The sequence below is a fragment of the Lithobates pipiens genome, unplaced genomic scaffold (assembly GCF_037356315.1).
Source record: "Lithobates pipiens isolate NorthernLeopardFrog02 unplaced genomic scaffold, aLitPip1_a1.2 Scaffold_1, whole genome shotgun sequence".
Taxonomy (NCBI): Eukaryota; Metazoa; Chordata; class Amphibia; order Anura; family Ranidae; genus Lithobates; species Lithobates pipiens.
The window spans coordinates 177,730,201-177,874,379 of NW_027507685.1; the positions used below are offsets into that span (position 1 = coordinate 177,730,201).

The 144,179-nt window shown below is 44.7% G+C and overlaps 3 long non-coding RNA genes across 3 annotated transcripts; all 3 read left to right on the forward strand.

Moving 5' to 3' along the window:
- The first annotated feature begins 24,017 nt into the window (after positions 1 to 24,017).
- Positions 24,018 to 25,603, forward strand: LOC143988695 (uncharacterized). Its single transcript, XR_013276898.1, has 6 exons — positions 24,018 to 24,041; positions 24,271 to 24,288; positions 24,423 to 24,446; positions 24,696 to 24,716; positions 24,867 to 24,890; positions 25,580 to 25,603. It is a non-coding gene; the product is annotated as an uncharacterized LOC143988695 (long non-coding RNA).
- A 359-nt stretch (positions 25,604 to 25,962) lies between these two features.
- On the forward strand, positions 25,963 to 69,180 carry LOC143988699 (uncharacterized). Its single transcript, XR_013276899.1, has 11 exons — positions 25,963 to 25,985; positions 28,841 to 28,861; positions 32,908 to 32,928; positions 35,208 to 35,228; positions 38,899 to 38,919; positions 47,291 to 47,311; positions 47,931 to 47,951; positions 48,073 to 48,093; positions 48,335 to 48,355; positions 62,685 to 62,705; positions 69,160 to 69,180. It is a non-coding gene; the product is annotated as an uncharacterized LOC143988699 (long non-coding RNA).
- An 8,255-nt stretch (positions 69,181 to 77,435) lies between these two features.
- LOC143979716 (uncharacterized) lies at positions 77,436 to 104,782 on the forward strand. The gene is made up of 3 exons (XR_013274073.1): positions 77,436 to 77,511; positions 88,746 to 88,858; positions 102,365 to 104,782. It is a non-coding gene; the product is annotated as an uncharacterized LOC143979716 (long non-coding RNA).
- The last annotated feature ends 39,397 nt before the right edge of the window (positions 104,783 to 144,179 follow it).

Here is a 144,179-nt window from a genome sequence, read left to right on the forward strand (position 1 = left end):
CGCTTCCCCTGAAAGGTGAGGAAGCACTTTTGGGTGGAACTCCGCTTTAATGAATTTTAGTGCACACAAACACAATATAATACCCATATTTGGCTAAACTAAAAAAGAGGCTGTTACCTGACATGTCACGCTTTAAAATTGCGCACGCTCGTGGAAATGGCGCCAAACTATGGCACTTAAAAATCTCCATAGGCTATGTTTTATACAGTAACATTTACTGGTTAACAGTTTGGTCTGGTGCTAGAAGTCTTGCTATAACCTTCACGTTAATACCTCATGTGTGGTGCAATCACCATTTACATATGCGTGTGTGACCTACGTACACTATATTACAAAAAGTATTGGGACGCTTGCCTTAGTCAATAGGGTGCAATATTGAGTTGGCCCGCCCTTTGCAGCTATAACAGCTTCAACTCTTTTGGGAAGGCTGTCCACAAGGTTTAGGAGTGTTTCTATGGGAATATTTGACCATTCTTCCAGAAGGGCATTTGTGAGGTCAGGCACTGATGAAAAGGCCCATCTCTCAGTCTCCTCTCTAACTCATCTCAAAGGTGTTCTATTGGCTTGAGGTCAGGACTCTATGCAGGGCAGTCAAGTTCCTCCACCCCAAACTCGCTTATAGGTGTCTCTATTAAAGCCCAGATCTATTTTCTGCACTTAAAAGCATCTTATCAAACCAAGATCAGTTTGATCATATGCTTTCACAAGACAGCAATGGCTTGTTTACATCTTGGTGAAAGCGGAAGTGACAAAATGCTCATCACTTCTGGTTTCTTAGAACATAGAGATAATCAAGGATGTTCTGGTCCTCAGTCATCTCTGTGGTAAGCTGGTGGAACCGCTGGCATCAGTTCTGGGCTCCTCTGTGGGACTAGAGAGCCCAGAGAGGTGGTGGGTGGGGGGACCCCCCCTGCCGCATGTAAAAGCAATCCAGTGGCTATTTAGCTGCTAGGATTTCTTTTACATTAAAGAGAAATGCCTTAAGAAAAAATATATACTAGGGTGATGCCTGTAGGAGTGGAGATCCCAGGCAGATTCCTGGGCAGGCACAGGGGGCACAAAAATCAGACAGTGCAGCCAGGGGACAGTATGAGGAGCAATCACAGAGGAGAAAAATTGGGAAAAAGCAGCAAAAGTAGGTACGCCCTGCTATCAGCATCCCATTTTACAAAAAAATTGGCTTTAATATCACTTTAAATTAGAAACTTTATACATTAATCCAATGGCTAACATGGCACAAGGCAATATTTAAAGTGGTTGTAAACCCTTTACAACCACTTTATACTACAGGCAAGCCTATAATTAGGCTTACCTGTAGCTACACTGGATACCTCCTAAACCTGGACAGTTTAGGAGATATCCCTGTATTTGCATGTGCTGACATCATTGGCACATGCGCACTTAAGCAAACTGAAGAAACGGCACTTACGTGCCATTGCTTCAGTTGTACTGTGCCGTTACTGTGATGTCATTGAGTCTCTGGCCAATCACAGCGCCGGAGCCGTGATACCTGGAAGTATGTCACAGGAGAGATGTCGGTTGCCGGATCGGTGAACGAGGACTGCTGTGGAGGCTTCAATCTCAGGTAAGTAATTCATAATGAGCTAGTATGCTATGCATACTAGCTCATTATGCCTCTGTCTTGCAGGTTTTATATTTGATTTTTTTTTTATTGTTTACAACCACTTTAAATTAAAGCAGAGCTGTAGCAAACTGCAAGCAGACAGGCTTTTATTGCAGAAGAGACATGTTTCTTCTGCAATAAAATGCCCCTACCTGCCTGCTTCACTGTGTTCTCCAGTGCTGTACTGAGCTGCGCATGGGTAGCTAAGCTTACAGATCTGGGCCGGTCTCTGAGTATTGGGATGACGGCCTCCTGTGCATGTGTGCATGTGCAGGAGTGATGCCATCCTGCAACGGCCAATGAAGAAGCCCAAAGACTGGAAGTCAGAAGATGTCGGTGCTGGCGACGGGCCATTATAAAGTATTAACCCATCAGTTCCACTTGGCTTTAAAGTGTTACTAAACCCACAACAGTAAAATCAGTCTGTATATGCAGTAAAGCATGTTTGTCAAGCCGCGTACACACGGGCGGATTGTATGGCCTACTTAGTCCGTCATACAATCCGACGGACAGTCCGTCATACTTTCCAATGAACGGACTTGACCACACACGGATGCACAAACAGTCCGTTGAAAGCTTGCGCGATGACGTGTACAGCACGTACGACGGGACTAGAAATAGGAAGTCCAATACACAGCAATGCAACCTTCCGCCGTGTAAATCCTTTCTGAGCATGCGCCATTCTTAGTCCGTCGAACTAGCCTACTCACGAGCGGATTGTCCGCTGAAACCAAAGTATGACGGACAATATTACGGAAATTCTGAAATACTTAGTCCGCCAGACTGCACGCTGAAAAAGTCCGCTGAAGCCCACACACGAGCGGACTGTCCACTGAAATGTGTTTCAGCGGACTAAGTAGGCCATACAATCCGCCCGTGTGTACGCGGCTTCATACTCACTGTGGAATGCAAGGAGTTAATCCTCTTCATTGTGTAAAAAGGCTGCTTGCTCTTGTATGCAAAGATTCTCCCCTCCCTGCACTGTCCCCCTGGACAAGTGTGGATAAGACAGAGCCTTTGGAGTCAGGCTGCACATGCTCAGTTGGTGTGTATTGCTAGAGAGGTATTTCTTAGGAGAGTGCATTTGATCAGCACAGTGCACAATCAGCACTGTCCAGACATGTCCAGACAGTGGGTAACGAGCCCTGCAGCCTCATAGGACAATCAAAGGAGAATGAAAACTCCTCCTACAAGCTTCACCAGGAACTGCTACAAATCACAAGACTGCTATATTATGCTAATGAGAAAAGGTATTTAGCTGTTTATATTTACTAACATAATTGCATGTCCATGTTCTGTGTACTGTGGGAGACCTGTTATAGTAAATGCAGGGTCTTGGGTTTAGTAACACTTTAATATCACTTTTAGTCACTTTTAGACCTTTTATTGGCTTTCTCAAGTTATTAAAGATGCAAACTTTTGGGAATCCTTCAATGCCTACCTTAGGCTTTATACATTTACATAATAATAAAATCAATAAAGACATCAGTCCATCCAGCTCAACCAATGTGGGTGTGTGTTCATGTCTCTACCACTTTGCATAGCCATGTATATTGAGTTTACTAAGATGCTGATCTAAAAGCTTTTGAAAGCTAACAAAACTTTCTAAAGTTCTGAAAATCAGGAGCATGATAGGAGCAGATGCCACTGAAGGCACTGCCCCCAATTACAGCCGCTTACGCCTACAGATGACATTAATGACCCCCTAGGTAGGTAGTGCTGCCTGAGTGTGTGCACGTGTGTGTGTGTCTAGGTGTGTTGCACACCCATACACATGGAGGCAGTCAACTCCTGCTGCTTGCTGCGGGGGCACTTGGCAGGGGTGAGGGGCCCGGAGAGCTGACGAGGGACCCAAGAAGAGGAGGATCTCGGCTGCTCTGTGCAAAACCAACTGCACAGAGGAGGTAAGTATAACATGTTTGTTATTTTTAAACTGAAAAAACAAGACTTTAATAGCACTTTAACATATATAAGCCCAAGCCTAATAAATCTCATATAAGCTTTATCATGTTAATGTAATATTAATAACTTTCAATAATGTTAATTCTTCAGCTTTCAAAAAACAATAGCTGGTGACACTGCCATTAGGGTCTGTTTACGCAGTTCCTGTGCTGTCACCATTTGACATGGTCCATCAATAAAAGAAAACAAGTGCCACACGGTCCACTGTTTTCACCATCAGGAACCCCCCTCCCCTGAGAAATGCCATGTAAACATTGGTGCACGTGGGCAGGAAATGGCTGCAAATTGATTGCAGTAAATCAGCAACTCGAAGCAACAAAGGAAAAAAAAAAGAAGAAGAAAACATGTTATTTTAAAGCCAATTCGATGTGGGACTTGTCTCATTCTAAGACGATGGCATTTCATTTTAATACACGATAGTATCCTTTGAAGTCATTTTTCACTGGTCCACCCCTCTATATACATCCTAACTCTCTACCAGATGGTGCAGCTGTGTGGATGAATCTTCATACAGCCAGATATAGAGAAGGATGTCCTGCAAATTTCAATGGTTCAGGGCATGCCAGACCTCTGGGCTCTTGTATCCCAGAGCAGTCATACAGGCGGATACTTCAATAGTTACACCCTGGGTGTGAACCAATGGTAAAGTGTATTTCCACTTTTGCAGCCAAATTTCAATTTTGCAGCCAAATTGGGATAACACCTACTTTATATTAATTGAATGTTCCCATTCACGTAGCATAATATATGTACAGTATCTCACAAAAGTGAGTACACACCTCACATTTTTGTAAATATTTTATTATATCTTTTCATGTGACAACACTGAAGAAATTACACTTTGCTACAATGTAAAGTAGTGAGTGTACAGCTTGTATAACTATGTAAATTTGCTGTTCCCTCAAAATAACTCAACAAACAGCCATTAATGTCTAAACTGCTGGAAACAAAATTGAGTACACCCTTAGGTGAAAATGTCCAAGTTGGGCCCAAAGTGTCAATATTTTGTGTGACCACCATTATTTTCTAGCACTGCCTTAACCCTCTTGGGCATGGAGTTCACCAGAGCTTCACAGGTTGCCACTGGAGTCCTCTTCCACTCCTCCATGATGACATCACAGAGCTGGTGGATGTTGGAGACCTTGTGCTCCTCCACCTTCCATTTGCGGATGCCCCACAGATGCGCAATAGGGTTAGGCCTGGAGACATGCTTGGCCAGTCCATCACCTTTACCCTCAGCTTATTTAGCAAGGCAGTGGTCATCTTGGAGGTGTGTTTGGGGTCGTTATCATGTTGGTATACTGCCCTGCAGCCCAGTCTTCGAAGGGAGGGGATCATGCTCTGCTTTAATATCTCACAGTACATGTTGGCATTCATTGTTCCCTCAATGAACTGTAGCTCCCCAGTGGTGGCAGCACTCATGCAGCCCCAAACCATGACACTCCCACCACCATGCTTGACTGTAGGCAAGACACACTTGACTTTGTATTCCTCACCTGGTTGCCGCCACACACACATGACTGAACCAAATAAGTTTATCTTGGTCTCAACAGACCACAGGACTTGGTTCCAGTAATCCATGTCCTTAGTCTGCTTGTCTTCAGCAAACAGTTTGCAGGCTTTCTTGTGCATTAACTTTAGAAGAGGCTTCCTTCTGGGATGACAGCCATGCAGACCAATTTTATGCAGTGTGTGGCGTATGGTCAGAGCACTGACAGGCTGACCCCGCCCCTTTAAACTCTGCGGGAATGCTGGAAGCACTCATACGTCTATTTCCCAAAGACAACCTCTGGATATGACGCTGAGCACGTGCATTCAACTCCTTTGGTCGGCGATGCAGAGGCCTGTTCTGAGTGGAAAATGTGCTGTTACAAACACTGTATGGTCTTGGCCACCGTGCTGCAGCTCAGTTTCAGGGTCTTGGCAATCTTCTTATAGCCTAGGCCATTTTTATGTAGAACAACATTTATTTTTTCAGATACTCAGAGAGTTCTTTGCCATGAGGTGCCATGTTGAGCGTGAGAGCGATAATGCCAAATTTAACACACCTGCTCCCCATTCACACCTGAATTTTAAAAACTGTGCAGCACCAAACCACATGGTACTGCGGTAATATGTGGTTTGGTGGTCGCAAACAAGCCCCATTTGCTAGAAGTGTATGGGGTGCCATTAATTCCCACACCACATTCTTCGAATGGAAACACATATAAAACACAGTGGGGGCTTCTCAAATGTAACCGCAAAGGTGTAAATACACTTGAATGTAAATGTAACCCCAATCAGTAAAATCTCATATAAGCTTTAGGTCTGGTTCACACTAGTGCGATGCTAGACATCCCATGTGATTCACACCACATTGCTGTTCAGATCACATGCGATGTCTATGCGATGCGATTTCAGCCAGCTGAAATCGCTTCACATTCTCACCACATTCGCACCGCATTCGCACCAAAATGGTGCAGGACCCTTTTTTTGGTCCACACTGGAATCGGATCGCATGGGTGTTCACACTTATGCGATCCGATTCCTGCACCATTTCACAGTTCGCAATGTGATCTGCTGACCAATCTGGGTGTGTTGTTAACTTTACATTGAAACCGGCAGCAGTTCGCAGATCTCAGTGTGAACCACTGCGCGATTCAGGTGCGATGCGGGAACCCGTACTGGATTCGTAGGGTTCTCGCATCACACTAGTGTGAATTGGCACTAAACGTTAATTTTGGAATAACATTAATTCTCATTATTTTTACAGTACAGGTATCTGCACCCACTTCCGGGATAGCTCTCTGCGGAAAGGGGCGTAGATTACGCCCCTTTCCGAAAGTCCCCCCGCTGCCTGCTGGGAAACATACAGATCCCAGAGGCAGCGGGTCCATGCTTATTGCGCAGCGCGACTCGCGCATGCGCAGTAGGGAACCGGGAAATGAAGCCGAAAGGCTCCACTTCCTGATTCCCATACCCAAGATGGCGGCGGCAGCACCCGAGAGACGATTGAGAGATCGGCTTCGGGTGCCGACATCGCGGGCGCGCTGGACAGGTAAGTGTCACTATTTTAAAAGTCAGCAGCTGCAGTATTTGTAGCTGCTGGCTTTTAAAAAAAAAAAAAACGCGGAGTCCCGGCGGACTCCCGCTTTAACTAAGGGGTCTATTTAAAAAAATTAAAAGATAAAAACATTTGTAGCACGAATGTCAGTAGCATTTGTGCCAAGATAAACGAAATACAGTAAAACCTTGGATTGTGAGCATAATTCATTCCGGAAACATGCTTGTAATCCAAAGCACTTGTATATCAAAGAGAATTTCCCCCATAAGAAATAATGAAAAGAAAAAAGAAAAAGATGAAAAGATGATTCTTTCCACAACCATTTATTCAAAGGTCCTTCAGTTTATAGTCCATACAAAAAGATTATAGCAATGTAACCAGATTGTGTAACCATAAAATGTCCATCCACAAATGGCGGCCTCCACAAGGGGAATAGAAGAAATATCCAGCAGGAGCTACAGAGTATAAAAGAAAAGAGAGGCGCCTCTAAGTGTAGCAATATGATAACATTTAATGAAGGTACAACATTTAGCAAATCACATAGTTAAAAGAGGAATATCTAAGTATGCAGACATCCGGGGTAAAGCTATCCACATAGACCATCCTCCGCACCGCTGGGTCTTAGTCCTTGTACACACGGTCGGACATTCCGATGGAAAATGTCTGATCGGACCGTGTTGTCGGATAATCCGACTGTGTGTGGGCTTCATCAGACTGTTTCCGCCGGAATATCCGACCGACAAAGTTTTAGAGCTGGGCTATAGAATTTTCCGACAACATGATCCGATCAGACTGTGTCCGATCGTTTGTAGAGAATTCCGATCGGACAAAGTGCCACACATGCTCAAATCAAATTCCTAGACCAAAGCTATTGGCTACTAGCCAGAACGTAGTCCCGTCGTAACTAAATAATGTCAACACGTTATGAACGATCGGATTTTCCGACAACTTTGTCTGACCCTGTGTATGCAACACCAGTTTTGGACAAAATCCATCGGACAAAATCCGACGGATTTGGTTGTCGGAATGTCCGACCGTGTGTGCCAGGGCTTACCGCTGTCAGTCTGCAAACGTGACCGGGAAGACTACCCTGCAGTAGAGCAACCTGAAAGCGAGGCTTGAAGCGTTCGTGGGGCGCAGTGTGGAAGGGATGACATTGATGGCGGTGTGGAGGATGGTCTATGTGTCTGTTTTAATCATCAACCATGTGATTTGTTAAATGTGGTACCTTCATTAAATGTAACGATATCGCTACACTTAGAGGTGCCTCTCTCTTTTATACTCAGTTGTGACGTGACGCTACTTGTATATCAAGACATTGTTTGTATATCAAGTCAACATTTTATTAAAAATTGTGCTTGTCTTACAAAACGCTCTCAAACCAAGTTACTCTCAAATCAAGGTTTTACTGTATCACCATAATTTTTGTAAACAATTAATTCCTGTATCATCCATGTAGTGGCCAAATGCAGTATAGTTTTTGAATTGAGGTATTTTAGAAAACGATACCACATTTTGCCCTCTAGATGGAGCTGCTATGACATTTTGTTAAGTTTCCACATATGTTTCTGACATTTGAGCAACAAAAGTTTTAGAAATAGACTCCTCAATATTTTTACTTGTATTCTGTTATAATTGTATGTATTTCTTTATTTTGCAGATATTTCTGCTCAGACAGGTAAGAATACCTATAATTGAGTTTATATATTATCTGATTTTACTGCTTATGCTCACCAATGTGTCTGAAAGAGAGCTGCTCCATTCAGGACCATCATAATCCTCACAGAAACCGACACTTCCAGGAGTGTCAATCTCCTTCATACCTGAAGTGATATGATATACTTTCCTTGACCAGTGTAGTTCAGAGGTACCCAACCTGCATCTTACTGCTATACCACTTGTACTCCAACATCCCCATTTCTTACCCTTCTAAAATGATGAGACCACCCCTTCATTTTGGAGTGTAAATGGCCATAGCACCCTATTTATTATTCACACCATATAAATAACTCTAATATCAAATATATACCAAAATATCATCTCCGTAACAACTTGTTTAACTCCAGTCTGTTGGTCTTTGACGGCACCCCCGAACTCCAACACATATTCCACCAATACACTGCGGGACCTTTTTCCACACGATAGGCCTCCAGCGGATAATCAGCTCGGAGAAAACCCCCTTCCCGCAGTGCAACCATTACAGTATTTCAGCTAACCTTTCACTGGAATACACCGGAGGGGCACATACTACCGATGAGCCCCCCATCCCTTTCCATCACATATGTTTACTGCCACCGTCAAAGACCAACAAAACACTGCCAAGCCACAGCTGCCATGAAGACCATCTGCCATGCTCCTGAAAGAAAGATAACACATAAACCAACAAACACAGACAACATATAGGGAGGGTGGGTGGGAAAAACTGCCTCCTCCTTTCTTTCTCCACAACTTTCTGTTCCCCAGCCCAGTCCCGCCTCCTCCTTATATAGTACCACTCCCCCTTGGACTTTACTCACTGTCCCCTCCCCTCTTAGCTCTTCATATTAACCCATGCATTGCCTCCCCTAAACACACTGTCATGCCTGGCCCTGCACTACTTTTTCATTTCTGTCTTTTCCGTTCCGGGACTCACTATCTATTTACTAATGCTAGCGGCATATGGATTCAAAATAGTCAGTATTGACTGAGAGAGTGATGTTCCGCTTTAAGGCCTTTCGTGGCTGAAACGCGTTAGTTTGCCAAATTACTGCTTGACACCAAGACTGAAGATGGGTTCTGATAAGTGCGGATCAGGAACGTGTGCATAATTGCGTGCATTCCTGACCTGCTTGAAACACATCGGGGGGGGGGGGGGGGTCTTAATTCTTAATGACACCCACATGCATCAGTTGAATGTCCATGTTTTGCACGGTTCTATGTGGGACGTTTTAAAGTGGAACTTTAATCAGAAAATAAAGTCCTGCTAGATCACTTCAGGTTGGCCCCTTTTGCAGGTATAGCTATGTAAAACATTAAAAATAAGTGTCTATACTGTTGAAAATCCAGTAATACACTGTTTCACCCTGCTCTGCACATGCTCAGTTTCTCTCCATTTTTAGGCACTGCTGAGTTTGTAGAGGCCGATCTGCTGATAGCCTAGAGGCGCCTCTAAGTGTAGCAATATGATAACATTTAATGAAGGTACAACATTTAGCAAATCACATAGTTGATGATTAAAAGAGGAATATCTAAGTATGCAGACATCCGGGGTAAAGCTATCCACATAGACCATCCTCCGCACCGCTGGGTCTTAGTCCTTGTACACACGGTCGGACATTCCGATGGAAAATGTCCAATCGGACCGTGTTGTCTGATAATCCGACTGTGTGTGGGCTTCATCAGACTGTTTCCGTCGGAATATCCGACCGACAAAATTTTAGAGCTGGGCTATAAAATTTTCCGACAACATGATCCGATCAGACTGTGTCCAATCGTTTGTAGAGAATTCCAATCGGACAAAGTGCCACGCATGCTCAAATCAAATTCCTAGACCAAAGCTATTGGCTATTAGCCAGAACGTAGTCCCATCGTAACTAAATAACGTCATCACGTTACGAACGATCGGATTTTCCGACAACTTTGTCTGACTGTGTGTATGCAACACCAGTTTCGGACAAAATCCATCGGACAAAATCCGACGGATTTTGTTGTCGGAATGTCCGACCATGTGTACAAGGGCTTATCGCTGTCAGTCTGCAATCGTGACCGGGAAGACTACCCTGCAGTAGAGCAACCTGAAAGCGAGGCTTGAAGCGTTCGTGGGGCGCAGTGTGGAAGGGATGACATTGATGGCGGTGTGGAGGATGGTCTATGTGTCTGTTTTAATCATCAAACATGTGATTTGTTAAATGTGGTACCTTCATTAAATGTAACGATATTGCTACGCTTAGAGGTGCCTCTCTCTTTTATACTCAGTTGTGACGTGACGCTACTTGTATATCAAGACATTGTTTGTATATCAATTCAACATTTTATTAAAAATTGTGCTTGTCTTACAAAACGCTCTCAAACCAAGTTACTCTCAAATCAAGGTTTTACTGTATCACCATAATTTTTGTAAACAATTAATTCCTGTATCATCCATGTAGTGGCCAAATGCAGTTTATTTTTTGAATTGAGGTATTTTAGAAAACGATACCACATTTTGCCCTCTAGATGGAGCTGCTATGACATTTTGTTAAGTTTCCACATATGCTTCTGACATTTGAGCAACAAAAGTTTTAGAAATAGACTCCTCAATATTTTTACTTGTATTCTGTTATAATTGTATTTATTTCTTTATTTTGCAGATATTTCTGCTCAGACAGGTAAGAATACCTATAATTGAGTTTATATATTATCTGATTTTACTGCTTGTGCTCACCAATGTGTCTGAAAGAGAGCTGCTCCATTCAGGACCATCATAATCCTCACAGAAACCAACACTTCCAGGAGTGTCAATCTCCTTCGTGCCTGAAGTGATATGATATACTTTCCTTGACCAGTGTAGTTCAGAGGTACCCAACCTGCCTCTTACTGCTATACCACTTGTACTCCAACATTCCTATTTCTTACCCTTCTAAAATGATGAGGCCACCCCTTCATTTTGGAGTGTAAATGGCCATAGCACCCTATTTATTATTCACACCATATAAATAACTCTAATATCAAATATATACCAAAATATCATCTCCGTAACAACTTGTTTAACTCCAGTCTGTTGGTCTTTGACGGCACCCCCAAACTCCAACACATATTCCACCAATACACTATGGGACCTTTTTCCACATGTTAGGCCTCCAGCGGATAATCAGCTCAGAGACAACCCCCTTCCCGCAGTGCAAACATTACAGTATTTCAGCTAACCTTTCGCTGGAATACACCGGAGGGGCACATACTACCGATGAGCCCCCCATCCCTTTCCATCACATATGTTTACTGCCACCGTCAAAGACCAACAAAACACTGCCAAGCCACAGCTGCCATGACAACCATCTGCCATGCTCCTGAAAGAAAGAAAACACATAAACCAACAAACACAGACAACATATAGGGAGGGTGGGCGGGAAAAACTGCCTCCTTCTTTCTTTCTCCGCAACTTTCTGTTCCCCAGCCCAGTCCCGCCTCCTTCTTATATAGTACCACTCCCCCTTGGACTTTACTCACTGTCCCCTCCCCTCTTAGCTCTTCATATTAACCCATGCATTGCCTCCCCTAAACACACTGTCATGCCCGGCCCTCCACTACTTTTTCTTTTCTGTCTTTTCCATTCCGGGCCTCACTATCTATTTACTAATGCTAGCGGCATATGGATCCAAAATAGTCAGTATTGACTGAGAGAGTGATGTTCCACTTTAAGGCCTTTCGTGGCTGAAACGCGTTAGTTTGCCAAATTACTGCTTGACACCAAGACTGAAGATGGGTTATGATAAGTGCGGATCAGGAATGCGTGCATAATCGAGTGCATTCCTGACCTGCTGGAAACACATTGGGGGCTCTTAATTCTTAATGACACCCACATGCATCAGTTGAATGTCCATGTTTTTGCACAGTTCTATGTGGGACATTTTAAAGTGGAACTTTAATCAGAAAATAAAGTCCTGCTAGATCACTTCAGGTTGACCCCTTTTGCAGGTATAGCTATGTAAAACATTAAAAATAAGTGTCTATACTGTTGAAAATCCAGTAATACACTGTTTCACCCTGCTCTGCACATGCTCAGTTTCTCTCCATTTTTTAGGCACTGCTGAGTTTGTAGAGGCCGATCTGCTGATAGCCTTGAGGCCCCTTTCATACTTGTGCGACTTGTCCTGTGACTTGGTACTGCAGAGTCGCATGAAAAGTTGTACTCCGTGATTTCCAAAGAGTACCATTCATATCTGTGCAACTTCAAGTCACAGCAACTTCAAAGTAGTCCCTGCACTACTTTGGTCTGACTTTGATGGGACTTGAGGTCCATAGATCTCAAGGTTAAACAGGTATTGCTTCAAGTCGTGTCAAAGTTGCGGCAACATCGTGTCAAAGTCACTGCAAAACCACATCAAAGTCATAGGAATATAGTGGCGAATCATAGCAAAGTCACGCAACTTTCAGGTCGCACAAGTGTGAAAGGGGCCTAAAGCAGAATTTAACCCTTCTGTCCTTTACAGCCAGCTGCTTCTGTTTGATCTGCAACAGCCATGGTGCTGCTCAAGTGATCAGTTATGACACCATTTTATGGTTTGACAGTTTAGTTGATGACGCAAGCAAATGTGACAGTTAGCATCCCAGGAATGTAACTGTTTTTTGAAACCGTTAAATCGATGAGTTTAGTTCCGCTTAATGATTTACTGCTGTTCAGGAGCTCTGAAATGGCAGCCTCCAGCCATAAGAAACAGGAGCAATGCTGGAGGTAAATTTACAGCACACGCTCATTTTGGTAGCATAATTATAAATGTGGAATATACAGTATGTTCCTTCCTAAAGAACATTATTTTTTATCAAATTGTTATGGGTAATGTTCCACTTTAAAAAGGGTCAGGGACTTTTTCCCCTATGTTTCCTGTGGGTACAGCAGCCTATTTAAATGAATGGGCTGCTGTACCAGCCATGTGCACACATAAATGTGCACATGTGTAGCGCTACCCCTGTCGGAGCTGCTTCAGTTTGTTTAGTCCGTTACTCTGCCTCTCAACCCCAATAGCAGTCTCAGCCCCATCTGGCACACCTTGCAATAGTGTAAGTGCAAGGACCAATGAGAAACACATACATTTTGATAAAACACAGAAATTGTCTTTACTGCAATATTTCTGTGGGAAAGTAACAAACAGTAACAGTATATATATTCAAGTCAGAGGCGTAACTAGAAACCTCAGGGCCCCGGTGCAAGAAATCAGGAAGGGCCCCCCCCCCCCCCCCCTCGAAAAGCATGATTTTGATACTATATTTTTTTCCACTGTACAACAAAGTAAAACATTTCTGTGCAGCCTGTGTCCCCAGTGGAACCTGTGTCACCAGTGCAGTGGTGGTCCTGGAGAGGGGTGGTGGTACTGGAGGTGGGTGGCGGTGGTGGTACTGGAGGGGGATGGTGGTACTGGAGGTGGGTGGCGGTGGTGGTCCTGGAGGGGAGTGGCAGTGATGGTCCTGGAGGGGGATGGTGGTCCTGGAGAGGGGTGGCATTGGTGGTACTGGAGGGGGATAGTGGTCCCGGAGAGGGGTGGTGGTGGTACTGGAGGGGGATGGTGGTCCTGGAGAGGGGTGGCGGTGGTACTGGAGGTGGGTGGCGGTGGTGGTCCTGGAGGGGGATAGTGGTCCTGGAGGGGGATGGTGGTCCTGGAGAGCGGTGGTGGTGGTACTAGAGGTGGGTGGCGGTGGTACTGGAGGTGGGTGGCAGTGGTGGTACTGAAGGGGGGGTGGTGGTACTGGAGAGGGATGGCGGTCCTGGAGAGGGGTGGCGGTGGTACTGGAGGGGGATGGTGGTACTGGAGGTGGGTGGCGGTGGTACTGGAGGTGGGTGGTGGTGGTACTGGAGGAGGGTGGCGATGGTACTGGAGCAGCATGGTGGTCCTGGAGAGGGGTGGCGGTGGTGGTACTAGAGGGTGGGTGGTGGTACTGGAGAGGCATAGTGGTCCTGGAGAGGGGTGGCGGTGGTACTGGAGGTGGGTGGCGGTGGTGGTACTAGAGGGTGGGTGGTGGTACTGGAGAGGCATGGTGGTCCTGGAGAGGGGTGGCGGTGGTACTGGAGGTGGGTGGCATGGTGGTGGTACTGGAGAGGGGGTGGCATGGTGGTGGTACTGGAGAGGGGGTGGCGGTGGTCCTGGAGGTGGGTGGCGGTGGTACTGAAGGTGGGTGGTGGTGGTACTGGAGGAGGGGTGGCGGTGGTACTGAAGGTGGGTAGCACGGTGGTGGTGGTGGTACTGGAGGAGGGGTGGCGGTGGTACTGGAGGAGGGGTGGCGGTGGTACTGGACATCAGGATCCCCAGATACCCCACCTTACTTTAGGGTCCCCAGAGAGCCCCCCTTACTTTAGGGTCCCTAGACAGTCACCCCCCTTAAAGAGGTTTCGCTGTACCTTGCTGGACTCCGCTGTGCACCTTGGCCCCCAGCAGATCTCTGTACACCCCCCCCCCCCCCACGCACCTGGGGGGAGGCAGCGATCAGCAGCTCTATGGATGTTGATGGGCGGCGGGATCTTCCCGAGTCTACACACACACACTGGAGAGGGGTCAGCACGGCTGTGAGTGGAGAGCGTGTCTCATGTAAACAGCAGCACAGAGACACCGGCACTCGGGAGTGAAGTTTCATTTTCCCTTGTCCTCTCGCAAAACACACAGCTGATTCTGCTCCCCCTTCGGCCCCCCCTCCCCTCCTCTCCTGTGTTCTCCGCGGGCATTCAGGTGTGAAGCTAACAAGCTCACATTTCCCGCGGAGAACACAGGAGAGGAGGGGAGGGGGGGCCGAAGGGGGAGCAGAATCAGCTGTGTGTTTTGCGAGAGGACAAGGGAAAATGAAACTTCACTCCCGAGTGCCGGTGTCTCTGTGCTGCTGTTTACATGAGACACGCTCTCCACTCACAGCCCTGTGAAAAGCAACCACGCCGGGGCCCCCCCCACAGTGATGGAATTCCAGGGCCCAGTCGCAACTGCGACTGTTGCGACCCTGATAATTCCGCCACTGATTCAAGTAATTAACTGGAGTAACTGAAATAGAGAACAATATAACTCAATACTATATTCAGGCTGCTTTCAGAGGATTCCAAACCTGAGAATGCCCCCCAGAGCAGAGACACGCTTAAATGGCAAATAAAGCACAATATGACACTTTATATCCGATTGGTCTCCTGACACCACAGGCCCAACTACAAACACTGTATTCAAATCAATATTTAATGGCTTAGCTTCCCAGATAAACTGTCCCTCACACTCACTGCATATACAGAATCCTCAGTATGTGTGTGCGGGCCCATATGGTAGTAGCTTCAGTCCTTTTGAGAAAGATGAGGCTTTGTATCTTCAGCTAGTCACTCTGGGTGCACTTAAACTCCTACATAGCAGGACCAAACAACACAACTGGCCCAAATTATCAAGTAAAGAATTCAGGATTTTCCTCAGCAAGGTGAAAGGAGAATGGTGTCTGTATACAGTGTCTCTGTATCTAAATGGCCTTGTGTCCTACAGGTGTCAGCAAGGTGACTAAGAGCAATGATGTCTGTATACAGTCTGTATACAGTGTCCATACCACACTATCTATGTGCAGTGTCCTTGTTTCCTGCAAATGGGCAAAAGCAAATGTCATGGAACAGGCAGGCTCTTGTAGTGACCCGACTGGTCACCTCACACCGGAGCGCTTCACACCGTGGGTCCAGGTGCAGGATCCCCCTCTCACAAGCTAGATGTCCCAGCTGGCTGTGGATGCCTAAAATCACACGGTGACTGACTTGGGAGGCATGCCCTTCCCCCTAGGTCTAATCTCTTCCTCTCCCTCGTGTAGTCGGAATACCCTCAGATAAGCTTGATGGAGTCTTTAGTTTCCTGCTTCCTGAAGCAGGCTGGCTCTTGTAGTTCCATACAGGTTAATCTAAATGTGAAAACTGAGTCCTGGGACTACAATTCCCTGTATGCTTTGCTCCCTGGTGGTAATCACTCTGCTGACAGGATGTGATGACACAGAGTCTTAGCTAGCACTAGAGGGAAACAGTCTTACTGAAACAATGTTGCAGAGTGTCTTCTGATACTGCAGGTAAGATAGCCAGCTCCCTGCTACACATGAATATGTGAACCTAGGATTAGAGCTGCACAAAGCCACAGGTCTCCAGTGGCAAATTCTCTTTAGCCCCTCAAGGGCTTGTGGCTGGATAGGCCCCTAGGAGGGTTCAACACTTGAATAGAGCAGTGGTGTGGCAGTCCAGACTTGGGAGAGGTATTCAATCTATCTATCTATCTATCTATCTATCTATCTATCTATCTATCTATCTATCTATCTATCTATCTATCTATCTATCTATCCAATTGTTTGATGCTCCATCTTTTTAACATCTTCCCACTGTATCATTTAGGTCAGTAAGCACAGTAATCTATAAAATGTCAAATCTATCTATCTATCTATCTATCTATCTATCTATCTATCTATCTATCTATCTATCTATCTATCTATCTATCTATCTATCTATCTATCTATCTATCCATCTGTTTGTTTTGCATCTTCTTAACATTTTTATTCTGTATTAATGATATCTCAATTATATGTATTATTCCATAGCTACAACTACTTCTACATCAACAGGTCAGTAAGCACAGTATGGTATGCAGTAATCTCTAAAACTGCAGTATCTATCTATCTATCTATCTATCTATCTATCTATCTATCTATCTATCTATCTATCTATCTATCTATCTATTATATTCAGACTGCTTTCAGGGGATTCCAAACCTGAAAATACCCCCAAGAGCAGACACATGCTTAAAGCGGTAGTAAACCCGCAATTTTTTTATTTATTTTTTTAAACCTGCAAAGCAAAATGCATAATGAGCTAGTATGCACCGCATACTAGCTCATTATGAAATACTTACCTTAGAACGAGGCCCCGACATCTGGCCCGATCCACGCCGAGGGAGCCGACATGCTCCCTCGGCGCCTCTTCCGGGTATCGCGGCTCCGGCGCTGTGAGTGGCCGGAGCCGCGATATCGTCACTCCCGCGCATGCGTGCGGGAGATTTCAGTCCGGCCGCACGAGCGCTGCCGGATTTTCACGGAGAGAACCCCCTTGTGCGCATGCGCCGCTGCAGTCAGCGGCGCATACCGAGGGGAATATCTCCTAAACCATACAGGTTTAGGAGATATTATTTTTACCTACAGGTAAGCCTTATTATAGGCTTTCCTGTAGGTAAAAGTTAAAAAATTGACCATACTACCACTTTAAATGGCAAATAAATCTCAACATGACACTATATATCGGATTGCTTACCACCACTCAAATTTGGCTCTCTGAGTCCAGGCAGGAAGAGCGCAGAAGAATGACCCTCTTTATGTCAGACCTCTCTTCTGTCTCCTGACACCACAGGCCCAACTACAAACACTGTATTCAAATCAATATTTAATGGTTTAGCTTCCCAGATAAACTGTCCCTCACACTCACTGCATATACAGAGCCCTGAGTATGTGTGGGTGGGCTTATATGGCACTAGTAGCTTCAGTCCTTTTTGAAGAAAGATGAGGCTTTGTATCTTCAGCTAGCCAATCTCGTTGGTGCACCTAAACTCCTGAACAGCAGGGCCAAACAACACAACTGGCCCAAATTATCAAGTAAACAATGCAGGATCTTCCTCAGCAAGGTGAAAGGAAAATTCTGCCTGTATACAGTGTCTCTGTATCTGAATGGCTTTATGTCCTGTGGCCAGGGCTGGTGCAAGGATTTTTGACACCCTAGGCGAAACCTAATGTTGCCGCCCCCATTGGCTCCGCCCCTGACTATACGGTAGAGGTGGTGGGGGTGGAGATTTTTGTGGCGCCTTCCAATGACCCCCCTGTGGTGGTGTGCTGTCTAGTAAAGGTGCGGTGTAGTGGAGGTGTTCGGTGTAGTGGAGGTGTGCGGTGCAGTGGATGTGTGCGGTGTAGTGGAGGTGTGCATTGTAGTGGAGGTGTGGTGGAGGTGTGCGGTGTAGTGGAGGTGTGCGGTGTAGTGGAGGTGTGTAGTGGAGGTGTGGGGAAGGTGTGCTGCGTGCAGTGTAGGTGTGCAGTGTGGTGGAGGTGTGCAGTGTAGTGGAGGTGTGTAGTGGAGGTGTGGGGAAGGTGTGCTGCGTGCAGTGTAGGTGTGGTGAAGGTGTGCAGTGTGGTGGTGTGCTGCGTGCAGTGTAGGTGTGGTGAAGGTGTGCTGTGTGGTGGAGGTGTGCAGTGTAGTGGAGGTGTGTGGTGGAGGTGTAGTGGAGGTGTGCGGTGTAGTGGAGGTGTGGTGAAGGTGTGCAGTGTAGTGGAGGTGTGTAGTGGAGGTGTGGGGAAGGTGTGCTGCGTGCAGTGTAGGTGTGGTCAAGGTGTGCAGTGTGGTGGTGTGCTGCGTGCAGTGGAGGTGTGGTGAAGGTGTGCTGTGTGGTGGAGGTGTGCAGTGTAGTGGAGGTGTGGGGAAGGTGTGGGTGTGCAGTGTAGGTGTGGTGAAGGTGTGCTGCGTGGTGGAGGTGTACAGTGTAGTGGAGGTGTGTGGTGGAGGTGTAGTGGAGGTGTGCGGTGCAGTGGATGTGTGCGGTGTAGTGGAGGTGTGCATTGTAGTGGAGGTGTGGTGGAGGTGTGCGGTGTAGTGGAGGTGTGCGGTGTAGTGGAGGTGTGTAGTGGAGGTGTGGGGAAGGTGTGCTGCGTGCAGTGTAGGTGTGCAGTGTGGTGGAGGTGTGCAGTGTAGTGGAGGTGTGTAGTGGAGGTGTGGGGAAGGTGTGCTGCGTGCAGTGTAGGTGTGGTGAAGGTGTGCAGTGTGGTGGTGTGCTGCGTGCAGTGTAGGTGTGGTGAAGGTGTGCTGTGTGGTGGAGGTGTGCAGTGTAGTGGAGGTGTGTGGTGGAGGTGTAGTGGAGGTGTGCGGTGTAGTGGAGGTGTGGTGAAGGTGTGCAGTGTAGTGGAGGTGTGTAGTGGAGGTGTGGGGAAGGTGTGCTGCGTGCAGTGTAGGTGTGGTCAAGGTGTGCAGTGTGGTGGTGTGCTGCGTGCAGTGGAGGTGTGGTGAAGGTGTGCTGTGTGGTGGAGGTGTGCAGTGTAGTGGAGGTGTGGGGAAGGTGTGGGTGTGCAGTGTAGGTGTGGTGAAGGTGTGCTGCGTGGTGGAGGTGTACAGTGTAGTGGAGGTGTGTGGTGGAGGTGTAGTGGAGGTGTGTGGTGTAGTGGAGGTGTGGTGAAGGTGTGCAGTGTAGTGGAGGTGTGTGGGGGAGGTGCGGTGAAGGTGTGCTGTGTGGTGGAGGTGTGCAGTGTAGTGGAGGTGTGGTGAAGGTGTGCTGTGTGGTGGAGGTGTGGAGGTGTGGTGAAGGTGTGCTGTGTGGTGGAGGTGTGTGGTAGAGGTGTGCAGTGTAGTGGAGGTGTGTGGTGGAGGTGTGCGGTGTAGTGGAGGTGTGCGGTGCAGTAGAGGTGTGCGGTGTAGTGGAGGTGTGCTGTGAGGTGTATTGAAGGTGTGCTGTGAGGTGTATTGGAGGTGTGCTGTGAGGTGTATTGGAGGTGTGCTGTGAGGTGTAGTGTAGGTGTGTTGTGAGGTGTATTGGAGGTGTGCTGTGAGGTGTAGTGGAGGTGTGCTGTGAGGTGTAGTGGAGGTGTGCTGTGAGGTGTATTGGAGGTGTGCTGTGAGGTGTAGTGGAGGTGTGCTGTGAGGTGTAGTGGAGGTGTGCTGTGAGGTGTATTGGAGGTGTGCTGTGAGGTGTATTGGAGGTGTGCTGTGAGGTGTAGTGGAGGTGTGCTGTGAGGTGTGCGGTGCAGTGGAGTATACAGAGAAGTGTGCGGTGTAGTGTACAGGGATCATGATACCCAGGATGGCATAGCTGTATGACAGGTGGGGGGGAGTGGGCTGTGAGTGGAAGCCCTGCGGATCCGATCTCATTGTTCATAGAACACACACAGTAAGGGGTTCGTGCCTTCACCCACGTTACTCTCCTGTTCCTGTGTGTGTTGAAACTTTCACAGCATAGACTTACTTGGTCCCGCGTGCTTCACGATCACCGCTTGCTCCTCCAGCCCTCCGCTGATAGAAGAGATCATCATGACATCCCCCAGCCCCGCCTCCTGTTCACTGCAAAGCCGCCGTTTCTCTTTTAGCTGTGCTGTCCGGCGGTGCCTGTGTCTCCGGCAAGATCCTGTGTGTCATCTGGAGTGAGCGAACCGGCTACCCCCCCCCCCCCCCACAGCGCTACTATGCCACTATGCCACTGCTGTCATGCATCCCTGCCACCATGGCCGGCCAGCCAGCTTGTCAGTTCCTTCTCCCGCCGGCTTGTTCGTTTTGCTTCCTCAACTTCTTCCTCCCAGGAGCTGTGGCTGCGCCCTAGGTTGCAGTGCGCCCTAGGCGGCTGCCTAGTCCGCCTAGTGGTAGCACCGGCCCTGCCTGTGGCACTACAGGTGTCAGCAAGGTGACTAAGATCAATGATGTCTGTATACAGTGTCCATACAACTCTATCTGCGTGCAGTGTCCTTGTTTCCTGCAAATGGGCAAAAGCTAATCCTGTGGTCAAGGCCCAAACGAATGTCTTGGAACAGGCAGTCTCTTCTAGTGATCTGACTGGTCACTTCACATTGGAATGCTTCACACTGTCAGTGCAGGTGCCTAAAATCACACAGTGGACTGACCTGGGAGGTAGACCCTCTCTCCTAGATCTAATCACTTCCTCTCCCTCGTGTAGTCAGAATACCCTCAGATAAGCAAGATAGAGATGCTTCCTAGAGCAGACAGGCTTTTGTAGTTCCATACAGGTTAATCCAAATGTAAAACTTAAGTCCTGGGATTACAATTCCCTGTATGCTTTGCTCCCTGGTGGTAATCACTCTGCTGACAGGATGTGATGACACAGAGTCTTAGCTAGCACTAGAGGGAAACAGTCTTACTGAAACAATGTTGCAGAGTGTCTTCTGATACTGCAGGTAAGATAGCCAGCTCCCTCCTGAATATGTGAACCTAGGCTTAGAGCCGCACAAAGCCACAGGTCTCCAGTGGCAAATCCTCTTTAGCCCCTCAAGGGTGTAGCTGGATAGGCCCCTAGGAGGGTTCAACACTTGAACAGAGCAGCGGTGTGGCAGTACAGACTTGGGAAAGGTATGCAATCCTTTTCTTTCTTTCTTTCTTTCTGATTGTTTTACATCCTCTTAAAATTGTTATGCTGTATTAATGATATCTCAATTAAATGTATTATTCCATAGCTACAACTACTTCTATAACAACAGGTCAGTAAGCACAGTATGGTATGCAGTAATCTATAAAACTTTTTAGCTGCAGTATCTATCTATCTATCTATCTATCTATCTATCTATCTATCTATCTATTTTTTTTACATTACATTATATGAAACGGATAAAAGTTGTAATATGATACGGTTATCAGAGCAAGCTTATACTTGACACCCATGGATGAACACTCAACGCGTTTCATGGCCTGCTGCCAATCGTCAGGAGTTGGATGCATGAATGAGCTAGAAGATAATAGATAAATTATTCAATTATCTGTAGACATCCACTATTCCCCATAGGTGGGAAAAAGGTGGAGAAAAATCACTTTCAGTATTACTTACAAAGCAGACCATAAATTATGGCCAGCTCCAGGGAATGGGAGAGAGAGAGGCACAAATGGTCCCAACCGAGGTTGAGGCGGGAGATCCTCTGAACTCGAACCATGGGGCATTACTTAATCCTTAACCCTCTGTGTTACTTAATCATTAAGTGACGCACAGAGTTCAGGGTTTGGAATTAAGTAACACACTCAGAGGTCAGGAGTAATAAAGAGTTCAGGGATCACGTCAGCAGTTATCCACAGTCACAGATTGTCCTGGGAGCCACAGGGTAGTGTAAGGTTTGCAGTACAAAAGCGCTAACTCACGATACAAGTGCCAATTTAGTTCTAAAATGGTAGAGCTAAAGAGGTCTGCTCATTATTTCATAGTTGGTAACGTTGAATAAAGACACTAGTCCATCCAGTTCAACCTGTGTAGGTGTATGTGTGTCAGTGTCGAAAATCATTTCCAATTTCCTTTATGTTGTGTTCACTAAGATGCACATCCAAGAGTCTTTTAACCTCCCTGGCGGTATGATTCAGTCTGGAATTAGGTGCTGAAAGCGGTACAATTATTTTGCATGGAAATCTGGCATTTTATTTTGTAGTCCTGTAATTCTTAGGAATAACTCTCTTAAATCTCTTCAAACCAGAGTCTAGCAGACATCCCGGTTATGATAAAGTTTATAATATAATAAAGAATAATAAAAATTATTCAATAATGTAATCAAATCCTAAAACACTGAAAAAGGGACACTTTTTGGTTGCTATGGACAATCTCCAAATTCCAGGCAGAAAAAACAGTATTTATAATATAAAAGTGCATGCAGGGCACTTCACAGACCACTAGGGACAAAGGGGGTGTGTATTTTTTAATACAGTACTGTAATCTGTAAGATTACAGTACTGTGTGTGTTTTGTGTACTTTGACTTTTTTGAATTTGCCACCGTTCTCCGCTCCCGTGCGCCGTAACGCCGCAGGGAACGGAGCTCGGCGGCATTCGGCACTGTGAATCGAGCGGAGGACAGCTCGATCACACAGCGCGGGGGACATCGCTGGATCCAGGGGACAAGGTAAGTAAGTCTCACTGTGTCCACCCCTGCATCCAGCGGTGCGATCCCGAGTCTGGCTCGGGGTTACCGCTCCTGCTAGTAAATTCCCAACCCGAGCCAGATTCGGGATTACCGCTAGGGAGGTTAAAACTATCAATACTTCCAACTGGCACCACCGATTGTGGAAAAGAATTCCACATCCTTATTGCTCTGACAGTGAAAATAACCCTACTCAGCTTAAGGTTAAAAAATAATTTCTCCTAGAGTCTCATTGTGTGGCCCCGTGTCCTCTTATACTACGTGAGACAAGCTCCTTCCAAGGTTGTTGATGCTTCTCAGTGTTGCCACCTGATTCTCTAGATCCAGGATCTGGGCTTCCAGAGAAACAACTAGCTCACATCTCACACAGCAGTATTCACCCTCAAATGGTTCTTCAAGGAACGTATACGCATGTTCAGCTACATGTATCACTGTGCACATGCAGGGCACTCCAATGGTGCCACATCAGCAGTGTGATGGGTTGGTGCCTGCACACTACAACTTTACACTATCTATCTATCGATCTATCTACCAATCTATTCTATCTATTCTATCTCTATCTTCTTAAAGAGGGATTCCACCTAAAAAATAAATATTAAAAGCCAGCAGCTATAAATACTACAGCTGCTGACTTTTAATAAATGGACACTCACCTGTCCCGGGTTCCAGCGATGCCGGCAGCCGAGGCCGATCGATCGCTCGGCTCTCGGCTGCTGCCGTCACCATTCTAGGTGAGGGAATCAGGAAGTGAAGCGAATCGGCTTCACTTACCGGTTCCCTACTGCGCATGCGCGAGTCATGCAGCGCAAAAGGAATTGTCTGCGCTGTCACTGGGACCCGTGTGTGTCCCAGCAGACAGCGCGGCAGGACAGGAAATTACATAGACTCCCATGGGAGTCTATGCCCGGAAGTGGGTGTAAATACCTGTCTTTGACAGGTATCTCCACCCCCTCCCCCCCTGTAAGGTGCCAATTGTGACACCGGAGGGGGGGAGGGTTCCGATCAGCGGAAGTTCCATTTTAGGGTGGAACCCCGCTTTAACATGTTTATGCTGCATTAATGATATCTCTATTCAATTTATTTTTCCACAGCTACAACTACTTCTACAGCAACAGGTCAGAAGGCACAGTAATCAATAAAACTTTTCAGCTGCAGTATCTATCTATCTATCTATCTATCTATCTATCTATCTATCTATCTATCTATCTATCTATCTATCTATCTATCTATCGTCTGAAACAAGAGGCCCTTAAATTGATCTATATATCTATATTTAGCACCTTTTAGTAACTATTGCACAATATCACTGACCTCTATATCTTTATATGATTTATTATCTCATAGGTACAAGTCCAACTACGTGTAAGTACATACACTGTTCTATCTATCTATCTATCTATCTATCTATCTATCTATCTATCTATCTATCTATTTCTATCTTCTTAACATGTTTATGCTGTATTAAAGATATCTCTATTCAATTTATTTTTCCACAGCTACAACTACTTCTACAGCAACAGGTCAGTAGGCACAGTAATCAATAAAACTTTTCAGATGCAGTATCTATCTATCTATCTATCTATCTATCTATCTATCTATCTATCTATCTATCTATCTATCTATCTATCTATCTATCTATCTATCTATCTATCTATCGTCTGAAACAAGAGGCCCTTAAATTGATCTATATATCTATATTCAGCACCTTTTAGTAACTATTGCACAATATCACTGACCTCTATATCTTTATATGATTTATTATCTCATAGGTACAACAAGTCCAACTACGTGTAAGTACATACACTGTTCTATCTATCTATCTATCTATCTATCTATCTATCTATCTATCTATCTATCTATCTATCTATCTATCTATTTCTATCTTCTTAACATGTTTATGCTGTATTAATGATATCTCTATTCAATTTATTTTTCCACAGCTACAACTACTTCTACAGCAACAGGTCAGTAGGCACAGTAATCAATAAAACTTTTCAGATGCAGTACCTATCTACCTATCTATCTATCTATCTATCTATCTATCTATCTATCTATCTATCTATCTATCTATCTATCTATCTATCTATCTATCTATCTATCTATCGTCTGAAACAAGAGGCCCTTAAATTGATCTATATATCTATATTCAGCACCTTTTAGTAACTATTGCACAATATCACTGACCTCTATGTCTTTATATGATTTATTATCTCATAGGTACAACAAGTCCAACTACATGTAAGTACATACTCTGTTCTATCTATCTATCTATCTATCTATCTATCTATCTATCTATCTATCTATCTATCTATCTATCTATCTATCTATCTATCTATCTATCTATCTATTTCTATCTTCTTAACATTTTTATGCTGTATTAATGATATCTCTATTCAATTAATTTTTCCACAGCTACAACTACTTCTACAGCAACAGGTCAGTAGGCACAGTAATCAATAAAACTTTTCAGATGCAGTATCTATCTATCTATCTATCTATCTATCTATCTATCTATCTATCTATCTATCTATCTATCTATCGTCTGAAACAAGAGGCCCTTAAATTGATCTATATATCTATATTCTGAACCTTTTAGTAACTATTGCACAATATCACTGACCTCTATATCTTTATATGATTTATTATCCCATAGGTACAACAAGTCCAACTACGTGTAAGTACATATACTGTTCTATCTATCTATCTATCTATCTATCTATCTATCTATCTATCTATCTATCTATCTATCTATCTATCCTATCTATTTCTATCTTCTTAACATGTTTGTGCTGTATTAATGATATCTCTATTCAATTTATTTTTCCACAGCTACAACTACTTCTACAGCAACAGGTCAGTAGGCACAGTAATCAATAAAACTTTTCAGATGCAGTATCTATCTATCTATCTATCTATCTATCTATCTATCTATCTATCTATCTATCTATCTATCTATCTATCTATCTATCGGCACCTTTTAGTAACTATTGCACAATATAATTGACCTCTATATCTTTATATGATTTATTATCCCATAGGTACAACGAGTCCAACTACGTGTAAGTACATATACTGTTCTATCTATCTATCTATCTATCTATCTATCTATCTATCTATCTATCTATCTATCTATCTATCTATCTATCTATCTATCTATCTGTCTATCCGTCTATCCTCTTCCCCTATTATCTTCCAGAACTGCACACTTGATAGATGATAGGCTCCTCCCTTCCAGGAAACAAAATCAAAGAACAGCTGTTAAAAGTCCCTACCCCTCCCCTCATCCCTCAGTTTTTGATTGTGTTTCTCAATAACAGCTCAGCGTTTGTTTTTTTCCCATAGACCAGAATACCTGGGAGGGTCGGATGGTACGCCTGTGAGGCAGGTCTAGGGATGCCAGGATTCCAGGGAGGGCTGAACCAACCTGCAGGCTCATTTCCTTCTCACTGGTTGCCCCAGGATGTACAGCAGTGGTCCGAGCACAGGGTAGTGTGGGCTGCCGCTGCTATAGGCTGTGTTGTCCTCCTCTCTCCCCTCCTCCTCTCTCCCCTCCTCCTTGGTGTTTCTGGTCAGTCATTGGGAGTGTGTACAACCCCAGGGGGAAGCAGCATGTGCTCAAAGCCTTGCTCTCAGCTGAACTTCCAGTTGACGGCCCGAAATAGGCAGAGCTGGGGCACGGGATGGCCCAGAAATCTAAACAACGGGAGAGAAAGCGCACAAGGTCCCACACAGCAGCAGGTTAGAGGAGATAGCTTGGCCCAGCACCTGAGCAGGACACAAGGCACAGTACAGCAGAGCAGCAAGAAGCTGCTAGCCTAACTACCCCAGATGGAGAAGGAGGGGATAAAGGCAATCCTGGTGACTGCAGCCAAGACCAAGATGGGGGTCGATAAGTGCCATCCCTGGGGGCGCAGCAGAAGCCCCGATGGCAGGAGCCCCGGCTGCTTACCCCAGCCCTCCTCCACCCAGCCAGTTAAGTTATGCAGCCAGCTTAGCAGCAATAATGACACTTTTTTATATTATCTCCTCCCACTCTTTAAATCTCCAAGCAGGGCCCATGAGGTTGCAGACAACTTGCTTCTACTTACACTAGCACTAGCTCTTCTAAGAAATGTGGCTACTGTGAGTAAAAGTTACTGAGATCCCACTCAAAACAATTTTACTATAGGTCCAGTAACAAATTGGCAAATTGTCCTCTTTCCTGATGAAGGAGTTCCTGGCATCTATGTGGGCTGAGATGGTGGCCACGATTAAAGCGGGACTGTACTGGGGAAAAAAATATTAAAAGCCAGCAGCTATAAATACTACAGCTGCTGACTTTTAATAAATGGACACTCACCTGTCCCGGGTTCCAGCGATGCCGGCAGCCGAGGCCGATCGATCGCTCGGCTCTCGGTTGCTGCTGCCACCATTCTAGGTGAGGGAATCAGGAAGTGAAGCAAATCGGCTTCACTTCCCGGTTCCATACTGCGCATGCGCGAGTCGCGCAGCGCAATAGGAATTGTCCTCGCTGTCTCTGGGACCCGTGTGTGTCCCAGCAGACAGCGCGGCGGGACAGGAAGAGGCATAGACTCCCACGGGAGTCTATGCCCGGAAGTGGGTGTAAATACCTGTCTTTGACAGGTATCTCCACCCCCCTCCCCCCTGAAAGATTTTGACACCGGAGGGGGGGAGGGTTCCGATCAGCGGAAGTTCCACTTTAGGGTGGAACCCCGCTTTAAGTCTTAATGTACGGCCATTTCCCCGATACAAGTCCTGGGACAGGGGAACTTATCACCTAAGTAAGGGCCTTCCTCACAAGAAAGCCTTACCTCTGGGGGTTTGTTCTCTTTCACCTCACAGGGACTTCCCTTGGCTCAGGCTATAGAGGAGGAAGATCAGGGGAAGGGGGAAGACCTAGATAGATCAGACAAAAAAATCTGACCTCTCTTTTGAGGACTCCAGTAGCATCAAAGCTTTAATGGACCGTAGAACAGAGACATTCCAGCCGAAGGTATGGGACGCTAACATGTCAGCCATTACCCCTGCATTAGCTGTTACCTGCATCACCAGGAATGCAGAAAGTTTCTATCTTTAAAATGTACCTTTTTGTTAGCCATTACCATGGCCAGGAGGGTAGGAGACCTGCAAAGCTTATCCTTTGAAGAACATTTTTTGTTGGTGTTACCAGATGGGTCACCTTGAGGCCAGACCCATTTTATTTACCAAAAGTAGCCCCCTCCTTTTCATAGATTGCAAGAAATAACTTTGCCGTCTTTCTACAACAATCCCAAAAATTAGAAAGAGAAGGACTTCAGGCATCAAAGGCTTCTGTAGCCAGATGAATCAGGCAAAGCCATTGCGTTAGCATATGCAAACGTAGGTACTCCTGCACCAGGCAACCCAAAGGCACATTCAGCTAGAGCCCTGGGGGCATCCTGGGCTGAAAGGGCAGGGGCTGTCTGAGAACAGATTCACAGCACAATCACCTGGCCCAGTCAAGACACCTTCATGAGGCATTACAGAATAGAGGTGCTCCTTCAACAAGATCTAGCCTTCAGCAGAAAAGCCCCACCCTAAGGTAGGCCTGCGTTATTTGATTTTAATCTCAGGTGTTTCATCCTGGAAGATGATAGGAGTAAATCCCCAGTTAGACTTACCGGTAATGGTGCTTCCAGGACGGCAGGCCTACTTCCTGTCGAGTGAGGTGGAAGAAAGCTCACGGCATTATGTACTAACTCATGATGTTGACATATTCCCCTTGTGTATCAGTTTAGGGAGTTACATTGTGTACAGCTGAGGGATGAGGGTAGGGTGGGGACTTTTTACAGCTGTTCTTTGATTGTGTTTCTTGGTAGGGAGGAGCATATCATCTCTCTATTACATCTTTATAGTACTTATTCATGAAATAATTTATTTATTTATTATTCCACAGCAACTACGAACAATGTAACAGGTTAGTAAATTGTTTTTATCTTTTTTTAAAACTGCATGCAATATAGAAATATTTTCTATTATATTCATATTTTATTAAGTATGTGTGTAGTACTCAGTTGTGAATTATTTTATTCATTCAAATAAATATTCCTCAGCAACAACAATGAAAAGTTACTAAATCTTAGATCTTGTTTAAAAATGTACTCATGTACCGTAGTATCTTAGCCTTTTTTGTCATATTTAACTTTGTGTGTAGACTTACTATTTCATTAACTCATTCATCAAATAATTTCACGGATTTTGCATCAATGAATTTGACAGAATTAGTGACATTTTAATCTTCAAATTTAATTGAATCATCATCTTTACCCACATAATATAATGACTGGAGTCCCGGAAGTGTTTTCCCCTTTACTCAAAAGCAAATAAAAAGAATAAAGAAACGGCATTCAAAGATGATCAGACAGTATTTATATTATGTAACACACCAAAATATTAAAAACCCAGTACTTAGTTTGTTACAAAAATCATTTAAAAGTATCTACAAGGGGGATGACCCCAAAGTGATATCACCATACAAAGATACATATGTTTAAAATGTCAAAGACAATTGTCATTACTCCAATTGTCGATACATTTCATGGCGATTGCCGCTTCTTTAAGACTTCATATTTCCGAGTGACAAATGCTTTGTTATATATACCTTTAACCTGAATCAAGAATATAAGCATATATATGCTGCATAGGTGGATACAAGGGATTTTATGTGCATGATTAACATATAAGGGTTTTAATATATACATTTTTAGCAATAGAGTTAACTACATCACATTCAATACAAATATTCTATCCTACTGGAGCAAGAAACTTTGTGGATACTTTTTTAAATGATTTTTCAAATAAAACAAAGTACTTTTTCATATTTTGGTGTGTTACATAGTATAACTAAAGCCTGGTCACCTTTGAACACCCATTTTTTTTATTTTTATTTGCTTTTGATGTTTATAGTCTAGATTGATGGCTGAATTAGAATTCTAGATTTTAGATTTTATTATCCCTCCACATCCTCATGGCATTTCTGTTGCTTTCCATTCACTCACACACAGGCAATAGATAATAGACATGCAATTTGTTTGTCTATATTTAAATTGGGACAAATTTTTGGTTATTCAGAGATTTGGATGTATCCGACTTTCCAGATGAAATAGTATCAAATTTTGTTGAAATTTGTTTCGTATATTAGTTTTCTAACGAATTCCAAATTTTCAGAATGATTCGAATTTGGATCGGTCGAAAAACAATTGACCAATTAAAATTTTGTGTGAAGAATAGCTGGTTGTTAAGGAGCAGGCCGGGAAGGAGGTTGTTGCATCATTAACAACCGATGACTCAGTGGGTTTCCCCACTGACAGCTGAAATGTAAACAAAAGAATACCGGCAATGAAAAATGCAGAACAAAACAGCATGGGGTTCCCTCCCAACATATACCAGGCCCGTCAGGTCTGGTATGGACTTTAAGGGGAACCCCACGCCAAAATGTAAAAAAAAAAAATGGCACGTGGCCTTCCAAAAATCCATGACAAACCCTTATCTGAGCATGCATGATGAATGAACCCCCCCACACCCCTCCTGATTCATACCAGGCCACATGCCTTCGACGTGGGGGGTACTTTAGGGCAGGGGGGCTCTGCCCAAACAGTTTGCTGAAGACAAGCAGACTAAGGTCATGGATTACTGAAACCAAGATAAACGTATTTAGTTCAGATGGTGTCAAGTGTGTGTGGCAGCAACCAGGTGAGGAGTACAAGCATGGTGGTCAAGCACGGTGGTGGGAGTGTCATGGGGCTGCATGAGTGCTGCTGCAATGGGAGCTACATTTCATTGAGGGAACCATGAATGCCAACATGTACTGTGACATACTGAAGCAGAGCATGATCCCCTCTCTTCGGAGACTGGGCCGCAGGGCAGTATTCCAACATCATAACAATCCCAAACACACCTCCAAGACGACCACTGCCTTGCAAAAGAAGCTGGACTTCTTTATGGACTGGCCAAGCATGTCTCCAGACACAAGGTGGAGGAGCGTAAGGTCTCTAAAATCCACCAGCTACGTGATGTCATCATGGAGGAGTGGAAGAGGACTCCAGTGGCAACCTGTGTAGCTCTGGTGAACTCCATGCCCAAGAGGGTTAAGGCAGTGCTGGAAAATAATGATGGCCACACAAAATATTGACACTTTGGGCCCATTTTGGACATTTTCACTTAGGGGTGTACTCAATTTTGTTTCCCACAGTTTAGAGATTAATGGCTGTGTGTTGAGTTATTTTGAGGGGACAGTAAATTTACACTGTTATACAAGCTGAACACTCACTACATTGTAGCAAAGTGTAATTTCTTCAGTGTTGTCACATGAAAAGATAAAACTAAAATATTTACAAAAATGTGAGGGTTGTACTCACTTTTGTGAGATACTGTATATACCGTATTTATTGGCGTATAACACGCACTTTTTCCTCCTGAAAATAGGGGGCAAATCACGGGCTCATGTTATATGCCGATAGTGTACCTCGGAGGGAAAGGAGGGTGACGGTGACAATCGCCGCCGGAATTCATGAGCCATCAACTCCTGTTTACTTGGCTCTCACTCGGCTCTCACATCACACACACAGTCCCATGTCCGCCACCGGGATTGGACCAGTGTTCTGCCTATCACAGGAGCTGGTCCAATGCCAATGGTGGAGGTGGGACTGTGTGTGTGACTGCCGACTGAGAGCCGAGTGAGAGCCGCATAAACAGGAGATATGGCTCAGTGATTTCCTGCACGGTTCAGGCTGCATTGATGAGAGATTGTGAGGCTGCATATGAGCATTGAGGCTAAAAATAGGCAATAATCAGGCTGCATTGATGGAAGATAGGCTGCAGATGGGCATTGATCAGGCTACATTGAGGCTGCAGATGGGCATTTATCAGGCTGCATTGATGAGGCCGCAGGTGGGCATTGATCAAGCTGCATTGATGGTAGATGGGCTGCAGATGGGCAATGATCAGGCTGCACTGATGGGAGTTGGGGAGGCTGCAGATGGGCACTAAATAGGCTGCATTGATGACCACTGACCCTTATTTTATTTCAAAGTTGTTTATTTAAAAAAAATACTTTTTCCTGAAACTTCCCTCTTAAAATGAAGGTGCGTGTTATACACCGATAAATAGGTATTTTCTTATAGACCAAGTCTAGTTTTTTTTTTAATAGTCCCCCATCTGAATAAAAAAAAATGCAGCTATGGATGAAATGCTCACCATCTCTGTCTTTCTCCCATGTAGTAATTCATCTCTACCGCTAGATGTCATCAGTCTTCTGGGTTGTATGACATCCAACATCAACCTGTGAGGGTTCATACACATGACTTCCTGGGGCTGTACAATATAAAAAGTTTGGACCTATTTACCTGCTTGGGAGCCAATGCTGCTCTGTATAGCTATCCCATAGACATGAATGGCTGTATGTGGACAGTAGGGATGAGCTAGACACCCCCCCCCCCCCCCCCGGTTCAGTTTGCACCAGAATTGCGAACAGGCAAAACATTTGCACGAGCACCGATACCAAGTCTATGGGACACGAACATGAAAAATCAAAAGTGCTAATTTTGAAGGCGTATATTCATGTTATTCATCTCTATCCCTAGATGTCATACAATGTAAGGTTTCAGTATATTTCCCTGCCCAGGAGCCAAAGGTGCTGTATACAGCCGCCTCATAGACATTAATGGCTGTATGTAGACAGTCTGCTTTTTAGGTTTAAACGTGTACAGATCTGCAGGTGTATGCAAGTACCGTGTATATAGCCATGCACAATAATTCATGTCTATGGAGTGGATGTAGGCAGAACCTTTAGCTACTGCACAAAGAAATACTATGAGTTCAGGATGTCTTGGCATGGCACTCTGCAGAGTGTAATGAAACCTAAAAAGATTTTTCTTGCAGATAAGCGTTAGGATTTTGTTTCTATAGATCATTACAATACTCATTCTTTAAATCATTGATTTATTCCATTGATTTATTACACAGCAACTACGAACAATGTTACAGGTTAGTAAAACTTTTAAGTCTGTTTTAAAACTGCATGTAATATGGTAATCTTTTATATCAGATTAGGTATGTGTGCAGTCCATAATGTGAATTAATGTATTCATTCAATTATTCCTCAGCAACTACAATGAATGTAACAGGTTAGTAAATCTTAGATCTTGTTTAACCAATAGGCATCCGCGCTATAGCCGAAAGACGGCTGCAGCGTGGACGCCAATTGCCCGTGAGGCCGTCCCTGGACATCCTCCTGTTTACTTCCGCAATGCGCGCTCCTGCGAGCATGCATCGGGGAAGTTCTGTGCTGCCCGTGTTCCTTGGACACAGCCAGTCACAGATCGCTGTAAATGGCCAATCACAGTGGCCGCTTACAGCGCGATTGGCGTGTCCAATGAGAGATGATCTCATATGTAAACATATGAGATCATCTCTCATCACCGACTCTCCCTCCTCACACAGAGACAGCATGTGAGGAGGGAGATATGAACCGCTGTAGCTGTTAGTAAAAATAAAATAAAAATAAAGTGCCATCTGTCCCCACTGCCATCTGTCTCCACTGCCATCTGTCCCCACTGCCACCTGTCCCCACTGCCACCTGTCCCCACTGCCACTTGTCCTCACTGCTACCTGTCCCCACTGCCACCTGTCCTCACTGCCACCTGTCCCCATTGCCACCTGTCCTCACTGCCACCTGTCACTACCTCAAATCATTCTGTCTCTTCATATAATAACAGACAGACTCGATGATGTTGAGATCAGGGCTCTGTGGGGGCCAAACCATCATTTCCAGAACTGCTTGTTTGTCAGGAATCAGTGTGACCAGAAATGTGTGGACTGCCACAGAGAATATCAGGCACAAATATTGTGTAAAAGAATATAATTTATTTTAAAAGGTAAGTGAATAACAAATGTAAACGAACCTCCAGCATACCAAACTGTCTAAAATAAACCAGATAACCAAACAAATAGTGACACACAATGAACAACTGCCTAAACTAAGTATATGCAGCAAGTAGGGAATGCAAAATCATAATCATAGCAGAGCCAGGGTCATACGCAGGAGATCAATCAGAGGGAGCTGGGAGCCAGACAGAACAGGTAAAGGATAACAGAAGACAGAGAGAGCAGGTGGGAAGGGATCAGGCTGCAGGGTAAGGGTCCGGGAACAGGATGCGGGGTACAGGACAGACAGGACTTAAATATACTTCCTACAATGAGCATTGGGTGATGACTAATGATATGAGCTTCTGGCTGCTTAAAGACACCCGCTGGTGGATGCTGAAACTGTAGCCTATGGAATTGGGAGCCACAGTGCCACCAGCAGGGGAGCCCTTTCCTGACATTGTTCTTGTTTACACTGAAAATAGTTCTTAATGACATTGGCTATATGTTTTGGGTCATTGTCTGGCTGCAGAATAGATTTGGGGCCAATCAAACTCCTCCCTGATAGTATGGCATGATGGATAATTATCTGCCTATATTTGTCAGCATTGAGGACACCATTGACCCTGAACAATTCTCCAACTCCATTTGCAGAAACACAGCCCCAAACTTGCAAGGAACTTCCACCATGTATCACTGTTGCCTGCAGACACTCATTATTGTACCGCTCTCCTGTCCTTCAGTGAGCAAACTGTCTCCTGCTACAAACAAATATTTGAAAATTTGACTCATCAGCCTAGAGCACCTACTGCCATTTTTCTGCACCCCAGTTCTTATGATTTCATGAATAGTATAGAGTAATAGAGTTGCTTAACCTTGTTTCCACATTGGAGGTATGACTGTGGACGCAATCATACCATGAAGACCACTTATGGACAGACTTTTCTGGACAGTAGAGGGTGTACCTGGGTCCCAATGGTTTCTACCAGTTCTGTGCTGATGGCACTGCTGGACATCTTTTGAAGGGAAGTAAGCATGAAGTGTCTTTTCATCTGTTACATTTGGGTCCCATCACTGTGTGAGCCAATGAGGAGAGAGAAACCTGGCAGAGCCGCTGCTCTCATGCTCAACGCTGGGTCGAGATGGTTCTCAGGAAAGTATAAGGGGGCTGAGGGAGAGCTACACCCAGAAGGTTTTTTATGTAATGCATAGAATGCGTTAAGGTAAAAAGCCTTCTGCCTTTAGAACCACTTTAAGTATGTGTGAAATACTCCTTTTGAGTTAATTTATTCAATGTTTCCTTAGCTACTACAATGAATGTAACAGGTTCATAAATCTTAGATCTTATTTAAAAATGTGAGATTGTGTGGAGTTACTATTTTCATTACATTTTTCCACAGGAACTACAATAAATGTAACAGGTAAGTGAAATTTTAACCTTAATAAAACTTTACCTATATAATATACTGGCTCCACTCCTGGGCAGAAAAAATGCACGTAGTGTCTACCCCTTCACCCACACCTAGGCATTAAAGTGGTTGTAAACCCTTACAAACCACTTTGACCTACAGGTAAGCCTAGATTAAGGCTCACCTGTAGGTCCAAGCAATATCTCCTAAACCTATATGGTTTAGGAGATATTTGCCCGAAAACAGGCACCGCTGTCTACGGCGCATGCGCCGTAGACAGCGGCGCGCAGGTGCACTGAGCGCGGCATTCTCAGCGACGGAGCTGGCGCGCGTGTCGGCTCCCGTGCGCATGCGCGGGAGTGACGTCATTGTGGCTTCGCCGAATGACAGTGGCGGAGCTGCGAGACCCCACCAACAAGATGGATGCGGCGGACTACAGGGGACAGCGGCGACTTCGCTGGCTCCTGTGTCAGGTAAGTGACACATAATGGGCTACTATGCGATCCATAGTAGTCCATTATGCTTTGCCTTTGCAGGGAATGAAAGAGGAAGTAAACTCATCAGGGTTTACTTCCTCTTTAAATATATACATTGTTGGAGAGAAAGTTAAAAACTTGTCGGTGGTTTGAACGGCAGAGGCACCCCTTGGAGAGTGGAATGTGTATTATGGTGTGTCTAGGGATGAACGGAAGTCATCGTATTTTACAAACAATAAGTTACATCAAGTGTGTCTCTGTGGAGCTCTGCACAGGCATACTTTGGTGAAGTCTGTACAATCAGAATGTACAGAACGTCTGTGTATAACCTTTAAACTGGGGAAGTGGGCAGTTCAAGCTACAAAACACATCTTTGGTGAAATTGAATTGAACTTGATGTTCATAAAATACAATAAATTTGATTTATCCCTTAATACACATTCCAACGTGTTCGAACCACTGATGGGTTTTTTACCTTCTCTTCTATGAGCACATCACCTCCCTGAAGTCCCTTCTGAGGACCTAGGACCAGGACTCACGAGGCATGCAATCTATCATAGGAGGAGACAGGGGTATTCTCCACTTGTGCCAATAGAAGGTTGCTTGTTCTACCCAGTTGGGTTACAGCCACCCAAAAACAATATAAATATATATATGTATATATATATATATATATATATATATATATATATATCTCAATGGAGGCCCGTCCATAGGGGGTGCCTGGCCCCCCCCTCCCCCTCCAGGCAGCCACAAAAAAAAATGTATTACTGGCCCTTTAAAAAAAATATGAAAAAATGTCCTTAAGGGCACTGTGTTCGGACGCCAGGCACAGTCCGACACCCGACACAGTGCCCTTATGGGAACCGCCACATCTTTGCAATCACGAGATTGCAGACGTGGTGCTGAATTTGCGGGCGTTTAGCCCACATTGCGGCGTTTTCTGAAGCGGCGAGTAGCATCCGCCCGGCCATAATAACATATACTACAGGCCCCGGGTGGAAGCTACTTCGGCGCTTCAGATTTGATTGACATCTGACCTCAGTTAGATGTCACTTCCTGTCTCTCTCTCCCATTGCACCCAGGAGAGAAACCATAGTTGCCACTCCATCAGCGCTGCCAGTGGAAGCAGACACCGCTGGAGAGGACAACAGCAAGGTAAGTACAAAGGCTGCATTTAATGGGACACAGGGAGGCTGCATTTGGGGGGGGGGGGCACAGGCTGCATTGGGGGCAGGCCTCATTTAATGGGACACAGGCAGGCTGCATTTGGGGGGGACACAGGCTGCATTGGGGGGGACAGGCTGCATTGGGGGGGCACAGGCTACATTTAATGGGACACAGGCAGGCTGCATTGGGGGGCACAGGCTGCATTTAATGGGACACAGGCAGGCTGCATTGAGGGGGACACAGGCTGCATTTGGGGGGGGCACAGGCTGCATTTGGGGAGGCACAGGCTGCATTTAATGGGACAAAGGCAGGCTGTATTTGGGGGGGGGGGGGACACAAGCTGCATTTAATGGAACACAGGCAGGCTGCATTTGGGGGGGTACAGGCTGCATTTAATGGGAGACAGGCAGGCTGCATTTTGGGGGACACAGGCTGCATTTGGGGGGCACATGCTGCATGGGGGGGCAGAGGCTGCATTTAATGGGACACAGGCAGGCTGCATTTGGGGGGGCACAGGTTGCATTTAATGGGACAAAGGCAGGCTACATTTGTGGGGGGGACAGGCTGCATTTAATGGGACACAGGCAGGCTGCATTTGGGGGGGCACAGGCTGCATTTAATGGGACACAGGCAGGCTGCATGGGGGGGGCAGAGGCTGCATTTAATGGGACACAGGCAGGCTGCATTTGGGGGGGCACAGGCTGTATTTATTGGGACACAGGCAGGCTGCATTTGGGGGGCACAGGCTGCATTTGGGGGGGACAGGCTGCATTGGGGGACAGAGGCTGCATTTGATGTGACACAGGTTGCATGTAAGGAGGGACTCCACTGGGGGCACCTGATGTAAGGACGGACTCTGCTGGGGACACCTGATGGCATCTGGTTGTAGGCGACGTGGCTAGTGACACACTCAGGGCTCCCACAGATTCTGCATTATGGTTAGTTGAATGATTTAATTTTATATTACAATGTAATAATAGAAATAATGCGCTTCAATCATCCTGACACCACAACAACCAAGGTGCCAGGATGATTGAAGTGCTAACACCAGGTGTTTGGAGTATCTTTATCTGCTGATTGTTAAACTTTCTAGAATACACATTTCTATTGTTGTGTAGGATCTGGGCCTGCTGTCCCTTCATTCCTCTCATCCCTCTCCCTCCATCCCTCGTTCATCTCAGACACTAACCAAACCACCTTAGAGCCACGCCCACTATTTCACTCAAGCCATGCCCATTTTCACCAAGTGGGATGGGCCAAAAAGGAAGGGCGGGGTCTGGCGCCTCCCCATCCTAAAACTTCACCAGCCGCCACTGAGATGTATATCAAACACCTGACCAAGCGACCTAGAAAATTGCCTCATCCATACGTGGTAACTAAGCAATAAGGCTCCTGCACACCCTGAGTGTGAATTCGCGTATTTGACCATCTGAGATATCAGAGGTCCATCAGAGCTGGTTTATTCCTACTAGTGGAAGGAGGGTCACATACAAGCAAAACAGCTGTCTTCTCACGTGGTGTCTCCTCTCTACATGCTCTTCTGCTGTCATATTTGACCAATCCGTGTGGACTTTTATATTTTGCGCTGCACCTTTTGTATTACTTAGTATGTGTTTTAGGTTTAAACGTGTACACATGTACAGGTGTATGCAAGTAAGGTGTATACAGCCATGCAGAGCCATTCATGTCTATGGAGTGGATGTAGACAAAACCTTTAGCTACCAAGCAAGGAAATACTGGGGACATACTATGAGTTCAGGGTGTCTTCAGCCCACCACCGACAGAGCATCAAAATGGCACCCTGCCTAAAAAGGTTTTCTCTTGGAGATAAGCTTTAAGTGTGTTTCTAAGCCATTTGTGAGTAGACTTTAATTAATTCCTAAATTTTCTCATTTGATTTTTACATAGGGCAAGCTATGTATGTCCTGTGTACTTCTTTCGGGGCATACATAGCACGCCCAAGTTACAAAAGTGTGGTGTGTAGATCTTCAGAGTAGTTTTTCCTGATTTGAAAGATTAATTTAATTATTCCACAGGAACCACAGTAAATGTAACAGGTTAGTAAATTTTATATTAAAAAGGATACCTCTTAGCCTTTTCTGTTCTCTAATGTGTGTGTGTGTGTTCTTAAATAATTTAATTAATTTAATTATTCAATCCTCTCACGAAAAACTGCACAATGAGTTAGTACATTTTCATTAAAGCGGTAGTAAAGTGCACAATTTTTTTTTTTTTAACCCTGCAAGGTAAAGGCATAATATGCAGGGCATACTAGCACATTATGAAATACTTACCTTAGAACGAAGCCCTCTTGTGGCACGATGTCACCGCTGAGAGGGCTTCTATCTTCAACCGGTCTTCCTTTCGGGTCACATGCTCCAGCCGTCTGATTGGTCACCCCGCAGTTACATCATTCCCACACACATCACGGACCACGGCTCGGGGCTCTGAAGGGACAGCACAGGTATAACGTTTATAGTTAAAGTTATCTTACTCAGCTCATAAAGCACTTTCTCATTTACAAGTCATCTCTTACAATCCCCCATTTTTAGTATATGTATGTGTATATGAAAAGGTGTGGTACAATAAACTATTCACCATCAAGTACTACGGTGGCACACTTTGCGGTCTAGTTTTAAAAAATGAAACAGTTCTGTGCAAGTAAGAGAGGCTTTTTGTTTCTTCATTTTGGCACCCTTACACAAGGTCCTACCCTTGCTTCAGCCCTGTCAGAACACAATCCCACCTTCAGAGGTCAACCCCTCTGCCGCCTTGTGCCCTGCTCCTTGCCATAGGCCTCCTAATGACATTCCCAGCCATAGACCTTTATATGCAGAAGATAGAAATGTCACACAATAGTTAGCTTCACTTCACTTTGCTGATGTTGTTCAGGGAATGAAAACACAGTCACATCACTAGGACATACTGTACATTCTGGAGTCACTTGACATACATAGTCAATCACATAAAGTGGACAATCCGCAGTAATCACCAGTGAAAGCACATGCAGCTCCTCACAGTCATCTCTCTCTAGTCTCTCCTCTGCCAATGGTCAGCAGTACTCACGAGACTGTGTTCTGTGTACTGTGAGGGGTTAGCTCGGCAGCGGGTGTGTGTGACCCCCTGGGTGGGTTCACAACACAAAATCAGGCACAGCAGACAGCGTTGTAGGTGCAAAAAACAAAAGATGCGGTTTATTTATGCTACATGCAGTGATACATATAACAGCCAAACAAAAATAAAACATGAAAATAAATCCTGGTCAGCTTGACCTCTAACTACACACTTAGATTCCCTGTCTAACAACTGAGTGCAGCCTTGTTCTGCACCAGTCCCTGTCTCTGTTGTAGAGGTTTGCCACACAGGCGTTAACTCACCGCACAGAACAGATATCACACTCCCCAGTCTATACAACACAAAACTGGTTCCAGGATGGAGCATCTCCCTAAGCATGCTGGGGTTTTTTGTAGAGGTCTTAATAAGCCCACTTACTTCAGCTGGGCTCATTAACTCTTCCCCTCTAATTGTACAAGTCTGCATAAAGCCTGAATCTAGGGCACACATACAGTGGTGTGAAAAAGTGTTTGCCCCCTTCCTCATTTCCTGTTCCTTTGCATGTTTGTCACACTTAAGTGTTTCGGAACATCAAACCAATTTAAACAATAGTCAAGGACAACACAAGTAAACACAAAATGCAATTTGTAAATGAAGGTGTTTATTATTAAAGGTGAAAAAAAATCCAAACCATCATGGCCCTGTGTGAAAAAGTGATTGCCCCCCTTGTTAAAACATACTATAACTGTGGTTGTCCACACCTGAGTTCAATTTCTCTAGCCACACCCAGGCCTGATTATTGCCACACCTGTTCACAATCAAGGCATCACTTAAATAGGAGCTGCTTGACACAGTAAGGTCCACCAGAAGATCCTTAAAAGCTACACATCATGCCAAGACCCAAAGAAATTCAGGAACAATTGAGAAAGAAAGTAATTGAGATCTATCAGTCTGGAAAGGGTTATAAAGCCATTTCCAAAGCTTTGGGAATCCAGCGAACCACAGTGAGAGCCATTATCCACAAATGGCGAAGACATGGAACAGTGGTGAACCTTACCCCAAGAGCGCAGCGACGACTCATCCAAGAGGTCACAAAAGACCCCACAACAACGTCCAAGGAACTGCAGGCCTCACTTGCCTCAGTTAAGGTCAGCGTTCATGCCTCCACCATCAGGAAAAGACTGGGCAAAAATGGCCTGCATGGCAGAGTTCCAAGGAGAAAACCACTGCTGAGCAAAAAGAACATCAAAGCTCGTCTCAATTTCTCCACAACACATCTTGATGATCCCCAAGACTTTTGGGACAACATTCTGTGGACCGATGAGACAAAAGTGGAACTCTTTGGAAGGTGTGTGTCCAAGTATATCTGGCGTAGAAGGAACACTGCATTTCATAAAAAGAACATTATACCAACAGTAAAATATGGTGGTGGTAGTGTGATGGTCTGGGGCTGTTTTGCTGCTTCAGGACCTGGAAGACTTGCCGTGATAAAAGGAACTATGAATTCTGCTGTCTACCAAGAGATCCTGAAGGAGAATGTCCGACCATCTGTTCGTGTACTCAAGCTGAAACGAACTTGGGTTCTGCAGCAGGACAATGATCCTAAACACACCAGCAAGTCCACCACCGAGTGGCTGAAGAAAAACAAAATGAAGACTTTGGAGTGGCCTAGCCAAAGTCCTGACCTGAATCCTATTGAGATGTTGTGGTATGACCTTAAAAAGGCCGTTCATGCTCGAAAACCCTCTAATGTAACTGAATTAGGACAATTCTGCAAAGATGAGTGGGCCAAAATTCCTCCAGGACGCTGTAAAAGCCTCATTGCACGTTATCGCAAACGCTTGGTTGCAGTTGTTGCTGCTAAGGGTGGCCCAACCAGTTATTAGGTTTAGGGGGCAATCACTTTTTCACACAGGGCCATGATGGTTTGGATTTTTTTTCACCTTTAATAATAAACACCTTCATTTACAAATTGCATTTTGTGTTTACTTGTGTTGTCCTTGACTATTGTTTAAATTGGTTTGATGTTCCGAAACACTTAAGTGTGACAAACATGCAAAGGAACAGGAAATGAGGAAGGGGGCAAACACTTTTTCACACCACTGTATTTCCCATCCTGGATACAACCAGGTGATTTTACCTGCGTGTTGCCACATACCCCCCCCCCCCTCTTGTTTCAACCTTGGGGTTGTAACACAAGCAGTCAGACACGCATGTATCCGAGACAAAGCATCCACATTCCCCATTTTAACACCAGGGCGATGCTTAACTGTAAAGTTAAATTCCTGTAGGGCCAGGAACCACCTATTTACCCTTCTATTGGTCTCCTTGTTTTGAGCCATCCACTTTAAAGGAGCGTGATCAGTCACCAGGTCAAAGTGCCTACCTAGCAGATAGTACCGAAGGGAATCTAGAGCCCACTTCACTGCTAAACATTCCTTCTCAATCGTGGCGTAATTTATCTCATGGGACTTTAACTTCCTGCTGAGGTAAATGACTGGGTGCTCTTCCCCGTTCCAGACCTGGGATAACACTGCTCCTAACCCAACGTCTGATGCATCAGTTTGTACAACAAAGTCCTTAGAGAAGTCTGGTGAGTACAACACTGGCTGGCTACATAAGGCTGTTTTTAAGGACTGAAATGCTTCCTCAGCCTCTGGGGACCATTTAACCATAACCGACTCTTTCCCTTTTGTCAGGTTGGTGAGGGGCACAGCCTGAGAAGCAAAATGGGGAATGAATCGTCGATAATAGCCAGCGATTCCCAGAAAGGCTCGTACCTGTTTCTTGCTGTTGGGACGTGGCCAACTCTGTATGGCCTCGACTTTATTGACTTGGGGTTTTATCACCCCCCTCCCAATAGTGTACCCAAGATATTTGGCCTCCTCCTGTCCAATGGTACACTTCTTTGGATTGGCCGTAAACCCAGCTTCCCGGATAGAGTCTAGGACTGCTTGTACTTTTGGCAAATGTGAGACCCAGTCTGTGCTATGGATAATCACATCATCCAGGTAAGCTGCAGCATATTTCTGATGGGGCCTCAGAATCTTATCCATTTTCCGCTGGAATGTTGCCGGTGCATTCTGTAACCCAAACGGCATTCTCTTATATTGGAATGCCCCATCTGGGGTTACAAACGCAGTTTTCTCCTTGGCCGACTCGGCCAGGGGAATTTGCCAATACCCTTTGGTGAGATCAAGAGTTGTCATATATCGGGCTGTTCCCAGCCGGTCAATCAACTCATCTATACGCGGCATGGGGTAGGTGTCAAATTTTGTAACTTTATTCAATTGTCGAAAATCGTTACAAAACCGCCAGCTCCCATCAGGTTTGGGCACTAGTACGATAGGACTGGACCAGTCACTCTGGGACTCCTCTATCAAACCCAATTCCAGCATCCTTTGAACCTCCCCATGTATTGCCTCCCGTCGGGCCTCTGGTATTCTATAAGGTTTTAGTTTTACCCTTTCTCCTGGCGGGGTGATAATGTCATGCTCTATGCCAGATGTTTGTCCCGGCAGCTCAGAGAAAATCTCTTTGTTACGAAGTACAAACTCTTTAACCTCCTGTTGTTGGGCTTTCGATAAGGTGTCTGCTATTCCAACCTCAGGAACTAAGCAATCAGGCTGTGCTTGTGACAAAGTCTCTGCGACTAGGGATTCCCTATCCCTCCAGGCTTTCAGCAGATTGACGTGATAGATCTGCTCCGGCTTTCGCCTTCCTGGCTGTCTAATCCTGTAGTTCACCTCACAAATTTTTTCAATTACTTCGTATGGACCTTGCCATTTAGCCAGAAATTTGCTTTCAACCGTAGGGACTAGCACCAAGACCCTATCCCCCGGGGAAAAAGTACGGGTCTTGGCCCCACGGTTGTACACTCTCTGCTGTGCTAACTGCGCTTGGGTTAAATGTTCCTTTACGATTGGCATTACCTGTGCAATTCTGTCTTGCCTCAGGGCGACATGCTCAATCACACTCCTGTGAGGAGAACTCTCATTTTCCCAAGTTTCCTTGGCGATATCCAGCAGCCCTCTTGGGTGTCTCCCATAGAGCAACTCGAAGGGTGAGAAACCCGTAGAGGATTGGGGTACCTCCCTAATGGCAAACATCAGATAGGGTATTAGACAGTCCCAATTCTTTCCATCTCTATCCACCACCTTCTTTAACATTTGTTTTAGGGTTTTGTTGAATCTTTCAACCAACCCATCTGTTTGGGGGTGATACACAGATGTACGCAATTGCTTCACTTTGTACAACTTGCATAATTCTTTCATAACCCGGGACATAAAGGGTGTACCTTGGTCCGTAAGCAGTTCCTTACAAATACCCACGCGGCTAAAAACAAGAGATAGATCTTTGGCTATGGTTTTGGCCGAGGTATTTCGGAGAGGAATTGCGTCCGGATAACGGGTGGCATAGTCCAATATAACCAAAATGTACTGATGCCCCCTGGCGGACTTCATTATCGGACCTACCAAATCCATTGCGATCCTTTCAAAGGGGACCTCAATGATAGGAAGAGGTACCAGCGGGTTACGGAAATGTGGCATAGGTGCCGACTTCTGACACACAGGGCAGGAGGAACAATAATTTTCTATTTCCTTCATGACCCCAGGCCAATAGAATCTCTGTAATATCCTCTCTCTGGTTTTCTCTGTCCCCAGATGACCTCCCAGAATGTGCCCATGAGCCAATTCTAACACCAACTTCCTGTAAGGTTTGGGCACTACAAGTTGCTCAATGGTTTCTTCTGCCCTTTGAGCCACTCGATACAGCAGGTCCCTTTCCATAGTGAAGTAAGGAGAAGTGCAAGTCTTATCTGGGTTCACTAACTCGCCATCCATTTTCACCACATTTTCCCGTGCCTTTATTAGGGTAGGGTCTTTTAACTGTTCTGTGGCAAAATTTTCCCTGTGGACCTCAAGATCCGAAAACTCCACAGACGGCATGTTTTCATCTGGGGATGTTGGCTCCTCCCGAGTTTCCCCCGCCAATACCGACAAGGGAATTTCAGGAGAGTCCTCACCACTCCCAGAGGAATTCTGGTCATCTTCCTGGTCTATAGGGGCACCAGTGGGGGGCTCAGGACAATCCCAGAGTTCCCAGAATTTTGGAAAATCCCTTCCCACAATAGCATCATGTGGTAAGTGAGACACTAACCCCACCTGATGAGAGAGGTTACCTTTGGGGGTCTCAAAAAACACTGACGTTACAGGATACTCTTGGGTGTCCCCATGCACACAAATAACAGCCACCTTGTTCTTCCCAGAGACCTCTGTAGTAACTAATTCAGCTTTTATCAATGTTACCAGGCTACCTGAATCCAGCAACACATCAACATTTCTACCATTAATACACATTTTACATAAATGTTTCTCAGGTCCCCGAATGGCAGTGCATGCAACTGTCGCAAACAGCGACTGACGTCTCTCCCTTATAAAGTCACATTCTATAGGCTCATCAACAACTGGGCAATTTGCTGCAATATGTCCCTCTTGCCGGCAGCGGTAGCAAATAATCTTTTTCGCTGCCTCTTGCAGCATGGGCTTCCTGGGCTGCTCCCGCCAGACCTTAGGTAGAACTCCCACCCTCTCACTCTCTCCACCCTCACCCCTTGGAGTCATCTTACCCGCCACTGGGGATGATCTGGTCTTAGGGTGGAAAGTCCGTGAGTCCCTGGAAGAGGTGGTCAGGTTCTCTGTAGCCAAGTACCTCTCAACCAGATCCACAAGTTTATCTGCATTTTCTGGGTCTCCATGGCTTACCCATTTTTGGATGGCAGTAGGAAAAGCTCTCAGGAAACGATCCATAACAACACGTTCCACAATGTTTGGTGCGGTCAAAGTCTCTGGCTGCAGCCACTTCCTGCTCAGGTGAATGAGATCATACATTTGAGACCTGGGGGGTTTTCCAACCTGAAAAGTCCAATTATGCACACGCTGAGCCCGGACGGCCAGGGTGACACCCAGCCGTGCCAATATTTCTGTTTTTAGCACCACATAGTCTTTTGCTTGGTCAGGCTCTAGGTCATAATAAGCTTTCTGTGATTCCCCAGTTAACAGAGGGGCCACCAGTCCAGCCCATTGCTCCTTAGGCCACTTTTCCCTTTCAGCAGTCCTTTCAAATGTGGTCAAAAACACCTCCGGATCATCCTCTCCAGTCATTTTTGTCAACCAAAGGATGCAGTATTATTGTAACCACTTGCTTCATTGCTCTGCGGACGTTGCTGTATTAATGTCTCTATTTTCTGTTGAAAACTCTGCTCTTGCTTCTGCAACAGGTCTATAAAGCGGGCTTCAGATTGCTGCTGTGCTTGTTGCTGAGCTTCCAGACTCTGCAGGTGAGCTTTCTGCTGGGCTGCAAGGCTCTTTAGTAAAGCCGCATTTGTTTGCTGCTGATTTGCATTTGCTTGCTGCTGGTTTGCATTTGCTAGAGCCAGCTGTCTCAGTATCTCCTCCATGCTGGCCTTTAAAAAAAATTGAAAAAAAAACTGCCGCATTCTCCACCAACTGTGAGGGGTTAGCTCGGCAGCGGGTGTGTGTGACCCCCTGGGTGGGTTCACAACACAAAATCAGGCACAGCAGACAGCGTTGTAGGTGCAAAAAACAAAAGATGCGGTTTATTTATGCTACATGCAGTGATACATATAACAGCCAAACAAAAATAAAACATGAAAATAAATCCTGGTCAGCTTGACCTCTAACTACCCACTTAGATTCCCTGTCTAACAACTGAGTGCAGCCTCTGTTGTAGAGGTTTGCCACACAGGCGTTAACTCACCGCACAGAACAGATATCACACTCCCCAGTCTATACAACACAAAACTGGTTCCAGGATGGAGCATCTCCCTAAGCATGCTGGGGTTTTTTGTAGAGGTCTTAATGAGCCCACTTACTTCAGCTGGGCTCATTAACTCTTCCCCTCTAATTGTACAAGTCTGCATAAAGCCTGAATCTAGGGCACACATATTTCCCATCCTGGATACAACCAGGTGATTTTACCTGCGTGTTGCCACAGTACATACCTCCTAGATGGGTACACCTCTCCTGGGAACCCTCCATGGAAGCAACCTTATGCAGGGATCTCCAGCCTGGCCTAATAGGCCTTTTGGAATCTGCCCTAGCCCCCACCTCCTTAAGGGACAGAATGTCTACAGCCAGCTCCTCCTGTATACAGGTCCATTTCACCCAGCCTTCTGCCCTGTCCAGGGCCCACATGTGTTGGTTACATGGTCACAGGTGTGGGGTGTTTGGCTTTAAGTGTGTAGTGTGTGTTTGTGTGTGTGTGTGTGTGTGTGTGTGTGTGTGTGTGTGTGTGTGTGTGTAGATCTCTAACCCATTCTCTAACTCATTCATTTATTTAATTATTCCACAGCAACTACAAACAATGTAACAGGTTAGTATAATATATGTAATATGGAATTATTTCTATTATATTGAGTGCCCATGCCCCGTACTGATTTCATAGACGCTGCAAATTTTTTACGTTTGATGATGTCAACATGGTTGGGGGAGGGGGTGGGGGCAACAAGACAGAGTTGATTTAGCTTACTGGTCACCTTCACTGGAACCAGCGCAATGAAATATCACTGGACCATGAATTAAAAGAGAAGCTCAGAGATTAGAAAAAAAAAATGCATACAGTGAAAGTGATCAATAAGGAAGACAAAAGTGACCCGGCCGGGAAGGAGAACAAGTCCACAGGGGAAGGGGAGCTTGGAAGGAGAGTAGTGATTAATGGGTGAAGGAGACATAAGACAGAGTTGAAGTTGCTGGAATGGAGGAGTCAGGGAATCAATACATTATACAGTGACAGGAGGGAGAATGGCAGTCACTCTTGTCAGGCAGAAGAAGCGGCAGAAGCTCCCAGTGAGCCACCCCGTCCTCACCACAGATTAAGAAAGAGCCCAGGGCAGATTTCCCGTTTGCCACCCACCCTTGTACTGGCCCTGGGTGTGTTTCTATAGATTGTTACAATACTCTTTAAATCATCTATTTGTCTATTTATTCCACAGCAACTACGAACAATGTCACAGGTTAGTAAAGCTTTTTAGTCTGTTTTAAAACTGCATGTAATATGGTAATCTTTTTTTTATCAGATTAGCTAAGTGTGTAGTCCATAATATGAATTAATTTATTCATTTAATTATTCCTCAGCAACAACAATGAATGTAACAGGTTAGTGAATCTTAGATCTTGTTAAAAATGAACCCATATAATATCTAAGCCTTTTGTGTGTAGACTTACCGTTTCATTTATTCTTCCATTAAATGATTACATAGGGCATGCTTCGTATGTCCTTTGTACTTTGACTACTTCTTTGGGGACATACTTAGCATGCCCAAGTTACTCAAATGTGGTATGTAGATCTTCAGAGTAGTATTTCCTAAATTCATAGATTCATTTAATTATTCCACAGGAACCACAGTAAATGTAACAGGTATGTACATTTTATATATTTAAAATGATACCTATGTAATATCTTAGCCTTTCCTTTAACGCATTAATTTATTTAATCATTCTACAGCAATGCCAAACAATGTAACAGGTTAGTAAAAGTGTATGGAATATGGTAAAATTTCTATTATTTTGAGTACCTATGTCCATATCCTGTACTGATTTCATGGAATTTAAAGAAGTCCAGCCTAACACTAAAATAGCTACATCTATAGACATCCACAATGTAACACTAATTTATCTAACCCTATAAAGAAAACATCAGGATACATACCTTTTTTGTAGACATGTGCATTTATTTTTGTCTGAATGCATTTTCGTCCAAATTTTGGGTATTTTCGTTATCGTTTGAAAGTGCAGAACCCGAAAACCGAAAGATCCAACATAAACAAATGCTTTATTTTCATTTTCGTTGCAACAGTTCGCTATAGATTGGAGATTCAACATGACATTGACAGTAGCGATCTGTGCCCATCGAACCTGTGGTCGAATGTGCCTAACCTTAGCTCTATTAGTTCAAGATTATTCTACATAGAGAGAAAAGATTTGACGTGAAGATTTGATGAAGCAGTCGCCGCGAGCGGACATTTATGGTCAAATGATGGGCTATAGAAGAATTCTAATGTTGGTTGACTAGTAATAATATTTAATAAATATAATAATTACTAGTGTCAACAACATTAGAATTCTACTATAGCTTGTAGGAGGAACATTCGACTGGAAATGTACGATTTGTGGCATCGTACAGTTTTGCTGTTCCGTTGAATCTTCTTAGAAGATTCGACAGACACCGTAAGCCTTCAATGACAGATTCAACCTTAATTATTTCAGATTTTCGGAAGAATGCATTTTTTAATGAAACAAAATAAATTGAAAACTAATTTCGGGAGTAACTAAATAAATGTATTTTTCGGACGAAAACGAAATTCCGAAACAAATTATTTCAGTGTGCACATGTCTACTTTTTTGTAACCTCTTCAGTCCAGTCTCCAGCTGCGGAAGCTCTGCAGAGGACATAGCTGACAACAGCTGTGAAATCAATGGGAAGTGACGTCACCCATAGACTTACTATAGGGCTTCCATTGTTGGCTGCCTCTTCTGCACCTACCTCCACAGGAAAGCTGTGACTGACAGCTCAGCACGGGACCGCTGAGCTATTTTTCTTTTTAAATGGTTCCCTATCTGGCTAAAAATGCAGCTGTGGCTGCAATGCACCCCTCGTCTCAGGCTCTCTCCCACACAGTAATGCATCTCTACCACTAGATGTCATCAGTCTTCTGGATTCAATGATGTCCGGTGTGAACCTGTTAGGACTCATGCACATGCCCATCTGGGGTCATATAATGTAAAGTAATAAAATCAATCAGCGCAAACAATTCCTAATTGCTAAAAACGAATGCTGCTAGCACAAAAGGTCATCACATAATCCAAATAGACATCATATAAAACAAAGTAAAGCACATGGAATTAAAATTTCTGAAAGATTCTACAAAGTCCAATAGTAATCCAGCAGGAAAATGAAGATGACTAAAGGCTCCAGCAAGTACCAAGAGGATTCCACGTGACAGAGAACAAATCAGGATGCAATGGTGACAGACCCTCCACCTCCAGAGCACTCGCTTCGCTCACCTCAAGCTATGGACCACTGAACTAACAGATGGTCATATGCACATGTCCCATAAGGGTAAATCATCCAGGCAGGACCAAGAACTCCAGGCAATTCTCCCAGGATATATATATATATATATATATATATATATATATTGTGAGGGGTTAGCTCGGCAGCGGGTGTGTGTGACCCCCTGGATGGGTTCACAACACAAAGTCAGGCACAGCAGACAGCGGTGTAGGTTCAAAAAACAAAAGATCCGGTTTATTTAGGCTACATGCAGTGATACATATAACAGCCAAACAAAATAAAACAAGAAAATAAATCCTGGTCAGCTTGACCTCTAACTACACACGTAGACTCCCTGTCTAACAACTGGGTGCAGCCTTGTGCTGCCCCAGTCCCTGTCTCTATTGTAGGGGTTTGCCACACAGGCGTTAACTCACCGCACAGAACAGATCTCAGACTCCCCAGTCTATACACACAAAACTGGTTCCAGGATGGAGCATCTCCCTAAGCATGCTGGGGTTTTTTGTAGAGGTCTTAATGAGCCCACTTACTTCAGCTGGGCTCATTAACTCTTCCCCTCTAATTGTAAAAGTCTGCATAAAGCCTGAATCTAGGACACACATATTTACCATCCTGGATACAACCAGGTGACTTTACCTGCCTGCTGCCACATACCCCCCCCTCTTGTTTCAACCTTGGGGTTGTAACACCAGCAGTCAGACACGCATGTATCCGAGACAAAGCATCCACATTCCCCATTTTAACACCAGGGCGATGCTTAACTGTAAAGTTAAATTCCTGTAGGGCCAGGAACCACCTATTTACCCTTCTATTGGTCTCCTTGTTCTGAGCCATCCACTTTAAAGGAGCGTGATCAGTCACCAGGTCAAAGTGCCTACCTAGCAGATAGTACCGAAGGGAATCTAGAGCCCACTTCACTGCTAAACATTCCTTCTCAATCGTGGAGTAATTTACCTCATGGGACTTTAACTTCCTGCTGAGGTAAATGACTGGGTGCTCTTCCCCGTTCCAGACCTGGGATAACACTGCTCCTAACCCAACGTCTGATGCATCAGTTTGTACAACAAAGTCCTTAGAGAAGTCTGGTGAGTACAACACTGGCTGGCTACATAAGGCTGTTTTTAAGGACTGAAATGCTTCCTCAGCCTCTGGGGACCATTTAACCATAACCGACTCTTTCCCTTTTGTCAGGTTGGTGAGGGGCACAGCCTGAGAAGCAAAATGGGGAATGAATCGTCGATAATAGCCAGCGATTCCCAGAAAGGCTCGTACCTGTTTCTTGCTGTTGGGACGTGGCCAACTCTGTATGGCCTCGACTTTATTGACTTGGGGTTTTATCACCCCCCTCCCAATAGTGTACCCAAGATATTTGGCCTCCTCCTGTCCAATGGTACACTTCTTTGGATTGGCCGTAAACCCAGCTTCCCGGATAGAGTCTAGGACTGCTTGTACTTTTGGCAAATGTGAGACCCAGTCTGTGCTATGGATAATCACATCATCCAGGTAAGCTGCAGCATATTTCTGATGGGGCCTCAGAATCTTATCCATTTTCCGCTGGAATGTTGCCGGTGCATTCTGTAACCCAAACGGCATTCTCTTATATTGGAATGCCCCATCTGGGGTTACAAACGCAGTTTTCTCCTTGGCCGACTCGGCCAGGGGAATTTGCCAATACCCTTTGGTGAGATCAAGAGTTGTCATATATCGGGCTGTTCCCAGCCGGTCAATCAACTCATCTATACGCGGCATGGGGTAGGTGTCAAATTTTGTAACTTTATTTAATTGTCGAAAATCGTTACAAAACCGCCAGCTCCCATCAGGTTTGGGCACTAGTACGATAGGACTGGACCAGTCACTCTGGGACTCCTCTATCACACCCAAATCCAACATCCTTTGAACCTCCCCACGTATTGCCTCCCGTCGGGCCTCTGGTATTCTATAAGGTTTTAGTTTTACCCTTTCTCCTGGCGGGGTGATAATGTCATGCTCTACGCCAGATGTTTGTCCCGGAAGCTCAGAGAAAATCTCTTTGTTACGAAGTACAAACTCTTTAACCTCCTGTTGTTGGGCTTTCGATAAGGTGTCTGCTATTCCAACCTCAGGAACTAAGCAATCAGGCTGTACTTGTGACAAAGTCTCTGCGACTAGGGATTCCCTATCCCTCCAGGCTTTCAGCAGATTGACGTGATAGATCTGCTCCGGCTTTCGCCTTCCTGGCTGTCTAATCCTGTAGTTCACCTCACAAATTTTTTCAATTACTTCGTATGGACCTTGCCATTTAGCCAGAAATTTGCTTTCAACCGTAGGGACTAGCACCAAGACCCTATCCCCCGGGGAAAAAGTACGGGTCTTGGCCCCACGGTTGTACACTCTCTGCTGTGCTAACTGCGCTTGGGTTAAATGTTCCTTTACGATTGGCATTACCTGTGCAATTCTGTCTTGCCTCAGGGCGACATGCTCAATCACACTCCTGTGACTAGAACTCTCATTTTCCCAAGTTTCCTTGGCGATATCCAGCAGCCCTCTTGGGTGTCTCCCATAGAGCAACTCGAAGGGTGAGAAACCCGTAGAGGATTGGGGTACCTCCCTAATGGCAAACATCAGATAGGGTATTAGACAGTCCCAATTCTTTCCATCTCTATCCACCACCTTCTTTAACATTTGTTTTAGGGTTTTGTTGAATCTTTCAACCAACCCATCTGTTTGGGGGTGATACACAGATGTACGCAATTGCTTCACTTTGTACAACTTGCATAATTCTTTCATAACCCGGGACATAAAGGGTGTACCTTGGTCCGTAAGCAGTTCCTTACAAATACCCACGCGGCTAAAAACAAGAGATAGCTCTTTGGCTATGGTTTTGGCCGAGGTATTTCGAAGAGGAATTGCTTCCGGATAACGGGTGGCATAGTCCAATATAACCAAAATGTACTGATGCCCCCTAGCGGACTTCATTATCGGACCTACCAAATCCATTGCGATCCTTTCAAAGGGGACCTCAATGATAGGAAGAGGTACCAGCGGGTTACGGAAATGTGGCATAGGTGCCGACTTCTGACACACAGGGCAGGAGGAACAATAATTTTCTATTTCCTTCATGACCCCAGGCCAATAGAATCTCTGCAGTACCCTCTCTCTGTTTTTTTCGGTCCCCAGATGACCTCCCAGAATGTGCCCATGGGCCAATTCTAACACCAACTTCCTGTAAGGTTTGGGCACCACAAGTTGCTCAATGGTTTCTTCTGCCCTTTGAGCCACTCGATACAGCAGGTCCCTTTCCACAGTGAAGTACGGGTAAGTGCAAGTCTTATCTGGGTTCACTAACTCGCCATCTATTTTCACCACATTTTCCCGTGCCTTTATTAGGGTGGGGTCTTTTAACTGTTCTGTGGCAAAATTTTCCCTGTGAACCTCAAGGTCCGAAAACTCCACAGACGGCATGTTTTCAACTGAGGATGTTGGCTCCTCCCCAGTTTCTCGAGTTTCCCCCGCCAATACCGACAAGGGAAATTCAGGAGAGTCCTCACCACTCCCAGAGGAATTCTGGTCATCTTCCTGGTCTATAGGGGCACCAGTGGAGGGCTCAGGACAATCCCAGAGTTCCCAGAATTTTGGAAAATCCCTTCCCACAATAGCATCATGTGGTAAGTGAGACACTAACCCCACCTGATGAGAGAGGTTACCTTTGGGGGTCTCAAAAAACACTGAAGTTACAGGATACTCTCGGGTGTCCCCATGCACACAAATAACAGCCACCCTGTTCTTCCCAGAGACCTCTGTAGTAACTAATTCAGCTTTTATCAATGTTACCAGGCTACCTGAATCTAGCAACACATCAACATGCCTACCATTAATACACATTTTGCATAAATGTCTCTCAGGTCCCCGAATGGCAGTGCATGCAACTGTCGCAAACAGCGACTGACGTCTCTCCCTTATAAAGTCACATTGCATAGGCTCATCCACAACCGGGCAATTGGCTGCAATATGTCCCTCTTGCCGGCAGCGGTAGCAAATAATCTTTTTCGCTGCCTCTTGCAGCATGGGCTTCCTGGGCTGCTCCCGCCAGACCTTAGGTAGAACTCCCACCCTCTCACTCTCTCCACCCTCACCCCTTGGAGTCATCTTACCCGTCACTGGGGATGATCTGGTCTTAGGGGGGGAAAGTCCGTGAGTCCCTGGAAGAGGTGGTCAGGTTCTCTGTAGCCAAGTACCTCTCAACCAGATCCACAAGTTTATCTGCATTTTCTGGGTCTCCATGGCTTACCCATTTTTGGATGGCAGTAGGAAGAGCTCTCAGGAAACGATCCATAACCACACGTTCCACAATGTTTGGTGCAGTCAAAGTCTCTGGCTGCAGCCACTTCCTGCTCAGGTGAATGAGATCATACATTTGAGACCTGGGAGGTTTTCCAACCTGAAAAGTCCAGTTATGCACACGCTGAGCCCGGACGGCCAGGGTGACACCCAGCCGTGCCAATATTTCTGCTTTTAGCACCACATAGTCTTTTGCTTGGTCAGGCTCTAGGTCATAATAAGCTTTCTGCGATTCCCCAGTTAACAGAGGGGCCACCAGTCCAGCCCATTGCTCCTTAGGCCACTTTTCCCTTTCAGCAGTCCTTTCAAATGTGGTCAAAAACACCTCCGGATCATCCTCTCCAGTCATTTTTGTCAGTAAACGGCTCACACCAAAGGATGCGGTATTATTGTACCCACTTGCTTCATTGGTCTGCGGACGTTGCTGTATTAATGTCTCTATTTTCTGTTGAAAATTCTGCTCTTGCTTCTGCAACAGGTCCATGAAGCGGGCTTCAGATCGCTGCTGGGCTTGTTGCTGAGCTTCCAAACTCTGCTGGTGAGCCTTCTGCTGATTTTCCAAACTCTGCTGCAAAGTTGCATTTATCTGCTGCTGGGCTGCAAGGCTCTTTTGTAAACCTGCATTTGTTTGCTGCTGATTTGCATTTGCTTGTTGCTGGTTTGCATTTGCTAGAGCCAGCTGTCTCAGTATCTCCTCCATGCTGGCCTTAACAAAAAAAAAAGTGCCCACATTCTCCACCAACTGTGAGGGGTTAGCTCGGCAGCGGGTGTGTGTGACCCCCTGGATGGGTTCACAACACAAAGTCAGGCACAGCAGACAGCGGTGTAGGTTCAAAAAACAAAAGATCCGGTTTATTTAGGCTACATGCAGTGATACATATAACAGCCAAACAAAATAAAACAAGAAAATAAATCCTGGTCAGCTTGACCTCTAACTACACACGTAGACTCCCTGTCTAACAACTGGGTGCAGCCTTGTGCTGCCCCAGTCCCTGTCTCTATTGTAGGGGTTTGCCACACAGGCGTTAACTCACCGCACAGAACAGATCTCAGACTCCCCAGTCTATACACACAAAACTGGTTCCAGGATGGAGCATCTCCCTAAGCATGCTGGGGTTTTTTGTAGAGGTCTTAATGAGCCCACTTACTTCAGCTGGGCTCATTAACTCTTCCCCTCTAATTGTAAAAGTCTGCATAAAGCCTGAATCTAGGACACACATATTTACCATCCTGGATACAACCAGGTGACTTTACCTGCCTGCTGCCACAATATATATATATATATATATATATATAGATAGATATATATATATATATATATATATATATATATATATATATATAGATATATATATATATATATATATATATATATATATATATAGTAAGACAAAACAAATCAAAGTACTCACTGGTGACCAGCTTTATTAACTTATAAAATAACTACTCGCAATTATCTTTAAAAGAAAGCACAAAAGAAAGTTTCTAGCGGTGCATGAGACGCAGGTCGGCAGAGGGTGACGTCCACACGTGGCTCCTCCTCCGTACGCGTTACGCTCAGAGAACTTTGTCAGTGAGGTGGAGCCTACGTGTGTCACCTGTCCTCTTAAAAGCATGTCTGTTGCCATAGAAACCATGACACACTCAGGAGCCGTGGCTAAACCACTCCCATTGACATGGAAAAAAAGCTCTATCATGCAGCACAACTGCAGACAGAATATCAATCTTTCATTGCTGGTACAAAATGTAAACACTAGGTCAGAAAACTGACCCCAAGTGATCACTGAGCATGATAAAACAGTACACACAACTGCTGTTTTCCTGAATCTCCACACCTCAGTTACAATAAACCATTCAAAATTATTAAAACAATACGAAGTCAGAAATACATTTACAAAAATTACCTATTGAAAATAAAACAATTTAAATCAAAATCTATGTTTAACCCTTCAGGAGATAGAACCTTAGCCTCAAAGATCCAGAAAGTTTGTCTCTGGCTGAGGGGACGGATATAATTGCCTCACCGCCAATGTCTGACATCCTTCTCTATGCCCCAAAATTTAAGGTCCCTAGGGTCCCTATTGTGACATACTCTTAAAGTGGAAGTAAACTCCCCTATCGTTTTCAGCCAAGGAAGCTGCCATCTTTTCCTCTGTTTAATCTTCACCTGCTATGGTGCTGCACATGTGATTCGTTATGACACCAGCCATTGGATGGTTTGATAGTTTGGCTGAGAGCACAGCCAATGTGCAGTTAGCATTCCCGGCATGCCTTTTTTTTTTTAACTGTTTAAATCGATGGGTTTACTTCCACTTTAAATGTTTAGAAACACTATGGGATCTGAGTCCCTTTTTAATGTTTTGCAGATGTTCCCCAATGCGCACACTAAGGGACCTGGTCCCCATTTGCATTCCAGCATATAACCCACCCCTTGTGTGCTGTATGTTATCATTTTTTTTTATCTGATATCTCTGACTAGTAGAGGTAGAGACAAATTCTTTATGTTTTTTGATGTTACATTTACATTGGTTGCATGCTGGGCACCTACTACAGACATAGAAACCCGACAAAAATGAATGGAGGGTCAATCACTCCAGGTGCAATAGCATCTCTCAGAGCTGGTGCCCATTTGTAGATAAAACGGGGATGATTAGGGAGAACTTCACCCAGCACCCTGTCCTTCCTGAGGACTTCCCAGTGTTTCAGAAAAATTCGCTCAAACTGTTTATATTGTACGTTGTATTCAAGAAAAGTTTTATACCCCTATTTATTTAAACCTATATTCTTCCCCCAACTAGAATCCGCAACCAATGTTTGTCTATCAAGAAACCCTATCTCATCCCAATCCATAGTGACTTGCTCTTTTTGATAACCCTTTTGGCAAAACCTGTTCGTCAGGACTTGAGATTGAACCTGGTAATCAGAGTCCAAAGTGCAAGGCGGATCACTAGATCTTTTTTAGTTGCCAATGATGAAATCCCATTTTTTACGTCTATATGTTTAGTATCGATAATGGGGGATTAAAAACGGAGTTGTTACCCAAATTAAAATGTGCCAACTGGGACTAGCACAGCCCTTTCCGCAGGTTTAGACAAAAAATATTTTTTGATGTTCAAACTCCTAAAAAACGTTTGAAGGTTGACATATGCGTGAAATTTACTAAGATTTTGTACCGGAGCGAACTTGAGGCCCTTATCCAGGACCCTCAATTCGTTCTCAGAGAGGACAGAACCACTAATATTAAAAATGTCCATGCCTAATGGTTTTTTTTCATTTTCATTAATATTTTTCCTTCCTGCTCGTTTTCCTCTCGGTTTCTTCTTTTCCCCCCAAATTTGTTTCCTGTGGGTGACTGAGCAGCTGATCTTGTCTGTCAAATAGGGCTGAAACCAATTGGAAACAGAAATAGGGACTTATGGATAAGCATCACCCCTCTATGTGAATATTTATCAGGGTGATACCCCCCTCTTGGAATGGCCATTATAGGTACCCCCCCTAAATGGATTATTTTTACCAAAACCCCTACTCCAATTGTTTTGATAAGGGGGGGTACGAGGACCATATCCTCTCCCCTGCCCCCTCTACCACAATTACCCCAACCCCTCTGATGGTTATTAGGGCAGCCTTGAACATAACCACCCTGAATGGGTGTGGCCGGTCCGTGGATAGGTCTTGGTGTATTAGAAGACAGATTACCAGCAGAGCTATTAGAAGAGTGGGCATTCAGCAATTAGTTCACTGAAGTGGCATTGGCCTGCCATTTAAAAACCTCTTTGTGGGAGAAGTCTCCAAAATCCCTAAAATACTTTCCCTTTTTTTTCTCTTGGGATACCTTATCCCACTTAATCAATTTATTTTTAAGCTCTCCAGAAAGTTTTGAAAAATCAGGGGAGGATTGGTGAGGTTAAATTTTTTGCTTAATCGCCATAAACTGTTTTTTAAGCAGTTCGATCTTATTTTGTTTTTTCTTTAATAAACCCTTTTTGCTAAAGAAATCAAACTACTCAGTCATTGACTCATCATCTAATAAGCCATCACTGGGAGGGACATCCCATCTAAGGCCGCGTACACACGGGCGGACTGTTCGCCCAACTTTGTTCGTCAAACAATCCGACAAACAGTCCGCTCAAAATTTGCATGAACGGACTTAAAGTGGGGTACCCCCTAAAAAAAAATAATTAAAAGTCAGCAGCTACAAATACTGCAGCTGCTGGCTTTTAATAATCGGACACTTACCTGTCCCAGGGTCCAGCGATGCGGGGGAACGAAGCCCCCCCCCTCGCTCCCCGCTCCGCTCGCGGCGCCGTCATGCATACTGTGGGCACCCGGCTGTGGCTTCACAGCCGGGCACCCACTGCGCATGCGCGAGCGGCGCAGGGCGCCGTGATACGCCGTACAGTCACCTGGGACACATGACAGGTCCCAGGTGAATGTGCGGCGCGAGGGGAAGTGATGTCACCAGCCTGGGCAATGAGGAAGGCAGATTACGAGGGACCCCCTAGCAACCGGTATTTAGAGGTAAGTAAAAAATTTATTTTTTGCCAATTATTTATTTTATTTTTTTTTTACGAATTTTAAGCACTTTTAATTTTTTGGTGGCAACACCACTTTAACCACACACGATGAACGAACAGTCCGCTGAAAGCGTGCGCGATGTTGTGAACGGCACGTACGACGGGACGAGAAATTCGATGTCCAATACACTGCAATGCAACCTTCGCCGTGTAAATCCTTTCTGAGCATGCGCGAAACTTAGTTTGTCGAACAAACCTGCACACGAGCGGACTGTCCGCTGAAACCAAGTTTCAGCGGACTGTCTTACGGAAATTCCGAAAAACTTTGTTCGACAGACTGTCCGCTGAAACTGTCCGCTGAAGCCCACACACGAGCGGACTGTCCGCTGAAACACTGTTCAGCGGACAAAGTTGGGCGAACAGTCCGCTCGTGTGTACGCGGCCTAACACACAATTATTTTAAGCTAATGGATAGAAATGGATAGAAATGGGTATATTCCATTAGACAGTTGCCATCACAGCACTTGGCTGTGTAATATCCCTAGGGGCCAATTTATTTTGCGTAAGGCGCAATTCGCTTTGGACTCTGATTACCAGGTTCAATATACAAGTCCTGGCGAATAGGTAAGGATGATCCGAACACCCCCCTGTTCGGTCGCACCAGAACCTGCGAACAGACCTAAACTTCGTGTGAACTTTAGAACCCTATTAAAGTCTATGGGACTCGAACGTTCACAATTTAAAGTGCTAATTTTAAAGGCTAATATGCAAGTTACTGTCCTAAAAAGTGTTTGGGGACCCGGGTCCTGCCCCAGGGGACATGGATCAATGCAAAAAAAAGTTTTAAAAGCGGGCTGTTTTTTCATGAGCAGTGATTTTAATAATGATTAAAGTGAAACAATAAAAGTGTAATGTTCCTTTAAATTTCGTACCTGGGGGGTGTCTATAGTATGCCTGTGAATGGGGCCCATGTTTCCCGTGCTTAGAACTGTCCCTGCACAGTGTCATTTCGCAAGGAAAAAAAGTCTTTTAAAATCACTTTCCATTGTCGGCTCCCGTAATACAAAGAACACTCAATGAGTGTTCTCTGTATTAGCCGACAATTCATTCATTGAAAAAAAAAAAAAATAACCACAAAATTGTGGGGGTTCCCCTAAATTCAATTACCAGGCCCTTCAGGTCTGGTATGATATTAAGGGGAACCCCGTGTCAAAATGTTAAAAAAATTGACGTGGGGGCCCCCTTAAATATCCATAGCAGACCCTTTATCCGAGCACGCAACCTGGCAGGCCGCAGGAAAAGAGGGGGGACAAGAGAGCGCCCCCCCTCCTGAACCGTACCAGGCCACATGCCCTCAACATTGGGAGGATGCTTTGGGGGTCTGTGACCCCTCAAAGCACCATGCCCCCATGTTGATGTGGAGAAGGGCCTCATCCCCACAACTCTGGCCAGTGGTTGTGGGGGTCTGCGGGTGGGGGGCTTATCAGAATCTGGAAGCCCTCTTTAACAAGGGGACCCCCAGATCCCGTCCCCCCCTGTTTGAAATGGTAAGGGGGTACAAAAGTACCCCTACCATTTCACAAAGAAAGTGTAAAAATGGTTAAATAAGACAAACACACTTTTGAAAAATTCCTTTATTAAAAATAAAAAAAAGATTGCAGCGGTGGTAATCCACTCTTGCTGTCCAGCGACGGAGGATCATCTCTCCGGGGTCCAGCGATGGCTGATCTGATCCAGCGACGGGGATCTCACAGTCCAGCGCTGTCCATACATGCATCCGTCTTAGATTCGACTCAAACTTGAAGCTCACCCCTACGAATAGGTTTTGCCAAAAGGGTTATCAAAAAGAGCAAGTCACTCTGGATAGGGATGAGATAGGGACTCTTGATAGACAAACATTGGTTGCAGATTCTAGTACGCGGAAGAATATAAGTTTAAATAAGAATAATAAGAGCAGATTGTTCTGAAACACTGGGAAGTCCTCAGGAAGGACAGGGTGATGGGTGCAGCTCTCCCTAATCATCCCCATTTATCTACAGATGGGCACCAACTCTGAGAGATGCTATTGCGCCTGGAGTGTTTGACCCAACAATCATTAGGGAAAATAGGATTTTTTTCATTTTTGGCGGTTTTCTATGCCTGTGGCAAGTGCCCAACATGCAAACAATGCAAATGTAACATCAAAAAACATAAAGAATCTGTCTCTACCTCTACTAGTCAGAGGTATCAGATAAAAAATAAGTTAACATGCAGCACACAAAGGGTGGTTTATATGCTGGAGTGCAAATGTGGACTCCATTATATTGGTAGGACCTCCAGGTCCCTTAGTGTGCACATTGGGGAACATGCGAACAACATTAAAAAGGGACTCAAATTCCATAGGGTTTCTAAACATTTTAGATTATGTCATGATACGGACCCTAGGGACCTTAAGTTTTGGGGCATAGAGAAGGTTGACAGACATTGGCGTTGGGGCAATTATATCCGTCGGCTCAGCCAGAGAGAATCTTTCTGGATCTTTGTGGGTATGGTTCTATCCCCTAAAGGGTTAAACATAGATTTTGATTTCAATTGTTTTATTTCCGATAGGTAATGTTTGTAAATGTATTTCTGACTTTGTATTGTTTTAATCATTTTGAATGGTTTATTGTAACTGAGGTGTGGAGATTCAGGAAAACAGTGGGTGTGCAGTGTTTTAAAATTCACATCATTTTTATTCATGCTCAGTGAGTATTCTTATATTTGATCACTAGGGGGCAGTTTTCTGACCTAGTGTTTACATTTTGCACCAGCAATGAAAGATTGCTATTCTGTCTGCAGGTGTGCTGCAAGTCAGAGCTTTTTTTCTATGTCAACGGGAGTGGTTTAGCCATGGCTCCCGGAGTGTGTCATGTGTTCTATGGCAACTGACATCATTTTAAAAGGACGGCAATGCTCCGCTCCACTGACGAAGTTCTCTGAACGTAACGCGTATGGGGAGGAGCCACGCACGGACGTCTCCAGCTGCCGACCTGCGTCTCACGCACCGCCAGAACCTTGCTCTGGATGTGAACTTTCTTTTAAAGATCCTTGTGAGTAGTTATTTTATAAGTTAATAAAGCTGTTTTCAACTGGTCAACAGTGAGCACTTAGATTTGTTTTGTCTCACCATATATATATATCCTGGGGGAATCGACTGGAGTTCCTGCCTGGATGATTTACCCTTATGGGACATGTGCATATGACCATCTGTTAGTTCAGTGATCCATAGATTGAGGTGAGCGAAGCGAGTCCTCTGGAGGTGGTGGGTCTGTCACCATTGCATCCTGATTTGTGTTCTGTCACGTGGAATCCTCTTGGTACTTGCTGGGACCTCTAGTCCTCTTCATTTTCCTGCTGGATTACTATAGGACTTTGTAGTATCTTTAAGAAATTTTAATTCCTTGTGATTCACTTTGTTTTATATAATAGAACGTTTCTGCATATTTCCTTGCCTAGGAGCCAAAGTTGCTGCATACAGTGGCCTCATAGACATAAATGGCTGTATGCAGACAGTCTGCGTTTTAAGTTGAAACATGTACACATGTGCAGGTGTATGCAAGTACCGTGTATATAGCCATGCACAGCCATTCATGTCTATTGAGATGGATGTAGACAGCACCTTTAGCTACTGAGCAAGGAAATACTGGGGACATACTATGAGTTCAGGATGTCTTGGGCCCACCACCGACAGAGCATCAGCATGGCGCCCTGCACAGTGTAATGAAATCTAAAAAGGTTTTTCTCTCGGAGATAAGCTTTAGGTGTGTGTTTCTATAGATCATTACAATACTCATTCTTTAAATCATTTATTTATTCCACAGCAACTACAAACAATGTTACAGGTTAGTAAAGCTTTTTAGTCTGTTTTAAAACTGCATGTAATATGGTAATCTTTTCAGATTAGGTATGTGTGTAGTCCATAATGTAAATTAATACATGTATTCAATTATTCTTAAGCAACTACATTGAATGTAACAGGTTAATAAATCTTAGATCTTGTTTAAAAATGTACCCATATAATATCTAAGCCATTTGTGAGTAGTGATGGCCGAACGGTTCGCCCGGCGGTCGTTTCGCGGCGAATTTCCGACATTCGCGGTCCGCACGTTCGAACGCCTTTTTCCGTCGTTCGCCGCGGCGGACTTACGTGTTTAATGTATACAAGAACTTTAACCTTTGGTGACACGTTTATCATGTGATACAGGACAGCCAATTGAGACATGACAGCACATGGACACTTGTACATTCCCCCTAACCTATAAATACACCCGATCCGGTGGCCATTTTACATTCTTTCTTCTGTTAAGATAGGGACAGGTTCCTGTGTGGAGTAGGGAGAGATAAACCACTAGCTATTTGGTACACAAAAGTTCTTTTCAGGACTGGTATAGGTGTTAGGTGTTGATAGGTTTGCTGTGCTGCTGATTCTTGCAGCAGCCTGAGTGTCTTTTGTTAGTTTAGAGAAAGGGAAAGGACGGTGTATGCTACAGGGACAGCCAGATTAGTCTTTCATCATCATCATCATCATCATCATCATTAGCTGTTACTATCAAGGTCCACAAAAGAGCTGTTCCAGTAACCACTAATCGTTCTCTTTTTTTGCCAATTTGTATAGGGACAGGAAGGAAGCAGTGTTGTCAGGCAGTGAGGGTAATTTTAAAGACTTGCTGTTATTATTAGTTCCACAAAGGTTCTTTTCAGGACTGGTATCAGTGGTACAGTAATAGGCTTGTACATGTATAATATTCTTTCTTCCAAATATAGAAAGGATATTATACTTGACTGCTGCCCTTCTGCTGCAGTCTGCTAAACATTCACAACTCACTTGTTCCACAAAAGTTCTTATAAGGACTGGTAACTTGGTATAGGGTGCTACGGTACATAGGCTTGAGTGCGGTACAGTCTGCTGTTCTGTAAGGACCGCTATCGGTCCACAATAGATAGGGTTGACGTGCACCACTGCTGACCGCTGCCCTATACTGCAGCAGTCCTTCAGCGGTATAGGGACTGACGTACAGTCTGCTAATCACTAACACACAACCTGCTTGTTCCACAAAAGTTCTTATAAGGACTGGTAACTTGGTATAGGGTGCTACGGTACATAGGCTTGAGTGCGGTACAGTCTGCTGTTCTGTAAGGACCGCTATCGGTCCACAATAGATAGGGTTGACGTGCACCACTGCTGACCGCTGCCCTATACTGCAGCAGTCCTTCAGCGGTATAGGGACTGACGTACAGTCTGCTAATCACTAACACACAACCTGCTTGTTCCACAAAAGTTCTTATAAGGACTGGTAACTTGGTATAGGGTGCTACGGTACATAGGCTTGAGTGCGGTACAGTCTGCTGTTCTGTAAGGACCGCTATCGGTCCACAATAGATAGGGTTGACGTGCACCACTGCTGACCGCTGCCCTATACTGCAGCAGTCCTTCAGCGGTATAGGGACTGACGTACAGTCTGCTAATCACTAACACACAACCTGCTTGTTCCACAAAAGTTCTTATAAGGACTGGTAACTTGGTATAGGGTGCTACGGTACATAGGCTTGAGTGCGGTACAGTCTGCTGTTCTGTAAGGACCGCTATCGGTCCACAATAGATAGGGTTGACGTGCACCACTGCTGACCGCTGCCCTATACTGCAGCAGTCCTTCAGCGGTATAGGGACTGACGTACAGTCTGCTAAACACTAATACACAACCTGCTTGGTCCACAAAAGTTCTTATAAGGACTGGTAACTTGGTATAGGGTGCTACGGTACATAGGCTTGAGTGCGGTACAGTCTGCTGTTCTGTAAGGACCGCTATAGGTCCACAATAGATAGGGTTGACGTGCACCACTGCTGACCGCTCACCTATACTGCAGCAGTCCTTCAGCGGTATAGGGACTAAGAGTTTTGTCACAGGGTCATTTAAAAAATGACATGCAGAGGAAGAGGCAGGCCCTTCCGCAGGGGTGGTAGGGGTAGGGCAGGAGCAACAGGCTTGAGCCAAAGTGGGAAGTTGCAGAAGGTGCGTTCAATTACTTTAAAGGATGCACCAGACTTGGTTGAGTGGCTCGCTCAGCCTTACTCTTCTGCACCCTCCTCATCCTCTCGATCTGCACCCTCTTCTTCACTCTCTGCTATGTGCACCCCCAAAGACACTACCACCAACAACACGACCACCACCACCACCACCACATACCTTCCGCTTGAGTCACTGGAATTATTTTCCGATCCATATCAAGAGGACATTTCTGATGCGCAGCCACTCTTGGTATTGGATCAGGAAGAGGAGGTAGCAACAAGCGCTACTCAGCAGTCTGACGCCAGTACCCAGATCAGCCCAAGGAGGAGGTTGGTCCCCGGTGTTGCTGCCTACTCCGAGATCTCTACTTATAGCGGTGGGGAAGGTGACGTTGATGATGACGTGTCTAGTGATGTCACGTGGGTGCCCACAAGAGAGGAAGAGGAGGGGAGTTCAGAGGGAGATATGGACCAGCAGATAGGGAGGAGAAGCAGCAATGACTTACATTGCACAGCAGGGACAAAGCAGACTGCAAATGTATCAGGAGCGAGTCATCGACCATGTACGGTCACATCTGGCGCTCCCAGGACACCGGCACATGGCTCCGCAGTGTGGGCTTTTTTTAACGTGTCCGCTGCTGACAATAGCGTTGCCATCTGCAATCTTTGCAGTCAACGCGTTAGTCGCGGTAAGCCCAATACTCACCTAGGGACGACCGCCTTAAGAAGGCACATGAGCAGCCATCACCGAGCCCAGTGGGAGCAACGGAACACACAAAGCCACACTGCAGGCTCTCACCGTCCAGCCTCGTCTTCTACTTCTCCTTCTCCTCTCTCCTCACAATTGTCCTCCACTCCACCTTCCATCACGCCAAGCTCACATTTTTCTGCAAAAAGGCAGGCTTCCGTGGGCCTAATGTTTGAGCGTAAAAAAATGATGATGCCGGATAACCCTCTTGCCCAACGGTTGGCGGCTGGCTTGTCAGAACTCATAGCCCGCCAACTACTGCCATATAAACTGGTGGACTCGGAGGCCTTTCGCAAATTTGTGGCCATTGGAACACCACAATGGAAGGTCCCAGGAAGGAAGTATTTCTCAGAGAAGGGCATCCCAGAGCTATATGGCCATGTTCAGCGGCAAGTGAATGTATCTCTGGCACACAGTGTCGGTGCCAAGATACATCTGACCACAGACACGTGGTCTAGCAAACACGGGCAGGGAAGGTATATCAGTTTTACTGCCCACTGGGTGAACCTTCTGACGGCCGTCAAGCATGTAACCCGTGGCACCCGTGTAGATTTGGTTTTACCGCCACGGATTGCATGCAGGCCTGACTCTTCTTCTCCTCCTCCTACTCCATCCTCCTCCCTCTCCTCCTCAGCTGCCTCCTCCTTTTCCGCTGCTAGCGTCTCTTCCACTGCACCGCCCAAGCTCCCCAGAACCTATTCCACATGCCAGGTGAGACGTTGCCATGCCGTGCTGCGTCTGTTGTGCCTGGAAGCAAAGAGCCACACTGGCCCGGCACTCCTTTCAGCTTTGCGTTCACAGGCAGATGAGTGGCTAACACCGCTCAATTTGACAGTTGGTAAAGTGGTGTGTGACAACGGTGCCAATCTGCTTAGCGCATTGAAACAGGGCAAAATCACGCACGTGCCGTGCATGGCACACGTCTTAAACTTGGTCGTGCAGCGATTCCTTGTCAAATACCCTGGGGTCCAGGACATCTTGCGGCAGGCAAGGAAAATCTCGGCCCATTTCAGAAGATCTTACACGGCCATGGCTCGCCTTGCTGACATTCAGCGGCGACACCATCTGCCGGTCAGACGTCTTATTTGCGATTGCCCGACGCGATGGAACTCAACCTTCTATATGCTTGATAGGCTGCTCCAGCAGAAACGTGCAGTTAACGTCTACCTGTATGAACTCTGCGAAAGAAACGGTTCTGGGGAGCTGGGTTTTTTTTCACCGCGCCAGTGGCTGCTCATGCGCGACACATGCAGACTTCTGCGGCCATTTGAGGAGATCACCAAACTGGTCAGTCGCAGCCATGGCGCCATCAGTGACATGGTACCTTATGCCTTCTTTCTGGAGCGTGCATTGCGTCGTGTCATTGATCAGGCTGTGGAGGAGCAGGAGCGGGAAGATGAGGAAGTCGCAATGCTGGATGAATTCCCAGGGGGGGCTACTCTATCTGAGACAAGTCAACAACAGGAGTCTGATGAGGAGTCAGAGGAGGATGGTGCCGGGGCGGATGAGCAGGAGCAAGAAGAGCATGCTTTAAACCTTTCTGGGATCCCTGTTGTGCGAGGATGGGGAGAGGAGAATGAAGAGGACGACATTATCCTGGATGATGAGCAGGAGCCAGGCCACCACACCGCTTCCACTTTAGTGCAAATGGGGGCCTTCATGCTCCAGTGTTTTAATAGGGACCCCCGTATAAAAAGCATGAGGGTCAAGGACCAGTACTGGGTGGCAACGTACTTAGACCCCCGGTACAAACACAAAATGGCGGAAATGTTACCGCCGTCGCAGAGGGCTGTCAGAATGCAGCACTTCCAGGCCTTGCTTCGAGAAATGCTGCATTCTGCTTTTGCGTGCGCTGGCAGAGGAGCAATTCCCACTCCCAGAGAAGGATTTGCGGGTACCAATCCAACAGCGCCTGCAAGAAGAGGCCGGTTTGAAGATGTGTTGGTGACTTCGGATATGAGGTCATTCTTTCAGCCGACCCATCGACAGGTGTCATCCGGATCCAGCATCAGGGAACGCCTAGACCGTCAGGTGTCCGACTACATTGGGTTAACGGCCGATGTGGACGCTCTGAGGAGTGATGAACCCCTAGACTACTGGGTGGGCAGGCTTGACCTCTGCCCAGAGCTTGCCCAATTTGCAATCGAACTGTTGGCTTGCCCCTCATCCAGTGTCCTGTCCGAAAGGACGTTCAGCGCAGCAGGGGGGATTGTGACCGATAAGCGTACTCGCCTAGCTCACCACAGTGTTAACTACCTCACATTTCTAAAAATGAATGAGGCATGGATCTCGGAGGAATTCAACACATGTGACCAGTAGACCATGTATATGTCTATAAACTATTTTTTTAATCAAGCACACAGACCTTCTTAATTCATTTGGCTCACTTCCTTGACCCAAAAAAGCACACCGTACTATATGCCCCTACCCTCCTCTTTGAAGAGGTTGAGCGGTGTCATATTTCTACTGGGGCTGCTTATGATATCCCTGTGCTGTGCTGACTTCCTCCTGGGGGTTCTTATTATGAAGGGATCACACTATCCCTGTGCTGTGCTGACTTCCTCCTGGGGGTTCTTATTATGAGGGGATCACACCATCCCTGTGCTGTGCTGACTTCCTCCTGGGGCTGCTTACGGTGCTGCTGTCAGCGCTGTATGTCACGGTGCTGCTGTCAGCGCTGTATGTCACGGTGCTGCTGTCAGCGCTGTATGTCACGGTGCTGCTGTCAGCGCTGTATGTCACGGTGCTGCTGTCAGCGCTGTATGTCACGGTGCTGCTGTCAGCGCTGTATGTCACGGTGCTGCTGTCAGCGCTGTATGTCACGGTGCTGCTGTCAGCGCTGTATGTCACGGTGCTGCTGTCAGCGCTGTATGTCACGGTGCTGCTGTCAGCGCTGTATGTCACGGTGCTGCTGTCAGTGCTCTGTATTACGGTGCTGCTGTCAGATGCCTCTATCACGGTGCATGTGTCATTCCGGTATGTCACGCTGCTGGTGATCATCTCCTGCACCCTCTTCTTTGCCTACCCTGGTCCCTGACCTTCCCTCTCCTCCATTGCCTTCATTAGCTCCATAGTCCTGAATTGTTAGAACAATTTCCCAAATAAAATAAAAATGCTTGTAGTTATCGATCCCAAATTCACCTCATACATGTATTATGTCATTGTCCAGATGGTGGGACTACGTTTTACCCCCTAATAATTACCACGTGGCCGCAAATTCGACATGAAGGTTTGCAAAGTTCGCCTCCCATTGAAGTCAATGGGGCCCGCGGCGAACGGTCGGTTTCGCGAACGTTTGGGTCCGTTCGCATTTCGCGTTCGCGAAACGTCCCGTCGGAAGTTCGTCCATCACTATTTGTGAGTAGACTTTAATTAATTCATGAATTTTTTCATTCAATTATTACAAAGGCATGCTAAGTATGTCCTGTGTACTTTGACTACTTTGGGGGCATACATAGCACTCCCAAGTTACAAAAGTGTGGTGTGAAGATCTTCAGAGGAGTTTTTCCTGAATTCATAGATTTATTTATTTATTCCACAGGAACCACAGCAAACGTAACAGGTTAATACATTTAATATTTAAAAGGATACCTGTATAATATCTGTGTGAGTGTGTGTAGATCTTCAGAATGCTCATGTTCTTAAAAAAAAATTATTCATTTATTCAATCCTCTCACAAAAACTGCACAAGTTAGTATATTTTTCATTTTCATTAAAGCGGTAGTAACGCACACAATTTTAAATTTTTTAAACCCTGCAAGGTAAAGGCATAATGTACTAGTATGCATGGTACACTAGCACATTATGAAATACTTACCTTAGAACGAAGCCCTCTTGTGGCACGCTGTCAATGCTGAAAGGGCTTCCATCTTCACCCTGTCTTCCTTCCGGGGCACATGCTCCAGCCGTCTGATTGGCCACGCCACGATTACGTCACTCCCGCGCATGTGCGTGGGAGTCAAGGACCGCGGCACAGGGCTTTGAAGGAACATCACAAGTAGAAAGTTTATAGTTAAAGTTATCTTACTCAGCTCATAAAGCACTTACAATTCATCTCTTACAATCCCCCCTATGTATGTGAAAAGGTGTGGTATAATAAACTTTTCACCATCAAGCACTACGGTGGCACACTTTGGGGTCTAGTTTTAAAAAAATGAAACAGTTGTGTGCATGTGTCAGCATGTAAGAGAGGCTTTGTGGTGCCTAATTTTGGCACCCTTGCACAAGGTTCTACTCCTGCTTCAGCCCTGCCAGAATACAAGCCCACCTGCTGAGGCCAACCCCTCTGCCCTGCTCCTGGCCAATCTGAAGTAATCACATGCAGCTCCTCACAATCATGTCTCTCCTCTGCCAATGGTCAGCAGTACTCACAAGATTGTGCTCTGTGTAGATATCTCCTAGATGGGTATACCTCTCCTGGGAAAAACCCTCCAGGGAAGCAACCTTATACAGGGATCTCCAGCCTGGCCTAATAGGCCTTTTGGAATCTGCCCTAGCCCCCACCTCCTTAAGGGACAGAATGTCTACAGCTAGTACCTCCTGTATACAGGTCCACTCCACCTGGCCTCCTGCCCTGTCCGGGGCCCATGTGTGTTGGTTATATGCTCACAGGTGTGGGGTGTTTGGCTTTAAGTGTGTAGTGTGTGTGTGTGTGTGTAGATCTCTAACTCATTCTCTAACTCATTAATCTATTTAATTATTCCACAGCAACTACAAACAATGTAAAAGGGTTAGTAAAATTATATGTAATATGTTATTCTTTCTATTATATTGAGTGCCCATGTCCCGTACTGATTTCATAGACACTGCTAATTTTCTAAGTTTGGTGATGTCAACTTTGTCGAGGGAGAGGCAGCAAGACAGGATTGATTTAACTTACTGGTCACCTTCACTGGAACCAGTGCAATGAAATATCACTGGACCATGAATTAAAAGAGAAGTTCGGGGTTTTGAAAAAAAATGCATACAGTGAAAGTGACCAATAAGGAAGACAAAAGTGACCCGGTTGGGAAGGAGAACAAGTCCACAGGGGAAGGGGAGCTTGGAAGGAGAGTAGTGATTACTCTGGGTGTGTTTCTATAGTTTGTTACAATACTCACTCTTTAAATTATAATTTATTTATCTATTTATTTCACAGCCACTACAACTACAAACAATGTTACAGGTTAGTAATGCTTTTCAGTCTGTTTTAAAACTGTATGTAATATGGTAATCTTTAGACATGTGCATTCGTTTTCGTCCGAATGCATTTTCGTCCGAATTTCAGCTATTTTCGTTTTCGTTTTGACAAACGATAACGAAAGCACAAAATCCGAAAAACGAAAGATCCGACATAAATAAATGCTTTATTTTCGTTTTCATTGTTACAACAGTTCGATATAGAATAGGAGATTCGACATGACTCTGACAACAATCTGTGTCTATAGAACCTGTGGTCGAATGTGCTTAACCTTACCTCTATTAGTCCAAGATTATATAGAGAAAATATTCGACAGAGAAAAAAGATTTGACAGAGAGAAAAGATTCTGCAAGTTACTGTCCTAAAAAGTGTTTGGGGACCCGGGTCCTGCCCCAGGGGACATGTATCAATGCAAAAAAAAGTTTTAAAAACTGCCGTTTTTTCGGGAGCAGTGATTTTAATAATGATTAAAGTGAAACAATAAAAGTGTAATATTCCTTTAAATTTCGTAGGGGGGGGTTGTCTATAGTATGCCTGTGAAGGGGCGCATGTTTCCCGTGCTTAGAATTGTCCCTGCACAAAGTGTCATTTATGCAGGAAAAAAAGTCCTTTAAAATCACTCGCAGCTATTATGAATTGTCGGCTCCCGTAATACAGAGAACACTCATTGAAAGTCATTGATAAAAAAATAAATAAATAAATAAAAAAAAAAGCGTGGGGGTCCCCCAAATTCAATTACCAGGCCCTTCAGGTCTGGTATGGATATTAAGGGGAACCCTGCCTCAAATTTAAGAAAAAATTTGACGTGGGGTTCCCCCTAAATATCCATAACCAGACCCTTCAGGTCTGGTATGGATATTAAGGGGAACCCCGCATCAAATTTAAAAAAAATTTGACGTGGGGTTCCCCCTAAAAATCCATACCAGACCCTTTATCCGAGCACGCAACCTGGCAGGCCGCAGGAAAAGAGGGGGGGACGAGAGAGCGGCCCCCCCTCCCTCCTGAACCGTACCAGGCCACATGCCCTCAACATTGGGAGGATGCTTTGGGGGTCCGTGACCCCTCAAAGCACCTTGTCCCCATGTTGATGAGGACAAGGGCCTCATCCCCACAACCCTGGCCGGTGGTTGTGGAGGTCTGTGGGCGGGGGGCTTATCAGAATCTGGAAGCCCCCTTTAACAAGGGGACCCCCAGATCCCGGCCCCCCCCCTGTTTGAAATGGTAAGGGGGTACAAAAGTACCCCTACCATTTCACAAAGAAAGTGTAAAAAATGGTTAAATAAAACAAACACACTTTTGAAAAATTCCTTTATTAAAAATTAAAAAAAGATTCCAGCGGCGGTAATCCACTCTTGCTATCCAGCGACGGACGATCATCTCTCCAGCGATGTCTCATGTCATCCAGCGCAGCGAATCCTCCGTCCTTCTGTCTCCGTGGAGGAGACACTGCAAGGATTCCGGCGGATGACGTTTCTTATATACGGAGGGCGGGGCCACCCGTCACCTGACCCCGCCCCCCTCTGACGCAAGGGGAAACCCGGGGTTCCCTGTGACGTAGGGGTGACCCGCACCCCTCTGATGTAACACAGGCAGGTTTCCGTTACATCAGAGGGGGGCGGGGTCACCCATACGTCACGGGGAACCCCGGGTTTCCCCTTGCGTCAGAGGGGGGCGGGGTCAGGTGACAGGTGGCCCCGCCCTCCGTATATAAGAAACGTCATCCGCCGGAATGCCTGCAGTGTCTCCGTGGAGGAGACAGAAGAAGGATGCTGCGCTGCGCTGGATGACATTAGACATCGCTGGAGAGATGACCGTCCGTCGCTGGATAGCAAGAGTGGATTACCGCCGCTGGAATCTTTTTTTTTATTTTTAATAAAGGAATTTTTAAAAAGTGTGTTTGTTTTATTTAAACATTTTTTACACTTTCTTTGTGAAATGGTAGGGGTACTTTTGTACCCCCTTACCATTTTAAACAGGGGGGGGCTGGGATCTGGGGGTCCCCTTGTTAAAGGGGGCTTCCAGATTCTGATAAGCCCCCCGCCCGCAGACCTCCACAACCACCGGCCAGGGTTGTGGGGATGAGGCCCTTGTCCTCATCAACATGGGGACAAGGTGCTTTGAGGGGTCACGGACCCCCAAAGCATCCTCCCAATGTTGAGGGCATGTGGCCTGGTACGGTTCAGGAGGGAGGGGGGGCCGCTCTCTCGTCCCCCCCTCTTTTCCTGCGGCCTGCCAGGTTGCGTGCTCGGATAAAGGGTCTGGTATGGATTTTTAGGGGGAACCCCACGTCAATTTTTTTTTTAATTTGATGCGGGGTTCCCCTTAATATCCATACCAGACCTGAAGGGTCTGGTTATGGATATTTAGGGGGAACCCCACGTCAAATTTTTTCTTAAATTTGAGGCAGGGTTCTCCTTAATATCCATACCAGACCTGAAGGGCCTGGTAATTGAATTTGGGGGACCCCCACGCTTTTTTTTTTAATTATTTATTTTTTTTTTTATCAATGACTTTCAATGAATGTTCTCTGTATTACGGGAGCCGACAATTCATAATAGCTGCGAGTGATTTTAAAGGACTTTTTTTCCTGCATAAATGACACTTTGTGCAGGGACAATTCTAAGCACGGGAAACATGCGCCCCTTCACAGGCATACTATAGACAACCCCCCCCCCTACGAAATTTAAAGGAATATTACACTTTTATTGTTTCACTTTAATCATTATTAAAATCACTGCTCCCGAAAAAACGGCCGTTTTTAAAACTTTTTTTTGCATTGATACATGTCCCCTGGGGCAGGACCCGGGTCCCCAAACACTTTTTAGGACAGTAACTTGCAAATTAGCCTTTAAAATTAGCACTTTAGATTTTGAACGTTGGAGTCCCATAGACTTTAATAGGGTTCTAAAGTATGCTATATACTAGCTCCGTCGAATCTTCTTTATACATTCGACAGACACCATAAGCCTTCAAAGACAGATTCGACCGTAATTCATGTGGATTTTCGGACGAATGCAATTTTTGAACGAAAAACAAAATAAATAAAAACGAATTTCGGGAGTAACTAAATAAATTAAGTTTTCAGACGAAAACGAAATTCCGAAACGAAATATTTTACTCTGCACATGTCTAGTAATCTTTTATATCAGATTAGGTATGTGTGTAGTCCATAATATGAATTTATTTATTCAATTATTTCTCAGTAACAACAATGAATGTAACAGGTTAGTGAATCTTAGATCTTGTTTAAAAATGTGCCCATATAATATCTAAGGGGGTACACACGGGCGGATTGTCTGCCCAACTAAGTCCGTCAGACAATCCGACAGACAGTCCATTCAACTTTTGAATGAACGGACTTGACCACACACGATGAACAGACAGTCCGCTGAAAACGTGCGCGATGACGTGTACAGCACGTACGACGGGACTAGAAAAACGACGTCCAATACACTGCAATGCAACCTTCGGCCGTGTAAACCCTTTCTGAGCATGCGCCATACTTAGTCCGTCCAACTTGCCTACACACGAGTGGACTGTCCGCTGAAACCAAGTTTGGACGGACAAAACCAAGTTTCAGCGGACAAAATTATGGAAATTCCGAAAGACAAAGTCTGTCGGACTGTCCGCTGAAAAAGTCCGCTGAAGCCCACACACGAGCGGATTGTCCGCTGAAACACGGTTCAGCGGACTAAGTTGGACAGACAATCCGCCCGTGTGTACGCGGCCTCAGCCGTTTGTGTGTAGACTTATGCCCTGTACACACAGTTGGACTTTCAGACGGAAAATGTGCGATCAGAATGTGTTGTTGGAAATTCCGATCGTGTGTGGGCTCCATCTAACTTTTCCGTCTGAGTTTCCGACAAATTAAGTTTGAGAGCTGGATCTAAAATTTTCCAACAACAAAATCCATTTGTTTAAATTCTGATCGTGTGTAGACAAATTCTACACACAAAGTGCCACGCATGCTCAGAATAAATTAAGAGACGAAAGCTATTGGCTACTGGCCCATTTATAGTCCCGACATATTTGGTTTACATCTCCTCGTTCTGAACGATCGGATTTTCTGACAACTTTGTGCGACCATGTGTGTACAAGACAAGTTTTGGGCAAAATCCATCGGAAAAAGTCAGGCGGATTTTGTCATCAGTATGTCCGACCCTGTGTACAAGGCATTACCGTTTCATTTACTCTTTCATTAAATTATTACTTAGGCCATGCTTCGTATGTCCTTTGTACTTTGACTACGTCTTTGGGGACATAAATAGCACGCCCAAGTTATACAAGTGTGGTGTGTAGATCTTCAAAGCAGTTTTTCCTAAATTCATTCCCGATGTTGTTCAGGGAATGGCAAGACAGTCACATCACTAGGACATACTGTACATTCTGAAACCATTTGACATACATAGTCTATCACATAAAGTGGATGATCCGCCATTATCACCAGTGAAAGCACATGCAGCTCCTTGCAGTCATCTCTCTCGTCACCTCGTTCAGAACAAGGTGACGTAAATCAATCTGCCCTAGTCCCCACCCCCTTAAGGGACAGAATGCCTACAACTGGTTCCTCCTGTATACAGGTCCATTTCACCCGGCCTTCTGCCCTGTCCAGGGCCCACATGTGTTGGTTACATGCTCACATGTGTGGGGCGTTTGGCTTTAAGTGTGTAGTGTGTGTTTGTGTGTGTGAAGATCTTTACAATAGTCATTCTTTAACTAATTAATTTATTGAATTATTCCACAGCAACTACAAACAATGTAACAGGTTAGTAAAAGTATATGTAATATGGCAATCCTTCTATTACATTGAGTGCCCATGTCTATGTCCCTTACTGATTTCATGGATACTGCCAATTTCCTTGGCTAGAATTTAATCAAATGGTCTTGTGGTGAATACAGTGTAAGTTTGATGTCAACATGGGAAGGGGGTTGGGGGCAACAAGACAAACAGAGTTGATTTAGCTTACTGGTCACCTTCACTGGAACCAGTGCAATGGCAGATGCGTGCATTAAAAGAAAAGTTTCAGGGTTCACAAAAACATTGCATACTCACCAATGCTGTATCTGTCCCCTGCTGCCTTTGTACTGAGCGACTAAACACCACTGAAAGCTCAGTTCTCCCATCTGCTCTGAGCAAAGAGCTGGTGACTGTCAGTTCTCTGCTCTGCCCCTTCAATGCTCACTAAAGCCCTGGGCTGGGGGGGGGGGGGGGGGGGCAGCTTGCTCAGTCTCCCAGAAACACAGGCTGAGCCAGCTGTCAGTGAAGACATGTGGGTAGAGCCAAAGGTGCTGCATACAGCTGCTTCATAGGCATGAATGGCCCTATGCAGACAGTCCATGTTTGGAGTTTAAATGTGTACACATGTGCATGTTTATGCAAGTACCATGTATACAGCCATGCACAGCCATTCATGTCTATGGAGTAGATGTAGACAGCACCTTTAGCTACTGAACAAGGAAATACTGGAGACATACTATTAGTTCAGAGTGTCTTGTACCCACCAACGACAGAGCAAAGGTTTTTCGCGGAGATAAGCTTTGGGTGTGTGTTTCTGTAGATCGTTACAATAACTCATCCTTCAAATAATTTATTTATTTATTCCACAGCAACTACGAACAATGTTACAGGTTAGTTAAGATCTTTAATCTGTTTTAAAACTGCATGTAATATGTTAATCTTTTCTATCAAATTAGGTATGTGTTTAGCCCATGTTAATGAATTTATTTATTCAATTATTCCTCAGCAACTACAATGAATGTAGCAGGTTAGTAAATCTTAGATCTTGTTCAATGATGTACCCATATAATATCTAAGCCTTTTTTGGCAAACTGTATGCAGACCTACATTAGTTCTTCAAATTATTCCATAGGGCATGCTACGTTTGTCTTGTGTACTTTGACTACTTTTTTGGGGACATACATAGCAGACCCCAGTTACACAAGCTCTTAAAGAGGAAGTAAACTCTCCCACTCTGATGCTTCTTTTCATTTAGTCCATTATAATAAGTAATTATCAAACTATAGCCTCTGTAATCCAGCCCAAATTGCATATTACTTACTGTCTAAAGAAACTTTAAAAAACGTGTTTCCAGGGGTTAGGCAGCGCCATCTTAAGTATTGTTTTCTGAGTCCACAGTGGAGTGTATTTCCGCCCTTACATTGAGCGCTATCTGTACTGTTAACCAAGCCTCCTTCTCAATCCAACGTTTCTATGGCAACCCTGCTTCCCTGTTCATAGCTGACTTGTTTATTTCATAATATGTACTTGTGCTGATTACCTAGTGTTTGCCTGTGTGAGTCCTATCAGCTTCAGCTTATAAGACTGCAGTACTGCTGTCCCATTCCCTGGTTTACACTGTATGTGAGGTCACATGGTCACATGGTGTGTAGAAGGAAGCTATGAATGATTAGCAGCCTGCTGAGAGTTCAGTGCTGTGTGCCGTAGGAAGTCCTGATAACAGATAGATAAGACATAGAGAGTGTGCCAAAAATCAGGGGAGATCTGGGCATGCTCAGTGACATCATTCTAAAGAACAAAAAGGATTACAACAATACTAAGCAAGTAAGGAGATATCTACAAGCAGTGTCCAATAGGGTTTTTTATGCTGATTCACATGGGACAAAGTTGTAGGGGAGGGTTTATCTTCAAAGTAGTTTTTCCTGAATTTATAGATTCTTTCAATTATTCCACAGGAACCACAGTAAATGAAACAGGTTAGTACATGTTATATTTAAAATGATACCTATATAATATCTTAGCACGTGTGTGTGCAAATCTTCAGAGCTCTCATTTCCTCAAATAATTTATTTATTTATTCAATCCTTTCACAAAAACTGTACAAAAAGTTGGTAAATTTAAAGCAGAAATCCAGGATTTTAATCCATATAGCCACCCTCTTCTCCCCCCCCCCCCCCCCCCAAAGCCCCATTCCTATACATACTTTTTTTTTCTTGAAGTCTTCTGACTATCGTCATCTTAGCTTCTCCCCCTTCCGACTGAGGTGGGCACCATCTCAGATCTGAGCAGCGCTCATGTAGCAAGGTATAAGCACTACTTAGTGAGTACTGTGAGCCCAGCCAGGATGATGATGGAGATATAGAATAAGAACAGGTCACAGACTGAAATTGCTCCCTAGTAAGTATGTATAAATAGTGAAAAAAAGTTACTAACACAACTTACTTGTAAAGAGTATCTGATACTAGCAAATGTGTGCCAATTCAAGTATTTGGTCATTTTGTGACAAGTAGACATGTGCAAAAGGAAAAAATTTGTTTAGTTTCGTTTCGTTTTAATTTGTTAATTCATTAATTTAGTTTAGTTATATTCGTTAACTTCCTTAACCACTTAAGGACCGCCGTATTGCCATTGTACGTCATCACAATGGCACAGGCAGGCACAAGCACGTAGATGTACGTGCCTGCCTTCCAGCGGGTGGGAGGTCCGATCGGACCCCCTCCCGCTGGATACGGCGGTCCGTTTCCCTCCAGCAGCGATCCGTGATGAGGGGATGGCCGTTGGTTTCTGGCCACCCCCTCTGGATCGCTCCTGACCAATGACGTACTTCCTCCCACTGTGTATTGTTTACACAGGAAGGAGGAAGTGATGTCATTCTCCTCGGGCGGTCTTTTTGACCGGACTACGAGGAGAAGACACAAAGTAAGTGCACCAAAACACTAAACTGACACATAGGTACACATAGGTACACAAACCCCCCCCCCCCGATCGCCCCCCGATCCCCCCTCCCCCCCCAGTCACAGTGTCACTGATTGCATTGATCATTTCTTTACTGATCAATGCATTCAGTGTCAGTTGTAACAGTTAAAACTGTCAGGGCAGTTAGTGTTAGGTCCAGGGTAGCCCCCTATCACCCCCCAATAAAGATTTAACCCCCTGATTGCCCCTAGAGTTAACCCTTTCACCCCCTTTTGCCAGTGTCACTAAGCGATCATTTTTCTGATCGCTGCATCAGTGTCGCTACTGTCGCTAGGTAGCTAGTTTTTTTTTTAGGTTCACCGCCAGGTTTTTATATCGCTAGGTACCCCGATATACTACCCAATAATGGTTTTAACCCCCTGATTGCTCCTAGTTAACCCTTTCACCCCCTTTTGCCAGTGTCACTAAGCGATCATTTTTCTGACCGCTGCATTAGTGTCGCTACTGTCGCTAGGTAGCTAGTTATTTTTTTAGGTTCACCGCCAGGTTTTTATATCGCTAGGTACCCCGATATACTACCCAATAATGGTTTTAACCCCCTGATTGCTCCTAGTTTACCCTTTCATCCCCTTTTGCCAGTGTCACTAAGCGATCATTTTTCTGATCGCTGCATCAGTGTTGCTACTGTCGCTAGGTAGCTAGTTATTTTTTTAGGTTCACCGCCAGGTTTTTATATCGCTAGGTACCCCGATATACTACCCAATAATGGTTTTAACCCCCTGATTGCTCCTAGTTAACCCTTTCACCCCCTTTTGCCAGTGTCACTAAGCGATCATTTTTCTGATCGCTGCATTAGTGTTGCTACTGTCGCTAGGTAGCTAGTTATTTTTTTAGGTTCACCGCCAGGTTTTTATATCGCTAGGTACCCCGATATACTACCCAATAATGGTTTTAACCCCCTGATTGCTCCTAGTTAACCCTTTCACCCCCTTTTGCCAGTGTCACTAAGCGATCATTTTTCTGATCGCTGCATTAGTGTCGCTACTGTCGCTAGGTAGCTAGTTATTTTTTTAGGTTCACCGCCAGGTTTTTATATCGCTAGGTACCCCGATATACTACCCAATAATGGTTTTAACCCCCTGATTGCCACTAGTTAACCCTTTCACCCCCTTTTGCCAGTGTCACTAAGCGATAATTTTTCTGATCGCTGCATCAGTGTCGCTACTGTCGCTAGGTAGCTAGTTATTTTTTTAGGTTCACCGCCAGGTTTTTATATCGCTAGGTACCCCGATATACTACCCAATAATGGTTTTAACCCCCTGATTGCTCCTAGTTAACCCTTTCATCCCATTTTGCCAGTGTCACTAAGCGATCATTTTTCTGATCGCTGCATCAGTGTTGCTACTGTCGCTAGGTAGCTAGTTATTTTTTTAGATTCACCGCCAGGTTTTTATATCGCTAGGTACCCCGATATACTACCCAATAATGGTTTTAACCCCCTGATTGCTCCTAGTTAACCCTTTCACCCCCTTTTGCCAGTGTCACTAAGCGATCATTTTTCTGATCGCTGCATTAGTGTCGCTACTGTCGCTAGGTAGCTAGTTATTTTTTTAGGTTCACCGCCAGGTTTTTATATCGCTAGGTACCCCGATATACTACCCAATAATGGTTTTAACCCCCTGATTGCTCCTAGTTAACCCTTTCATCCCATTTTGCCAGTGTCACTAAGCGATCATTTTTCTGATCGCTGCATCAGTGTTGCTACTGTCGCTAGGTAGCTAGTTATTTTTTTAGATTCACCGCCAGGTTTTTATATCGCTAGGTACCCCGATATACTACCCAATAATGGTTTTAACCCCCTGATTGCTCCTAGTTAACCCTTTCTCCCCCTTTTGCCAGTGTCACTAAGCGATCATTTTTCTGATCGCTGCATTAGTGTCGCTACTGTCGCTAGGTAGCTAGTTATTTTTTTAGGTTCACCGCCAGGTTTTTATATCGCTAGGTACCCCGATATACTACCCAATAATGGTTTTAACCCCCTGATTGCCCCTAGTTAACCCTTTCACCCCCTTTTGCCAGTGTCACTAAGCGATCATTTTTCTGATCGCTGCATCAGTGTCGCTACTGTCGTTAGGTAGCTAGTTATTTTTTTAGGTTCACCGCCAGGTTTTTATATCGCTAGGTACCCCGATATACTACCCAATAATGGTTTTAACCCCCTGATTGCCCCTAGTTAACCCTTTCACCCCCTTTTGCCACTGTCACTAAGCGATCATTTTTCTGATCGCTGCATTAGTGTCGCTAGTGTCGCTAGGTAGCTAGTTTTTTTTTAGGTTCACAGCCAGGTTTTTATAGCACTAGGTACCCCGATATACTACCCAATAATGGTTTTAACCCCCTGATTGCCCCTAGTTAACCCTTTCACCCCCTTTTGCCAGTGTCACTAAGCGATCGTTTTTTCTGATCGCTGCATTAGTGTCACTAGTGTCGTTAGGTAGCTAGTTATTTTTTTAGGTTCACCGCCAGGTTTTTATAGCGTTAGGTACCCCCATATACTACCCAATAATGGTTTTAACCCCCTGATTGCCCCTAGTTAACCCTTTCACCAGTGATCACAGTATAAGTGTCACTGGTGACGCTGGTTAGCCAGTTAGTTATTTAGGTTCCCCGTCAGGTTTTTATATAGTGCCAGGGACCCCCATATACTACCTAATAAAAATTTGAACCCCCTGATTGCCCCTAGTTAACCCTTTCACCACTGATCACCGTATAAGTGTTACGGGTGACTCTGGTTAGTTTGCTTTTTATAGCATCGGGGCACCCACCATTTATTACCCAATAAAGGTTTAACCCCCTGATCACCCGGCGGGTGATATCAATTAGGTTTTAGGGTCAGGGTCTGCGTCGCCCCAGGCAGCGCTAGGTTAGTGCCAGTACCGCTAACACCCACACGCAAAGCATAAACCTCCTGTAGTGGTATAGAATCGGAACAGATCAATATCTGATCTGATCAGATCTATACTAGGGTCCCCAGCAGTTCAGGGTTCCAAAAAAACGCATTGTTAGCGGGATCAGCCCAGATACCGTTTTGCCCCTCTGCCCAGCCCACCCAAGTGCAGTATCGATCGATCACTGTCACTTACAAAGCACTAAACACATAACTGCAGCGATCGCAGAGTCAGGCCTGATCCCTGCGATCGCTAACAGTTTTTTTGGTAGCATTTTATATTTAAATCCGGAAGGCAGTGCTTGGTTTTTGGGGTCCTGTACGTGGCTAGGCTCCCAAAAAGTCCCCCACATGTGGTATCCCCGTACTTGGGAGAAGCAGCAGAATTTATTTTGGGGTGTAATTTGACTTATGACATTTAGTGACAACTTTGTGCAAAAAAAAAAAAGTTTGTAATATTCCCGCAACTTGTGGCAAAATATAAAATATTCCATGGACTCAACATGCCTCTCAGTAAATAGCTTGGGGTGTCTACTTTCCAAAATGGGGTCATTTTGGGGGGTTTTGTGCTATTTTGGCATTTTATGGCCTTCGAAACTGTGATAGGTAGTGAGGAGTCAACTCAAAAATTTGCACCCTTAGAAATCCTGAAGGTGGTAATTGGTTTTCGGGGTGCCGTGCGCGACTAGACTCCCAAAAAGTCCCACACATGTGGTATCCCCATACTCGGGAGAAGTAGCGGAATATATTTTGGGGTGCAATTCCACATATAACCATGGCATGTGTGAGCAATATATCATTTAGTGACAACTTTTGTAAAAAAAATTATTTTTTTTTGTCATTATTCAATCCCTTGGGACAAAAAAAAAATATATTCAATGGTCTCAACATGGCCCTCAGCAAATAGCTTGGGGTGTCTACTTTCCAAAATGGGGTCATTTGGGGGGGTTTTGTGCCATCTTGGCATTTTATGGCCTTCAAAACTGTGATAGGTAGTGATAGGTAGTGAGGAGTAAAATAAAAAATGTATGCCCTTAGAAATCCTGAAGGCGGTGCTTGGATTTCGGGGTCCCATACGCGGCTAGGCTCCCAAAAAGTCCCACACATGTGGTATCCCTGTACTCAGGAGAAGCAGCAGAATGTATTTTGGGGTGTCATTTCACATATGCCCATAGCATGTGTGAGCAATATATCATTTAGTGACAACTTTGTGCAAAAAAAAAAAAGTTTGTAATATTCACGCAACTTGTGGCAAAATATAAAATATTCCATGGACTCAACATGCCTCTCAGTAAATAGCTTGGGGTGTCTACTTTCCAAAATGGGGTCATTTTGGGGGGTTTTGTGCTATTTTGGCATTTTATGGCCTTCGAAACTGTGATAGGTAGTGAGGAGTCAAATCAAAAATTTGCACCCTTAGAAATCCTGAAGGTGGTGATTGGTTTTCGGGGTGCCGTGCGCGACTAGACTCCCAAAAAGTCCCACACATGTGGTATCCCCATACTCGGGAGAAGTAGCGGAATATATTTTGGGGTGCAATTCCACATATAACCATGGCATGTGTGAGCAATATATCATTTAGTGACAACTTTTTGTAAATTTTTTTATTTTATTTTTTTGTCATTATTCAATCCCTTAGGACAAAAAAAATAAATATTCAATGGGCTCAACATACCCATCAGCAATTTCCTTGGGGTGTCTACTTTCCAAAATGGGGTCATTTGGGGGGGGGGTTTGTACTGCCCTGCCATTTTAGCACCTCAAGAAATGAGATAGGCAGTCATAAATTAAAAGCTGTGTAAATTCCAGAAAATGTACTCTAGTTTGTAGACGCTATAACTTTTGCGCAAACCAAAAAATATACGCTTATTGACCTTTTTTTTACTAAAGACATGTGGCTGAATAAATTTTGCCCTCAATGTATGACTAAAATTTAGTTTATTCGATTTTTCTTATAACAAAAAGAAGAAAATATATTTTTTTTTCAAAATTTTCGCTCTTTTTTCATTTATATCGCAATAAATAAAAATCGCAGAGGCAATCAAATACCATCAAAAGAAAGCTCTATTTGTGGGAAGAAAAGGACGCAAATTTCGTTTGGGTGCAATATTGCATGACCGCGCAATTACAAGTTAAAGCAGCGCAGTGCGAAATTGGAAAAAGACCTCTGGTCCTTAAGGTGTTTATTGGTCCGGGGCTGAAGTGGTTAAATTCGTTTTTGGATTTCGTTTAGTTTTCTACCGAATTCGAAAAATCGGTCACATTCTAAAATATTTCAACCAAATTCGAAAATATTTCTACCGGATTCGATATGATTACAACATGATTCGACATTATTTCAACCACATTTCAAAATATTTTGTGACCTGACTTTAGGGCCATGTATCTCGGGGTCACTTGGTGCTAGACACTTGAAATTTGGATATGTTGTAGTGCATACATATTATTGTGTTGGCATACCAAATTTGGGGTTTCTAGCTATAAGTGACCCTGTGATATGTGGCCCCAAAATCTGGTCGCAAAATGTTATTAGTTATTAGAGCAGAGAATGACATTTTGCGACCCAATTTTGGGGCCACATATCTCGGGGTCACTTATAGCTAGAAACCCCAAATTTGGTATGCAAACACAATCTACAACATATCCAAATTTTGAGTTTCTAGCACCAAGCGACCCCGAGATACATGGCCCTAAAGTCGGGTCACAAAATATTTTCGAATGTGGTTGAAATAATGTCGAATGCAGTTGAAATAATTTCGAATGCGGTTGAAATAATTTCGAATCATGTCGAATTTATTCGAATTCATTCGTTATATTTCTTTCGTATTCGTTGTAATTTGTTATTTTTTTATTCGGACATTCGGATGCATCCGAATGTCCGAAAGATGCAAAATTCGGCCGAATTTCGATTCGTTACGAAACGAATTGCACAAGCCTAGTGACAAGGGTCTGTGTGTTGAGAAAGCTAAGAGACTCTAGATTTGAGTGGCTGGAGGGGAACAGTGATGGTGGGATAGGCATCAGAGTTGGCAGATCAAGGAGAGGATTCTAGAGACATGTATCAAATGTGAAGTAGATCTGGGCTGGTGGAGGCATGTACAAAAGATGGGATTGATCAAGTAGTAGATTCTGGAAATATGTATCAGGGATGGAAAATTAGTTGTAGGATAGTAGAGGCCAATGTGAAGCTAATCTGAGGGGAGTCATGTTTAGAGGTTCAGCGATTCGAGGAGGTTTCTTATCAGAGGTGAAGGTGATCCAGGATAGTGCATGCTTGTATCAGAGGTGCAGCAGACCAGGGAAAGTATTTTGAAAGCATATGTCAGAGGTGAAGGTGATTTGGCATAGGGGAGCATGCTTCAGAGGTTGTGCTGATCAGAGAGAGGTTTCTTGAGGCATGTGTTAGAGGTGACGGTGATCTGGGATGATGGAAACATGGGCGTAGCATAAGGGGTTGCAGGGGTCACAATCTCAACCCTGCCCCTAGGGTTGCTATACATACAGTTTTGGGTTTTTATGGGGAAAAGGAGAGTGAAGTACAGCCCCCCCAGATGCCCAGAGCAGCATGGGTAGCAGTGGCAAGATAGTATGGGACTTGGTGTTTCCCTTGTTTCAGAAGGGGTACCATTTGTATGTGAACAACTTCTATACAAGCGTGGCACTTTTCAGACCTTTTCAAATCTTGAAATTGGCACTGTACATCCTAATCGCCAGGCTCATTAACACCTGACTTAAAAAGGGGAGACAGCCTGCTTGAGGAATGGTGAATTACTCTCAGTAAAGTGGAAGAACAAACTGGATGTTTTTGTTCTGTCTTCCATTCATACGGATACAACCAGTCTAAATTTGCGCAGCATCTGGTGTTACTGAGAAGCCTCTCTGCATCCAAAACTATAATCTTAATATGGGAGGGGTAGACCTCAACTATCAAATGATGAAGCTGTACGACACCGGTACAAAAAGGTGTCTATTTATTTATTTCAATTGGCTCTATATAATGCTTTTGTAATTTACAAAGCAACCGTAAGAAGTGGATCATTCCTAGAATTTCAGGAAGCAATCATCATGGCCCTTTTGGATCCAAAAGGTGCTGTGTCCCAAACCCCAAATGCAGATGCAGTGAGCCGGCTGGATGAAAGGCATTTTCCTGATGTCCTCCTGGGTGCCCCAACCCAAAGGTCACCCCAAAAAAGATGTTGTGCCTGTAGCAGACACGGAATAAGACCAGACACCCATTATTTCTGTCCCTCCTGTCCTGACCAACCATGTCTCTGCATCAAGGACTGCTTCCATCGTTACCATAAACTAGTGCAGTATTAGTAGAGGGTACAACATGGCACAGTATAGGGTACACAATTCACACACAAGGGTCTCAAAAGATGTTAGATAGTCAGGAAACCGTCTATTGCATTTTGAGATACCCTAAACTCAAAGGCTGGTAAGTTTACAGTTACAGGTCTGATGAGTTACAAAAAAAAAAGTAAAAAAAAGTTTAGAAAAAAAGCTGTTAATTTATTGAGTTAATGTTATATTGTTATTGTGTGTTTTTGTTTACCGTAATTGTTTACTTTGCAAAAACACCAATCAGCTGCAAGTCCATTCATTTCAAAAGTCCGGCGGACTCCCACCATAGTCCGGTGGTTTGTCTGCCGGAAAAGTCTGGTTGTGTGTGTGGCAGGTCTGCTCGTTTGGAAAGTCCGGCGGACCTCCACTGCAAATTCCGGTGGTTTGTCCACCGGACTAATTCCGCCGGATAGTCCGACTGTGTGTATGCGGCATTAGATTATCTTTTTGATGCAGCCCATAGGCTGCATCAAAAAAAAAGAACATTACATATATACCCAACAAGGACCAGCAACAAATACTGTGTGTCATAAGAAATTGCACCATTTTATTCTCTAGGGCCTCTGCTTTAAAAAAAATAGGGGTGCACTGAATGAGTTTTTTGCTGCCGAAACCGATACCAAAAATGAAAAAAAATTTTTTTATACAGGAGATGGTTAGAGACTGGGGACATGGTACAGGAGAAGGTAAGAGAGACAGAGACTGGGGACATGGTACAGGAGATGGTCAGAGACAGGGGATATGGTACAGGAGATGGTCAGAGACTGGGGACATGGTACAGGAGATGGTCAGAGACTGGGGCCATGGTACAGGAGATGGTCAGAGACTGCAGACATGATACAAGAGATCAATGCAACCTCACCAGTGCCCGTCAGATGCAGCCTGCCAGTGTCCCCAGTGCAGCCAGCCTGTGTCCCCAGTGCAGCCAGCCTGTGTTCCCAGTGCAGCCAGTCACATACAGCCCCTCCTCTTTGACCAGGCACTTTGATAGACAGATCACTTGTCCAATCCTGGGATGAGTGATCTGTCTATCAAAGTTCCCCAAACATGGGGGAGGAGCACACTAATCAACCAGACAGTGGAGGCGGCTCTCCTGCACTATAGGACACCCCCATGATGGGCAGCACCAGAGGCGGGGGTGGAGCCCCACCCCTGCCCAGGTCCCGCCCCATTTTCAGCTCCATTATAGACCGTTTTTCTCTTTCAGCAAATTGCCGAAAAGGCAATTTTTCGGCCGATATGTTTCGGCGGCCAAAATTTCATTGCATCCCTAAAAAAATATATAATGTTTTTGGGATTCAGAGTAAACAACAAGTGTCAGAAAGGCTTGGTCTCCAAGTGGTTAGAAGAGGGGGTAATGTGTGGCAGAAGATTCTAATGTTGGACATAAAATGCCAGGACAGTTCAAACACCCCCCCAAATTACCCCTTTTTTTAAAGAAGACAACAAGGTATTTGCTGAGTCCGTGGAAGATTTTATTTTTTACCACAGGTTTTTGGAATTTGGATCTGCTTATGCAGAGGGGACATGGACACATCTGTTTTTAGCATATAGGATCAGATTGGATGTCTGCACATATCTGTTTACATGCGTCACTCGTGTGAAAGAGCTCTAATGCCTCGAACACATGATCAGACATTCCGTCAACAAAACCGTTGAATTTTTTTGACGTATGTTGGCTCAAACTTGTCTTGCATACACACAGTCACACAAATTTTATGCAAAAAGTCCAGAAATTCAATATAAGAGAAAGAGAGAGCCACTGCTCCAGGACAATCCACTAGGACAGTGATGGCGAACCTTGGCACCCCAGATGTTTTAGAACTACATTTCCCATGATGCTCAACTACACTGTAGAGTGCATGAGCATCATTGGAAATGTAGTTCCAAAACATCAGGGGTGCCAAGGTTGGCCATCGCTGCACTAGGATAATAGCTTGATTTCCAGGTAAGGAGTCCCAGGTCCTGGCTAATGCACAAGCAAGTAGATAGGAAGCGAAGAAACTCTGGACAGCCGCACTCCGGATGGAATCTGTAGTAACTTGGGCCTTTATTTTTCAAGTAAAAATTACATCACACAAACCACAGCAAAAGAGAACATAGAACAAAAAATGTTGACAGGTTTCGCACTGAAATCAGTGCTTACTCATAGCTGCGCTATGCATTTTTTGTTCTATGTTCTCTTTTGCTGTGGTTCGTGTGATGTAATTTTTACTTGAAAAATAAAGGCACAAATTACTACAGATTCCATCCGGAGTGCGGCTGTCCAGAGTTTCTTCCCTTCCTATCTAGTCGCACAAATGTTGTCGGAAATTCCAAACGTCAAGAACGTGGTGACGTACAAGACGTATGATGAGCCGAGAAAAAGGAAGTTCAATAGCCAGTGCAGCTCTCTGCTTGACTCCGAGCATGCCTGGAATTTTGTGCGTCGGAATTGGATACACACGCTCGGAATTTTGGAGAACCAGCTCTCAAACATTTTTTGGCGGAAATTCCAACCTCAAATGTCCTATGGAGCCTACACCCAGTCTGAATTTTCGACAACAAGCTCACATCGAACATTTGTTGTCGGAAATTCCGACCGTGTGTATGCGGCATAAGTGTTGGGTTCACTTATAAGAACCCCCCAATCCATCTTTGCCAAATTTCCCCACTGTTCAGTTTCTCCATCAGAGTCCTTGGTAAACATCTAGTTCTACTGCGTATGGAAAAACACGTGACCTTCTCCCAAGATGAGAAGGGTTCTGGCACACAGTACTGTCACTTGATGAGGAGAAATAAGTTAACATGGGTAAACCCAACATCATTCAACACAGAGCTTACAAAAGTTTAGGTTGCACAGAGTGGAAGGGGCTGGGGGAAATCAGCAGGGTGCCTCTTAATGGGCATATATGGAACATTTACCGTGAGGGATGCCACAGGAAGCTCATTTGAAAGACCAAACAGCAACTTTTCCCTTAATAAAAGCAGACTTCTAATTCTATTTTCCTATTTTTCACACAGGTGAAAAACCTGGATTGAATGGTATAGAACCTTGGAAAGTGGTCATTATCTGCATCTTCGTTGCAATCGGTATAGTTCTGGTGGTATTCGCCATCGGTTTTTTCTGTAGTATTGTAAGTATATACAAAATACAAAACTTCTCTTATCAAATGCAAATTACATTTTTTTTGTGCAATAAAGGGGCCTTAAATCAAGAACTTAATATGTACAGCTTCAAGAAAAAAAGTGGAAAGGTGGGTCATGATTGAAAACTTTAGGCTGGGTTGACACTATTGGATGCGGCCTTCCCCAGTGTCCAGTGACTCTTTTGACCCCTATATGCCCTGTACACTAGATAGGATTTTCCGACAAAACCATGGATTTTTTTCCGAAGGATATTGGCTCAAACTTGTCTTGCATACACACAGTCACTCAAATGTTGGAAATTCCAAACGTCAAGAACACGTTGACGTACAACACGAGCCGAGAAAAATTAAGTTCAATGGCCAGTGTGGCTCTTCTGCTTGATTCCAAGCATGCGTGGACTTTTGTGCGTCGGACTTATGTACACACAATCGGAATTTCTGACATTGTTTTGTTGTCGGAAAATTTGAGAACCAGCTCTCAACATTTGTTGTCTGAAATCCCGACAACAAATGTTCTATGGAGCATACACAGAGTCAGACTTTCCGACAGCAAGCTCACATCCAACATTTGTTGTTGGAAAATCCTATCGTGTGTACAGGGCATAAGTGTATGAAAAAAGTTCAGGAGGGCAGCGTTGTCAAGATCAAGAACACAGGAGCATGAGCTGAAACTAACAGGAGAAAAATTCAAAACTAACCTATGTTCCCAAAAGAGTAGTGAATGTTTGTTACATAGTTACATAGTCACGTTGAAAAAAAAAGTCTATCTAGTTTAACCAAAAAAAATTAAAAAATACAATCCCATATACACAGTACTTTACCCACAGCTGATTCAAAGAACGGCCAAAAACCCCAGCAACGCATGCTCCAATTTGCTACAACAGGGGAATAAATTCCTTCCTGATCCCCCGAGAGGCAATCGTTTTTTGTCCTGGATCCACTTTACCTATAAATGTTAGTACCCAGTTATATTATGTACATTTAGGAAAGAATCCAAGCCTTTTTTAAAGCAATCTACGGAGCTTGCCAGAACCACCTCTGGAGGGATTCTTTGCCACATTTTCACAGCTCTAATGCCGCATACACACGATCGGAATTTTGGTTGGAAAAAGCTCTGATGGTTTTCCCGACAGGATTTTACTCAAGCTGTCTTGCCTACACATGGTCACACCAAATTCCTACCGTCAAGAACGTGGTGATGTACAACACGTACGACGGGACTACAAAAAGGAATTAGTAATACCCGTAGCTCTTCAGAGACTGTGATGTTACACACGGTAAAATTAGATTCTGATCATGTGTACGCAGCATTACTGTAAAAAAACCTTTGGAGATGAAATATTTTTTCCTGTAGACCTAGAGTGCCCCCTTGTCCTGTGAATAACTTAACACCAAATGCACTATATGGACCACTTGTGTATTTGTACATGTTGATCATATCCTAATCTCCTCTTCTCAAGCGGGAATATATACAGTTGCTCTAATCTTTCCTCATAGCTGAGCTCCTCCATGCCTCTTATCAGTTTGGTTGCCCTTCTCTTCACTTTCTCTAGTTCCCTAATATCCTTTCTGAGAACTGGTGCCCAAAACTGAACTGCATATTCCAGATGAGGTCTTACTAATGATTTGTACGGGGCAAAATGATATCTCTCTCTCTGGAGTACATACCTCTCTTAATATATAGTTACATAGTAGGTGAGGTTGAAAAAAGACACATTTCCATCAAATCCAATCTATGTGTGTGATTATATGTCAGTATTACATTGTATCCCTGTATGTTGCGGTTGCTCAGGTGCTTATCTAATAGTTTTTTGGAACTATCGATGCTCCCCGCTGAGACCACCACCTGTGGAAGGGAATTCCACATCTTTGCCGCTCTTACAGTAAAGAACCCTCTACGTAGTTTAAGGTTAAATCTCTTTTCTTCTAATTTTAATGAGTGGCCACCTGTCTTGTTAAACTTCCTTCTGTGAAAAAGTTTTATCCCTATTGTGGGGTCACCAGTAGGGTATTTATAAATTGAAATCATATCCCTTCTAAAGCTTCTCTTTTCTAGAGAGAATAAGTTCAGTGCTCGCAACCTTTTCTCATAACTAATATCCCCCAGACCCTTTATTAGCTTAGTTGCCCTTGTTTGTACTCGCTCCATTTCCAGTACATCCTTCCTGAGGACTGGTGCCCAGAACTGGACAGCATACTCCAGGTGTGGCCGGACCAGAGTCTTGTAGAGAGGGAGAATTATCATTTTATCTCTGGAGTTGATCCCCTTTTTAATGCATGCCAATATTCTGTTTGCTTTGTTAGCAGCAGCTTGTCATTGCATGCCATTGCTGAGCCTGTCATCTACTAGGACACCCAGGTCCTTTTCCATCCTAGATTCCCCCAGAGGTTCTCCCCCAGTGTATAGATTGCATTCATATTTTTGCCACCCAAATGCATTATTTTACATTTTTCTACATTAAACCTCATTTGCCATGTAGTTGCCCACCCCATTAATTTGTTCAGATCTTTTTGTAAGGTTTCCACATCCTGCGGAGATTTTATTGCCCTGCTTAGCTTAGTATCATCTGCAAATACAGAGATTTAACTATTTACCCCATCCTCCAGGTCGTTTAAGAACAAACTATATAGGATTGGTCCCAGCATAGAACCCTGGGGGACCCCACTACCCACCTCTGACCATTCGAGTACTCCACACATACAAGAAAGGATTTTGCTCGGTTTGGAAATTGCATGATATTTTTGAGCTTATGATCTAACCAAACCCCCAGATCCTTCTCCACCATTGATTCCCCTAGTTGTACTCTCCCTAGTATGTATGATACATATTCTTAGCCCCCAAGTGCATAACTTTACATTTAACCTCATTTGGCACTTAGTTGGCTATGCCTAATTAGACAGTACATTGAGGTATGCTTGTAAATCAGAGACATCCTGTAAGGACGTTATTCCACTGCATAGCTTAGCGTCATCTACAAAGACATAAATGTTAATTTAATCCAAGATCCTATATCATTTATAAAGATATTAAAAAGTAAGGGTCCCAGCACTGAACCTTGGGGTACACCACTAATAACCTTAGACCTTAGAGTTATGCTGCGTACACGCGACCGGACTTTCCGGCAGACTAGGTCTGACGGGATCAGTCCGTCAGACAATCTGATCGTGTGTGGGCTAATCCAATCCCTTTTCGTTATAAAAATTCAACAGACTTGGAAATAGAACATGTTTCAAATCTGTCCGACAGACTCAATTCCTATCAGGAAAACCGTTCGTCTGTATGCTGGTCCAACGGACCAAATACGATGCTAGGGAAACTATTGGCTACTGGCTATTGAACTTCCTTTTATAGTTATCACGTTCAAAACTAACGGATTTTCAAACTTTCTTAGTCCGTTCATGTGTGGCCAAGTCCATTCGTTCGGAAGTCCGCTGAAAAGTCAGTCAGGAACACCGTCGGACCTAGTCTGCCGGAAAGTCCGGTCGTGTGTACACGGCATAACCAGTCATTAAACCCTACTCTCTGAATTCGGTTTCTTAGCCTGTTTTCTACCCATTTACAAATTGATCTTTCCAAGCCTGTAGACTTTACCTTACACATGAGCAGTGTGTGGGAAACCTCATAAAAAGAAATCAGGTTTGTTTGACAACTTCTGCCTTTCATGAATCCATGCTGTCTGTTGCTTAAAATATTTTTTTCCAGCAAGAACTCGTCTATGTGGTCTTTTATTTAACTCTCCAGTATCCTCCCGACTATAGAAGTTAAACTACTTACTTGGTAAAAACTTTGACCCCTTTAAAATATGGGCACCACATTGGCCCTGCACCAATCCAGTGGTACCATTCGAGTCATTAATGAGACCCTAAATATTAGAAACAATGGCCTTGAAATTACAGAGCTCAATTCGCTTAGGATCCGTGGGTGGATGCCATCTGGTCCAGGTGCTTTATCCACCTTTATTCTGTCTAAATATTTCTGGACCATATCACATTTGAGCCATTGTGGATCATTTGGGGTTGTGTCACTACCATCCCATTATGGACATGAGCTCCCCCATGCTCCTTTGTATACACAGAGCTGAAGAAAATATTTAACAAATGTGCCTTCTCTTTGTCACCAATAAAGGGCATACATGCTCAGACCTGACCTTTTTACTATTAATATATTTGAAGATTTTTTGGGGATTTGTTATACTATCTTTTGCAATCTGTTGTTCGTTTTGAATTTTTGGCTCCCTTGATTTCCTTTTTACATATTCTGTTATATTCTTTGTAACATTTAAACAATGATAGTGTTCCTTCATTTTTATATTTTTTATAAATATATTTTATATTTTTTAAAGGAAATGTTTTTATTATTTATAGCCAGTTTAACTTTGGCCGTAAGAAACATGGGTTTTATTTTTAGCCTTTTAAACTTATTGCCCATGGGAATATACTTTACAGTGAGTTTTCAATAACTTTGAAGAATTCCCCTTTCTATTCTGTGTCCATCAAAGCCAATATTGCCTCCCAGTCTAAGTCCTGTAGAGCAGCCCTCATCCTTGGAAAATGTGCTCTCTTAAAGTTAAGCGTTTTTATCTTACCCATATGTGTTTGTTGCTTACAACTAACATTAAATTATGGTCACTTATACCCAGATGTTCTTTTATATGAATATTGGTAATAAGTTCTGCATGGTTTGAGATTACCAGGTCTAGCAGAGTGTCATTCCTAGTCAGGGCTTCTATAAACTGGACCATCAAATTGTCTTGTAATAGGTTTATACGTTTTTGCCCTTTAACTGTCCCCGTAGTGCCCTTACTCCAGTCAATTTCCGAGTAGTTAAACCCACCCATTATTATCACTGTCCCAGCCCTTGCAGCCCTTTCCATCTGTGCAAGGAGATGAGTCTCCACCTCCTCACTAACACTGTGAGGTCTACAACAAACGCCAGTGACAACCTTTGTAGTATGCACACCCATCTACAGTACTACCCATAATGCTTCAGACTCATCACACTCTCCATCAACTAGGTCCTTTTTCACTCTCGCTTTGAGATCACTGTTAGGGTTAATCCTGTGTCTAGGGGGGTCCTTTCAACCTCTCAGACCTTAGATCCAATGTATTGTATAAATTCAGAGTACTCTGGAATCAATTCTCAAAGGACAAATAAATTCACACACACACCATGGCGTCCTTCGAGAACTAATTGTATTGAGATTTTACAAAGCAAATGATATAGTGTATTTTACGTCATACAGAATAAGACATGCGCAGTAGACAACAAGACGATTACAGCTGGTCAAGACAAATCGCTATTGTTCTTTGTTCTAAGCTAGCTGAATTAATATAAGAAAAGATACATAATTTCTTTTGTAGCAAAAAGATGCTGAGAAACAGTGTGAAGGTTATAGATAAGTGTGTGAGAACACACGGGTTAGAAGAATCTCATGTTGAGACAGTTATCTGAGAAGTTAAAGGGGTGTTCAAACTGTACATATTGTGAAATGGAAGTTTGTGAATATTAAGATGGCTGACAGAAACAAGATGGATGCTTAGCATAACCTTTCAACCCCCTCTTTAAGTCATGAAATGACTTCTACAGATCCGCAGCCTCCTGAAATCTACGGTTCTTGCTACGTTTGTTATATTCTTTTACATAAAGCTGCAGATATTGTGTATATGCGTGAGAAGGTTGGTCTGGTGTAGTACACTTGCTAATACAAAGTAGAATAAGCTTGAAAATCAAGTAGCCTATCAATCCTAACAATAGTACTATGATAATCATAATCACTATGTCCTTTAACCATGAAAACATTCCACCTAAACCCAAACTAGAAAAGGGGTTCCATCCATAATTACCTATGTCCCTTGCTTGTTTCATTAATTCATTTACCTGTGTTCGGTGTTGATTAATAACATCATAGTAGTCTGGGATTTCCAGGCTGGTATTGTGAAACCATGTACAACATTCATAATCTTGGGTCATTTCGCATAAACCTGTCAGAGCTGCACTCATGCTTTCAATAGCTAATTCGTGTAACTCTAGTTGTCTTCTAATTGCTTTGAGCTCGACATTGAGTAGTCCTATATCTTGGGAGTTTTTTTCCATAACATCATTTATTAAACTAGTGTAGTTATTTAATTTGTCCATCATGGTTATGCCCCATCCTGTCCAGGATGGAAACCATGTCCATGATTTATCTGAAGTAGAAAACATAGGTGGGGCTTCTCTCTTGTATTTATAAGTTAACCTATGTACTGGACTTGAAGTAACTTGTATGTGATGTTCCTGATTCTGGCCTAGGGCTGACATGACTGGTACCAACTGTGCTAAATAACACCATCCTTTCACTCCTGCGGGGATCCATGGGTAGCAAATTTTAGCACAGCATACATATGTATTGTTTCCCAATGAAAAACTTCTTAGAGAACTACGTTGGGGCTCAGTTCCAGCCTCAAATGCAGCACTAACAAGTTTACTCACAAGTATCCCAGAGGTTGTGTTCCTGTATGTAGTAAGTTCACTAATGGTGTTGTTAAGGGATTGATTTTTGTAACTACACATATGACCTATGATAATGTTACTGGTGTGGAAGGGAATACCCTTTGAAATGTTAAATACAGACTTGGAACACATACCTATTCCGTTGGATGTATTGCCTAACTGAACACACCACTCAGGTTCATGTGTCTTTCCTAAAGTGTAAAACATAATACTCTGATTGCGGTACCCTTCCGAGACATTCTTAATACTTAAGACTAGAGTATTTTCCAATAATGACTTGAGGTTCAGAGGGACAGCTAAGAGTGGGATTTTAGCAGTTTCTGGGTGCAACTTACTACAAATCCAGCATTTTTCATATCCTGACTTTCTAGCGTAAGCATATTTAAATTTTAACAGTAACATTTTTCCAGAAAAACTTGTTTCTTTGATCAATTCATTAGAGACATCTCTTTTACTGCGATTTCTGAGGTGAAAGTCAGTATGGTTGGTGTGTATTTCGCTTTTACCACATATGAGTTTCAAGGCACCTAAGTCTTCAGGATGAAAAATACAGTTAGTTATTATCCACACTGGGACAAAGATCAGAAGTAGAAACATCACCAGAAGGCAAAAGGCCTTCCCAGAAGTCTGTGGTGAAATGAGTGACATCACTGTCCTTTATGTCTGTGCTTGTCTTTTGAGGACTTAAAACACCTGCTTCACCTCTTTTCAGCCTTTCTTGGATTCCTGGGCTTAGATCAACCTTCTTTACTCTGCTGGCATGGATCCAAGTAGGACTTTCCTCTGTAAGGATGGCAGTCCTGGTGACGGCTACCACTTTGGTCACTGGTCCGAATGGAACCTCTTGCGGCTTTCGACCTTTCTGAAGCCTTTGGACCACAACTTGATCACCGACCTGGAACGGGTGGGTTGGTATCTGTGAAGAAGAAGGAGAGGTGCGAGCAACTCTTCTTTCGACAATATCAAGAGTTTCAATCAGTTTTTTTACATATTCCTCCTGTATTTGTTCCAAATCACCTTTCTCTACCATCAAGGGATGATTAGCCCACGGTGTGGGGAATGGCCTACCCATGAGTACCTCAAAGGGGGAATAACCCGTCACACTGTGAGGGGTCATTCTGATTTCAGCTAATACAGCTGGGAGAACTTTTTTCCACTTGCCAAAATTCCCACCCGTAGCTTTCCTTATCCTGTCTTTAATTGTTCTATTCATTCTTTCTACAATTCCTGAACTCTGTGGATGGTAGGGGAGGTGAAATTTCCAGTCTATTTTTAGTACTTTTACAAGATCTTGGCATATTTTAGCTGTGAAAGCTGGGCCATTGTCTGAATTTATTTGCAATGGACACCCCCATCTAGGAATAATTTCCTGTGTGAGGATCTTCACTACAGTTTGTGCGTTTTCATTGTTGGTGACAAAAATTTCGGGCCAGCGTGACATTATGTCCACGATAACCAAAAGATATTGTTGTTTCTTTCCTTCTTTGGGCATATGTGTAAAGTCTATCTGTAAATGGGTAAACGGTGTTGTTGGGTACTCAAGATGTTCATGCTTTGATTTCTTTGGGTTTGTTGGATTGTTCCTAATGCAAGTGACACATCTCCTTACAAAAGCTTTGACTAGATTAGGTAATCCTGCAATGAAAAAATCTGCATCTAGAAGTTCACATGTGGCATGCCATCCCTTGTTACCCAGTCCATGGTATTGTGCAATGAACAGGGGGGCGCTAGCAACAGGAATACACGGCTTCCCCTCTTTGAAGATTAATCCTGTTTTAGGATCCTTTTGTATCATCCCATCACAGTTCCATTGCGCAATATCATCAGGGGTGGCAAAAGCCTGTAGTTCCGTGAGCCAATGTGTCTCTTTCAGGGAACATGGCTGAGGTGTCAGCATGGGCATTTGAATGTTTGCCTTTTGTGTAGATGCAGCTTCTTTAGCTATTCTGTCAGCTAGTGCATTACCTTTGGCTATATCAGTCATTTGGCCTGTATGTGCCTTACAGTGCATGATAGCTAGTTTTGAAGGCAACTGAATTGCATCTAGTAATGCTGTGACTAGGTCAGAGTGTGAGATGCTCTTTCCATCTGCTGCCACATATCCTCTGCGAAGCCATATCACACCATGGTCCCAAACCACACCATGAGCATACCTGGAATCAGTGTAAATGTTTACCTCTTTTCCTGCAAACAGCTGGCATGCACGGGTTAATGCTATCAATTCAGCAGCTTGTGCAGACTGATAGGGTATTGGATTGGCCTCGAGGACAGTATCAGGCAGTTGGACAACAGCATATCCTGCATGATAGACATTATCACTCGGTCTGCTGCAAGAGCCATCAACAAAAACTGTTTGTGCAGTAGGAATTGGTACTGAAAGCATATCTGCTCTAGGTGAAGTGTCCTGATGTATTGATTGTGTACAGTCATGAGGTGGTGGTAAGTCATCCTGTTCTCCTTTAAGACCTAATAAGGCATTCAAAATTGGAGCTGGGCCAGAGTTTATGTTTGAACTTTTTATTTTCAGGTTTGGATTGGACAGGAGGATGACTTCATACCCACTCAATCTTTGTGCTGACATATGCTGAGTATGTAAAGTTTTGAGGAGTGTGGTAACGCTGTGTGAGGTGTATAAAGTAGTGTTATGGCCCAAAGTAAATGGTGCTGCCAACTCTGCGACCATAGAACAAGAAGCCAACGCTCTGAGGCAAGCAGGCATGCCTTGCACCTGTACTGGAACCACCTTTGAAAAAAAAGCTACAGGGCGCAGTCTCCCACCATGTTCCTGGGCCAGTACTCCCGCCATGGTTCTGCAATTTTCCCTAGCAAACAAGTGAAACATTTTGCTAAAATCAGGGAGGCCGAGGCTCGGGCTGGTAACCATTGCACTTTTCAACATGGTAAAAGCATTTAACATTTCATCAGACCATTTTACAATATCAGACATTTCAGAGAGGGTTGCTTGTCTCAATATATTGTCATAGAAAGAGCAGTCAGGTATCCATTGGCGGCAGTAACCAATCATTCCAAGAAAGGTTAGCAGGTCTTTCTTGGTAAGTGGGCGGGGCAGACCCACTATAGCAACAATTCTTTTGTGACTGACTTTCCTAACTCCCGGAGACAGCACAAACCCTAGGTACTCAACCTCCTGTTTACACCATTGTAATTTTTTCTTAGACACTTTGTGACCACACGTATGTAACCATTTCAATAAGGATAGGCTATCAGCTCGGCAGTCCTCCTCTGAAGAACTACAAATCAAAAGATCATCAACATATTGCAACAGTACAGAACCATGAGGGGCAGTCCAAGGCCTGAGGGTGGCTTGGAGTACTATAGAATAGACCACAGGTGAGTCTATATATCCCTGGGGCATTCTACACCAGGTAAACTGGCGATTGTGTTGGTCAATCGACACAGTAAAAGCAAAGAGTGGCCTTGTCTCCTTGTCTACAAGGACAGAGAAAAAAGCATTCTTTAAATCAATCACAGTAAAACATTTGGCTGTTGCTGGAATGGAGGACAGCAGAGATGGAACATCAGGTACAATGGGTGCTATTGGGACTATGAGGTCATTTATGGCCCTCAAGTCCTGTACAAATCTGAAGGAGCCATCCGGCTTCTTTACAGGGTTAACAGGTGTGTTGTATGGAGAAATAATTTCCTCCAGGATTCCATCCTGCAGAAACTTTTTCACCATTGGCACTATGCCATCCATCTTTTCTTTAGAGAGTGGATACTGTTTGTGATAGATAGGAAATGCACCTTCTTTGAGAGTGGCCTTGTATGGTGTGCATGAAATAAGTCCTACATCCAGATCTGATGTAGACCAGACCTGGGGGTCTATATCCTCAAAATCTTCTTCACTATTTTGTTGTGACAGCATCAATGAACCTGGTTTGCATGCTACTATAGTGATTTTATCTGAGGAAATGTCTAGACCTCCTTCTGAGTTGGTTCTAATTGTGATTCCTAGTGGCCCAAACAAGTCTCTTCCCAACAAATTTACAGGACACCTTGGTATTATCCTGAAAGAATGTGTGCATATGGTGTACCCTTCATCATCTTCTATTGGTAGGGGTGGAGTCCTATATGTTTTTGTCAGTATCCCATTAATTCCCAAAGAGGGTTCCGCTGGTTCCCATTTGCCTCTGAAATGATCTTCACAAATAGTACTCCTAGTGGCCCCGCTATCAACAAGATAGGGGAGGAGTCTCCCATTTATTGAAATAGCAACCATTGGACTGTCAGTGAAATCATCTGAGACAAAAGGAAAAGCTGGGACACTACCCTCCGGGCAACATCATTGTTGTTGATTTCCCCATTTGATTGGAAATGTTGGACCTTGTTGGATGGATGCCTGTGGTTGTTGTGTCTGGTTAGGGACAGAGCTGGAATCGGGAGTCTGAGAAGGGGTGGGGTGAGGACACTGACTCACCCAGTGGTCTTCAGCACCGCAATTGAAACATCCATTGTTTCTAGAGCGACTCATCCCTCTTCCATTTCTGCCTCTAAATCTGCCTCTAAAATTTCCTCTGCCTCTAAAGTTCCCCTTCGTATTCCCTTGGAAATGTTGTGTGGAGACATCTTTCTGTGAAAGAGCTTTGCCAAAGTCAGTTCTAGAAAGTGTTGACCATTCAGTAATCATTTGTTTGACTGGGACCACTAAATGGGGTTTGAGATTACTCAGGAAAGTCTGGATCAATAATGGATCCAAAGTTGTCAGAATGCCCAAACCGGCTTTCTGTCCATCCTGCCATATGAACCACCTAAGAGTTAACTAGGTATCGCTCCGTACATTTAGTGTTCCTATGAAAACCAAACAATTTACTTGCTTGACTGCCACCTAGCGGTGCAGACAATCAGACAACGGTGTGAATCAGACAATTAGACAATACCTCAACCTAGATTCCTTTACCAAAAAGAAATCAGTACTGTCCGTGACACTTTTTTGTACTAATACAGCTACAATCACTTCAAGACTGTAACAGAATAAATTTGGAACAAGTTCAAGAGTATTTCAGACATACAATAAACACACAATCTTGCTCATGGAGCTGCTGTTTTGTTTCAGACAAATATAAACCACAGATGAATTTAACTTGCAATGTACATGGATCTGTTTACCTTTCACAAAATAGCTTTACCCAACTTGTAACTTTTTAACCTCCAGGAATACTACTCACCAAGTATGCCTTTTGGTTCTGGAAACAAAATAGCAGTCCACATATACACACTCAGCGCAATTCATTCAGCGTGATACTTTTAAAGCAAAGCAGTTATACAATCATACACAAAGTTTACACAATACATTGATCGTCAGTCACCAGTTCTGTGCCGAACAGAACGAAAACTCTAGAGTACTCTGTAAATTTTCCTAGGTCCCCAAAACCTATTCTTTTAAGGTCACCAAAACCTTTTCTTTTAAGGTCACCAAAACCTTTACAAGTGTCCCCAAAACACTATATGACCTCCAAGGTCATGACCGGTCAACTTATGTATACTTATGAGAGGTTCTATAACCCAACAGCAATCTCTGTGGGATGGAAGCCAAGTCACACACCTGACACCTGGACTGCGGCAAGTCAATTTCACTCAATAAGAATAGAATTCACTTACCGAGCCGTTAGTAGCTTTCCAAGTCCTTTAAGGGTTAATAAACATCCATCCCGAGACGAGCCCCCAGTTCTGTTAGGGTTAATCCTGTGTCTAGGGGGGTCCTTTCAACCTCTCAGACCTTAGATCCAATGTATTGTATAAATTCAGAGTACTCTGGAATCAATTCTCAAAGGACAAATAAATTCACACACACACCATGGCGTCCTTCGAGAACTAATTGTATTGAGATTTTACAAAGCAAATGATATAGTGTATTTTACGTCATACAGAATAAGACATGCGCAGTAGACAACAAGACGATTACAGCTGGTCAAGACAAATCGCTATTGTTCTTTGTTCTAAGCTAGCTGAATTAATATAAGAAAAGATACATAATTTCTTTTGTAGCAAAAAGATGCTGAGAAACAGTGTGAAGGTTATAGATAAGTGTGTGAGAACACACGGGCTAGAAGAATCTCATGTTGAGACAGTTATCTGAGAAGTTAAAGGGGTGTTCAAACTGTACATATTGTGAAATGGAAGTTTGTGAATATTAAGATGGCTGACAGAAACAAGATGGATGCTTAGCATAACCTTTCAATCACTTCTCACATAGAGACACGCACCACCACCCCTCCGTTTTACCCTTTCTTTCCAAAAGAGAGCATAGCCAGTTTGGAACAGTCTTCCAGCAGAGGTGCGAGTCAGTCGAAAGTAAGCAAATTTAAACTTGCTTGTGATAAATATAGGTCTATACACAGGGATACAATTTTCTGCATTCAGATCTGTAATTTATATGGATCTGAACACAGCATTATTGTAAGCTATGGGCTCTATCATGCAGCTCTATTTTGGAACTGACTAGAAAGAACTGTAATCAGTGTCCGATTTGGGAAATATTTTCCACTGTGCTAACATTTACATGCGTAAAGCGTAAATGGACCTTATGTGACACCGTCGCTGCTTAGGGCCAGCATATAAACATCTACAGTGAGTAATCAGCTTCAGTGGGGCAAGTGAAGAATTACTTTTCTGGTCATTCTGAATGACTGAAGGCAAAGCTCATTCTGTGCCATGCCACCACCATTGATTGCACACTATTGATGTTTACAAATCAGCCCTGAATAAATCACTCATGTGGTGCAGGGGTAAAACAACCTCTGCCTTCAGTCTTTCAGAATGACTGAAGGCCAAGATCATTCTGCACCGACACTACACGAATAAAGTTTATAAGGATCATGCCGACAGCAAGATTCTGCATAAAATCAATACAGCCATGGACGCTAGGCCTAAAACTGAGATCTGTAAGCTTTATTCTTTCCAAATCTACAACATTTGTGCACATATTTTAGAGGAATAAAAATGACCTTATTTTGTTGTGAACTTGCCTTTTATTTTCTTTGCAGGTACTTTTGTAAAGTAAAGATATCTTATAGAGTACAACTTCTCCAAGCAATACCTGAACAAAAATAGATGATGGAAAAAGAATATTTTTTTGCTTTGTTCAACGAGCTACATCATATTACCAGCAACCATCCAATTACTACTGGAGAGTTAAACTATCTGGCTGTTTCTTTTATCTCTAAAAGATTGTATTTTGTGAGATCTCTGCACAGGTCTGCAGTGCATATTTTGAGGGGCTTCCACTTTGCCTGCTGGATTTAAAAAAAATGTTTCTACATTATGGAGAATGTAACAGAAGGAAATTGAAAACACAGTGGTGGGTGAAAACACCCAAATCTCCACACAAAAGGAACAGATGTATAGGAAATACAGAAGGCAAATCTTGTTATTGGGGTACCTAAAACATAAAGATTAAGCACTGAGAACTGATGGCCGCCCTATTAAAGAAGGTCTCAGAGATAGCAGAAATGCTAAGATCAGCAGATATATATTAAACATTAGAGGCTCGTTCACACTAGATAGATTGGGGATATGTTGGCTGCTATTTCCAGTGCAGCACCAACGCAAAGACAAGGCAGCTGCAGTAAATAAAACTCTATTGGAATGTCACTCGTAATATTTTAACAAAATTCTGTTAAAAAAGTCAACAGTGTGATGCACCAGGATCAGTCCATCGGTAAACAAGAGGAAGGGGGGTTATGCCACGTATACATGGGCGGAATGTCTGACAGAAAAAGTTTGACTTTTCATCGTATATACCGATCATGTGTATGCCTCATCTGACTTTTTTTTCCTGAAAATTCTGACGGACCTAGAAATAGAACATTTTCTAAATATTTCCGATGGAACCAATTCCTATCGGGGAAAACTGCTCGTCTGTACGCTGTTCCGTAGGACCAAAAACAACGCATGCTCTGAAGCAAGTACAAGACGGAAGCTATTGGCTACTGGCTATTGAACTTCCTTTTTCTAGTCCCATCGTACGTGCTGTATGTCACCATGTTCTTGCCGATCGCACTTTGGTGTGATCGTGTGTACGCAAAGACAGTTTCAGCGGAACAATGTCAGAAAAACCTTCAGAGTTTATTCCGATGGGAAAACTGTGTATACGCAGCATTAGGTGTGGCTTGCTGGTTTGAAAAAGCTCTTACTTACCCCAATATAATAAAAACTTTGCACAACTACATATCCGGTTCCCAACTGGTGCACGCCAATGTACGTCGGCAGAATGGCACTGACAGGCAAATGGGCGTACAGGCACGTACGCACATGCCGGCTGTGACCTCCGTCTGACGATCGTGGGTCCCGCAGACTTGATCGCTGCAGGGATACCCGCGATCGCCTCATGGGGAGGAAGGACAGAGAGATGCTAATGTAAACAAGCCACCTGCCTAGTGACAGTGTCACTGATCTCTGCTCCCTGTGATTAGGAGCAGAGATCAGTGACGTGTCACATGTAGCCACGCCCCCCACCATTAGAAACACGCCCCAGGACACACTTAACCCTTACCTTGCCCCCTAATGGTTAACCCCTTCACTGCCAGTGTCATTTACACAGGAATCAGGGCATTTGTATAGCACTGATTGCTGTATAAATGACAATGGTCCCAAAAATGTGTCAAAAATGTCTGATGTGTCCGACATAATGTCGCAGTCAAATCAAAATTGCAGATCGCTGCCACTACTATTAAAAAAAAAAAATATTCATAAAAATGCCATAAAACTATTTTTTAAACGCTATAACTTTTGCGCAAACCAATCAATAAATGCTTATTGCGATTTTTTTTTACCAAAAATATGTAGAAGAATACGTATCAGCCTAAACTGAGGAAAGAAATGTTTTTTTTTATATATTTTTGGGGGATATTTATTATAGCAAAATCGAAAAAATAATGCATTATTTTCAAAATTGTCGCTCTTTTTTTGTTTATAGAGCAAAAAATAAAAACCGCAGGGGTGATCCAATACCACCAAAAGAAAGCTCTATTTGTGGGAAAAAATACATCAATTTTGTTTGGGAGCCACATCGCACAACCACGCAATTATCAGTTAAATCGGAACAGTGCCGAATCGCAAAAAGTGCACTGGTCAGAAAGGGGGGGAAATCTTCCGGGGCTGAAGCAGTTAAACAAGACCAAAATGAAAGCTATTTACAAAAATTTTGTATTTGTGTTTATATATACTTTAAGACAATAGTATTTGTATCTTGATGTTATTTGACCTTACATTTGTATGCTATTATATTTTTTTCCATCATTTATATTTTATATATTTCTTTCATTATATATATATATTTTCTCCAATGATTACAAATAGCAAATAAAGAGAAAATAATATAGCGTGTACAATTACAATACAAGTCATATTGTAATTGAATGTTATTAAATATGACCTTTCCTTTTCAATCTGCAGCTGCTGTAATTTTCAATAAATACAATGCAACATGGCTAAATGGTGTTGTTCTGTACACAGAATTTATACTGACCACTCCCCAGAAACATAATTTCCTACTTGTGTGATTGTCTCACCAATTTTCCCAGAAGTCTGCCTTTAGATACAATTCAGATTTCAGGTATCCCCTGCAACAAAATTTTTGGTGAGATATTAGGAACACGTCTAAAGGAATGCAGGCCCAGCAGACTTCCTCATTTGAGTCCATTCACACAGTGGCAACACGACTTCCAGTGCGACTTTTGGAGGCAACTTTAACATGACTTGAGTATGAATAACAGCGCGACTTGGAGCGATTTCAACACAACTTGGGGCAACTCACAACACCCCAGGCCAGGCGACTTTGGCCGTGGCCAAATTACTTTAAAAAACCTGTGTTGTGTTTTTTTTTAATTGACACGTTTTTCGCCAGGTGAATGGGTAGGGGTATGATGTATCCCTTACTCATTCGCATAGGGTGGGGGGCCGGGATCTGGGGGCCCCCTTATTAAAGGGGGCTCCCAGATTCCGATAAGCCCCCCGCCCGCAGACCCCGACAACCAATGGCCAGGGTTGTTGGGAAGAGGCCCTTGTCCTCATCAACATGGGGACAAGCTGATTTGGGGTGGGGGGGCCGAAGGGCACCCCCTTCCCCAAAGCAACCACCCCCCATGTTGAGGGCATGCGGCCTGGTACAATTCAGGAGGGGGGGGGGCGCTCGCTCGTCCCCATCCCCTTTCCTGACCGGCAGGGCTGCATGCTCAGATAAGGGTCTGGTATGGATTTTGGGGGGACCCCCATGCCGTTTTTTTCAGCATGGGGGGTTCCCGTTAAAATCCATTCCAGACCTAAGGGCCTGGTATGCTCCTGGTGGGGAAACTCATGCCGGTTTTTTATTAAAAATTTGGCATGGAGTTCCCCCCACGAAAGCTGATTATTCTGTGAGAGAGGTGACTTCCATTGAAATCAATGGGTACAAGTTGCCTAGAAGTCGGATTGAAGTAGTACAGGAACGTTTTCTGGAGTCGGAGCGACTTCAGTAGTGTGCATTAAGACGGCTCTCATTCACTTACATTGATTTTTACATGTAGAGCCACTTGAGGCGACTAGGGGCAACTTAGGGTGACTTGAAGTTGGATCCAAAGTTGCCCCTGTGTGAATATAGTCTTAGAGCTCTTTCACACGGGGCGGATCCATGCTCCACCCCGTGGCCATCCATTTGCTCAGCGGGGATCGCTCTGTCGATCCCCGCCAAGCAGGAAGATGACAGGTCCGTCTATGCACACTGCGCAGGGATGGACCTGTCAGAGCGCCGCTCTCCCCTATGGGGGATCGGATGAGGACAGACCGCAGTGTCTATCGTCACCCGATCCGATGACGGATGGAAAAGTAGGTTTTTCCTCCATCACACTTTTTCGGATCGGAGCGGGTCGGATGTCAGCGGACATGTCACCACTGACATCCGACCCTCAATAGACCTCTATGGAGCATCCGTTCAGGTCCGCTTGAAAAACTGACAGGCGGACCTGAACAGATCGTCCGTGTGAAAGAGCCCTTAGTGTCCTGCAGCTGCCACAGCTGACTGATAATTATGAAACCACTCCCATTAGACCCACTGAGCCCAGAGGCACAAACAAACCCACATGGACTTCTTCAGAATAACAAAAGGTAGGAATGTTTAAGTTTTATTTCTCAATATTATGCACATGGTAGCACAGTCTGGAATATGTAGTATTTTGCAATGCCATTAGTAACATACAGTAAAAACTGAGTTCTCTGAACCTTTGCCTTTCACTGGCTAATTGCAACTTCATTAGGAAGTTAATCTTTTAAAATTGAACCACTTTAACTGTCATCTAAAATCATGTATCATTTGTTTTATATTTACTACTTCTTTTCCTCTTACCTAAATTGAACATTCATTTCCTTCATCCCATGCATAAGGGCCGGTTCACACTGCAGGCGAGGCGAGGCGACACCGACTTGCCTCGCCGCGACCTGCCGTGACCTCAGCGGCAACTTGCAGATGACTTCTGTATAGAAGTCAATGCAAGTCGCCCCGAGGTCGCCCAGAAGTAGTACAGGAACCTTTTTTCTGAGTCGGAGCGACTCGAGTCGCTCCTCTCAGAACGGTTCCATTGTACAGAATGGGGGCAACTTGTCACACTGTGGCGAGGCGAGTCGTGTCGCCTCGCATCGCCCGCAGTGTGAACCGGCTCTTACTGTATACCTCTTATTTATACAGTATGGGGGTCATTTACTATAGCGCTGCGTCACTAATTAGCGCTAATTACTGCAAATTAGCACTAATTAGTACTAAAACAGTATTCATTATAGAACTGGTGAGAAAATACTCCCAAAATCGAATTTACTATAGTTCCCTTAAACCAAATAGCAAACCCTTACTGAGCTAAAACCTGGAGAATTGCACGTGAAAATATTGTTTAGAGCATGATATAATTGCCTAATTATTACTGAGTTATGTGGTATATTATTTAAAAATAATCTGCTTTTAAACTGTGTGAAAAAGGGATTTCTACACCGAAATAGCTTTAAGATAAATTCCCCGTTTTTGTACAACTAGGTGCCAACACAACTGAGCATGCTCAGACCTGAAAATAGCTCTCATTTTAGCTCCAGTGTCTTTTTTACGGGGCGCTATGGTAAATACCAAAATGTTAAAGAGCATTATTTGGAAGTGAAAATCGGCGCTAATATAGTCCAATGCAAGTTTTAGCCATTGATTCTAATGGAACAATTGTAACTTTCACAAATAAATCCTTTTAATGTTGAGATGAAATGTATCTTTCTCTGAAATAAATTTTTCTTGCAACATTGTTGCTTCTACTTCAACTATTTGTTTTTTTTTTTTTTTTCACAATAGTTTTTATTGAAAAGATTTTTGGTTATACAAAACAAAAAGGATACATACATCAGAAAATAGTATGACTAAGAAAAGGCATACAACATGTAACAGTCATATGAGGAGTTGGACAATTAATTCAAAATCAGCTTTAGTGACATCAGTTTTAGGATGGAGTATAACATTATCCGTTTCATGTCACACGACAACAAATTACACTCAGAGGCGTAGAGGATCTAACATATGTAACAGGGGAGAGAAGTAGGACAAAAGGAGACAGGATAAGAGGGAAGAGAAAGAAAAAAAGCAGGGAAGGGTGAAGAAAGAGCAAGGAAGGATGGAGAAGATTGGTGGGTAGGAGTTTTTATAAATATCGGATGGGCCTCTATGTTTGATCAGGTACATCCAAAAATATTCAACCAGTAATACATATTACGCCAAGAAGGAAGATCATTAAATTTTAATAGATAGTCTTCAGAATAGTTATTCTAAGGGGTTCACGCAGGGAGCTGTTACAGCCAGATTTTCCAGGACCGCAAAACCTTTCCCTCCGACCCTCGTTTCCGGGCCAGGAGGATTTCATACGTGGAGGTGAGCTGAAGAACATGATATAAATCAGATATATTTGGCGCTATATCACTCCTCCAACGTTTTGTTATAAGAGATTTAGCAGCCAGAAGTATATGGATAACCACAGTGCGGAGATCCGGCGGGAAGAGCTCTATACCTATGTTCAAAAGAGCTAGACTTATACTAGGGGGGGGTGAGCATTCCTGTGGTGGAGGAAATCAAACGAAACACTGAGTTCCAGAAACTGTTTAGGTTCTTACATGACCATAAGATATGTTGAAGATTACCTATGTCACCACATCCTCTCCAACATAGCTGTGAATGGGCCTGAGAGAATTTGCTCAGACGATAAGGTGTCAAGTACCATCTCAGGACAATTTTTTGGTGAAGTTCCCAGTGTGTGATACATTTGGTAGCATTATATAAAGTCCTAAATGCGGATTTCCACTGTTGAGTGGTATAAGAGGTTGTCAGGTCTCTCTCCCATTTAATGTGGGATGATGTTTTAGAAAAGACTGTTTTTTGTTGAAAAAGTAAGTAGAATATGGATATTCCCTTCTTTTGGGTCTGTGTTGAGGTAAGATATTTCCACGCTTGTTCGTGGACATACAATTTGTGGGAGGGCAATGACCCAAAAAAATGGGAGATTTGACCATAGGGGTATCTGTCTCGGGTTTGGAGCCCATATTGTTTGTCGAGAACATCGAAAGATTTTATAGAATTGTCTTGGAATAGGTCAGCAATAAACTCAATTCCCTTATCCCTCCATCTTCTAGTGGGTGTATTAGGAATAATATCTGCCAAGATGTCTAGAGGGATGGGGATATCAATCAGATTATCCCCTGAGGAGGGGGCAGTACAGAGAGCTCTCCACGCCTGCAAGGAGGCTTGTATAGTCAGCGGTAATCTTTTAAGTGGAAACGGTTTCCACATATCTATCACCAACATAGATCTCAATGTTCTAGTGGGGCTTAACGATTGTTCAATGGCTCCCCATGGGGAGATCTCTGTATCCCGAAACCACTTTTTGAGTTGAACGAGTATCGATGCCCTATAATAATCTAGAAGTACTGGGTAACCCACACCTCCTGCATTTCTATGTTTCATTAATTGGGCCTTCGAGCACCTAGGCCTTTTAGATTGCCAGACATAGTTAGTAAGGATGGCGTCAAGTTTTTTTAGGTGTGTGGGTGAAAGAGGTACAGGTAGTGTGCGAAAAACGTATAGAATTTGTGGCAGGAGGAGCATTTTAAAGGATGCCAATCTCCCCGATCAGGTGAGTTCTACTTTAGAGATTCGGGTGGTTTCTTTAAGCAACTGGTCGGAGAGCAGGCGGTAATTTATATTAGCCAATTCCGTTGGGTCGGCAACTATCCTGAGACCTAAATAAGTAATGCCATCGTCGCTCCAGGTATATGGGAGTGAGTTTTGTAAAGAGTTCCTGAGGTTCGTAGGGACATTGATCGGTAGAATTAAGGATTTGGAATAATTTATTTTATAGTATGAAATTTGGCTAAAGTTCTGTAGGACAGAGTGGGCGGAGGGTAAAGAGTGTGTGGGGGCGTCTAGAAATAAGATGACATCATCCGCAAATAAATTAATCTTGTGGGAAGTATTATGAAAGGTAAAGCCTAATATATCTGGATGTGATCTAATTTTTTCTGCAAGGGGTTCTATAAGTAAGTTAAAGATGGAAGGCGAGAGGGGGCATCCCTGTCTTGTGCCATTCGTGATTTTAAAAGTTTGGGATAATGTGTTGGAGGTATATACTTGAGCAGACGGTGACGAATAAAGGGCCAGAATAGCCGATAATATGGGTCCAGCAAAGCCAAATTTCTTAAGGACATGGACCATATACCCCCAATGTATCCTGTCGAACGCCTTCTCCGCATCCAAAGAGAGGAGCAGAGAAGGCGTCCGACAGGATTTGGCATGTTGGAGCAGGTCGACAACTCTCCGCGTAGCGTCAGAGGGCTGTCTGCCTGTTGTAAAACCTGATTGGTCAGGGTTGATTAAGGAAGGGAGAATGTCTAAAAGTCTCAGGGCTATAATTTTTGCATAGAGTTTAACGTCAGTGTTTAGGAGAGAAATAGGGCGGAAATTTGAGGGGGTATCTGGAGTTTTACCAGGTTTAGGGATTGTGACCACATATGCTTTAAGCATCTCTGGAGGGAAGGAGGCGTTCAGAATCGCATTGGAGAAAACAGCTTGTAAAGTCGGGGATAGTAGTGTCTTGAAAACTTTATAGTAGTCGTTTGGGAGGCCGTCGGGTCCTGGAGATTTGCCTAGGGGCAGTGTATTGATAGCCGTTTGAATTTCCTTCACTAATATAGGGGCGTTTAGAGATGTCAGCTGTGCAGGGGATAGGGTTGGAAGTTTAAGATTTTGTAAAAAGGTCTGGATATCGTCTTCCAGGGGTTGAACTGTATTGGGGTCTTTGTCGATATTATAGAGAGAGGAGTAGTATGTGGCGAAGGCATCTGCTATACCCTTGGGGTCCGAAATTTTGGCACCTTCAGAGGTATTTCTGATAAAGGGGATTCTACTACGTGTCCTATGTTCTTTCAATTTGTTAGCAAGTAATTTCCCGGCTCTATTGCCATATGCATAATGATTAAGTCGTAAAGCTTTAATATATTTGTCATGAAAACTTATGAGCAGTCCCCTCAGTTCATAACGGAGAGCCGTCAACCTGTCCGCCAAAGAAGCCCCAGGAGTGACCTTGTTTTGAGCTTCAAGATTTTTAATTTCTTGAAGCAGAGAGTCTAATTTAGCTGATCTTTGTTTTTTCAGTTTTGAGCTAAGTTGTAAGAGTATACCTCTCATGTATGCCTTATGGGCACACCACAGCGTCATAGGGTCAGAAACAGAATTGGTGTTGATATCGAAAAATTCCTGTAATGTTTTTGTTAAAGAGGTCACAAGACTGGGTATCCGAAGCAGACTGGAGTCGGCCCTCCACACAAAATCACCCATCGGGGCATCCTTCTCCGCTACCACAATTGAAACTGGAGCGTGGTCGGACCAAGAGATATCATGGATAGCGGAGGAGGATGTTGCCCTTAACAAATTTCTATCCCCAATGATCATGTCAATACGCGAGTATGTGTTATGCCTGGCTGAACGGAAGGAAAAGTCTTTTTCGCCAGGGTGTTGACACCTCCATATGTCATAAAGTTCTTCTGAATGTAGAGTGGACTGCAGTATAGGTAGAGGCCTTTTGGATTTGGAAGTAGTGTCAATAGTGTAGTCCGAAGTGATATTGAAGTCGCCTCCTATTAATAGGGTACCTTGTTTTACTGCGGCCACTTTTTTCAACAGCCTTTTAAGGAATCTCAACTGATGAGAATTAGGGGCATAGAGGCTGACTATTGTATAGATCTTACTATTAAATTCTCCAATAACAATAACATAACGGCCTTCTGGATCGGCGATAAGAGACTTAAGGGTGAATGTTACCGAGGCACTAATAACAATAGCAACACCTTTATGTTTATGTGGTACCGAAGCTTGAAAAACATGGGGGTATTTCCTGTGTTTAAGTCTATGCTGGTCCTGTGGTGTGAGATGCGACTCCTGTATGCATAAGATGTCAGCTCTCAATTTACTGGCCTCTTTCCAAAGAGCAGCCCTTTTAGCCGGGTGGTTAAGCCCATGTGCATTGAAGGTAACAACTTTCATCATTTGTAAAAGTCACAAAGGGAAGATAGGAGTAGGCATACCCGTGTACTAGTGCGCGGATAGAGGTCATCTGATGTCCAGTTGTGGAGGTGGTCATCAGAGACAAGACGAGAAATCTGGAAGAAGCGGCAAAGTCCATCCTGGGAAGAAAAGGTGGGAGAGAGGGAGCAGAAGGGAAAAAGAAAAAAACAGCCGGTGGGGAAAAACAAATCTGAAATAACTGCGTACAGAGAAAATAAGAAAAAACTTAGAGCTATAACATGCTCAATACTAAGAAAAGGGCCTTGTGCATGGGCCCGTGGCAGAATTACTGCACTAAATGTCATGGGGTGTGTAAGCACTCGGTGGCATACGTGCTGTTAGAGCCGGGTGATCACATTCTTAGTGGATTTTAACAAGGGAGAGATCAAGTGTGTCTCCTAGAGGAGGCAGCCTTGTGTTTTCTGGACACGACCTGCCAGGTCTTGTTGATATCCAGTGAAGGCGGTGAGGAAGCATGTGTCTCAGGTGGAGCTGGGAGGATGTCCCAAGTGCGGAGAAGCTGTAGCCCTTCTTCCAGCGAATTCACTACAGTCATTCGTTCGTCTTTGGTAATGAGCAGTTTGGCCGGGTATCCCCAGCGGTATATAATGGCATGATTGCGCAGGGCCTTAGTAATGGTTACCAGGGCTTTGCGTTTTTGCATGGTATACTGAGACAAGTCCGCAAAAAGTTGAACATTTGCGTAACATTCAGGCGGTTGCTTGTTTTTGCGGTAAGCAGACATAAAACTTTCCTTGATATGGTAAAAGTGTACTCTCATGAGGACATCTCTAGGGATGTTGTCTGGTAGGTGGGACGGCTTGGGGATACGATGGATCCTATCGATTACCAAGTCAGAAGCAGATGCGTCCGGAAGAAAGGATTGCATCATATCTTGTGCGTATTGCAGTAGTTGACCTGAGGTGATCACTTCGGGGACCCCTCTTAACTTGAGATTGTTGCGGCGGGATCGGTCCTCGAGGTCGGCGACCTTTGACCTAAGCCATGTCACTTCGTCAGCCTGTTCATTGTGGGCATCCACCAGTGAATTATATGAAGAGGCATAATCTCCCATTTTCTCCTCTACATGTGACACTCTTTCGCCCAGCTCCCCCATGTCTGCTCTAAAGCTTCTCATACAGTCCATTAGGTCTGCGTGGAGGGAGCTGCGAAGGGACACTAACATGTCTTTCAATGTGGTGTCAGACACCGGTTGGTTTGTGGTAGGAAAGGACTGAAGCGTTTCTGCTAGCTCCCTAGTGTCGTCTAGGCCGTCACGGTCAGCGCTCACCTTATCGTCGTTCGCATCCACCGACAGCCTGGGTTTAGACTTCGCCGGGCTTCGGGATATAGGAGTGGAGACGTCTGGGGGATCGCGGCGAGCGGATGCACGGGATCCTGGGCTAGGCGTGGAAGTAGAGGAGCCGCTGGATGTAGGCGACGGAGCGTCTCCGGCGCCATCTTGGAGTAGGCCTCGGTCTTTTTGCGGGAAGAAGTGTTGTAGTTTCTGCAATTGCGAAACTCCTTTCCTCTTCTTGGCCATGGCTAAGGAGTGAGGGATGTTTCCCAAGCAGGTGGTACAAGAATGGAGTCGAATCGCTCTCCTTTAAGGGTTGTTTTCCCGGACTCTAGCACGGAGCTAACTGCCTACGCGTCCATGCAGTAGCTCGGTAGCCACGCCCCCCAACTATTTGGTTTTTAAGAATACTAGAATGTGGAATGTTTTGATGTTTTGGTAAAATATATTTTTCTCTGTCACTTTCACTTGTTACTCTCCATCTCACAACAATCTTTACCCAAAACTTACACGGGTCTTTACAATCCACAAACAATACCATTGCTGATGCAAATTTAAAATGAGTCACAATTTTATGTGCTTTTTATTATTTCCAAATAATCATAATTTGAGCCCAAAAAATGTGATAAGTGTACCAACATCAGGAATCAAAATGTAATTCCCCAAAATGTGAGGGTAATATCACTATTCTACACAAAGAACCAGCAAATATCACAGAACAAACCAAGAAGAATAACTCTTCAGTAATGCAATTCCATCACCTGTCCAAAGAAATGCAGTATTTATGTGTTGGAGGTTCTCGCATGTGGCAGCTCCATAGCTTAGAGCAGGCATGTCCAAAGTCCGGCCCGCGGGCCAGTTGCGGCCCGCGGTCTGGTTTTGAACGGCCCGCCTGGTCTTTCTCAATTTTTTTTTTTAACATAAAGTTTATTTAACCATAAAAAACACACAAGAAGTACAATCCAGAATCATTACAGTTTAGCCAGACAATGTTGCACAGTCAATAACCCTGTTCTTAATCAAATACATACATAGACAATCGGGGTATTGTTGTGGGGCAGAGCCCCCTCTCAGCCCCTGCCGCCCGCCCGCAACTAGCGTACAAATATAGCACTTGAATAAAATGCACCCCTAGAGGAGGGGGGAAGGGGAGGGGGGGAGAAAGGGGCACAGGCCCACCACGTCCCCCCCGCCCCCCCGCCCCCCACGACCACCACCCAGCAGCCCCAAGTCCACAGCAGGCCCCATCAATCCGGAGGAGAGCACCCGGCTATCCAATAGTCAGTTGTTTAGCCTCTACCCAGTCCGCCCATATTCTGTCAAACTTCCCTGGGCAATTCCTCCCCATATAAGTTAATTTATATAAAGGCAACGCATTATTAATAAGTTGCAGCCAGAGCTGCCTGGAGGGGGGTTGAGCCTGATTCCATTTCAAGAGAATAGCCTTCCTAGCATACATACAGGTGTAGAAGACAAATAGCTTTTTCCGTTGGGGAGCCTCAAGGAAGGAGCAGATACCCAGGAGGAGGGGGGCTGGACTACAGGGTACATTCAGTTGCCCTACAGAATTGATGTCATCCAGGACCTCCAACCAGAACTCCCTGATCGGCGGACATGACCAAACCGTGTGGAAGAAGTCTGCCTCCCCCACTCCACATCTGGGGCATGCCGGCGATCTGTCCGGATACATTTTGGCCAACTTCAGCGGGGAAAGGTAGGCCCGATGAAGGAACTTGAGCTGGCCAAATCCATCCCTCGAGGAAATAGCCAAGGTCAGGTACTGCCGAAGCCCCTCCTCCCACTCCTCCCCCGTCAGGTCCACTATGTCCCGTCTCCAAGTCTCATACAGCTGAGAGACCTTAGAGGTGTCTAATAGAGTCAGCATATTGTAGATGGTCGATAGTGTTTTACGTTGCTCTGGGGAACGAAGCTCTGATTCCAAAGCCGACATCTGTAGGGTGATCGGTTGGGGAAATTGGGATCTGTATGCGTGGCGCACCTGCAAGTACCTAAAAAACATCCGGTTCGGAAGGCCCCTAAGGGCCTTCAGAGCATCAAACGTAATGAGTTGCCCCTGGGACACTATATCTCCCAGAGTGGCAATCCCATGCCTTGTCCATACCACTGGGTCCGGGATCGAGTGAAAGTGGGGGAGTCTCGGGTTACCCCATAACGGTGTCTCCGGGGACCACGTGTCAGGTTCCTCAAATTTCCCGGTCACCGTGTCCCATACCTGAACAGTCGTCCTCATAGGTGTCGTCACCCCCGGATTAGCTCTCGGCCCAGTAAATATTAGATTCCGAAGTGTCTCGCCCGACCCCAATAACGCTGCCTCCACCACCGACGCCGGATTCACCCTTTCCCGGGTTAACCACCACTTGACTGTCACTAGAACCGCCGCCCAATAATATTTAATAAAACATGGGAGGGCGAGACCCCCCCAACGTGACCGGTAGCTGTAACGTAGTTTTCGCTATCCTAGGTGCTCTCCCATTCCAAATAAAGGACACCATCACACTGTCCAGTCTCCTAAAGAAGGACATAGGTATGGTGACGGGGGTCTGTCTAAAGAGATAGAGGAGACGGGGTAGGATGGACATTTTAATTAAATTGACTCTACCCACCGGGGAAAGGGGACGAGATCTCCACACCGCACACTGCTGGGTAACCCGAGTTACCACTGGGGCGAGGTTAAGTGCAACGAAGTTCCCAAGATCCCCATCAATCTCCACTCCTAGATATTTAAACCGGGAGACCCGCTTGAGCTGTCCATCCAACTCCCCGGGGCCCGCCGCTGAGTGAAGAGGAAATAATACTGACTTGCCCCAGTTTATACAGACCCCCGAGTACCTCCCAAATCCGTCAATAACTTCAAGGGCCCGTTTCAGGGAGGAACCATCGTCTCTAAGAAACAACAGAGTGTCGTCTGCATAGAGCGACACCTTCTCCTGCTGGGGACCTATGTCTATTCCCCTCACCCGGGTCTCGGATCTGAGGAGGATAGCCATAGGTTCTATCGCCAAGGCGAACAGCCCCGGCGACAGAGGGCAGCCCTGTCTCGTCCCCCGCCGCAAGGGGAAGGGTGGAGAGAGGACCGTCCCCGTACGCACCCTAGCAGTCGGAGATCTGTACACAGCCTGAACCCAGGAGACGAAGACGGGACCAAAGCCAAACCTACGGAGGACCTCCCAAAGATAGATCCACTCCACGGAATCAAAGGCCTTTTCCGCATCAAGGGAGGCCACCACCGCTTTGTCAACGTCCCCGACCCCCGAGGACAAGACCGCATACAGTCTCCGAAGATTAATGTCCGTCCCCTTTCCAGGCATAAAGCCCGACTGATCCTCATGGATTAGGGTAAGTATCACCTCATTGAGACGCCTGGCGAGGATTTTAGTCAAAACCTTTGCGTCGGAATTAAGAAGGGAGATAGGCCTATAGGAGGAGCAGAGCTGGGGGTCCTTCCCCGGCTTAGGTATGACCACAATAATAGCTTGATCCATAGAGTGGGGAAGCTCACCGTCAGTCAACGTCTTTGTAAACATGTCATAAAGTCTGGGCGCCAATTCATCTACGTATTGCTTAAAAAATTCAGGTGGAAGCCCATCCGTACCGGGGGTCTTGCCCGACTGAAGAGAGCCCAGCGCCCCCCGTACCTCCCCCAGTGTAATGGGGCTATCTAGGGCCCGCTGCGCCTCAGGGGACAAGGTTGGAAACTGTACTCCGTCTAAGAAATTGTGCAGCTGTTCAGTAGAGTAGCCCACCCTCGAGGAGTACAGCCTAGTGTAAAAGTCCTGAAAGCACTTATTAATGCCAACTGGGTCTGTGATAACGGTCCCATTAGCAGACTGTATCCTAGGTATAGTGGAGAGGGGGGACTGTTCCCGGGCCAACCAGGCCAGCAGTCTCCCAGTCTTTTCCCCCTGCTCAAAAATTCTTTGTGTCTGAGCCAGTTGCCTCTTGTGCACCTTAGCAACCCTCAGGAGCATTACCTCCCCGTAAGCCACCTTCATGTCCTGTCCCGTAACCGGATTGGCCGTAGTGGCAAACCTGGACTCCAAGGACAGGGCTCTGGCCTCGGCCTCCTCAAGGGTAACCCGGTCATTCCTGCGTTCTCTGGCAATAGCCGAGAGGTAACACCCCCGTACGTATGCTTTGAAAGCGTCCCACACGGTGCCCATCGAGGCTGTACCCACATTCAACCGCCAATACTGTTGTATCAGCGCAGCCATTTCAAAATCTATAGTGGGGTGCTTAACCCAAAACCTGGAGAGACGCCAGATTCTATCTGTGGGGGCGGTAGATGTTTGTATACTACAAAGCAGGGGGGAGTGGTCCGAGATACCCCTAGGGAGAGTGGTGACCTCCCCAATCCTAGGAAGCAGGGCAGCACTAGCATAGGCAAGATCAATGCGTGACAGTGAATTATGGGGGAGAGAGTGGCAAGTATAGGAGCGCTCCGAGGGGTGCTTCCATCGCCACACATCCTCCAGGCCAAACACACTAGCCCATTTAGATAAGTGAGACTCGCTGGAGGAACCCGGGGCAGCTCTATCCAAGGATGGATTCGGGGCAATGTTAAAGTCCCCCGCCAATAGGATATTATCCGTGGTGTATTGAGCCAGGATGGGGACCACACTATAGAGCAGGGACAGGTCCGCCGGGGGGGGGGGCAGGTACAAGCCCACCACCACCATCTCCACCGTGTCAAAAAGAGCGTGCAGTATGACATAGCGACCCCCGGGGTCCAGCTTAACATCCAGCAATTCAAAATTAAGATGTTTATGTACTAAAATGCTGACCCCCTGGGAGTACGCCGTGTGGGTCGCATGGAAGTGTCTCCCCACCCACGGACGTTTGAGACTGAGAATTTTGCTGCCCACCAAGTGCGTTTCCTGTAAGATACAAATATGGGGGCTATACTTTTTAAGGAACTCAAATACAAGGGAGCGTTTAATTTTGCTATTAAGCCCCCTAACGTTCCACGAGAGAACTTTTAACTGGGCCATAACCTACATAAAATGAGATAACTCACAGGGGATAGTAAATTAGGCAGGCCCCAGGGAGGCGACCCCCCACCCAAGACAATACAAGTTCCCGCCCATTTGCTACAGTAGGGGCGGAGCCCCAAGGCAACCCCCAGGCATATTAACCACATGTATTTGTGACTTCTTAACTGTCTGGCATATAATAAAACTACAGAATAACTCTGCAAGCTAAAAACAAAACAGAACACCCCGCCAAACATAGCAGAGGGTGTTTGCATACCCAAACCAACCAATAGTCTTAATTAGGAATGTGGTCTTTCTCAATTTATTGTGCTGCGGGATCAGGGCTGTCTTATCAGCAGATCCCCAGCACTGTGAGAAGCTCTGTGAGCTTCAAAAGTGAAAGTAAAGTGCAGAGGATTGTGCTGTGCTCTCTGCTTCCCCCTACAGTGCAGTACCCGGCTGAATGAGGAAGCTGCAAAAAGGTACTGTACTATGTAGCATAGATTAGTGTTAAAAAGGCCTTTATTCATGTGTGTGTATGTATGTATGCATGTGTGTGTGCACATGTGTCTGTATGTATGTGTGTGTGTGCACATGTGTCTGTATGTATGTGTGTGTGTGCACATGTGTCTGTATGTATGTGTGTGCACATGTGTCTGTATGTGTGTGTGTGCACATGTGTCTGTATGTGTGTGTGTGTGCACATGTGTCTGTATGTGTGTGTGTGTGCACATGTGTCTGTATGGGTGTGTGTGCACATGTGTCTGTATGGGTGTGTGTGCACATGTGTCTGTATGTGTGTGTGCGCACATGTGTCTCTATGTGTGTGTGCACACATGTGTCTGTATGTGTGTGTGCACATGTGTCTGTATGTGTGTGTGCACATGTGTCTGTATGTGTGTGTGCACATGTGTCTGTATGTGTGTGTGTGTGTGCACATGTGTCTGTATGTGTGTGTGTGTGCACATGTGTCTGTATGTGTGTGTGTGTGTGTGTGCACATGTGTCTGTATGTGTGTGTGTGTGTGCACATGTGTCTGTATGTATGTGTGTGTGTGTGTGTGTGTGTGTGTGTGTGCACATGTGTCTGTATGTGTGTGTGTGCACATGTGTCTGTATGTGTGTGCACATGTGTCTATGTGTGTGCACATGTGTCTGTATGCACATGTGTCTGTATGTGTGTGTGTGCACATGTGTCTGTATGTGTGCACATGTGTCTGTATGTGTGCACATGTGTCTGTATGTGTGTGTGTGCACATGTGTCTGTATGTGTGTGTGTGCACATGTGTCTGTATGTGTGTGTGTGTGTGTGTGTGTGCACATGTGTCTGTATGTGTGTGTGCACATGTGTCTGTATGTGTGTGTGCGCACATGTGTCTGTATGTGTGTGTGCGCACATGTGTCTGTATGTGTGTGTGCGCACATGTGTCTGTATGTGTGTGTGTGCACATGTGTCTGTATGTGTGTGTGTGTGTGTGTGTGTGTGTGTGTGCACATGTGTCTGTATGTGTGTGTGCACATGTGTCTGTATGTGTGTGTGCGCACATGTGTCTGTATGTGTGTGTGCGCACATGTGTCTGTATGTGTGTGTGTGCACATGTGTCTGTATGTGTGTGTGTGCACATGTGTCTGTATGTGTGTGTGTGCACATGTGTGTGTGTGTGTGTGTGTACATGTGTCTGTATGTATGTGTGTATGTGTGCACATGTGTCTGTATGTGTGTGTGTGCACATGTGTCTGTATGTGTGTGTGTGCACATGTGTCTGTATGTGTGTGTGTGTGTGTGTGTGTGTGTGTGTGTGTGTGTGCACATGTGTCTGTATGTGTGTGTGCACATGTGTCTGTATGTGTGTGTGCGCACATGTGTCTGTATGTGTGTGTGCGCACATGTGTCTGTATGTGTGTGTGTGCACATGTGTCTGTATGTGTGTGTGTGCACATGTGTCTGTATGTGTGTGTGTGCACATGTGTGTGTGTGTGTGTGTGTGTGTACATGTGTCTGTATGTATGTGTGTGTGTGTGCACATGTGTCTGTATGTGTGTGCACATGTGTCTGTGTGTGTGTGTGTGTGTGTGCACATGTGTCTGTATGTGTGTGTGTGTGCACATGTGTCTATGTGTGTGTGTGCACATGTGTGTGTGTGCACATGTGTCTGTATGTGTGTGTACGTGTCTGTATGTGTGTATGTGTGTGTGTGTGTGTGTGTGTGTGTGTGTGTGTGTGTGTGTGTGTGCACATGTGTCTGTGTGTGTTTTTTTTTTTTTTTTTTTTTTATTGCACTGCACCAAAAGCACCCTACATTTTCCAATGTGTGGGGTACCATTAAGAATTAACGGTGCCCCCTAAAGTGCAGAGCATTCGTCTGTGTGTTGGGAACGAGTGCGACAAAGGCAAGATAATTCTTGTTGGGCCGCGTATTAGTGCTCGGATGGACACACTTAGACCGAATTTTCAATGGTTCAAAGAATGTCAGGCAAAATGGTCGGCCCTCAGGCATGTTCACTTCATCAAATCTGGCCCACTTTAAAAAAAGTTTGGACACCCCTGGCTTAGAGGTTAGAACTTCTGCTGAGCATTGGGGTTTGAATCCCAAACATGCCACTTCATGTAGAGAAGTTGTCTCATCTCCCAGGTCCTAAAACTATGTCTAAATGTAGTATTTATGTGTAGGAGGGTTCCACCACCATTGTAAATCTTGCCAGATACACTATCTAGTCAAAAGTATTGTGACGCCTGCTTTACACACACACAAGCCCAGTCTTAGTCCGTAGAGCTAAAATTTGATTTCGCCCACACTTTGCAGCTAGAACAGCTTCTGGGAAGGCTGGAAAGGCTGTCCACAAAGTTAATTGTGTCTATGGGATTGTTTGACCATTCTTCCAGAGGTGCATTTGTGAGGTCAGGCATTGATGTTGGATGAGAAGGCCTGGATTGCAGTCTGCACTAATTCAGCCAAAAGGTGTTCTATCTAGTTGTGGTCAGGACTCTGTGCAGCCAGTAAGGTTCCTCCACCCCAAACTCACTCATCCATGTCTTTATGGAACTTGACTGGCCTGGACAGAGTCCTGACCTCAACACAACAGAACACCTTGGGGATGAATTAGAGTGGATACTGTAAGCCAGGCCTTCTCGTCCAACATCAGTGCTTGACCTCACAAATGCACTTGAAAGAATGGTCAAACATTCCTATAGACACACTCCTAAACCTTGTGGACAGACTTCCCAATAGAGTTGAAGCTGTTATCGCTGCAAAGGGTGGGCTAAATAAATATTGAACCTTACGGACTAGGATGCCATTACAGTTCATGTGCATTTTAAAGGCAGGCGTCCCAATACTTAGACCAATATATTGTATATTGCTTGTGACACTGAGCATGGCTATGGACTTAGGCTGGATTCACACCTACGCATTTTTAGCGCTTTTTGCATTTTGCAGATTTGCACTACAGTCCATTACAGTTGGGAGTCCAGCTTGCGTGCTCTTCTGTGTATCACCCTCAGTCAAATGGGGCCACAGAACGAGTCAATCAGTCCTTGGAGCAATTCCTACGTTGCTATATTTCTGATCATCATAACAATTGGTCAGACCTATTACCTTGGGCAGAGTTTGCTCACAACAGTGCCTGGAATTTTGCCTCCCAATTGTCTCCATTTATGGCGAATTATGGTTTCCAACCTTCCATGTTGCCTGACTCATTTGTTCCGCAGAGTATTCCTGCTTTAGAGGAGCATCTCCGTGGTCTTCGTTCCACCTGGGTACAAGTCCAGGAGGCTTTGCGTCATGCTAATGATAGATACAGACTCCATGCTGACCGCAGACGCCTGCCTGCGCTTTCCTACCAGGTTGGGGACAGGGTCTGGCTGTCATCTCGCAACCTCTGGCTTCATGTTCTCTCACTGAAATTTGCACCTCGGTTTATTGGGCCTTTCCGTATCCTTCGCAGGATTAACCCAGTGGCTTACGCGTTGGACCTTCCTCCTAGTACGCGCATCTCAAATGTGTTTTATGTCTCCTTATTGAAACCGTTGGTCTGTAACCGATTTACCACCTCGGTGCCACGTCCTCACCCTATTCAGGTTGAGAACCATAAGGAGTATGAGGTAAAATCCATTGTTGACTCCTGTAGGTTCCATGGGCGCATACAGTACCTGGTGCATTGAAAGGGGTACGGTCTGGAGGAATGCTCCTCGGTTTCATCCTCTGACGTACATGCCCCTGTCCTCCTCCACGAGTTCCATAGACAGTTTCCTCTCAAGCCTGGTGTCCCTCCGAGGGAGAGGGGTCATTGAGGAGGGGGTACTGTCAGGGCTGGCTGCTCAGCTGTCAGCTAATTGCCAGCTCTCTTCTCTCTCCACAGTTACCAGCTGTTCCTGATGATGCCCATCTGACCTGCCTACTTAAAGCCATTCACTCACTTCACCTCTGCCTTCGCCTTGGTCACATCACAAGAAACCATCTCCTTCAGTTTGTTTAAAGACTGGCTTGCTGACATCCCTTCTGGCTCCTTATCCTGCTTGCTGTTGCTCTACTTTGATCCCTGACTTCTGGCCTGGCTGACTACCCAATCTGGTTATTGAACTCTGGCCTGGCTGACTACTCTATCCGGTTACTGGACTCTGGCTATGCTTGACTACGCTTTTTCTATTTACCTTTTTATTTTTATTAATAAACAAGTGTGATTTAATTGTACTTCTGTCTCAGTCTGATTCATGGTTTCTGACACTGCCTGTGGTATAGGATCAGAAGAACACCAGCAATTGGGGTAGCTTTAGGTGCACACTCTCAGAGTACACAGTACACCAACTGTAATTACTGCAGCTGCCTGCGGTATAGGATCAGAAGAACACCAGCAACTGGGGTAGATTTAGGTGCACACTGCGCAGAGTACACAGTACACCAACTGTAATTACTGCAGCTGCCTGCGGTATAGGATCAGAAGAACACCAGCAATTGGGGTAGCTTTAGGTGCACACTGTGCAGATGACACAATATACCAACTGTAATTACTGCAGCTGCCTGTGGGATAGGATCAGAAGAACACCAGCAATTGGGGTAGGTTTAGGTACACATTGTGCAGATGAAACAATACACCAACTGTAATTACTACAGCTGCCTGCGGATAGGATCAGCAGAACACCAGTAATTATGGTAGCGTTAGGTGCACACTTTGCAAATGACACAATACACCAACTGTAATTACTCTAGCTGCATGTAGTATAGAATCAGAAGAACACCAGCAATTGGGGTAGCTTTAGGTGCACATAGTGCAGATGACACAATATACCAACTGTAATTACTGCAGCTGCCTGCAGTATAGGATCAGAAGAACACCAGCAATTGGGGTAGCTTTAGGTGCACACTGCGCAGAGTACACAGTACACCAACTGTAATTACTGCAGCTGCTTGCGGTATAGGATCAGAAGAACACCAGCAATTGGGGTTGCTTTAGGTGCACACTGTGCAGATGACACAATACACCAACTGTAATTACTACAGCTGCCTGCGGATAGGATCAGCAGAACACCAGCAATTGTGGTAGCTTTAGGTGCACACTGTGCAGATGACACAATACACCAACTGTAATTACTCTAGCTGCCTGTAGCATAGAATCAGAAGAATGCCAGCAATTGGGGTAGCTTTAGGTGCACATTGTGCAGATGACACAATATACCAACTGTAATTACTGCAGCTGCCTGCGGTATAGGATCAGAAGAACACCAGCAATTGGGGTAGCTTTAGGTGCACACTGCGCAGAGTACACAATACACCAACTGTAATTACTGCAGGCGACTGCGGATAGGATCAGCAGAACACCAGCAATTGAGGTACTTTTAGGTGCGCACTGTGCAGATGACACAATACACCAACTGTAATTACTGCAGCTGCCTGCGGTATAGGATCAGAAGAACACCAGCAATTGGGGTAGCATTAAGTTCACACTGCGCAGAGTACACAGTATACCAACTGTAATTACTGCCGCTGCCTGCGATATAGGATCAGAAGAACACCAGCAATTGGGGTTGCTTTAGGTGCACACTGTGCAGATGGCACAATACACTAACTGTAATTACTACAGCTGCCTGCGGATAGGATCAGAAGAACACCAGCAATTGGGGTAGCTTTAGGTGCACACTGTGCACATGAGACAATATACCAACTGTAATTACTGCAGCTGCCTGTGTTATAGGATCAGAAGAACACCAGCAATTGGGGTAGCTTTAGGTGCCCACTGTGCACATGACACAATGCACCAACTGTAATTACTGCAGCTGCCTGTAGTATAGGATCAGAAGAACACCAACAATTGGGGTAGCTTTAGGTGCACACTGCCCAAAGGTCACAGTACACCAACTGTAATTACTGCAGCTGCCTGCGGTATAGGATCAGAAGAACACCAGCAATTGGGGTACCTTTAGAAGCACACTGCGCAGAGTACACAATACACCAATTATAATTACTGCAGCTGCCTGCGGTATAGGATCAGAAGAACTCCAGCAATTGGCGTAGCTTTAGGTGCACACTGCGCAGAGTACACATTACACCAACTGTAATTACTGCAGCTGCCTGTGGGATAGGATCAGAGGAACACCAGCAATTGGGGTAGCTTTAGGGCACAAGATAAGTATAAAAATTTATTCCTGCGCCTAATCAGGGAAACAAAGAGTGTTTGTACTGCTCCACGCACTGAAGTGGGGTACCTGAACCCCAGTAAAGGAATAAAAAGACAGGGGTAGTGGTGCGCAGTACTATGACAGGAAGTTTAGCCTAGAGGCTAGTGAGCTCTATGGGCACTAAAAATATTAGGTAATATATATGTTATCACATAAGGCGAAAAGATATGTATAAAACAATGTGCATTTTTTGTGAGGGGATAATGAGGGACCCTCACCACTATAACGTTATAGCATCCAAGATAAAATCAAGTGTAGATACAAAAACATACGAAAAGAAAACAACACAATCGCAATATTTAAAACAAGTGATTCCCAATGCGATTTGTTGTAGCTGTCAAAATCGCATAAAGTGCCAGTGCCAAAGGATAACAAATAAATCCGTGCAAATTTCCTCTACACCATAAAATGATTAAAACAATATAAATAAAGCAGTGAACAACTCGATAATTCAATTGTGCAGAGAGTGACAAAAAATAAAAATACAAATAAAACGCATAAAGTGTTAGTGCTGAGGGAGTAAATGCAGAATCCCTCTAGAACAATATAAAATTAATGCACAATACCTAAAACTATGCAAAATATCAAAGTGAAAAATACATATGTCGGAAAATGTCCGTTACACTTGTGCAACAACCAGTGGCGATTATATCAAAAAAATCGCATAAAGTGCTAGTGTTTAAATACATGTGCACTATATTTAAAAAGCAATGTAATCGGTGATGATAGTAGTGATGGTGGATATATCCCTCGTGGTCCTGTGTGGTCAGAGTATGGGTGTCCCCTTACCTTACAGCTGTAAGGTAACAGCATATAATATGTATATCATCAGGGTCCCTGGTATTCTTTATCTTTTGAGGTCCTGTTGTGGTGTCCCCAGATCCTGGCGTCAGTATCCTGCCTATTGCGCTGTGTTGGTCCCTTTAAGTGATAACTCAGCAGCATTCAGCGTGGAGGGTGCCTCAGCAATTGGTGTGTATATAAGGGGTTAAAAAGATGAGGAGGAAGAAAGCCCCATAGTGTAGTAGTTTTTAACCATACAATATTTTATTTAAGTAAAATGATCAGGTACTCACAAGCAAAGCAAGTCTCTAATGCAGTGTATAAACGAGCATCGAGCTCGATTTGCGTCACTTCCGGTAGCTTGTCCCGACGCGTGTTCCTCACAGTCACGTGACTTCATCAGGGGAGTTCTGAAATTGACCAAAGCCACCTTGACTTTGACCAGTTACAGCTCACTAGACAGACAGCGCTGTGATTGGCAAAGCATGCGGGTCATAGTGCATGCTTGGCCAATCATCAGCCAACAATGCACTGCGATGCCGCAGTGAATTAAGGGCTGTGACGCAGCACTCGAATTTGGCGCGGACTGCCCATAACATTCGCAATTTGGCAAACGGTCGTACAGCCGGTGTTCGAGTCGAACATGGGTTCTACTCGAACACGAAGCTGATCCCCCTGCAGTCGGGACTGACATGCAGGAATGGAATTGTGAGTTCAGCACGATTTCCTCCCGCTGTACTATGGTATTAATTTACATCTATGCATTTTGCGGCCAGTGCGTTTTTGGAAATGGTCAGGGGACTTTTTTTACGCAATTTGCAGGTAATAGATTTTAATGGAACCACATCAGAAATGCAACTGTTGCGTATGTGATGTGATTTTTGATGTGTTTTGCGGTTATTATTTTAACACTGTATATAACTGGTTGCTAACTGGGGGGGCCGAGAAGGCAGCTGCTGCGTCCTTAACAATGAATCTTCAGCTGTCAGCTGCTTAACCACTGAAAATACAACAAAAAAACTGCAAAAAAACTGCATGGGCCCCCCTCCCAGGTCTATACCAGGCCCTTCAGGTCTTGTATGGATTTGGAGGGGACCCCCACATCAAAATTTAACAAAAATGGCATGGAGTTCCCCCCCAGTCCATTACCAGGCCCTTTGGGTCTAGTATAAATATTAAGGGGAACCCTGCGCCAAAATTTGAAAAAAAAATGACGTGGGGGTCCCCCCCAAAATACATACCATACCCTTATCCGAGCATGCAACCTAGCAGGACGCAAGAAAAGAGGGGTGGACGAAAGAGCGCCCCCCTCCTCCTACCCAGCCACATGCCCTCAACATGGGGAGGGTGCTATGGGATTCCCCTAAAACACCTTGTCCACATATGCATGGGGACAAGGTCCTCAACAACCCTTTCTCAGTGGTTGTGGGGGTCTGCAGACAGAGGGCTTATTGTAATATGGAAGCCCCCAGATCCCAGCCCCCTATATGAATGGGTATCAGGTACATTGTACCCCTACCCATTCACCAATAAAAGCAGTGAAATGTGACAAAAGACAATAGCCGGTTTTTGACAATTCCTTTATTGTAAAATAGCTCTGAGCGGTCTCCCCTGAGCCGTGTCACCTGCCGTCATCTTCTCCTGGTGCTGTCTATCTTGCCGCTATCCTCTGTTGCTGTCTTTTGTTGTCGTGTCTCCTGCCACTGCCATTGGGCGTGACCATCTGTTGATGTCACGGAAAGCCCGCCCTTTTTTCCAGAAAATAAAGGGGTGGTCTCTGCGTGTGAAATCAACAGATGGTCACGCCCCATGGCTGTGTAAGAGATGCCAGACAGAGGGGGACAACACAATGGAGGAAGAACGTGGCAGCAGAGGAAGAACACAGCAGCGAGAGAAGTAGGCGGTGGCAGGAGAGACGGCCATAGAAGATGGCGGCAAGAGAGACAGCACCAGGAGAAGATGATGGCGAGTGACACGGCTCAGTGGAGAAGACCACTCAGAGCTATTTTAAAATAAAGGAATGGTCAAAAACCGGCTATTGTTTTTTGGTGAAGGGGTAGGGGTACAATCTACCTGATACCCATTCACATAGGGGGGCCGGGATCTGGGGACCCCCTTGTTAAATAGGGCATCCATATTTCGATAAACCCCTGCCCGCAGACCCCCCACAACCACTAGGCATGGGTTGTGAGGGTGAGGCCCTTGTCCCCATCAACAAGGTGGGACCCCAAAGCACCCTCACCATGTTGAGGGCATGTGGCCTTGTAAGGTTAAGGAGGAGGGGAGCCCTCGCCCCCTCTTTTCCTGTGGCCTGCCAGGTTGCATGCTTGGATAAGGGTCTGGTACTGATTTTGGGGGGACCCTCACGCCAATTTTGTTTCACATTTTAGTGCAGGGTTCCTCTTAATATACATACCAGACCTGAAGGGCCTGCTATGGATTTTGGGGGGACCCCCAGACAATTGTGCCAAAATGTGGAAAAAAATGGTGTGGGGGTCCCCCAAAATCCATTCCACACCCTTATCCGAGAACGCAACCTGGCAGACCATGATGATGGGGACAAGGGCCTCATCCCCACAACCCTTGTCCGTGGTTGTGGGGTCTACGGGTGGGGGGCTTATCGAAATCTGGAAGCCCCCTTTAACAAGAGGGCCCCCAGATCCCGCCCCCCCATGTGAATGGGTATCGGGTACATTGTACATTCACTAAAAAAAGCAGTGAAATGTGACAGAAGACAATTCCTTTATTTAAAATGTCTTCTTCTTTCCCCGCTCCCTCCTCCGGTCTTCCTCCAGCTTCTTCTTCCCCCACTCCTTCCTCCAGTCTTCGGTTTTCTCCTTCTTGCTCCAGCTTCTTCTTCCCCCGGTTCGATCTCCATCTTCCTCAGGTCTTCTCCATCTTCCTCCGGCTCTGGACTTTCTCCTCCACCGCTCCTGTCACCGACCTGCTATGAAAACAACGAACCTCCTCCGATGCTGCGGCCAGCTGATCTGTCCAATTAAATAGCACACATTTCATATATAACTATGAGGCGTGGTCGCTGGATGATGTCATCAGGAGACCCCTTGTGACATCACTGACCCATCATGCCCTATGCGGTAAAGTCACAAGGGGCGGGGTCTTGGAGTCACGTCATCCGGCCCATCGCAGCATCAGAGGAGGTTAATTTTTTGAATGTTCAACGGGAGCGGCGGAGGAGAAAGATCAAAGGATGAAGCGGGGAAAGAAGAAGACATTTTTAATAAAGGAATTGTCGAAAAAAAACAGCTATTATCTTTTGTCACATTTCACTGCTTTTTTTGGTGAATGTGTAGGGGTATAATGTACCCGATACCCATTCACATGGGGGAGATCTGGGGGTCCCCTTGTCTGATAAGCCCCCTGTCCACAGACCCCCACAACCACCAGGCAAGAGTTGTGGGGATGAGGCCCTTGTCCCCATCAACATGGGGACAAGGTGTTTTGGGGGGGGACCCCAATGCACCCTTCCCTTGTTGAGGGCATGTGGCCTGGTATGGTTCATCTCGTTCCCCCCTCTTGTCCTGCGGCCTGCCAGGTTGCATGCTCGTGTCTGGTATGGATTTTGGGGGGACTCCTACGCCATTTTTTTTACATTTTTTATTTATTTTGTGTGGAGTTCCCCTTAATATCCATACCAGACTCAAAGGGCCTGTATGGACCGGTGGGGGAATGACAGCTGATCACATGATGTAAACAAAAGCTCGGTAATCATTTTTTTTTTGTCCTCACACTGACAGCGCGAGGAGGAAAAAAATAAAAGCGGATCACGGCTTATGTGCAAGGGACATCGGTCCTGAAGAGGAAGAGGCAATCTGCCTCATCTGTGCCCACCAGTACCCCCAGCCAGTACCACCTGCCAGTGCCCACAGTGCCCACCAGTGCCACCTATCAATACCCATGAGTGCCACCTATCAATGCCCACAAGTGCCACCTCTCAATGCCTACCAGTGGTGCTAATCATTGCCACCTAGCAGTGCTGCCTATCATTGTAACCAACCAGTGCCGATCAGTGCCCATTATTGCCACCCATCAGTGCCCATCACTCCCACCCATCAGTGTCCATCACTACCACCTATCGGTGCTCATTAGTGCGACCTCTTGAGTGTACATAAATGAAGGAAAAAAATTACCTGTTTGCAAAATGTTATAACAAAATATAAAAATATATACATTTTTTTTTTTATTCGGTCTTTTTACATTTTTTTAACAAAAAAGAAAAACCGCAGAGGTGATCAAATATCACCAAAAGAAAGCTCTATTTGTGGCAAAAAAATTATAAAAGTTTCATTTGGATACAATGTTCTATGACCACACAATTCAAAGTGCAACAGCGCTGAAAGCTGAAAATTGGTCTGGACAGGAGGGGGGTTTAAGTGCCCACTAAGTGGTTAAGCATTACTGAAATCACTGCTCCTGAAAAAAACGACCATTTTAAAAACATGTTTTCCAATTGATACATGTCCCCTGGGGCAGGACCTAGGATCCCAAACACTTTCTATGGCAAATAACTTGCATATAAGCCTTCAGTGAGAGCTTTGGATTTTGCAAGTTTGAGCCCCACTGACTTCCACTATTTCCGCTTATGTGATCTGACAGGCATGTTTGCCGGTGTTCTGGCATATACAGTCCGCCTATCGAAAAGTGTCCGCTCTGAACTGCGCAGGCGCAGCGCTTGCGCAGTACAGAGAAGAAGGAGATTCGGAAAATCTCTGAAGATGAAATGCGCCTGTGCCGTGAGTCCAGGTGCAAGCCCCACCATCCAAGTGGACATAGGGCCCCTCATGGGCTTGCTTCGCTCGCCACACTTCGGGCACGGCCTTGCTTCGCTCGGCTCTTTTTTTTCTAACTCTATGTCCACTTGGATGGTGGGGCTTGAACCTGGACTCACGGCGCAGGCGCGGTTCATCTTCGGATAGCTTCGGAATCTGCTTGTCCTGTGTACTGCGCATGCGTAGTACACAGTGGACACTATCCGACGGGGGACACTATTTGACATGACACCGGCAATAGCACTGCTTTCCATTTGCATTAGCGTTCAGTTTCTGAGAGTTGAAGTCTTAATTATCCTTAATTGGGTGCTATTTTCTGGGACTGCAGGATCATTTTTCAGCGCTATAGTAAATGGCCCCCACACAGTCTTTGATTTCAGCAATATGTATAGTGAGAATTTGACTGGAGTTCAATGTAAAATTAGATTAAAATTTCAGTCCAAAATTTTGACTAATTTCATTACGTTATTCAGTGCATTTTGTAAAATTTGTTTATATTGTATGTAGCGAAAAATTTGTCTGAATATTAATTCGGAACGAAACGAACCACACATGTCTAGCGGCTGCACACACCGCAGAGGGCCATCAATGAGCACCTGTGTGAGTATGGCACCAGGACAGGGTCAGGGGAGCTTGGCTTCTTTTCGCCACGCCAGTGGCTACTGATCAAGGATGCATGCATTATCTTGTCACAATTTGAGGAGGCCACAAGGATGGTGAGCAGCGGCAATGTATGCATCAGTGACACTCTCCCTCTAGTCTTCCTGCTGGAGCACACACTTCGTGGAACCATGGACAGGGCACTTGAGGCAGAACAGCGGGAGAAAGAGGAGGACTTCCTTTCCTCTCAAGACCCCCTTTATGCAGATAGCATTCCTGCGGAACCACCAAACACACAGGAAGAAGAGGAGGAGGAGGAGGATTGTGTCAGCATGGATGTAGAGGATAACATGCAACAGTCTTCAAGGGATGGTTTTCAGTCCCCAGAGACCCAAAGAGTTGTACGTGGCTTAGAGAAGGTAGTTCCTGATAATGTGATCCTTAGTGACCCAGAGGACTCAGGCAAATGCCTCTGCAAACTTACACTGCATGGCCTCCATGACTCTGCAAAGCCTGCAAAAGGACCCTAGGATTCGTGGTATCAAGGAGAGGGATCATTACTTGCTGGCAACCCTTCTTGATCCACTTTACAAGGGTAAAATTGCAGAACTCATCCTGCCTTTGCAGAGGGAGCAGAGGATGAAAAATCTTCAGGAGCCCTTGAAGAAAAGTTTGTGTAATGCCTTTCCAGACCCTGGGAGGTTACCATTTTCTGGTGCTGGACAACATGTTTCTGAGTGTTCATTCGGTCAGAAGAGCGGTGGAGAAGGTGGCCAGCTGACCAATACCTTTAACCACTTAGCAACCGGCCCATAGCCGAATAACGGCCCCCCGAGAACATCTGTGATCACTGCTCGTGGCCGTTTACCACATGATCACATCACATGTAAACAAACTGGTGTGATATCCGGTTCCTCCCTCCCCTCTCCGTCCAGTGTAAGTGGAGAGTTGAGAGATTGTGGCAGCAACGCTGTGGGCTGCATGTGTAGTGCCCACAGCGCTGCTCGGTAACAGATCCATCCATTCTCAGCCATCCACACCCATCCATACTCTGCATACCCATCTATCCATACTCTGCATGCCCATCCATACTCTGCATACTCATCCATCCATACTCTGCATACTCATCCATCCATACTCTGCATACCCATCCATACTCTGCATACTCATCCATACTCTGCATACTCATCCATACTCTGCATACCCATCAATACTCTGCATACCCATCCATACTCTGCATACCCATCCATCCATCCATGCTCACCCATCCATGCTCAGCATACCCATCCATACTCAGTATACTCATCCATCCATCCATACTCACCTCTCCATACTCAACATACTCAGCATACTCAGCCATCCATAATCGGCATACTCATCCATCCATCCTCATCCATACTCAGCATACTCATCCATCCATCCATGCTCAGCCATCCATCCTCAGCAATACTCATCCATCCATCCTCAGCAATACTCATCCATCCATCCATCCATGCTTTTCCATCCCATCCACCCCTATCCATAATTAGCCATACTCATCCATACTCAGCCTTACCCAGCCCTACGCAGCCATACTCAGTCGTACTCAGTCATACCCAGCCAAACATCCCCCAAACCCAGCCACCCCATCTATACCCAGCCATCCCATCTATACCCAGCCATACTCAGCCCTACCCATCCCTACTCAGCCGTACCCGGCCATACTTATTCATATTCAGCCACCCCCATCCATGGCTCATCCATCCCCATTCATGCTCATCCATGCCACATCAGTTATCATCCATGCCACATCCATGCCACTACAGTGCCTCACAAAAGTCTAATAGGTAGTCAAATTAGATGTGAAACTTATGTCCCTAGAACACCTGATGGTGATGGTGCTACCTGCATGTTGGTCCTCTGTATGTGGTGACGCTGTGGAAAAGTCTCACACATGTGGCATTGCCGTACTCTGGAGGAGTAGGAAAATATACTTTGGGGTGTAATTTCTGCTATGTGCATGCTATGTGTTAGAAATATTGTATAAATGGACAACGTTGTGTAAAAAAAAATGCACTTTCATTTTCTTTACATATTTTCCAAAAACTTGTAGAAAAAAATAACATGTTTAAAAGACTCAAGAAATGATATGTGTAATTTATGCTCCAAGAACGCCTGATGGCGCTCCCTGCAAGTCAGGCCTCTGTATGTGGCCACACTGTGTAAAAGTCTCACACATGTGGTATCGCCATACTCAGGAGGAGTAGTAGAATGTCTTTTGGGGGTGTAATTTGTACTATGCATATGCTGTGTGTGAGAAATAACCTGCTAGTATAACAACTTTGTGAAAAAAAAAAGAAAAGAAAATCTTGATTTTGAAAAGAATTGTGGGGAAAAATTACAACTTCAAAAAACTCACCATGCCTCTTACTAAATACCTTGGAATGTCTACTTTACAAAAAAGGGGTCATATGGGGGGTATTTGTACTTTTCTGCCTTGTTAGGGTCTCAAGAAATTAGATAGGCCATCAATACTTCAGGGGTGATCAATTTTCAGAGATTGGCGCCATAGCTTGTGGACTCTATAACTTTCACAAAGACCAAATAATATACACCAATTTGGGTTATTTTTACCAACGCTATGTAGCCGTATAAATTTTGGCCAAATAATATGAAGAAAAATTACTAATTTGCAAAATTTTATAACAGAAACAAAGAAAGATGCATTTTTTTAACCAAATTTTTGGTCTTTTTTTCTTTTATAGCGCAAAAAGTCAAATATAAAACAGCAGTAATTAAATACCACCAAAAGAAAGCTCTATTTGTGTGAAAAAAAAGGACAAACATTTCATATAGGTACAGTGTTGCATGACTAATTGTCATTCAAAATGTGAGAGCATTGAAAGCTGAAAATTGGTCTATCCTATTCCTCCTTAATCTTAATAATGCTAGCTTGCAACAATATTTTTGGTTCAGGGCACCACCACCACTGCCTAAGGCCCAATTTTTATGCCCCAGTTTAACAGGGGCATGTAATTACAATTTTTGAAATAATATTTAACAGCAGGGCCTTTTCCTGCACCCAACAAGAGTAACTGTGAGGAGGAGTTACAGGATTCATGCACCACCAACACCTAAGGCCCAATTTTTCTGTAGCGTATATAGTGCAGTCCTTATAGTATATATACTGCAGTTCAGAGTATATAGTGCAGTCAGTGTAGTATATATAATACAGCGCAGGTTATATAGTGCAATGTACAGTATATAATATAGTGTATTGAAGAAAGAAACAGCCTTTGGGTCTGGCATAGATTTTAAGGGGAACTCCATGCTAAAATATTTTAAAAAATACCATACCCTTATCCGAGCAAGCAGCCTGGCAGGCCAGGAAAGGGGAGGTGAGCGAGCACCCCTCTCCTGAACCTTACCAGGATGTTTTTCCCTCAACATGGGGAGGGTGCTTTGGGTCCCCCCCAAAGCACCTTGTCCCCATGTTGATGGGGACAAGGGCCTTGTGCCTACAACCCTGGCCATTGGTTGTGGGGGACTTATCGGAATCTGGAAGCCCCCTTTAACAAGGGGGTCCCCAGATACTGCACTCCATATGTGAATGAGTAAGGGGTACACTGTACCCCTATCCATTCATCAAAAAAAGTGTCAAAAAGGTAAAAACCACAATACACAGTTTTGACAAGTCTTTTATTTAAAAAAAAAAAGTGTTCCGCGATGTCCATCTATCTTCAATCTCAGCGCTGATGGACCCGAGAAATAGAAAAAAAAACTCTGCTTCGATGGGAGGCATCCCACCGACTGCTGTCTCTTGGCTGTGACAGCTGTTATATAGGCAAAGGTGGGCCACCTAGTGACATAACAGAGTGACCCCGCCCCTTCTGACGTCATGTGCCATCAGGGGGGTGGGGACATACATTTACGCCAGAGGGTGGCCCCGCCCTTGCCTATATTAGAGCTGTCACAGCGAAAAGACAGCAGTCGGCGGGACACCTCCCATGGAGGCGCAGTATTTTCGGGGTGCTTTTTTCTCTATTTCTCGGGTCAATCAGCACTGTGATTGACAATGAATGGACATCACAGGACATTTTTTTTGTTGTTTTCAATCAAGGGCTTGCCAGAAACTGTGTATTGTGGTTTTTACTTTTTGACACGTTTTTGGTGAATGGCTAGGGGTATAATGACTACCTATCATGGAACTAGTTTGTTTGCCCTGTCTCTCTTTTTGCAATGTTTACTTTTCTGATCTACTTTAAGTCTGGTTGCCATAGAAACCTTCCAATGCTCTGATAGAGAGAATGGATTAGCCCACTCTCCCTGCCTAAATTCATTTGTTTCTCCCTGTTCCTTTTCCTGTTTAGCCTTGACCTCTGGTCTTTTTCCCTCATGGAAGGCTTCCTAAGTACAAGCTAGCAAACCTAAACCTTGCAACAAGCATTCTGTTTTTTACCTCCTTCCCTGGATAAGCACTCCACATAGAGAAGCTCTTAACACCCTGCAACATCTACAAACTCTCTGTTGTTATTTCACAAATAAAGTTAAACACTTAAGCCCCTGGACCATTTTGCTGGCCAAAGACCAGAGCACTTTTTACGATTCGGCACTGTGTCGCTTTAACTGACAATTGCGCAGCCGTGCGACGTGGCTCCCAAACAAAATTGACATTCTTTTTTCCTACAAATAGAGCTTTCTTTTGGTGGTATTTGATCACCCCTGCGGTTTTTATTTTTTGCGCTATAAACAAAAAAGAGCGCCAATTTTGGAAAAAAAATGCATTATTTTTGACATTTTGCTATAATAAATAACCCCCAAAAATATATAAAAAAAACATTTCTTTCCTCAGTTTAGGCCGATACGTATTCTTCTACATATAAAAAAATCGCAATAAGCGATTAATTGGTTTGCGTAAAAGTTATAGCATTTACAAAATAGGGGATAGTTTTATGACATTTTTATTAATAATTTTTATTTATTTTTTACTAGTAATGGCGGAGACAAAGGATGAGCTCAGACGTGTTTGCATACTCCACGTGCAGAGCCCACCAGGAAGTCAGCGCAGCGCTGCGCTAATCACAGGCAGTAAGACATTGCCTGATCTCTGCAGCTGCGCATCGGGGCAATGTCTCACTGTCTGTGATTAGCGCAGCGCTGCATCGACTTCCTGGCGGGCTCTGCATGTGGAGTATGCAAACACGCCTGAGCTCATCCTTAGCGGTGATCAGCGATTTTTATGGTGACTGTGACATTATGGCAGACACATCGGACATTTTTGACACATTTTTGGGACCATTGTCATTTATACAGCAATCAGTGCTATACAAATTCAGTGATTCCTGTGTAAATAACACTGGCAGTGAAGGGGTTAACCACTAGGGGACAGTGTAAGGGTTAAGTATGTTCTGGGGAGTGATTCTAACTGTGGTGGGCGTGGCTACATGTGACACGTCACTGATCTCTGCTCCTGATCACAGGGATTAGAGATCAGTGACACTGTCACTAGGCAGAATGGGGAGATGCTTGTTTACATTAGCATCTCCCTGTTCTTCCTCTCCGTGAGGCGATTGCGGGTATCTCCGTGGCGATCGAGTGCACGGGACCAACGACCCAACTCATGGAGGCCCCGGCCGGTGCGCCGCCAGCGGCATGCAAGTAATGGCATGGCGGCAAATTTAAAGGGACAGACAGGTACGCCCATTTGCCCAACCATGCCATTCTGCCGACGTACATCATCGTGCGCCGGTCGGGAACCGGTTAAGAAGGTTAAAAGACTTTGTGCTTTGATAGGAAGGTGAGTTAAGCTATCTGGCCTTATTCATATCCTCGCATATGACACTGGGGTTGCAGAATAGTATCCCATACCCATTACCCATTGTTAAAGCGGGCTTCCAGAATCTGATAAGCCCCCCCGCCCGCAGACCCCCACAACCAATGGCCAGGGTTGTGAGGACGAGCCCTTATCCCCAAAGCACCCTCCCCATGTTGAGGGCAATTGGCCTGGTATGGTTCAAGAGGGGGCGCTTGCTCGCCCCCCCCCCCCCCCTTCCTGGCCTGCCAGGCCGCTTGCTTGGATAAGGGTCTGTATGGATTTTGGTTGGGACGCCATGCCATTTTTTTTTGGCATTAAGTCCACCTTAAAATCAAAACCAGACCCGAAGGGCCTGGTATGGACTGGGGGGGGGGCACACCAATTTTTTATTGATTTTTGTCTATATTGCCGGGATCCAGCAATACATTACAGCAATTTTAAAATTACATTTTTTCCTTTTGAAAGTTCATTTTTCTGTGGCACAGTAAAACACATCAGAAAGATGTGCCACTTTACAGGCAGACTAGGGGGCACAATATTTAAAGCAATATTTCATTTTTATTGTTTTACTTTAAGCAGCATTAAAATCACTGCAGAGAAAACGCCCGTTTTAAAAACGTTTTTCGCATTGATACATGTCCCCTGGCAGTACCCGGGTCCTCAAACACTTTTTTTTACTGCAATAACTTGCAAATAAGACTTTAAACTGAACACTTTTGATTTTTCACATTCATGTCCCATAGACTTTAACAGTGTTCACAATTTTTTGCCTGTTCGCATGTTCTGGTGTGAACCGAATCTGGGGGTGTTTAGCTCATTACTTACTGGGCATTATTTGTTGTATAGGAGCTATTGTGAATTTGATTTTGGGGGTTATTTCTGCCCCAGCACTATAGTGAATTCCGTCTGGGTGCTAATTCCTACGATTGCGCCATTTTAGCACTAATTACAGAGATTGCAGTCATTTTGCTGCTAATTAGCGCACAGCGCTATAGTAAATGACCCCCATGTGCCATAAAACGTGACTTGACTATAATCAGGAAGGATATAAAAATATATACAGTTCACACAGAATATAAAAGCCATGGTTTAGTACCAATCAAGGACAGGCTCTCTTACATGGGTGTGTTTAGTGAGCCCAAACATATTTTCCATTTATGGGCATTTCTACTTTATATATGTCCTCCCAATTATTGATTTATAATGCAGAACTGTTTCATTCTTACAGTAAACATGTTGTGCAAATTTTCCGGCTGTATTTCTGTGGTTAAAGCAAATTCCTCATTTCTCTTATGCAAACATTAACTGAACATATTTTTAAAATGTGGTTACTTAAGCAATAATATGAGAAACTAAAAATATATATATATATATATTATATGACATAAAAGATAAAAATAAAACAAATAATAGTGCGCTAAATTTCAAGTGACTAATTGACAATAGGCTCCAGTGAATATGTAATAATTTAATTGCTGAAAAAAACTTGAAACCAAAAAACAATCTGTGCTCCGTGACCGTTTTTATGGAAAATATGTTCTGACAGATGATCACCACCACCTAAGGCCGCGTACACACGGGCGGACTGTATGGCCTACTTAGTCCGTCATACAATCCGACGGACAGTCCGTCATACTTTCGAATGAACGGACTTGACCACACACGAATGCACAAACAGTCCGTCGAAAGCTTGCGCGATGACGTGTACAGCACGTACGACGGGACTAGAAATAGGAAGTCCAATACACAGCAATGCACCCTTCCGCCGTGTAAATCCTTTCTGAGCATGCGCCATTCTTAGTCCGTCGAACTAGCCTACTCACGAGCGGATTGTCCGCTGAAACCAAAGTATGACGGACAGAATTTCGAAAAATCCGAAATACTTAGTACGCCAGACTGCACGCAGAAAAAGTCCGCTGAAGCCCACACACGAGCGGACTGTCCGCTGAAATGTGTTTCGGCGGACTAAGTAGGCCATACAGTCCGCCCGTGTGTACGCGGCCTTAGTGTGCAATGCCTACTCACCTCTATTCAAGACCCCTTTGGTCTAATGACACTTTCAATAATAATCCTCACAAAGATCAGCTCATGATCAGCTCGCGAATACTCAGGTTCCAGCTAATGGCTCCAGGTTTTGCAAAACTTCTCCACAACCAGTTGATTTCTCCAGGTTTAATTTCTCAAAGTAAATGAAAACATCATCAAGATCAAGGATCAAAATTGCTAAGAAATACTTGCTTTTAACCACTTGACCACTGGGCACTTAAACACCCTTAATAACCAGACAAATTTTCAGCTTTCGGTGCTCTCACATTTTGAATGACAATTACTCAGTCATGCAACACTGGACCTATATGAAATTTTTGTCCTTTTTTTCACACAAATAGAACTTTCTTTTGGTGGTATTTTATTTTTTGTGCTATAAAAGAAAAAATACAGAAAATTCTGTAAAAAAAAAATATTTTTCTTTGATTCTGTTATAAAATTTAGCAGATTAGTAATTTTTTCTTCATAAATTCTGGCCAAAATTTATACTACTACATATCTTTGGTAAAAATAAGTACAAATTGGTGGATATTATTTGGTCTTTGTGAAAGTTATAGAGTCCACATGCTATGGTGCCAATATCTAAAAAATTGATCACACCTGAAGTACTGACGACCTATTTCAATTCTTGAGACCCTAACATGCTAGAAAAGTACAAATACCCCCCAAATGACCCCTTTTTGGAAAGAAGACATTCCAATGTATTTAGTAAGATGAATTTAGCATGATGAATTTTTTGAAGTTGTCATTTTTTCCCACAATTCTTTGCAAAATCAAGATTTTTTTACTTTTTTTTTTTCACAAACTTGTCATATTATCAGTTTATTTCTCACACACAGCATATGCATACCACAAATTACACCCCAAAACACATTTTGCTATTACTCCCGAGTACGGCGATACCACATGTGTGAGACTTTTACACAGCGTGGCCACATACAGAGGCCCAACATGCAGGGAGCGCCATCAGGGGTTCTGGAGCACCTAGGACAATTCTGACATTTCTCTCCTACATGCAAAAATCATAATTTATTTGCTAGAAAATTACATAGAATCCCAAAACATTATATATTTTTTTTTAGCAAACACCCTGGAGAATATAATGGTGGTTGTTGCAACTTTTTATCTCGCACAGTATTTGCGCAGCAAGTTTTCGAATGCTTTTTTTGGGGAAAAAAACAGCTTTGTGCTTAAAAAAAAAAAAACACAGTAAAGTTAGCCCAATTTTTGCATAATGTGAAAGATGAAGTTACGCTGAGTAAATAGATACCTAACATGTCACTCTTCAAAATTGCACACGCTCGTGGAATGGCGCCAAACGACGCTACTTAAAAATCCCCATAGGCGACGCTTTAAATTTTTTTACTGGTTATATGTTTTGAGTTACAGAGGAGGTCCAGGGCTAGAATAATTGCTCTCGCTCTAACGTTCATAGCGATACCTCACATGTGTGGTTTGAACACCGTTTTCATATGTGGGCAGGACTTACGTATGCGTTCGCTCCTGCATGCGAGCACATGGGGACAGGGGCGCTTTAAAAAAAAAAAAATTTTATTGTTCATTTTACTTTACTTTAGTTTAGTTTGACATTTTGTTTCCCCAAAAATAATTTTTTTGATCACTTTTATTCCTATTACAAGGAATGTAAACATCCCTTGTAATAGGAATATGGCATGACAGGTCCTCTTTACAGTGAGATATGGGGTCAATAAGACCCTACATCTCACCTCTAGGCTGGAAATCCTGAAATAAAAAAAAAAAAGATTCTGGATTTGATCGTATTGGCGAGTCGGTAGAAGCTCCGGAGGGCAGCGGGTTGTCTATGGCTGGGTATTGCAGGGTATCACCGACTATAGCTGGGTATTGCAGGGTATCTCCGAGTATGGCTGGGTATCTCCGAGAATGGCAATTTATGGCAGGGTATTGTAAAGTATTGGCAGGGTATTGCAGAGTATTGGCTGGAATTTTACTGCAGAGTATTGGCGGGTACTGCAGAGTATTGGAGGGTAGTGCAGAGTATTAGCTGGTATTGTAGAGTATTTGCAGGTGTTGCAGAGTATTGGCGGGTGTTGCAGAGTATTGGCAGAGTATTGGCGGAGTATTTGCAGAGTATTTGCAGAGTATTTGCAGAGTAATTGCAGAGTATTTGCAGAGTAATTGCAGAGTAATTGCAGAGTATTTGCAGAGTAATTGCAGAGTATTTGCAGAGTATTGCAGGGTATTTGCTGGTACTGCAGAGTATTGCAGGGTATTGCAGAGTAATGGCAGGGAATTGAGGGGTTAAATTTCGGTGAGCAGCGATGTGGGCACTGCAAATGCAGTCCACAGTGCTGCTCTCTTCCCCCTCCACTGTACTGATCGGTACAGAGAGGGGGAGGGAGGAGCCGGCGTCATAACATGATGCCGGTTTGTTTACAAGTGATCACTCCATCATTTGATGGAGCGATCACGTGGTAAACGACCGCTATGAGTGGCCGTTTACCGTGATCCGTGATGCGCCGGGTCCACGGATGCTCTCGAGTGCACTCCCCAGGGGGCATGCGAGAGCGTAATTCTGGGAGGACGTCATATGATGGCCTCCCAAAGTTAAATAACCGCCCTGTAGCCATCATTCGGCTATGGGCTGGTTGTTAAGTGGTTAATAGAAATATGCACTCACATTTGTACAGTAAAATAAATGCATTAAAACGATCAGTTAGCATTAAAACAGCTCTCCTCTTCACTACACATTCAGTGTTACGAGACACCGGAAGTGTTGTTACAGCTCCTCCCGATGCATGGCGTCACAGGTCATGTGACTTTCTCAAGGGGAAAAAAAAACTGAACATAAACAGTGTACTCTACGCTCCCATAATAACACAAAGCAGTATACAGTAAATAATAAGGGGCTTCTTTACAAGATTACTTCAGACAACGTCCCTCATAGTCAAGTCCAGGCCAAAAGGTGAACAGCTGGAGGCATCTCTGGGGCCGGTAACACAGGTGAGCATCTGGAGGAGTCTCAGGGCTCTCAACACAGGTGAGCAGTTAGAGACACAGGACCACCGCCCTTGAAGCACAGTACTCTGGTATCAATTGAAGAAGGGCTATTCGTAGTGGCTATGTCTAAAGGTGGGAAACATTAAAACCTATTGTAGCGCCCCCTGTCAGGCTGACACTTACCGAACCGATGAGTCCGCTTGGGCAGAGGGTGGTCTCCCGTACGTGTCCGACTTACAACCCCTGATAGAGCAGACAGGTGGCTGAGAGTGCGGAGTGGTAAGAGAGCCTGTGATATGGCTCCAGGAGCAGGAACTTGCAGGAAGCTTCCGGCAGCAGGTGTGTAGATAGGACACAGGCAAACTGGGTACAGAACAGGAGCAGAGCAGGCAAGTCCGGGTGCAGGCAGGGTACGGCAACAGGCGGGCAGCAGAGGCACAGAAGGAGCAGGCAAAAGAGAGGTCAAACAGGCCGAGGTCAGATGCAGGCAGAGGTCAGCGGTGTCAAGGGAAAGCCGGGTCGTCAGGAGATAAGCAACAGGAACACAGGATACGAACAACGGGACAGGAACCGAGAAGCTGTTGATCAGGCAGCACCTGGGAGATGTCAGTGGCAGACCTAAATAGGCCGTTTGGCGCCAAGCACCGCGCACACGCCCTTGCATTGCTAGAGTGCTAGAGTAGGATGTTTTGTGTTTTTATAGGTACATTTTCAGGCTTGGCTGGCAGCCAAGCCTGTGTGTTTTTCTGGGCCAGGGTTTGCGTTTTTCAGGTAGGCTGGATGACGCGGCAGCAGCTTCTCTAGTAACTCCCTGCTTGCTGGAAACTTGGAGAAGGTTCCAAAAGCAGTTAGGAGGAGTCTAGGGCATGGGATCCCTCTTGGGCATGGAGTTCACCAGAGCTTCACAGGTTGCGACTGGATTCCTCTTCCACGCCTCCATGATGACATAAGGTAACCGGTGGATGTTAAAGACCTTGCACTCCTCCACCTTCTGGAGTATTCTGAGGGCCCTGACCAATCCCCAACAGAAGGGTTGGCAAGGGGCAGGCCCCCTCAAATACTCAGTCAGCTCAGCCGGGGGCAGTGGAGTTCGGGTGGAAGATGGAGATTAGCTCCCCAGTCTAGGGGGTGAACTCAGGCCTGGGCTTGGTGCAGAAGGGATCCTTATAATACACAGAGGAATCCTGACCAGGAGGCATGGGAGTAAGGAAAGGACAGCGGGAGAACACTTCCAGGGAAGAAGACAGCCAAGAGGGCTGGTGAGTGTTGCAATCAGAAGACTGAGATGCATGCCTGGAGCGACTGGGTGCAAGCAGTCTGGGATGGATGCAGAGTCAGTCTGTGAGGACTGTGGAGAAGTAGCCAGGAGGGCTAGTGAAAGGGGCAGCTGTAGCTGGATGGGTTGGCAGTGCCTGAAGAGGTGGTACTGGGAGCAATAGCCACAGGAGGGTATAGCTAGCACCAAAGATCTCTATTTTTGCTGCATTACTAACGGGGCCCCCAAGGTCCCTGCCTGCAAGGAGCATTCACAAGGATCTAACTGAGATTTTATTGGATCCAATAGTCAGTGCTAAAGTAGCTGATCCTGGGAGTTATAGTTCTACAAGCAAGTCTGTGCTGGAGGTAGAATAAGAAGAGTGTGTGTATACCAGATGTACAGTATCTCACCAACGTGAGTACACTGTTCATATTTTTGTAAATATTTAATATATCTTTTCACGTGACAACACTGAAGAAATGACACTTTGCTACAATGTAAAGTAGTGAGTGTACAGCTTGTATAACAGTGTACATTTTTTTTTTGTCAGCTCAAAATAACTCAACACACAGCCATTAATGTTCCAAACCACTGGAAACAAAAGTGAGTACACCCCTAAGTGAATATGTCAAAATTGGTCCCAAAGTATCAATATTTTGTGTGGCCACCATTATTTTCCAGCACTGCCTCAAACCCTCTTGAGCATGGAGTTCACCAGAGCTTCACAGGTTGCAACTGGAGTCCTCTTCCACGCCTCCATGATGACATAAGGTAACTGGTGGATGTTAGAGACCTTGCACTCCTCCACCTTCTGTTTGAGGATGCCCCACAGATGCTTAATAGGGTTTAGGTCTGGAACATGCTTGGCCAGTCCATTACCTTTACCCCCAACTTCTTTAGCAAGGCAGTGGTGGTCTTGGAGGTGTGTTTGGGGTAGTTATTATGTTGGAATATTGCCCTGTGGCCCGATCTCCGAAGGGAGGGGATCATGCTCTGCTTCAGTATGTCACAAGATATGTTGACATTCATGGTTCCCTCAATG